The sequence below is a fragment of the Theropithecus gelada genome, chromosome 1, assembly GCF_003255815.1.
Source record: "Theropithecus gelada isolate Dixy chromosome 1, Tgel_1.0, whole genome shotgun sequence".
In the NCBI taxonomy this organism is placed as follows: Eukaryota; Metazoa; Chordata; class Mammalia; order Primates; family Cercopithecidae; genus Theropithecus; species Theropithecus gelada.
In genome coordinates, this window is record NC_037668.1 from 144,678,820 (window position 1) to 144,814,239 (window position 135,420).

General features: G+C 42.5%; 2 protein-coding genes and 1 pseudogene across 6 annotated transcripts; all 3 read right to left on the bottom strand.

Annotated features, from left to right (window-relative positions):
• Window positions 1-42,922: 42,922 nt before the first annotated feature.
• LOC112616314 lies at window positions 42,923-43,037 on the bottom strand (annotated as a pseudogene).
• Window positions 43,038-54,504: 11,467 nt separating this feature from the next.
• Window positions 54,505-82,499, bottom strand: MARC1 (mitochondrial amidoxime reducing component 1). 2 transcript variants are annotated; one of them, XM_025392986.1, is made up of 7 exons: window positions 81,977-82,499; window positions 77,226-77,399; window positions 72,086-72,248; window positions 70,881-71,021; window positions 63,592-63,653; window positions 63,438-63,509; window positions 54,505-55,612 (listed from the first exon to the last, which is right to left on the bottom strand). In XM_025392986.1, exons 1-7 carry the CDS (start codon window positions 82,249-82,251, stop codon window positions 55,486-55,488), a joined length of 1,014 nt encoding a protein of 337 aa, XP_025248771.1. In that variant the 5' UTR covers window positions 82,252-82,499; the 3' UTR covers window positions 54,505-55,485. The 2 variants fall into 2 exon arrangements, with proteins under 2 accessions (XP_025248771.1, XP_025248763.1); XM_025392978.1 differs by having other exon boundaries at window positions 54,510-55,612; window positions 70,830-71,021.
• Window positions 82,500-84,349: 1,850 nt separating this feature from the next.
• On the bottom strand, window positions 84,350-121,473 carry MARC2 (mitochondrial amidoxime reducing component 2). 4 transcript variants are annotated; one of them, XM_025367337.1, is made up of 8 exons: window positions 120,905-121,473; window positions 114,640-114,813; window positions 107,905-108,067; window positions 106,759-106,899; window positions 89,329-89,390; window positions 89,169-89,240; window positions 87,181-87,320; window positions 84,350-85,199 (listed from the first exon to the last, which is right to left on the bottom strand). In XM_025367337.1, exons 1-7 carry the CDS (start codon window positions 121,174-121,176, stop codon window positions 87,197-87,199), a joined length of 1,008 nt encoding a protein of 335 aa, XP_025223122.1. In that variant the 5' UTR covers window positions 121,177-121,473; the 3' UTR covers window positions 84,350-85,199; window positions 87,181-87,196. The 4 variants fall into 4 exon arrangements, with proteins under 4 accessions (XP_025223122.1, XP_025223113.1, XP_025223132.1 ...); XM_025367328.1 differs by having other exon boundaries at window positions 87,173-87,320; XM_025367347.1 differs by having other exon boundaries at window positions 87,166-87,320.
• Between the last annotated feature and the right edge of the window lie 13,947 nt (window positions 121,474-135,420).

Below are 135,420 nucleotides of genomic sequence, written 5' to 3' on the forward strand. Positions count from 1 at the left end.
ATAATAATAATAATAAAAGATGTAATTTGTATGATGATAATACCACAAAGGAGAGCTATATAGGAGCAAAGTTTTGGTACACTATTGAAAATTAAGTTAATTTGTAAAATTAAGTAATTAAGAAAATTACTTAATTGAATTAAGTAATTAAGAAAATTACTTAATTGAATTAAGTAAATTCAAATGAGATTGTTACAAATTAAGATGCTAATTGTAAACAAATATACATATGAAAGACATGATAATATAACTAAGATGTTATACTAGAAAACATCTAAAACAAAATAAGACACTAATGGAGGAATAGAGGAACAAAAACAACATGAGACATGTAGAAAACAACAAAATGCAGGTATAAATCTTACCTTATCTTAGTTACATTAAATGTAAATGGATTACATACTCCAATAAAGAAGTAAAAATTGGCACAATGGATTTTTAAAAATTGATCCAACTATGCTATCTACAAAAGACACACTTGAGTTTTAAAGACACGAAAAGATTGAAAGTAAAAACGAGAAAAGATATAGCATGAAAACAATATCGAAATTAACATCACACAAAATAGAAGTTAAAACAAAAATTATTACTAGAACCAAAGTGAAACAGTTTATTATGAGTAAAAGGTCAATTCATCAAGAATATATAATTATAATTATATATGCACAACAACAGAGCTCCAAACTACACGTAGCAAAAATTGGCAGAATTGCAAGAAAAAATAGATAATTAAACAATAACAGCTGGAGACTTCAATATCCCACTTTTAATAATGAATAGAACAGCTGGACCAAAGATCCATGAGAAAATTAAAGACTGGAATATTCCACACCATAATTCAATCAGACTCAAAACATTTCTATGAAACACTTCACTCAACAACAGCAGAATATATGTGTGCTTCTCAAGTGCACATGAAACGCCCTCCACACTAGATCACATGTTAAGCCATAAAATACGTCTAGAAAATTTTGAAAGGATTTAAGTCATAAAAAGCATGCTCTCCAACCACATGAAATTAGAAATTAACAACAGAAAGAAGTTGGAAAATTCACTACTATGTGAAAATTAAACAATATACTCCTAAGTAATCAATGGGTCAAAAAAGTAATCACAAAGGAAACTAGATAATATTTTAAGGTGAATAAAAAATGTATACACAACAAACCAAAATTTCCAAAATTTAACCAAAGCACTGCTTAGATGGAAATGTATAGGTAAACACCTATTTTTTTTTTTAAAGAAATATCTTAAAAGCAAATCTTTCACCTGAAGATCCTGAAGAATAAAAGAGCAAAGCAAGCTAAATCCAAAGTAAGTAGAATGAAGAAAATAATAAACATTAAAGTACAAATAAGTAAATTAGGGGATCGAAAAACAATAGAGAAAATTAATCAAACCGAGTCTGACTCTACAAAAAAATAAAGTTGATTAACCTTTAGCTACACTGACCAGGAAAAAAAGAGAAAAGACTCAAATTACCAATATCAGGAATGAGATATTACTGCTAACCTTACAGAAATAAAAAGAATTATGAATACAACGAACAACTGTATGCCAACAAATTAAACAAAATAGATGAAATGGGCAGATTTCTGGAAAAACACAACTACGAAAACTGACTCAAGAAGAAACAGAATATTTGAGTAGACACATAATGAATAAAGAGCTTGAATTAGTAATTAAAACACTTCCCACAAAATATCTTGCCACAAAGTTAAGCATCAGAGAGCTTCACAGGTGAATTCTGCCAAATGCTTAAAGAAGCATTAACACTAGTCCTTCACAAACTCTTAAAAAAATAAAAGAAGAGGTTATACTTCCCAGTTCATTCTATGAGGCCAGTATTTTTATATCAAAATCAGACAAAGATGTCACAATAAAAGAAAATTATACAATATTTCCTATGAATATAGATGTAAAAATCCTCAACAAAATACCAGCAAATTTAATCCAGCAACACATAAATGAGATTACACACTATTCCCAAGTGAGATGCCTCCCAGGAATGCAAGGTTGTTACCACATACTAAAATTAAACAAATAATACACCTCCTTAATAGAATAATGGAAAAAACCCACACAATTATTTCAATAGCTAGAACAGCCTTGAAAAACACAAAGTTAGAGTGCTCACACTTCCTGAATGATTTTAAATCTTACTGCAAAGCTACAGAAATCAAGACAGTGTGGAACTGGCATGAAGACAGACATATTAATGAATACAATAGAATTGAGAGTACAGAAATAGAACCTTACACTGATCAATAGATTTCTTACAATATTTGCAGGTCAATTTAATGAGGAAAGAATGATCCTTTTAATAAATGGTGTGTGATAACTGGATATTTACATGCAAAAGCATGAAGCTGTTGCCCTACCTCACACCATATATACAAATTAATGAAAAATGGTTCATTGACCTAAATATAAGCAAAAAAAACCTATAAAACTATTAAAAGAAAACATAGCAGTAAATCTTTGTGATTTTGTATTAGGCATTGATTTTTTATACATTCATCAAAATGCAATAAAAAATAGACAAATTGGACTTTATCAAAATTAAAACTTCTGTGTTTCAAGAGATATCATTAATAAAATGAAAGACAACCTATCATTGCTGTGGAGATAGCTGAATAGGAACAGCTCCAGTCTGCAGCTCCCAGCAAGACTGATGCAGAAGGCAGGTGATTTTTGCATTTCCAACTGAGGTACCTGGTTCATCTCATTGGGACTGGTTGGACAGTGGGTGCAGCCCCACGGAGGGCAAGTCGAAGCAGGGTGGGGTGTCGCCTCACCTGGGAAGCACAAGGGATCGGGGCAAAGGGTCAGGGGATTTCCCGTTCCTAGCCAAGGGAAGCCATGAGAGACTATATTGGGAGGAACAGTGCACTCTGGCCCAGATACTGCACTTTTCCCACAGTCTTCACATGCAGCAGACCAGGAGATTCCCTCTGGTGCCTGGCTCAGGGGGTCCCATCCCCACAGAGCCCAGCAAGCTAATATCCACTGGCTTGAAATTTTTGCTGCTAACACAGCATTCTGAGGTTGACCTGGGACGCTAAAGCTTGGTGTGGGGAGGGGTGTCTGCCACTGCTGAGGCTTGAGTAGGCAGTTTTACACTCACAGTGTAAACAAAGCTGCAAGGAAGTTCAAACTGAGCAGAGCCCATTGCAACTCAGCAAGTCCACTGCAGCCAGACTGCCTCTCTAGGCAGGGCATCTCTGAAAAAAAGGCAGCAGCCCCAATCAGGGACTTATAGATAAAACACCCATCTCCCTGGGACAGAGAAACTGGGGGAAGGGGCAGCTGTGGGCACAGCTTCAGCAGACTTAAACGTCCCTGCCTGACAGTTCTTAAGAGAGCAGCAGATACCCTGGCACAGCATTCAAGCTCTAATAAGGGATAGGGTGCCTTCTCAAGTGGGTCCCTGACCCATGTGTGTCCTAACTGGGAGACACCTCCCAGTAGGTGTGGACACACACCTCATACAAGAGAGCTCTTACTGGCATCTGGTGAGTGCCCTCTGGGACGAAGCTTCCAGAGGAAGGAACAGGCAGCAATCTTTGCTGTTCTGCAGCCTCCACTGGTGATACCCAGGCAATTGGTCTGGAGTGGACCTCCAGCAAATTCCAGCAGACCTACAGAAGAGGGGCCTGACTGTTAGAATGAAAACTAACAAACAGAAAGGAATAGTAGCAAAATCAGCAAAAAGGATGTCCACTCATAGACCTCATCCGAAGGTCACCAACATCAAAAACCAAAGGTAGATAAATCCACAAAGAGGGGGAGAAATAAGCACAAAGGGCTCAAAACGCCAAAAACTTGAATGCCTCTTCTACTCCAGAGGAACACAACTCCTCACCAGCAAGGGAACAAAACTGGATGGAGAATGAGTTTGACAAATTGACAGAAGTAGACTTCAGAAGGTGGGTAATAACAAACTCCTCTGAGCTAAAGGAGCATGTTCTAACCCAATGCAAGAAAGCTAAGAACCTTAAAAAATGGTTAGATGAATTGCTAACTAGAATAACCAGTTTAGAGAAGACCATAAATGACCTTATGGAACTGAAAAACACAGCATGAGAACTTCGTGAAGCATACAAAAGTATCAATAGCCAAATCGATCAAGCAGAAGAAAGGATATCAGAGATTGAAGATCAACTCAATGAAATAAAGTGAGAAGACAAGATTAGAGAAAAAAGAGTGAAAAGAAATGAACAAAGCCTCCAAGAAATATGGGACTATCTGAAAAGACCAAATCTACATTTGATTGTTGTACCTGAAAGTAACAGGGAGAATAGAATCAAGTTGGAAAACACTCTTCAGAATATTATCCAAGAGAACTTCCCCAACCTAACAAGGCAGACCAAGATTCAAATTCAGGAAATACAGAGAACACCACAAAGATATTCCTCAAGAAGAGCAACCCCAAGACACGTAATTGTCAGATGCACCAAGGTTCAAGTGAAGGAAAAAATGTTAAGGGCAGCTAGAGAGAAAGGTCAGGTTACCCACAGAGGGAAGTTCATCAGACTAACAGCGGATCTCTCTGCAGAACCCCTACAAGTCAGAAGAGAGTGGGGGCCAATATTCAACATTCTTTAAAAAAAGAATTTTCAACCCAGAATTTCATATCCAGCCAAGCTGAGCTTCATAAGTGAAGGAGAAATAAAATGCTTTACAGACAAGTAAATGCTGAGAGATTTTGTCACCACCAGGCCTGCCTTACAAGAGACCCTGAAGGAAGCACTAAACATGGAAAGGAACAACCAGTATCAGCCACTGCAAAAACATACCAAATTGTAAAGACCATCGATGCTATGAAGAAACTGCATCAAGTAACTGGCGAAATAACCAGCTAGCATCATAATGACCGGATCAAATTCACACATAACAATATTAACCATGTAAATGGGCTAAATGCCCCAATTAAAAGACACAGACTGGAAAATTGGATAGAGTCAAGACTCATCAGTATGATGTATTCAGGAGACCCATCCCATGTGCAGAGACACACAGAGGCTCAAAATAAAGGGATGGAGGAATATTTGCCAAGCAAATGGAAAGCAAAAAAAGCAGAGGTTGCAATCCTAGTCTCTGATAAAACAGACTTTAATCCAACAAAGATCAAAAGAGACAAAGAAGGGCATTACATAATGGTAAAGGGATCAATGCAACAAGAAGAGCTAACTATCCTAAATAAACTATCCTAAATATATATTCACCCAATACAGGAGCACCCAGATTCATGAAGCAAGTTCTTAGAGACATACAGAGACTTAGACTCCCATACAATATTAGTGAGAGAATTTAACACCTCACTGTCAACACTAGACAGATCAACGCGACAGAAAATTAACCATGGTATCCAGGACTTGAACTCAGCTCCAGACCAAGTGGACCTAATAGACATCTACAGACTCTCCACCCCAAATCAACAGAAAATACATTTTTCTCAGCACCATATCGCACTTATTCTAAAATTGATCACACAATTGGAAGTAAAACACTCCTCAGCAAATGCAAAAGAACGGAAATCATAACAAAGTCTCAGACCACAGTGCAATCAAATTAGAACTCAGGATTAAGAAACTCACTCAAAACCGCACAACTACATGGAAACTGAACAACTTGCTCCTGAATGACTATTGGGTAAATAACGAAATGAAGGCAGAAATAAAGATGTTCTTTGAAACCAATGAGAACAAAGACACAACATACCAGAATCTCTGGGACACATTTAAAGCAGTGTGTAGAGGGAAATTTACAGCACTAAATGCCCACAAGAGAAAGCAGGAAATACCTAAAATCAACACCCTAACATCACAATTAAAAGAGCTAGAGAAAGAAGAGCAAACAAATTCAAAAGCTAGCAGAAGACAAGAAAAAACTAAGATCAGAGCAGAAATGAAGGAGATAGAGACACAAAAAATCCTTCAAAAAATCAATGAATCCAGGTTGGTTTTTTGAAAAGATCAACAAAATAGATGGCCAGCTAGCCAGACTAATGAAGAAAAGAGAGAAGAATCAAATAGATGCAACAAAAAATGAAAAAGGGTGTGTCACCACCAATTCCACAGATGTACAAACTACCACCCAGGAATACTATAAACACCTCTAAGCAAATAAACTAGAAAATCTAGAAGAAATGGATAAATTCCTGGACATATACACTCTCCCAAGACTAAACCAGGAATAAGTTGAATCACTGAATAGACCAAGAACACATTCTGAAATTGAGGCAGTAATTAATAGCCTACCAACCAAAAAAAGTCTAGGACCAGATTCACAGCTGACTTCTACCAGATGTACAAAGAGATGCTGGTACCTTTCCTTCTGAAATTATTCCAATCAATAGAAAAAGAGGAAATCCTTCTTAACTCATTTTATGAGGCCAGCATCATCCTGATACCAAAACCTGGCAGAGATACAATTAAAAAATAAATAAATTTCAGACCAATATCCCTGATGAACATCGATGCGAAAATCCTAAATAAAATACTAGCAAACTGAATCCAGCAGCACATCAAAAAGCTTATCCACCACGATCAAGTTGGCTTCATCCCTGAGATTCAAGGCTGGTTCAACATATGCAAATCAATAAACGTAATTCATCACACAAACAGAACCAATGACAAAAACCAGATGATTATCTCAACAGATGCAGAAAAGGCCTTCAACAAAATTCCCATCAAGCTACCACTGACTTTCTTCATAGAATTGGAAAAAACTACTGTAAATTTCATATGCAACCAAAAAAGAGCTCGCATTGTCAAGGCAATCGTAAGCAAAAAGAACAAAGCTGGAGGCATTATGTTACCTTACTTCAAACTATACTACAAGGCTACAGTAACCAAAACAGCATGGTACTGGTACCAAAACAGATATATAAACCAATGGAACAGAACAGAGGCCTCAGAAATACTGCCACACATCTGCAACCATCTCATCTTTGACAAACCTGACAAAAACAAGCAATGAGGAAAGGATACCCTATTTAACAAATGGTGTTGGGGAAACTGGCTAGCCATATGCAGAAAACTGAAACTGGACCCCTTCCTTATACCTTATACAAAAATTAACTCAAGATGGATTAAAGATTTAAATGTAAGACCTAAAACCATAAAAACCCTAGAAGAAAACCTAGGCAATACCATTCAGGATATAGGCTTGGGCAAAGACTTCATGACTAAAGCAACAAAAGCAATGGAAACAAAAGCCAGAATTCACAAATGGGGTCTAATTAAACTAAAGAGCTTCTGCACAGCAAAAGAAACTATCATCAGAGTGAACAGGAAACCTACAGAATGGAAGAAAATTTTTGCAATCTATCCATCTGACAAAGGACTAATATCCAGAATCTATGAAGAACTTAAATAAATTTACAAGAAAAAAACAAACAACTCCATCGAAAACTGGGTGAAGGATATGAATAGACAATTCTCAAAAGAAGACATTTATGCAGCCAAGAGACTTATGAAAAAAATGCTCATCATCACTGGTCATTAGAGAAATGCACATCAAAACCACAATGAGATACATCTCATGCCAGTTAGAACAGTGATCATTAAAAAGTCAGGAAATAACAAATACTGGAGAGGTTGTGGAAAAATAGGAACTCTTTTACACTGTTGGTGGGAGTGTAAACTAGTTCAACCATTGTGGAAGACAGTGTGGCGATTCCTCAAGGATCTAGAACTAGAAATACCATTTGACCTAGTGATCCCATTACTGGGTATATACCCAAAGGATTATAAATCATTCTACTATAAAGACACATGCACACGTATGTTTATTGTGGCACTGTTCATAATAGCAAAGACTTGGAACCAATCCAAATGCCCATCAATGATAGACTGGATAAAGAAATGTGGCATATATATACCATGGAATACTATGCAGCCATAAAAAGGATGAGTTCTTGTCCTTTGCAGGGACATGGATGAAACTGGAAACCATCATTCTCAGCAAACTAACACCAGAACAGAAAACCAAACTAACACAAGAACAGAAAACCAAACACTCACTCATAAGTGGGAGCTGAACAATGAGAACACATGGACACAGGGAGGGGAACATCACATACCGGGTCCTGTCGTGGGGTGGGGGGTTTAGGGGAGGGATAGCATTAGGAGAAATACCTAATGTAGTTGACGGGTTGATGGGTGCAGCAGATCACCATGGCACCATCGCACATATATGTAGCAAACCTCCACATTTGCACATGTAACCCAGAACTTAAAGTATAATTAAAAAAAAAAAGAAAAGAAAGACAACCTATGAAAGGAGAAAAAATATTTGCAAATTATATGTGAGACAAAGGACTTGTATAAAAAATAAATAAAGACAGACTAATAAAAAAAGAAAAGAACCACATAAAATCAGAGATGTAAAAGGAGACATTACAACTCATACCGCAGAAACTCAAAAAGATCATTAGTGACTAGTATTAGTAAATACATGCCAATAACTGGAAAATCTAGGAGAAATGAATAAATTCCTAGACACATACAACTTACCAAGACTGAACCATGAAGAAATCCAAAACTTGAAAAAACGAATAACAAGACCAAAGTCATAATAAAAAGTCTCCCGGGAAAGAAATTCATGGGATCCAATGGCTTCACTCCTGAATTCTACCAAATATTTAAGGAAGACTTCCCACCAGTCTTACTCAAACTATTCTGAAAAATAAGTAAGAAGGGAATACTTCCAAACTCATTCTCTGAGGCTGGTATTACCCTTATATCAAAACCAGACGAAGACATATCAATAAAAGAAAACTACAGGTCAATATATCAGATGAGTATTGATGCAAAAATTCTCAACAAAATATTTGCAAACTGATTTCAACAATACATTTAAAAGATCATTTATGATGACCAAGTGGTATTTATCCCTGGGATTCAAGAATGGTTCAACATATGTAAATCAGCCAATTTGATACATCATATCAATGGAACAAAGGAAAAAAACACATAATTACACTGGATGCTGAAAAAGCTTTTAATAAAATTCAACATCACTTTATGATAAAAATTCTCAAAAAAAAAAAAAAAAGATATAGAAGGGACATACCTCAACATAATAAAAGCCATATAAGACCCATAGCTAGTGTCATACTGAATGAGGAAAAACTAAAAGTCTTTCCTCTAGGATCTGGAACATGACAAGGATAGACACTTTGACTAGTGTTATTCAACACAGTACTGGAAGTCCTAGCTAGAGCAATTAGACAAGAGAATAATACAGGGCATCAAAATTAGAAATAAAGAAGTTAAATTACTCTTGTTTGCAGATGATATGATCTTATATTTGGAAAAACCTAAAGACTCCACCAAAAAACTATGAGAACTGATAAATTCAGTAAATTTTCAGAATCAACAAAATCAACATACAAAAATCAGTAGCTTTTCTATATGCCAACAGTGAACAATCTGAAAAAAAAATTTAAAGTAATCCCATTTACAATAGGCACATATAAAATTAAATACCTAGGAATTAACTTAAAGAAGTGAAAGATCTCTATAATAAAAACTTTTAAAATACTGATGAAAGAAATTGAAGAAGACACCAAAAACTGGAAAGATTTTCCATATTCATGGATTGGAAGAAACAATACTAATAAAATGTCCATACTACCCAGAGCAATCTACAGATTCAATGCAGTCCCTATCAAAATACCAATGAAATTCTTCACAGAAATAGAAAAAACAAAGAACAAAACTGATAGAATCAGAGAACCTAATTTCAAATTATACTACAGAGCTATAATAACCAATGCGGCCTGGTATTGGCATAGAGACAGACACATAGATCAATGGAACAGAATAAATAATTCAGAAACAAATCCACACACCTACAGTGAACTCATTTTCAAAAAAGGTGCCAAGAGCATACACCGGGAAAAAGACATTCTCTTCAATAAATGGTGCTGCAAAAACTGGATATCCATATGCAGAAGAATAAAACTAGACCCCTTGCTCTCACCATAGACACAAATCAAATCAAAATGGATTAAAGACTTCAATCTAAGACCTTACACTATGAAACTACACTACAAGAAAACATTGAGGAAGCTCTCCAGGACATTGGTCTGGGCAAAAATTTCTTTGAGTAATACCCCACAATCACAGGCAACCAAAGCCAAAATGGACAAATGGTATCACATCAAGTTAAAAAGATTCTCCACAGCAAAGGAAATGATCAACAAAGTGAAGAGACAACCCATAGAATGGGAGAAAATATTTGCAAACTACCCATCTGACAAGGCATCAATAACCAGAATACATAAGGAGCTCAGACAACTCTACAGGAAAAAAAAAAATCTAATATCTGATTTAAAATGGACAAAAGATCTGAATATGTATTTCCCAAAAGAAGAGATATAAATGCCAAACAGGCATATAAAAGGGTGCTTAACATCACTGATCATCAGAGAAATGCAAATCAAAACTACAGTGAGATATCATCTCACCCTAGTTAAAATGGCTTTTTTCAAAAGACAGGCAATAACCAGTAAGAAATGGGGGTGCCCCTGTGTAAAGAAAGCTACCGAAGCCTTACATTTGCACCTTAGCCTCAATAGCTAGTAACCCTAGAGAAGCAGCTTGTTGGAGCTCAGCTGCAACTCCTGACTCTCAGGAGAAAGGTGGGTTTTAACCCAAAATTATGAGTGAGCTGTTGACTCCAAAATGTACTTGGGAGAAAGGCCAAGCAAGAGGTCATGGGTCAACTAAGCATTACCAAGCAGAAAACACAGTGCACTGCTTTTCTTTTAGTTTTTGTCTTTTCTTTGCTACACCTTTTACGATTTCCTTTTGGCTTAGAATGTAAAATCGATTGTTAAAATTTTGTTCTGAATAAATATTTATTTTTTGTATTGCTAAAAAAATGACAGGCAGTAACAATGCTGGCAAGGATGTGGAGAAAAGGGAACCCTCCTACACCATTGGTGGGAATGTAAGTTAGTACAACCACTATGGAGAACAGTTTGGAGGTCCCTCAAATAACTAAAAATAGAACTATCATTTGATCCAGCAATCCCACTGCTGGTTATATACTCACAAAAAGACATCAGTATACCAAAAAGATATCTGCACTCCCTTGTTTGTTGCAGCACTGTTCACAATAGCTAAAATTTGGAAGCAACCTAAGTGTCCATCAACAGATGAACGAATAAAAAAAATGTGGCACTTATACACAATGGAGTACTATTCAGTCATCACAAAGAATGAGATTCTATCATTTGTAGCAACATGGATGGAACTGGAGGTGATTGTGCTAAGTGAAATAAGCCAGGCACAGAAAGCAAATGTCAAAAGTTCTCACTTATATGTGGGATCTAAAAACCAAAACAATTGAACTCATTGACATAGAGGGTAGAAAGATGGTTACCAGAGGCTGGAAAGGGTAGCAGGAGGGTGAGTGGGAGATGAGGATGGTTAATGGGTATTTAAAAAATAGAGGCCGGGCATGGTGGCTCATGCCTGTAATTTCAGCACTTTGGGAGGCCGAGGCAGGTGAGGATCACCTGAGGTCGAGAGTTCGAGACCAGCCTGACCAACATGGAGAAATCCCGTCTCTACTAAAAATACAAAATTAGCCGGGTGTGGAGGCACACGCCTGTAATCCCAGCAACTCCGGAGGCTGAGGCAGGAGAATCGCTTGAACCCAGGAGGTGGAGGTTGCGGTAAGCTGAGATTGCGCCATTGCACTGCAGCCTGGGCAACAGGAGTGAAACTCCGTCTCAAAAAAAAAAAAAATTGAAAGAAAGAATTAGACACAGTATTTGATAGCACAACAGGGTAACTATAGACAATAATAATTTAACTGTACATTTAAAAAAACTAAAAGGTTATAATTGGATTGTTTGTAACACAAAGGATACGTGCTTGGTAAATGGATACCTCATTTTACTTGATGTGATTGTTATGCATTGCACGTCTGTACATGTCAGGTACTCCATAAATACATACACCTATTATGTACCCACAGAAATTAAAAATTAGAAAAAGATTACAAAAAGAACTCTTACAACTCAACAATAAAAAGGTAAACAATCAAATTTAAAAATGAACAAAGGATTATTTTCTCCAAAGACCATTTCTCCAAAGATATACATATAACCAATAATTACACAAAAATGTGTTCAACATCATTGGTCACTAGGGAAATATAAATCAAAACCACAGTGAGTCAACTGCCTGACATCCCTGAAAGCATAATGTTTCTTTCTCCTCATTTTGTTGCATTTGTACATATTGTATTCACTGTTTAGAGCATCCTTCACCTCACCCCATACTCTGTGTTCCTTGCTATATCCTGCTTGTCTTCAGACTTCATCCCACATGACATCTCCTTATGGAAGCCTTCCCTGACTCACTCCTTATTTAATTTATACTGGGATAGTTCCTCTGAAGTCCCAGAGAAATCTGTATTTACCTTGGTCACATCCCCTAGCATACTATGTTGCTGTTGCCCTAACTTACACACTCCTAGTTAAGAGTCCTTTCCAGCAGAGGCTCTTATTCATTCTGCATCCTTCATACCCAGTACCTGGACTGACAAAGAGTGATGCTTAGTAAATTGTTGTTCAATGACTTATTGAGCCATTAGTCCCATCAAAGTGATAAAAAAAATGGAGTTGGCACCCCCCAAAAAAACAAAAACAAAACTGACTGCATTAAAAACATTGAGTGAAAAAGTGATTTCCTGGATTATACACCGACCAACCCATCAGATAAATTTCTACAAAAATGGGAGAACAACAAAAAATATGAAGGGCCCAGGAAATAACACAGAATATGGACAGAAACACTTGCAGTTCAAAAATGGTGATTAAGAAGCAAGCTGGCTTCATTCCTCCCCCTGTTCACCCCCCAGAAAACAAAAGACAAATATATAGCACCAAGATTGTCACCAGTAATATCTCAGAACCCAAACATGAGGATGCAACAGTTCCCAGGGCCACAGAGAAATGAAAAAATCTCTGAGCAAATGGTAAGAAAATGAGACTTCCCTATCCATGACACTCGTCCTCCCAATCTGCCCAGCACCAAATGCACGGAAAATTTCCCACGACTCACGGTTTCTACACTGGAAAAAAGCGAGATCAAGATGGACAACAGATTCCATACCATCTTGAGTTCCCTGGCAGAACACCTGCCCTGCCTCATCCCACAGGAAGAACCAGGAAAGCCTGAAGTGGGAAATATCCCTGAAGACAGTCAGAGACTAAAAGAGGAGGCAAGACTACCATCTCCAGTCTGGGAAACTCGGCTCTGTAACTCATCCAAAGGAGATGCTAAATCAGAGTGGCTGTTCACCAGTAACATGCTGTAGGAGATTTGTTCCATAAGTGTCCTGGGCACAAACCCCTAACCAGCCTTCCCACACTACTGGGATATACCATTTGATACTGCAATTCAGCACTGGCAGTACTCTGTTTATTTACTAAAACTCAGGCAAACTGGGTTTAAGGCACCATGACTGGTGCCAGAAAAGAGGCAGTGACCTAGAATTAAATAAAGGAAGGGGAAAAAGAGGAAGGAAGGAAGGAAGGAAGGAAGGGAGGGAGGGAGGGAGGGCGGGCGGGCCGGAGGGAATTAACAGAAAAATTGCAAAGAATCTCTATGCAAATATATCTCATAAAAACCAGAACAAGGTGAGAGGTGACAATGTGCTAGCAGCCCTCACTCTCAGCGCCCCCTTGGCCTCAGCGTCCACTCTGGCGGCGCCTGAGGAGCCCTTCAGCCCGCCACCGCCATGGCACCATAGCAGCCCCTCTCTGGGCTGGCTGAGGCCGAAGTCTCCTCCCTCTGCTTGCCGGGAGGTGTGGAGGGAGAGGCGCGGGCGGGAACGGGGACTGGGGGCTGCGTGCTGCGCTCGCGGGCCGGTGTTAGTTCCGGTGGGCGCGGGCGTGGGCTCGGCGGGCCCCGCACACAGAGCGGCTGGCGGTGCCGCTTAGCACCCGGGCCAGCAGCTGCGGAGGTTGTGCCGGGTACCCCAGCAGTGCCGGCCTGCCGGCGCCGCACTCAAAGTCTCGCTGGGCCCTAGCTGCCTCCCTGCCTGTGGGGCAGGGCTCGGGACCTGCAGCCCGCCGTGTCTGAGCTCCTCCAGCTCCCGCGCAGCCTGAGCCTCCCCGACAGGCGCCGCCCCCTGCTCCGTGGCACCTGGTCCCATCCACAGCCCATGGGCTGAGGAGAGCCGGCGTTGCTGGGGACTGGCAGGCGCTCCGCCTGCAACGCCCGTGTAGGATCCACTGGGTGAAGCCAGCTGGGCTCCTGAACCGGATGGGGACTTGGAGAATTTTTGTATCTAGCTGGAGGATTGTATGTGCATCAACCAGTACTCTGTGACTCTGTGTCTAGTTCAAGGATTGTAAATGCACCAATCAGCACTCTGTGTCTACTTCAGGGTTTGTAAACACACCAATCAGCACTCTGTGTCTAGCCCAAGGTTTGTGAATGTACCAATTGGTACTCTATATCTAGCTAACCTAGTGGAGACTTGGAGAACTAGCACTCTGTGACTCTGTCTAGCTCCAGGATTGTAAATGCACCAATCAGCACTCTGTGTCTAGCTCAAAGATTGTAAATGCACCAGTCAGCACTCTGTCAAAACGGACCAATCAGCTCTCTGTAAAGTGGACCAATCAACTCTCTGTAAAATGGACCAATCAGCAGGATGTGGGTAGGGCCAGATAAGGGAATAAAAGCAGGCTGCCCCAGCCAGCCAGTGGCAACCCACTGGGGTGGCATTCCACACTGTGGAAGCTTTGTTCTTTTGCTCTGCAATAAATCTTGCTGCTGCTCACTCTCTGGGTCCACGCTGCCTTTATGAGCTTAACACTCACCGCGAAGGTCTGCAGCTTCACTTCTGAAGCCAGGAAGACCATGAACCCACCGGGAAGAACAAACAACTCCAGACATGTTGCTTTTAAGAGCTATAACTCTCACCAGCAGCTTCACTCCTGACAGGGAGATCAGGAACCCACCAGAAGGAAGAAGCTCCAGACACATCTGAATGTCTGAAGGAAAAAACTCTGGACATACCATCTTTAATGAACAGACAGTTCTCAAAAGAAGACATTTATGCAGACAAGAGACACATGAAAAATGCTCATCATCACTCGCCACCAGAGAAATACAAATATCAAAACCACATTGAGATATCATCTCACACCAGTTAGAATGGCAATCATTAAAAAGGCAGGAAACAACAGGTGCTGGAGAGGATGTGGAGAAATAGGAACACTTTTACACTGTTGGTGGGACTGCAAACTAGTTCAACCATTGTAGAAAACAGTATGGCGATTCCTCAAGGATCTAGAACTAGAAATACCATTTGACCCAGCCATCCCATTACTGGGTATATACCCAAAGGATTATAAATCATGCTGCTATAAAGACACATGCACATGTATGTTTATTGCGGCACTATTCACAATAGCAAAGACTTGGAACCAACCCAAATGTCCATCAATGACAGACTGGACTAAGAAAATGTGGCATATATATACCATGGAATACTATGCAGCCATAAAAAAGAATGAGTTCATGTCCTTTGTAGGGACATGGAAGCAGCTAGAAACCATCATTCTCAGCAAACTATCACAAGAACGGAAAACCAAACACTGCTTGTTCTCACTCATAGGTGGGCATTGAACAATGAGAACACTTGGACACAGGAAGGGGAACATCACACACCCGGGGCCGGTTGTGGGGTGGGGGGAGGGGGGAAGGATAGCATTAGGAGATATACCTAATGTACATGACGAGTTACTGGGTGCAGCACACCAACATGGCACATGTATACATATGTAACAAACCTGCACGTTGTGTACACATACCCTAGAACATAAAGTATAATAAAAAAAAGAAAGCTTATTCAAAGAAATAATAATAGAAAATTTTTCAAAACTTAAGAAAGAGATAAATATCCAGGTACTAGAGGATCAGAGAACACCAAAGAGATTCTACTTGAGAAAGACTACTCAAAGGCACATAATAATCAAACTGTCAAGGTCAAGGAGAAAATCCTAAAAATAGCAAGAGAAAATAAACAAATAACATATAAAGAGTCTTCAATTTCTCAGATGACAGATTTCTCAGTGGAAACCATATAGGCCAGGAGGACATGAGATATGTTCAGAGTGCTCAAAGAAAAATACTGGTATCCAAGAATATTGTATCCAACAAACATAACTTTCACATATGAAGGAGAAATAAAAGTCTTTCCCACACAAACAAAATGGAAAGAATTCACAATCAACAAATCCATCTTACAACAAATGTTAAACGGAGGCTAGAAACAGTGGCTTATGCCTGTAATCCCAGCACTTTGGGAGGCCAATGTGGGCTGATCACGAGGTCAGGAGATCAAGACCATCCTGGCCAACATGGTGAAACCCCATCTCCACTAAAAATATAAAAATTAGCCAGGTGTGGTGGTGCACACTTGTAGTCCCAGCTACTCAGGAGGCTGAGGCAGGAGAATCCCTTGAACCCAGGAGGCGGAGGTTGCAGTGAGCCAAGATTGCACCACTGCACTTCAGCCTAGGCAATAAGAGCAGAAAAGAAAGAAAAAAAAAGAAGTAAAGGAACCTCTTCAAACAAGCTGAAAGCACAAAAAGCACTTAAGTCCAAAAAGGAAACACGTGAAAATATAAAATCCGCTGGTAAAATTAAGGACACAGACAAATCCAGAATACTCCAATACAGTAATTTGGTATACAATCCACTCATAGCTCTTGTATGAAGCCCACAAGACAAATATATCAAAAATAATAACATCTACAGTAACCTGTTAAGAGATAGGCAACATAAGAATATGTAAATAAAGACAACATAAAGTCAAAATATAGAGGTCCCCACATTTGCAGTTAACATGTTGCAGAGGTTTTTCATTTTTTCTTGATTTGTTTGTTTCTATTCTTTTCTTTGTAATCTAAGTTGTCATCTCTTTAAAATAACTTGTTATGTCTATAAGATCCTTTTAGTAAGCCTCATGATAACCACAATGTGAAAACCTATAATAGATTCACTTTTTAAAAGAAAAGAAACAAATTAAAACATACTACCAGAGAAAATAACCAAAAAGGAAGACAATAAGAAGAGAAAAGCCACAAAACAACCAGAAAACAAGCAACAAAATGACAGTAGTAAATCCTTACTGCCCAATAAAAATACGACTTAGACTCCAATTTTCCAATTAAAAGCCATAAAATGGCTAAATGGATAAAGAAACATGACCCAAATATGTGCTACCTACAAGAAACCCACTTCACCTATAATGACATGCATAGACTGACTGAAAGTGAAAGAGTGAAAAAAGATATTGTGTGCTACTTGACACCAAAACAGAACAGGAACAGGTATACTTACATCGTGCAAAACAGACTACAAGTCCAAGAGACAAAGAAGGTCACCATATATGGTAAAAGAGACAATTCAGCAAGAGAATATAAATGGAAAATCTATGTATGATAAAGGAGACAATTCACCAAGAGAATATATCCATGCACCCAACATAGGAGCTCCCAAGTACATAAAGCAAACATTAATAGATCTAAAGGGAGAGAGAGATTTCAACACAATAATAGTATACAACTTCAACAACTCACTCTTAGTAATGGACATATCATCCAACGGAAAATCAACAAAGAAAATCAGAGTTAAACTACACACTAGAGCAAATAAGCCTGACAATAACAGATACTTTAACCCAATGACTGCAGGATACACATTCTTTTCATCAGCACAGGGGACATTCTGAAGAACAGACCATATCTTAGGCTACAAAACAAGTCTCAACAAATTCAAAAAAGTAGAAATCATATCAAGTATTTTTTCTTATCTTAATAAAATAAAACTAGAAATCAATAATAAAAGGAACCTCAGCAAATGTACAAACATATGAAAATTAAACAACATGCCCTTGAAGAACGAAAGGTTCAATTACAAAATTTTTTAATTTATTGAAACAATGAAAATGGAAACATAACATATCAAAATATAGAATGCAGCAAAAGCAATAGCAAGAAGGAATTTTATAGCAATAAAAGCCTATGTCAAAAAAGCAGAAAGACTTCAAATAAATAACCTAACAATGCACTAAAAGAACTAGAAAAGCAAGAGCAAACCAAACTCAAGATTAATAGAAGGGAAAAAATACTAAAGATGAGAGTAAAAAATAAATGAAATTGAGACTAAAAAAACAGAGGACAAACAAAATTAAAAGTCTATGTTTTGAAAAGATAAAAATGACAAACCTTTAGCCAGACTAAGGAAAAAGAAAAGACCCAAATAAATAAAATCACAAATGAAAAAGGAGACATGATAGCTGAGAATACAGAAATACAAAGACCATTAGAGATTATTATGAACTACCATAGAGTAATAAATTGGAAAACCTAGAAGAACTGGATACACTCCTGGACACATAAAACCTACTAAGATTGAACCATGAAGAAAGAGAAAACCTCAGCAAACTAATAACAAGTAATGAGATAGAAGCCTTAATTTAAAAAAAGGTTTCCCATCAAAGAAAAGCCCAGGCTAGGCATGGTGGCTCATACATGTTATCCCAGCAGTTTGGGAGGCCAAGGCAGGAGGATCATTTAAGGCCAAGAGCTCAAGACCAGCATGCACAGCACAGCAAGAACCCGTCTCTATAAAAAATAAAAATTAAAAAAAAATTAGCTGTGTGTGGTGGTGCATGCCTGTAGTCCTAGCTACTTGGGAAGCTGAGACAGGAGGATCACTTCAACCAAGGAATTCCAGGCTGCAGTGAGCTATAATCACACCACTGCACTCCAGTCTGGGCAAAAGAGCAATGACTTGTCTCTATTTAAAAAAAAATTTTTTTTAAGCCATGACCTGATGCTTTTATTACCAAATTCAACCAAACATTTAAAGAAAATCTAATACCAATTCTATTCAAATTCTTCACAAAATGTCGAAGAGGAGGGAATCCTTCTAAACTCATTCTGTGAGGCCAGCATTACCCTGATACTAAAATGATACTAAAATCAGACAAAGACACAAAAAGAAAGAAAACTGTAGACTAATATTACTGATAAAAATAGATGCAAAAATTCTCAACAAAAACTACCAAACTGAATTCAGCAACTTATCAAAAAGAACATTCACTGTGATCAAGTGGGAGTCATCCCAGCGATACAAGAATGGCTCCACACATGCAAATCAATAAATAAAATATATCACATTAACAGAACCAAGAACTAAAACCATGTAGTCATTTCAATAGATGCTGAAAAAGTATTTAATAAAATTCAGCATCCTTTTATGAGAAAAAACCCATAAACTGGGTATAGAAGGAACATATCTCAAAGTAATTAAGGTCACAGTGACAAATCCACAGTTGACTGATCATACTGAACAGGCAAAAATTGAAAGCCCATCCTTTAAGATCTGCAGCAAGTCAAGGATGCCAACTTTCACCACTTTTATTCAACATAGTACTGGAAATCCTGGCCAAAGCAAATAGGCAAAAGATAAAAATAAAGCATATTTAAATTGAGAGAAAGAAGTCACATTAGCCTTGTTGACAGCTGACATAATCTTATACTTAGAAAATCCTAAAGACTCCACCAAAAAAGGATTAGCACTGATTAACAAATTCAGTAAAGTTGCAGGATACAAAACCAACATACAAAAATCAGTAGCACTTATATACCCCAGAAATCAAGAAAGTAATTCCATTTACAATAGCTACAAAGAATATAAAATACTTAGGACTCAATCTAATCAAAGAAGTAAAGATCTCTACAAGAAAAACTATAAAATACTGAAGAAAGAAATGGAAAAGGAAATGCAAAAATGGAAAGACATTCCAGTTTATGGGTTGGAAGAATTAGAATTGTTAAAAATGACAATTCTACTCAAAGCAATTTACCAATTCAATGCAATCCCTATCAAAAAACCAATGACATTTTTCACAAAAAATAGAAAAAAGAATCCTAAAATTTATATGGACCCACAGAAGACCCCCAATACCCAAAGCAATCCTGAGTGAAAAAACGAAAGCTGGAAGCATCACACTACCTGATTTCAAAATATACTACAAAGCTATAGTAAGTAAATCATCATGGTATTGGCATAAAAACAGGTATGTAGACCAATGGAACAGAATAAAGAACCTAGATATATATTCACTCATTTATGGCCAACTCATTTTCAACAAAAGTGCCCACAATATACAATGAGGCAAGGACAGTTTCTTCAATATATGGTGCTGGGAAAACTGAATAACCATATGTAGAAGAAAAAAACTAGACCCCTATCTCTCCCCATATACAAAACTCAAACAAAATGGATTAAAGACTTAAATCTAAGACTTGAAACTATAAAAATACTCAAAGAAAATATTGGGGAAATGCTCCATGGCATTGATCTGGGCAAAGATTATTTGTGTAAGACCTCAAAAGCACAGGCAACTAAAGCAAAAATCAACAAATAGGATTATCAAGCTAAAAAGCTTCTGCACAGCAAAGGAAATAATCAACAAAGTGAAGACATAACCCACATAATGGGAGAAAATATTTGAAAACTATCCATCTGACAAGGGATTGAATAGCCAGAATATATAAAGACCTCAAACAATACAGTAGCAAAAAAAAAAAAAAAAATTCAATTTTTAAATGGGTAAAAGACCTAAACACAAATATCTCAAAAGAAAACATACAAATGGCCAACAGGTATATGAAAAAATGCTTAACATCCCTAATTATCAGATAAATGCAAACTAAAACCACAATATGATATCATCTTACCCCAGTTAAAATGGCTTTTTTCAAAAATACAAGGAATAATGAATGCTAGCAAGAATGTGGAGAAATGGGAACTCTCATACACTGTGTTTGGGAATGTAAATTAGTACAGCTAGTATAACAATTGTATGGAGTTTCCTCACAAAACTAAAAATAGAACTACTATATGATACAGCAATTCCACTACTGGGTATATATCTAAAAGAAATGAAATCAGTATATTGAAGAGATGTTTGAACTGTTATGTCTATTGCAGCATTATTCACAATAACCAAAATATGGAATCAACCTAAGTGCCCATCAGTGAATGAATGGATAAAAAAAGTGGTATATATGAACAGTGGAATGCTATTCAGCCATAAAAAGAATGAAATTCTGTCATTTGCAGCAACATAGATGGAACTGAAGGTCATTATGTGAAGTGAAGTGAAGTAAGTCAAGCACAGAAAGACAAATATCACATGTTCTCATTCATATGTGGGAGCCAAAACAGTGAATTTCATGAAGATAGACAGTAAATTGGTGGTTACCAGAGGCTGGGAAAGGTGGTGAGTAGGAGGGGATGAAGAAAGGTTGATTAATGAGTATAAATAAGCAGTTTGATAGAGGAAATAAGACCTAGTGTTTGATAGGTGAGTAGCGTGACTACAGTTTACAGTAACCCATTGTATATTTCAAAGAGCTATAAGAGAATAATCCGAATGTTAGCATAAAGAAAAGACAAATATTTGAGGTGATGGATACCCTAATTACACTGATTTGGTCTTTACAAATTGTATAAAGGTATTACATTACCACATGTACATCCATATGTATATCCATTATGTATCCACAAAAAAATAAAATATTTTAAAAAGAAGGTGGAAGACCTAGATTCCTTTCCACTTAAGTAAGGAAAGATAAACAGTTGGCAATGTTTTGCCTGATAAGAGGAGTGAAAACTATGCACATGTTTAATAGCCCATTCTACTTGACCATATATTTGAAAAAGTGTCCTGTATGAAAGAGAGTACACTGATTCGGGTTTTGAGATTAGGGGAGTAGAGACAAGGAGTAAGGTAACCATCAATGGAACAAATGAGAGAAAGATAATATGAAAGTAGTTTTTATTCCAGTAAACTTAAAAAAAAATTTTTTTAACACTAAAGTGAACTTCTGTGATTTTCCTGTCACAAAAAGATATTTAATGGTAAGAATAGCAGCTGAATAGTAATTATTCCAGTACAAGCACTGCATCAAATCCTTTACTTGTGTTGTAATTTAATCCTAGCAATATTTTATGCAAAACACACCAGAAATCATCTTTACTGATACTTTTTTTATTTTTGTTTTTTGAGATGGAGTCTCACTCTGTCACCCAGGCTGGAGTGCGGTGGTATGATCTCAGCTCACTGCAGCCTCCAACTCCCGGGTTCCAGCGATTCTCCTGCCTCAGCCTCCAGAATAGCTGGGATTACAGGCATGCACCACCACATCCAGCTAATTTTTGTATTTTTAGCAGAAATGGAGTTTCACCATGTTGGCCAGGCTGGTCTTGAACTCCTGACCTCAGGAGATCCGCCCGCCTTGGCCTCCCAAAGTGCTGGGATTACAGGCGTGAGCCACCACAACTGGCCAATACTTTATTTAAATAAATATTTGACAACATCTATCCAGTTTAATGTATTCTACAAAAGAAATCCCAAGGACACAAAATATTTTCCTTTTAAAATGGTTTAATATATGCACACATAATGTTTTATGTTTTATTTTCTTTTCTATCTTTAATTTTGTTATTGCTATTATTCCTAAGTTGAATGCTTTCATTATTTTTCAATCTTTTATTTTCTAAGAAAAATGCATTTTAAAACTGCAAAATTTCTTCTGAGTATTGCTTTGACTATGTCCCATTTGTTTTGATAAGAGTCCTCATAATTTATTTCTAAATAGTTTTGCTTTGCATTTATACCAAGAACGTAGAGGAATATTTTACACTTCCAAGTGGACAGATTTACATGTGTGTGTTTATGTGGCTAGCACTTTCGATAATTTCCATTTTTATTGCATTGCACTCGGAGAATGCAACTTGTATGACCCCATTTACTTTGGAATTTGTTGATATTTTCTCTGTGGCTCAACATATGAACTGATTGTGTAAATTTCGGTATTTTTTTTAAATGTGTTGTCTCTGTTGAATACCAAGTTTTACATATATCTATGAGATATGTGTATGTTATTCAAATGCTATTATTATATAATACCTTCTTTTTGTGATTTAGTCTTAATTTTTATGCATCATTAAGTTCTCCTTATATTTCTATCAGTTTTGTATATTTTGAAGTTGTTAGATTCACGAAGTTAAGTGACTTCTTAGTGAACTCTACTTTTTTTTTTTTTTTTTGAGATGGAGTTTCACTCTTGTTGCCCAGGCTGGAGTTCAGTGGCACCATCTCAGCTCACTGCAACCTCTGCCTCCTATGTTCAAGCGATTCTCCTGCCTTGGCCTCCCGAGTAGCTGGGATTACAGGCACCCACCATGCCCGGCTAATTTTTGTATTTTTAGTAGAGATGGGGGTTTCACCATTTTGGCCAGGCTAGTCTTGAACTCCTGACCTCGTGATCCGCCTGCCTTGGCCTCCCAAAGTGCTAGAATTACAGGCGTAAGCCACCACATCCGGCCATGAACTATACTTTTAATCAATATAAATATGTCTCATTTTTCCTTTTATGCATTTGGCCTTAAATTCCATTTTATTTTATGTTGATACTCTAATACCAGCTTATTTAAACTTAACTTTAAATTTTTGAATAGTGTTATATTCACAGAGTTCAACCTTGAAAATGTACAAAAGCTATCTAAAGAAGTAGACTTTTCATTCTGGTATCCCCCAGACACAGAATTTCTCTCCCAAGACACAGTGTTATCTGTATGTTGAATATATATCTGGATTGGGGTTTGGGCAGGGAAAGCAGACATGTGCTTGAGCCACCATCTTGATTCAGACTGTGAATATTATTCCAGTGGTGTGAATGCAGCTAGAATACATTCTCTTGCATCAGCCTAGAGTTGCAAATTCACATGTTGGGCCCAAGGAGAATGTCTTGTGGTCTATCTTAGGCCCTGTGGTCTAGGGAAGCCATTCTGTATTCCGCAACCTACGCCATTTTCTAGCTTGGTGATGGGGAAGGGAAGTAGGAAGGCGGGAGTCGCAGTAGAATCCGGGAGGTGTTGACATGGATTTGGGCCCTGAAATTATCCATTTTGAAGAAATTTATTTCTTGAAATACCCACTCATGAGAGACTTTCTGATGTTTCAAGACTATTAGGCTCAACAAAAATCAACCAATCAACAGTTTTGACTGATACTATTGTCTCGATGTGGATAAGCCTTATAGACACAAGCTGGTTTCTCCTCCTGAGGAGCTTAAAATTTAGAGGAGGCTAGAAGTATTCAGAAAACAAGTAATAACATGAGGAAACATAAAACCAAATGTATGCCTCAGGATCATCCTTTTGGTCTTAGAAAAGCGGTAAATTCACAGAACTCCTATATACATATGTGAGTAATATATATGCCTATATATCTCTCTCGTTAAATGGAGCATTATTTCCTGCTGGCTGTTCTTTGCACATAGCATTTGAAAAACAGCCCCATGATGTTAAAGGGAATCACACCCAAAGTTTGATTTGTATTAGCTGGCCATGGACAGTTGTACCACAGATGAAGAATTAACTCCTCTCTTTCATTTATCATTTTCTTATTTTTTCCCCATTCTGGATCTGATCCAGTCTTCCTTTTATCTCTCTCCCCATCCCTTTTCTTTCTTTCTTCACTATCCTTCTTCCACTACTTCTGATGAAGTATTCTCAACAAGCATTCTGAACAAACCCTCCTCTGTGGGCCTCCCCCCTGAGAAATTAGGTGGCTGTGTCAATGCCTCTGATGCCTATTTTTACACTCGTGTTTGTCCGGAGTCTGACGTGGTTTATCACAGTCTCTCCAAAGGCCTATTGTTCAGCACTTCAAGAAGAATGTTGTTATATTGACTGTTAGTGCGTCAGCCCGGCTCTCTCTGGAGGAGCTCTTGGATGAAATTAGATAATTTCCATTAGGAGACCGTGCATTATTAGTCCCCGGTGCCAAACTGGAGAATGAGCCACGATGACTATTTCTGGCCAGGCTCACCCCAGGAAGGAACCTTCTTGGCTTTAATGGGATTTTGCTATTGTTGGTTGCCTTCTGTTTGACACCAGGCCAGCCCAGGGTTGAAAATTGTTTAGAAAGCTGCATGAAATATAATAGAGCCCCAGCCATTTGCTGAGGCACATTCCTGCACAATGTTTATTTTGAAGAAGAGAAAAAAATATATTGTCCTTGGCAGACAACAATTAAAAAAAAAGAAAGAAAGAAAGCAGTAACTTGAATCTCTGACCATATGCTTCTTGTTGCCAGTTGTGTTTAAAAACTCCCTGCTGGTATCAGAGAATTTCACACTAAAGTGATAAATCTTTTGTAATATTTATAAGCATCTTCACTACAGACCCAGGAAGATATTTGAAGTCATTAGGACTTTCAAGTTTGAGGCTGTTTTAAATGAGTGGATGATGAGGAGGGGAGGACTGAAAGAATATTCCAGGCTCACAGTGGTCCCAGTCTGGGCCCCAGATGTCGAGTTTACAAAAATCCCTCTGCCCTTCTCTCTGGTAAAAAAACCCTTTCTCACCCAATTCTAGGATCTGAGCCTTTGTGAGCTGGTTGTGTTCTGAGCAGAGTTAATCAATAAAGTGGTGGAGGATGGTAGAAATAAAACTGTTATTCAGTATTAATGACATTCTAAGGATCGGATTTCGATCAGAGTTGTGGTGGGAATTTTAGGGCTTTTTGATTCAATAAAAGCTGGCTCATCATGAGAGTTGACTATAGGGCAAAAGTTGTCTCTATTTTGGCACTGCTATGGCAAGAAATGCCTAGGAATATTGAAATGTTGGACACCTTTGAATGAGATTGAAAACTGCTTTCCCTAAATTGCTTTCTTACAATCGTGCTTAGTGTTGCAGGCTTAGCCTTCTTTTATTGTCCAGTCCCATTGGCGCTAAGTGTGCATGCAAGAAAATGGTAAACAGAACAAGACAAAACAAAACCTAAGGTGGGGTCTCAATAGACAATCCTTGAAAAAGCAATTAAAATGTATTTATAAGAATTCCTTCGCTGAATGAAAATGCTGTTTCCCAAGACTGTTTAAAGATATAATCTTCAAGTCAAGAAGCCAATTCCATCAATTGACATTTAGATGTCTTCTGACTTGTTTCCTCTCAATTATTAGGCTTTAGCCTTGGCCGTTTCCTCTTTAGTTCTTTCAATAAATAATATGCACAACTAAGTCTTGACTGTCAACAACAATGGGGGAGAGGGGAAGCAGAGATAATTAAAAGATAATCACCAAAGCTAACCACCAAATCAACTTTAGACATAAATGTCATCCTTTTCCCATGAAATCTTTCATCAGAAATGCTGACCCATGGGCCAAAACTCACTGATGGGTGGTGTGTGACCCCTGCACAAGAGGAAAAGGAGACAGGCAATTCCAAAATGCATGTGGCTCATATATAGACCCTCCTCTGGCTCTGCCTAGATAACTAGGTCCTGTTTTAGCCTAAAGGAGACCAAAGCATCCACGGTGCTAGGAATGAGTTTCACATGGCAGACAGAATTCTAAGATGATTCTCAAATTCTTGCCCCATGGCAGGTGGAATTCTAAGACGATCCTCAAATTCTTGCTCTATGGTGTACTTGCTATACATAATTCCCTCCCTATGAGTGTGGACGAGTCCTATGAATAGGGTGGGATATCATTCCTGTGATTAGTCTACATTATATTTCAAAAAATGAAGAGATTTTGCAGATGTAATTGAGGTCCCAAATCATCTGATTCTGAGTGAACCAAAAACAAGGTTATCTTGCAAGGGTTTGACTTAATCAAATCAAAGTCAAATCAAATTAAAGGAGGCATGTGTCCTTCCTCAGGAAAGAGGCACTGCCTTAGTCCCTTGGAGCTGTTATGGCAAAGTACCACAGACAGAGTGACTTGTAAACAATAGAAACGTATTTCTCACAGTTCTGGAGTCTGGAAGTCCAAAATCAGAGTGCCAGCATGGTTAGGTTCTGGTGAGGGCTCTCTTCCTGTTTTGTAGACAGCTGCTTTCTCAAATGACAGAAAGAGAGCTAAAGAGCTCTCTGGAGTTCCTTTTATAGAGGCACTAATCCCATTAATGAGGGCTCCATCCTCATGGCCTAATAACCTCTCAAAGGCCCCATCTCCTAATACGATCACATTGCGGGTTAGGATTTCAACATACAGATCTGGGGGAGACCACAAACATTCAGTCCATAACAGATGCTCTCCTGCAGCTCTTAAAAAGCAAACAGCCATGCTGTCAACTGCCTCTGGAGGGAGGCAGCATCTAGGAGTTGAGGACCTTGGTCCTACCCTAGGGAGGAACTGAATTCTGCCAATACCCTACATGAGCTTGGAAGTGGATCCCAAGCTCCAGATGAAAATGCAGCTGACCAACACGTTGTGCCTTGTGAGACTCTGAGCAGAGGACATAGTTAAGCCATGCCCAGATGCTTGAATGATGAAACCATGAGATGGTAATGTATGTTGTTTTACACCACTAAACTTGCTGTAATTTGTTACACTGCTATGATAGATAACTAATAACCACCCTGGGGACAACGTGACCAGTTCCGAAGGTCTGAAAGCTCTGAGTCTGTTGATGCTGCAGGGCTCCAGATGGCAGTTTATCTGTGGGCTTAAACCTACAGGGGGCTGGAGGCTTTTCAGAGACTGTGCCTGAGATCTCTCAATTGCCTTCAGCTGGACATGGCTGGTTGCCTGGGGTTCCTGAGGTCTTGAGGAAGCATTGGCTATTTTCTACCTGAAGCAGCCTTGCAGAGAGTGGAAATGACACACCATGAGGCCACACCAGTCTGGGAAGGAAAGTGCCTTTTGATATTTATTAACCATGTAACTTGGTCAAGTCATTTAAGCTCTTGGAATCTCAGATGTGTCAAAGGGAGATAATATAATTTTTAGAGTTATTTATAGAAGTAAATAAATAATCTATATGAAACACCTAACCCAGAGACTGGAATATAACATGAATTTTCTTTAAACTTAGCTGAAGTGCTGTCAGACAGCCTTAGTTCAATTCTGCCTCTGCTGCTTGCCAGTATGTTACTTAACTGCTCTCTGCTTCCATATGATCGTGAATAAAATGAAAATCACATTCGTACTTATTGTATACAGTTGTAAGTATTAAATAAAATAATTCAAGTAAAGCACTTATCATCTGCGTGGCAGATGTATGTTAATCTGTGTAGTTATTACCCCTTCGCTCCCAACGCCCAAACTGGAATTCTTCACTTCCTCTTCCATAGTCTCATGAACTAATTGAATTTCTAAGATAGCACTTCTCATATTCTCAGATACCTGTATTATAAGAAGTTGCATGCATTTCTTTCTCTCCCACTCTACCTTTCACTTTATGAGGCAGGAGCTATAACTGATTTATTTCTGCAATCTACCCAGAGCCTTGTCTATTACCTTCCATGTAGCAGATGATCAAAAGCATTAACTTGACTGAAATTTGAATTAAATTGAACAGAGCTAATGGCAGACAGGTGCTGCTTATGCACCCCAAGAAACACCAGTGACCTTGCAGAATCATTTGGTCTTTTCTTCTTGGTAGATCAAGTTGGACCAGATCAATCTGTCCCTAGCTTTGGTTGAAATATCCCTACATAAAGAGTTGTTTATATCATTCATCAATGGACCAAATGAGCATTTATTTTCTGGGAGATGTACATCTATAGCATCTAGTACATGCTTTGATGGTACAACCCAAGAGGCAGAAGCCACATTCCTCTTCTCAGAAACCTCCATGATAATGCAGGGAACAGTCTCCTAGTCCAGAACTCCTTTTGCTCTAATGTTGACCCTGCCCCAGCTCTGTTCGTACCTTCTCCTCTGAACTCAGGAGAGACTCCCCAAAACAGCTGCTCGCCATCCTCAGCCACACGACCCTCACATAATTAAGACCCATTACTGAATCACCCTCAGCCCTTGCCTCACTTAGGTTCTGCCTGGAAAACAAGGATATTGATGATGACCTGCCTGGTAGGGTGACTGTGAGAAATAACTCATTAAAATGGCTGCACAGTGCAATGAAAAGGCCAGAGAGTAAGATCAAGCAGCTCTCCCTGGCACTCCATTCATTTTCAAGGGAAAACAATTCCGGATCAGAGCTATAAAAAGAATGCCAAAGATAAAGCGAGCCTCTCTCCCCACCTCGGGTTATTTGTTTTCAATGAGGACCCAGGCACTTGCCTGCCTCCTTTTCAGCCTTTATCACAGCACATTTCTCATCTGTTCTTTTATTCATGCTGGGTCATTTTCTTTGTCTCCTGCTCAGAAATGTTTGATAAGAATCTAGCTGAGTGGCATTAGGAAAATCCGCTGCTCAACAAAGGAACCTGCCATTGTGACCCACGCACTTCAAAGCTCTCACAATATCTTATTTTTATTGTTTCTTTATGTTTTTCAAAAGTACGAACAATGTGGTTTGCGTCCTAGACCATCTGTGAGAAAATATATTTCTCATTAGTTGGATCCTGAACTGCCAATGACTAAAGAAAATGTATAGTAATTCATGTTAAGGTTTGTAAAAGTGCTTAATAAACTTTTTTCTTCAAAGTACAATAGCACTGATTAGGTACTTGGGTAGAAACCCAAGAGTCAAGATGTCACAACTAGATTGCTCCTGAGTTAATTTAGCATATCTTTATTAATTCAATATAACTGAGAGTGTAACAAATGCAAAGTACTATGATAGGCCTGAGGAGAGCAGGAAGAGCCTATGCTTTTCATAGGAAGGGCCTGACATGTCTATGAAGTATTACAGAAAAGGGACCAATGAATGGTATGGACAGGCTTCACAATTATGAGGATTACTCTAAACAGTGCACAGGGCTAGTTTAACAGATCAAGTTAGTCAAAACAAAATTGATAATACATTACAGAGAATAGGAATTAAAGGAAATTCTCCAAATAGCAAGGAGGCATAAACTGAAAGGAAATGGTAAAGTGGCTCCTGTGATTTGTTCATAGAAGTAGAATTAATTGGGCAAACTCAGCAAAAGGTAGTTATTCTGAACTTTCCTCAGCTCAAATACCATCCTTGGCCTTCTCCAGTGATATACTAACACTTACTCACTGGGGTTAGTTTCCTGGACTATAAGGTGAGATCAGAGGATGTTCCTAGTTCCTATCTCATTCAAACTATTTTCCCAGCATCTAGCAAGGTGCCTGGTGCACAGGCAAGTATGTGTTTTATGAATGAATCAAATGAAACCCTGAGACTAAATGGCATCTTGAAAGGGACTCCACGTTATGTTTCCTTTCTTCCACCAACTCCTGTTTTTGGGACACCAGTGGCAAATATTTAACTTAATCATATTTTTCTGTCCATGTCATATCGTCATCATCATCCCTTGCAAGGCTCCTTTCTTATGTTATTTTCCTTTATTATTTTCTCCTTTTATTCTTCCAGACTGACTTTCATTCATTTCTCTCCCATAAGCCCCCACTCCTGGGTATCTAATTTATGTTCTTAGTTAGGTCCATACCTGTAAATATCATGATATTATTGCATATATGTGATTAATGTACACAAATAGTATTTACCTGTGGATCTCGTTATATTCATTACTTTTTCATGCAAAAATATATTTTTGAGATTTAGTCATGTTGTCCTTTGCAGATAGATAGATTGATTGATAAGATAGATGACAGATAGATAGATAGATAGATACATACATACATACATACATAAATACATAAATTTAAAAATTCTGACTCCTGCATTGTATTCCATTATTTGTGCCTGACATCTTATAACTATTCCTTCCTTGGGAAGAGACTTATGGTTGCCTTTAATTACTCACTATTTCAATTGCCTCTACTAAACAATCTTTTCCCTGTGGATTTTGCTGGTAACTTATAATTTTGATACAATTTCAAATTTAAAGAAAAGTTGAAAGAATAGTGCAAGAAATGCCCATATACTCTTTACCTAGATTTATTAATCATTTAATATTTTGCCCCATTTACTTCATTACTTCCTATTTTTATCTATTTATATGTATGCACTTTTAATCATTTGAGAGTAAACTGGATATAGCAGCCCCTTTATCCCTAAATATTTCAATGTTTATTTCCTTAAAAACACAAACATTCTTTTATAGGTCACAGTTCCATTATCAAAATCTGGATATTTAACACTGACATAATACAATACTATTATGTAATCTACATTGTATATTCAAATGGTAACATTTGTCCAAGTACTGGGCACAGAGCTATTCTGCTCTCCCAAACCAGTATCCAGTCCAGGATTATGCACTGTGCTGTGTTGGCTTATCTCTTTAACCTCCTTTAATTTGGAACAGTTTCTCAGCCTTTTTTCTTCACCTTGACTCTTCTGAAGAGGACAGATCAGTTATTTTGTAGAATATTCTTCAGTTTGGGTTTATCTAAAGTTTCTTGATGTAAGGTGACAACTGCCATATTTCTCCACTGTAAGGGTAGTATTTTCGCCTTTGTGACTAATAAGTAATATTTTGCAAGATCCTTTGAGACAATGTAAATGTTCTTTTCTTCCCTAAATTTTCACTCTTCCGTTTTAGCACCCATTGATAATTTTCTAACTCCAACATTCCTTCTATTGTAAGGAAGAGCTTGTTCTTTACCCATTTTTATTTATTTATTCATTGACTGATAATATCAATATAGACTGATGGATTTTCATTTTGTTGAATGAGTTTAATTTATTACTATTCAATTATAAAATTATAATAGATTTGGTCAGTGACAGCCACTTCAGGTTAGCTCCAATATGGTTTTAACATATCCTCATTACTGGACAAGCACTTCCTGACTTTTTGGGACAAACAAGATGTTCTAGGCTCATTGTTGACCTCTGCCCCAGTCCTGGAATCAGCCTTTTCTCCAAAGAACTCTGATTTCTTTTAATGGAAGGTGGTATTTAGAAACCAAGATCTGGGCATTAGATAGAATCATTGCCACTGATGTGGCATGGCTTTTAGGTCTTTTCAAGTGATGGTGGCTAGGAAATACATATAATATGTAATGTATTTTATTACACTGATGTTCAGACTGATACCACTAATCTCAATTCAACAACACAGGGTACATTCTACTCATCCTTCTTGCTGTGTTTGTAAACTCCAACAATGGGAAATCTGGCTCCCATTATCCTCAATCTTTTTGCTCTTTTGCTAACCATTACTACTTCAATAAGCAAACTTCATAAGTTTAATGTTTGCTTACAGTTCTTTTTCATATACAATCTTTAGAAGTGAAATGCACAGATCTTAAGTGTGCAATTTGATGAGTAATGGCAAATGAAATCACCCATCCAACCACACAGCTATCAAGATATAAGGCATTTCCATGATCCCAGAAAGTTCTTTTGTCAACCACCTTCCCACTAGCAGCCATTTCTTATATTTTATTTTTTTCACCGTAGATTTTTGTCTGTTTTCCTGTTCTTGGCCTCATATAAATGGGATCATAAAGTATCTATTCCTTTTTGTTTTGCCTCTTGCTCAGCATGTCTGAGACATTGATCCACGTTGTTGTGTGTGCTAACAGTTCTTTCCTTTGTATTGTTCAGTAGTATACCATTGTATGACCATACCACATTGATCTATCTATTCTTCTATTCATAGACATTGGTTTCCAGTTATTGTCTATTATGAATAAAGTTGCTATAAACATTCTTGTAAAGTCTTTTTGTGGACTTACGTTTCACTTCATTAATCTTCCAAAATAACCAATTCTTTATTTTGTTAGTTGTCTCTATTATTTTTCTATTTTCTATGTGATTGATTTCTTCTCTTATCCCTAGCATTTCTTTCTTTATATTTACTCTGGGTTTAATTGTTCTTCTTTTTCTAGTTGCATAAGTAGAAACTTGGGTTTTATATGACCTCCCAAAGGGCTGGGATTACAGGCATGAACCACCGCACCCGAATGACTGATTATTTTTAGCATTCCATTTTATCTCCTCTACTGGCTACTTAGCTTTGCCTCTTTGCAAAAAAATTTGCTAAACAAATTTTTTGTTTAGCAGTTGTTCTAGGGATTGTATATGCATCCTTAACTTATTACTTAGGGCTAATATTGCATGAAATATAAGAGCATTGCAACAGTATAATTCCATATGTCCACTTCCAGCCTTTGTGCTATTGTTACATACATATTATATCTCAATACATTATAAACCCCCAAAAAGAGTACTATAAGTTTTGCTTTAAACAGTCATATATTTTAAAGAAATGAAAGGAAGAAAAAATATTTTCATCCTGCTGAACTCTTTATTTCAACTATTATATTTTTTCTACCCTGTATTTCCATTTGGCTCCTATTCGTAATTTATATCTGCTTCATGTTTCCAACATCCTTTATTAGAACTTTGAAAATATTTATTACATTTATTTATATTCCTGTTCTTCCCAGACCCTTAATTCTGCTTCCTCTGGTGTATGTCATTCAGTTTTTGGCCTTTCTTTCCTGATGCCTGTGTTCCTCAGAATTCTCTTTTTTTTCCTTCTGAAATCCTATCAGCTACCTTTACTGTTAGTATATACCTTGGAGGAGAGTCAAATGCCTAGATTGCATAGCCTCCAAGTGAGTTGGGAAAGGGGCACGCCTCTAAGCACTTCAGGGTGATGTTGCATTCCGCTGTAATTCCTGGGTATGTAGTCATGCCCAGAACCTCCACTCAGGCACTGCTCTCTTCAGAGGCTGTCTTTCTCGGTGGTAATCTCTAAGCCCAAAGCATCAGCAGGACATTGCTCTCATATGTCATACTGCTCTTATATTTCATGCAATATTAGCTCTAAGTGATAAGTTAAAGATGCATATGCAATCCCTAGAACAACTGCTAAAAAAATAATAATAATAATACAAAGAGGTAAGTAAAGGAGGTAGAGGAGGTAAAATGGAATGTTAAAAAGGTTTTGGTAAGGGAATCCTCAGAGTGGCCTGTCCAGCAAACCTCTATTTACTATCCTACTCAGGATCTAGGATCTTATTCTGTTGCCTTTGAGAAGCACAACTATTTTCCTGTCCTGTAGGGTCAATGTGGTGGGCAGTGATCCACCCAAATAAACATGAAGGAAAGATAGAAACCAACTGGCAAGCACTTTTCAGGCACAACTCTAGTGTGTTAGTCAAGGTTCTCCAGAGAAACAAAACCAACAGGAGACTAACTGGCTCACAGGATTATAGGGGCTGGCCAAGAAGTCTCAAGGTCAGTAGTCAGCAATTGAAGACCCAGGAGAGCTGAAGTGTCATGAACAGTCTGAGTTCAAAGACCTGAGGACCAGGAGAGTTGATGGTATAAATTCCAGCCTGAAAACTGGCAGGCTCAAAGCCCAGGAAGAGCCGATGTTTTAGGTCAAATCCAAAGGTAGAAAAAGACTGATGTTCCTGCTCAAATAGTCTGGCAGAAGAATTTTCCCCTTTCTCGGTCTTTTTGTTTTAGCCAAGCCTTCAACTGATTAGATGAGGCCCACCGTATTAGGAAAGGCAATCTGCATTACTCAGTCTACTAATTCAAATGCCAACCTTATCCAGAAACATCCTCACAGACAAACCCAGGATAATGTTTGATCAAATGTCAAGGCATCCTTGGTCCAGCCAAGCGGACAGAAAATTACTCATCACACCCAAAGTGTCTGTGACATTTTGCCCTCCCCCACTCTCACCCTTACCATGTCTCCCACCCTCACCATGAAAATCTCTACAGTTTTTCTCTTTGTTTTCAGGATCTGGCAACTTCCTCTCACTTTAAGATTGGGCTTTGGGAGGAAGCCAATATCCTGTGCTAGTTCACCACCTTTTTTAAAACTAGAAGGTTTCAAAGCATTTAATTTCTACCTGATATAGGAAACTCCTAATTGTAGGATTACTCTAAGACATTTCTTTAAAAGGTACAGAAGACTCATTAGCAGTTTTCCAACCTCTCTGACCTGAAAGAAATATAAGACGAAAGCACCGACTTGTAATTAATCAAGTTGTGTCTGCCTGGTTTTCTGTGGGTGTGTTTTGTTTTTAATAAATGGCTGCTAATAGTTGAAATTCAATATACTAGCCATAAAAGAAATGTGACAGGTCATGGGCCAAAAGAAGTTAACTATAGGAAGTGGAAATTTTGAATAAGACAATGAGATTCAGTGAGTGATAAATATAGTATATCATGTGAGCTTTTAGTCCCTGAAGAAAATCATTTTATAGACTTAAAAGTTATTGATGGTGCCAGATTTCCCTTCCCCTGAGGGAGCACTTCCCAGCCTTTCATCCAAACCTTCCCTTGTTCCACACCCTCCACTCCTTTTCCTAGTGGGTTTCTGAAGTCCCAGTTAGAGAATGCTGCAGGGTGAACAGAGAGGCGCAGTGTGTCAGCCTAAAAAACAAATCCAAAGAAATCTGCCAAGCATCAAAGTGCTGTTAAAACCTGGAGCTGCACTCTGGTGTGGTCAGTTTGTGTTTTATGTTGCATTTCAAGATGTTTGGAGTAGCCCCTTGGTTCTTGAAGAAGAGGGAAGTAGATGAGATTTCCACTGCACTATTACTCATTCCTTTGTCCTGTGGAGAGCAGAGTTATGGCTACTGTTGCAGAAGGAGGCATGATTATGTTTACTCATATATTTCCTTGTGTTTTTCTTCCTACCAGACCAGGTGGTCTCAGAAGAGGCGACTGGTTGCCAGGATGCACAGTCTGTGAAACCCAGAAGTAACTCTGGAGATCCTCCAATTACCTCTCACTTTACAGTGGAGGAAACCGAGGCCCAGATGGAGTCAGTAGTTTACTTGAGATCTCACAGTTGCAGAAGTGAACTAGAAGCCAGGTGATCTGATTCCTAAACCAATGGATTTTTCATTACGCTGAGACTTCACTTTAAGATTTTCCTTTAAGTCCTTTAAGACTTTCACCTGTTACATGAGAGTATGTTATTCATCTTGATTTGTTTTAGGTTTTTTGTTTGTTTGTTTGTTTGTTTGTTTTTTTGAGATGGAGTTTTGCTCTTGTTGCCCAGGCTGGAATGTAAATGGCGTGATCTCAACATACTGCAACCTCTGCCTCCCAGGTTCAAGCGATTCTCCTGCCTCAGCCTCCCCAGTAGCTGGGATTACAGGCACCCGCCACCACGCCTGACTAATTTTTTTGTATTTTTAGTAGAGACGGAGTTTCAACACGTTGGTCAGGCTGGTCTCAAACTCCTGACCTCAGGTGATCCGCCCACCTCAGCCTCCCAAAGTGCTGGGATTACAGGCATGAGCCACCATGCCCAGGCTTTGATTTTTTTTTTTTAAATGAATTAATGGCCTTGGCTTACAGAGGTAATGCTTTTATTCCTATTTATTTCTACAGTTTGCTCCTTTAAATTATTCCTTTATTGGTGGTGGGGAAGTTACTGGGTAGAAATAAAGTAGCCTAATTTGAAATGACTAGCCTTAGCTTGTATTTTTTGATGCAAGGGTTTATAAAGCCAGAGTTGAGGAAAAGCTAGAGATGGGGCACAGAGACCTGCCTGTGCTTTCCCAACCCTGAACGACACACAGTCAGTGGGCTGTTCACTCAGTTGTCAGCCTATGTGCTTTCCTAGAGCTACTGTGATGTGTCAAGTTGTGTACAATGCTGGGCATATAAAACTAGACTACATGATTTCATTCTTTAGGCAGCTGAGAAGACACAGTCCAAGGCATCAATTTCTTGCCAGCATGTTACATGCCATAATGGAAGTATACACAGGTGCTGTGGAAGCAAAAGAGAGACACCTAGCCCAGGAGACATTGATTATATCACACTATCGTTCTCATTTACACATGTGTTGGGTCTTAGTTATTTATTCTCCCCAGCATCCTACATAATACCAGCTCATGGTAGTTGACAAATAATTGTTAAATGGAAAGAATGTATAGCTAAGCATTACAGATTTTGTAAATTCAGTCTAGAATCAGAAAGGACCCAGTACTTTGCTTACACCCACAGGTAGCCAACCGGCAGCCACAGGCCTGAATCTGATCCGCTGTCTTCTGCTCATGCCATGGTTGCTGTTTTTGTTTTATAATTGAGCCATCTTTACTTAAAAATGCTAATTTCCAGCTTCTCATGTAAGACCAGAATATCTGAAAACACTTTACACTTATTCCAAAATGACTTCAACTGTTGGAGCTAAGTAGAACTTAGAGCCTATGATGATTAATTTTATATGTTGATTCGACTGGGCTAAGGGGTGCCCAGATGGCTGGGAAAACATTATTTCTGGGTGTGTCAGTGAGGGCATTTCTGGAACAGGTGTGAATCAGTAGACTGAGTAAAGATGATCCACCTTCACCAACGTGAATAGGCATCATCCAGCCCATTGAGGGATCAAATAAAGCAAAAAGGCAGAGGAAGGGTGAATTCTGTCTGCCAGAGCTGGGACATCTTCCCTTAGATACCAGAGCTCCTGATTCTCAAGCCTTTGGACTTTGGGACTTATACCATCGGTTCTCCTTGATCGTATGCCTTTGGATTCAGACTTAATTACGTCACTGGCTTTCCTGTTTCTCCAGCTTGTAGACAGCAGATAGTGGGTCTTCTAGGCCTCCATAATTGCATGAGCCAACTCCCATAATAAATCTTTTTACATATCTATCCAATGGGTTCCATCTCTCTGGAGAATGCTGACTAACACAGATCCCCTTCGATTAAGCACGAGCCCTGAGTTGGCCATTGTCCTACCTGTCATAATGGGAGAACTCTTCTCATTTGTGTTATGGGTCCTGGAGGCATTTGATTATTGGTCTGGACATTCACAGGAAAGCCATGTAGGAAATGCAAGCATACCCAGGAAAACTAGGAGAGAATTCCTGGAGTTCTAAGGTCTTGTAGAAGTGCAGTGTCAATGAATGCAGAATTGAGCCAAGCTGGAGAGAGGAAGGCTGGCCTGCAGGAGAAGAGATCCTTTACTGGTACCTGAATTGGCTCCTGCCAAGGTTATCTCTCCCAGTGAGGAAGCTATGCCTCTAGTTTCTCTCCTGAAAAGGGAGATTTTCAATCAACCCTGGCTTTTCATAAACAACTTGGGGCTGCTGGCTGAATAGCCTGTTGTTGGGGTTCACCCATGGGGATCTGCAAGGAAGCCTGAATCTTCTGATCCATCCAACCCCTCTTTTTACACTTGAAGAAACTGAGGCTGAGAGAGGGGAAGTGACTTGGCCAAGGCCACACAGCAAGGTCAAGATCCAAGACTAAAACCAATTGTTTCTCTGTTTTGCTTATTACTACAGCACAGAAATAAAGAAAAAGGGAATGGGAGAGAAGAGGTAGGTGTGGGGAGGCGATATGAAAACATGGAACAAGTGCTCTGCTTTTAGAATAACTAGAACCTTGAGCCCAGAAGATTTCTTTTCTTTTAATAAATAAATGTTTTACAGTCTTACTTCTGTGGTTGGTGGGGGGAAAAAGTCCTTCAGGTCCCCAAGGAATGTTAGGAAAACCTCCATTAGATTCTAGTCTTCAAATCTGAGTCATAATAACTATAATAAACTCTGAAAGTGTTTCCTTAGGGTTTCTCTTTTAGGGTGGTGAGGAGGCAGCAAAAAGAATAGGCAAGTTTTCACAAGAAAAACTTGTAAATAGGCAAGTATAACAAGAAAATGTATAAACTAGGATGGCTTCACCATTAGGCACAGCCTAATTGTGCTTATGTGTCTAGTCAAGAAACTCTATCTCGAGTTCCAGGGGAAGAAGGTGTTGGGGATGAGGGGGTAGGATTGGGTTGGGGGTAGTAGACTATATAAGGCCTCATGCTCCTTCCCATGGAGGGGATGTGTGATGGTTAATATTAGGTGTCAACTTGATTAGATTGAAGGATGCAAACTGTTGTTCCTGGGTGTGTCTGTGAGGGTGTTGCCAAAGGATATTAATTTTGAGTCAGTGGACTAGGAGAGGCAGATCCACCCTCAATCTGGGCGGGCACCATCTAATCAGCTGCCAGCACAGCCAGAATAAAAGCAGGCAGAGGAACATGGAAGGAATAGATTTGCTGAGTTTTCCGGCTTTCATCGTTCTCTCATGCTGGATGCTTCCTGCTCTCGAACAACAGACTCCAAGTTCTTCAGGTTTTGGACTCTTGGATTTACACTAGCAGTTTGGTGGGGGCTCTGGGGCCTTCAGAAGGCTTCTCTGTCAGTTTCCCTACTTTTGAGGTTTGGGGACTCGGACTGGCTTCCCTGCTCTTCAGCTTGCGGATAGCCTATTGTGGGACTTCACCTTGTGATCATGTAAGTCAATACCACTTAATCAGCTACCCCTCATTTATAATCTGTCCTATTAGTTCTGTCCCTCTAGAGAAACCTGACTAATATAGCATGTATGTGTGCTGTTCCCTTTGCTTGGAATGCTTGTCCCCACTCTGACCCTAAGCACCACCACACGCTTCCTTCCCAGAGCTCAGGCGGTTATCCTCCAGGGCTCTGCTGAAATGTTCCTGGGCACCCCGCACTCTACTTCACAGCACTCATCACATTTGTCACTTGTGTAATTTGTTGCTTATCCCAGGCTTCTGTATTACATGATAAGCTCCATTAATGACCGTGGTGTCTGCCTTGGTTTTGTTCATGATGAGCACAGTGCCTGGCCCACAGTACCAGTTCACTAAGTATTTAGCGAAGCGCTTTATGAGGTCATCCCTGGCTCCAGCACCTCACAATCTTTATGGTGACTGTTTAGAGGGCAGCTAAGCAGAAAAAAAAGTTTTCAACAAGGCCTGTTTCTGGCCTGTTTTCCCTCTCAGTACTACATGGCAAGTCACATCTCCAAACTGAGGAGTGTGCCTGAAGAGTCAGGTCTGACAGAGAGAGGACTTATTGCCCTAGGTTTAAACAAGCAATCTCGACACAACTTCCAAAGGCACTGGCTGCTTGGAAGAAGTGAGTCCCTTGGGTCATTCCCTTCACTATTGTGGACTCATGGCTGAGCAGGACAGAAATGTTACACAGGTGGACTGAGAACAAAATGATTTCAGATATGGGAGCCCCAAAGTGGCATCCCAAGGACAGGTGCTCAGAATTACAGGACTTGGTTTTCTGTTGAGCTATTTCTGTCTTGGATAATTACAGCATGAGCTCTTGGCCAGTGGTGGGAATTAATCGATTTTAATTCTCCCATAAAGATTCTGTTAAGTAAAAGAAAACCATTCGCAAACTGGAGTTCTTTGAGTTATCGGTAACAACTTACTTTGCACACACCTCATAGCACACTGGTTAATAGCCCCCACCAAATAACTAATATTTAGGCACCGTGCAAATGTATGCAAAGTGCTTTCACGTATTATGCTATTAAATCTTCACAACATCACAGTTAGGTATTAGCACCATCTTACCTATTTTATGAATATCCAAACAGAGGTCTTCAAAAGTTAGAAAATCTGCACAGTCACAGAGCCAGTGGAGCCCCAGCTGAGGCATGGACAGGCTCCTCTCCTACCACCTGCCAGGCCCCTCTTGCCCAGCTCATGAGGTCCAAAGTTTTCTCAACAAACTGCTTGATGTCGATGTTGGAACCTGGAGCATTGCCCTGCAGCAGAAAGGCAGGCCTGGACATTCGCATGTCAGCATGGGGCCATTCTGATAATTTCCAGTTGGGATCCAAGAAAAAGAAAAGCTCTCCACATGCCAACAACATTGTTATTAAGCTCTCTTGACCCAGCTACCCAACAGTGACCCTAAACATTTGGTCTCTCCAGTGTGTGTATGGGGGTAGGGGGCAGCTGGGCATGAAGCCTGGTACACTTTGCACTTGGAGAGGTAGGGACAGGGGTCTAAATTAACGGAAACCTTGCCCAGGGGCTGGCTTTGGGAAGCATGCCCTGCAGCCATGTGGAAGTTCACTGCATTAAGGTGAATTACACCAGGAGGGGTGAGTACAGGACAAGGAAGTACAAGTCGGGCCTGCTTTTCAAAATCACCCTGCAGGCTGTTGTCCCCAGAAGAAGAGATCAACCTCAGGGGAGACCAGAGTCCTAGACACAAAACAAAAGAGTAATAAGGGAGGAAGCAAATGAAGTTGCTTATCTCATTTATTTATTTTTCTCTCCCATTTCCGCCTATGCTCCTCCAACTGAACTCCCCCTAGTCTCTGGTTTCCTGGCCGCTATCTGGCCAATAACCTCCACATTAGCATCCCCAGCCCCTCTGTGCCCCCTGTAATCTCTTCTCCAGGCCCTGCTGAGGACTGTATTTACCACCACACAGGATTTCCGTAGGTGATAACAGCAGGGCCTGGTTGGCTTTTCCCTCTGTTCAGAGCCAACCCTCGGCTTCTTGTGGTGTCGCCTTACAGCAAGGGAAGAATCTTAATTTCTCCCAAGAATGTGACTCTCTTTAAATGTCTTACCTACACCCAACAACTAAGCAAGCCTCTTGATGAGCAGCCCCTCACTCTCCCACTCTCAACACTGTGGATTGAGAATTTACATTTTTTTAAAAACGCAGGGCACAGTGGCTCATGCCTATAATCCCAGCACTTTGTGAAGCTGAGATTGGAGAATTGTTTGAGACCACAAGTTTGAGACCAGCCTGGCCAACACAGGGAGACTCTATCTCCATAAAAAAATTTAAAAAATTAGCCAGGCATGGTGACACACCCCACGTGCTACTTGGGAGGCTGAGATGGGAGGATTGCTTAAGCCCAGGAGGTTGAGGCTGCAGTGAGCTTTGGTGACACCACTGCACTGCAGTATCCTGGGCAACAGAGCAGGACCCTGTCTCTAAAAAAATAATAATAATGAAAGATAAATGTAAAACTCTGGTCTGTTCTGCTCTGTGTGTGTATGGTGCCCCACATGGAGGGCCAAGAGACATTAAGAGGTGCTGAAGTGAATTTCCAAGGCGGGTCACTCACTTGCAAACCTCTAGTCTGAGGATCGGATTGTGGGACAGACCTCCAGAATCGACCCCTCCAGGACTCTAACAGGCATCGTCAATCCAGGTCCCCACAGGTAGGGGACCCCTGATGGCCATTCTCACAGAACGTGTCCGTACCCTACCACATTTGCTCACCCCAGGCTGCTAGCTTTCCACTCAAAAACATATGTGCCTTACAGGGTAATGTGTTCTGTTTTTCAACTTCCTACTAATGTGTAATGCACATTCAGACAAGTACACAAGTCGCAAGCTCAATACATTTCCACAAAGTGAACAAACTTGGGTCATCAGCACCAGATCAATAACAGAGTATTTCCCATGGCCAGAAGCCCTTGTCTGAACCCTGGCCCCATCACTGCCCACCTCCTTCCCACCCAGTGTAACCACTGTCCCGACTTCGAGCACCACACATCAGGCTTGCCTTCTGGGGGTCACTTTTCAGAAACTGATTCCAGAGATGCACAGAAAAGACTTCACTTTTTCTTCATCAACAATGCCTGAGGTTGGGAAGGCTTATGGAGCCTGATCTGGGTATTCCATGTTACTTTTAACTGTCAAGATCCCTAACTCCTTACCACATAAACCAGAGGAATTCATAGGGACAGGATTATCTCAGAGAGAAACACAGCGGTGGGCAGCTGGCCAAGTGTGGAGGAAAGTGAGATGAGATCAACAAGGTGAAGGCATTGTCTAGAGGCAGGAGTTGCAAGAGGTCGGGGCCCCCAGGGACAGACTGCAAAGAAGGCAGGAAACTTAAATATATGCTCATATTTTTACCAAAGGGAGAGAGAAAAGAATTCCAACCCCTTCCCGCAGTCTTCATCCCATCATTGTCTCTTTCCATTTCTTCCCCATTCTAGAGACACTAGTGTAAGCAAAGCCACACCCATTGCAAAATAGAAATATAATGTGAGACATATGTAATTTTTTATTGCAGTAAAAGATACATAACATAAAATTTACTATTAGTGGCATATAGTGCATTCACAATATTGTGTAACTGACACCACTATCTAGTTCCAGAACGTTTTAATCATCACAAAGGAAACCCTGTACCAATTACACAATCATTTTCCATTCTCAAAACCATGGTTAGATGCCACAAAGAAGGTGGCAATGCCGAAGTTATATGAGTATACAGGCCTCCTCCATGCTTGTCAAGGGGAATGCTAACCTTCTCTTCTTTATACAACACTCATATATGTAATTTAAAATTTTTTAGTAACCACATTAACAGGTGAAAAGAGACAGACGAAGTTAATTCTAATGCTTTCTTTAACCCAATATTATACAAGCTATTATCATTTCACATGTAATCATTATAAAAAAATTACTAAAATAGGTAACGCTTTCACTTGTACTGAGTCTTTGAAATTGGGTGTGTATTTTCCACACACAGTGCATCTTAATTTGTACTGGCCATGTGCCAAACACTCAATGACCACACATGGTTAATGGCTACCATGTCAGACAGTGCAGCTCTAAACAATTCATAAGATGCTATCAACATCCTAAATCATCTAAAGATTCTAGGCTATGGTTTCAATACAAATTTAATCAATTTTAATTAATGACATTTTAAATGGAAAATTAATATTAATTTTAACATAGGCTGGGCACAGTGGTTCAAACCTGTAATCCCACAGCATTTTGGGAGGCTGAGGCAGGTGGATCACTGGAACACAGGAGTTCAAGAACAGCCTGGGCAACAAAAAAAATCCTCCTCTCCACAAAAAATATAAAATTTAGCCAGGCAGGGCTGGGTCCCAGCTACTCATGAGGCTGAGGTGGGAGGATGGCTTGAGTCCTGGAGGCAGAGGTTGCAGTGAGCTGATATTGCACCATGGCACTCCAGCCTGGGTGACAGAGTGAGATCCTGTCTCAGAAAAGAAATTTAATATAAATTTACTTTATAATTATCAAAAATAAAATATTTGGAAGCTACAGAAAGAAAAAGTAGCTGTAAGTCCTAAAACAAGGGCTAATCACTTTTTAGCACCAGGTGTGTTAGGACTTCTTTGTGGTTCTTTGCTCATCATATAGCAAATAAAAACTAAATCCCAACACAGCCACTCACCCAGAGACAAACATGCAGACGTCCAAAGGGTCATGACTGTCAGCACACAAGGCCAGGCAGGGTGACATCTGAGGACAGTGGCAGGTTTGTCCCATGGCCTGAAAACCCTCCTATTTCATCAGCAATTTTCTAGCAAACCAGGAGCTTGCACCGGCCAAATCTAGAAACCTGGACTCAGCCCAGCATCATGGGAAGCTGCCCTGGAAGTTTTAGGGGATGTAGTTGGTCCATTCCACCAGGGCCTTGTGGAAGATACATCTAGAATGGTCACACCTTTGCGCCTCTGCAACCATGTGCCTAAGTGTCCCAAATCCGCCACCACCAGAGCTCCCTCCCTTGTGCTGCCTGGTGCTTATCGGGGTGTCCATGAAGGCTCCCTTTCTCAGGAAGTATTTAAAAGAAGGGGAAATGTCCCTTTTATTGAGGACTCAGGTGGGAAGAGGAGTGAAGGCAGTGGATGAATTCACTGCCCTTTCAAAACTCCTTCCTACCTCCAGATCTTTCCAGCATCCTCTCTCACACACATTTGGACCTAAGCTTAAAAATATGACCTGGGTAATGAGGAGGTGAGTTACCTAGTTTGTATCTAACAGCCTTTCCAACCCAAACATTCCAGGGTGCTAGGATGCCATTCATTCTTCCACCTAACAGACATACACACATACACGCAGAAATCCATACACTTTGCCTGAGTCTCCAGTTCTACCCCATAGAGAAGCACACAAAGGAATGAGAATACGTCTCCTCAGCCCTGCTAACTCACAGGAAACACACAGATGGCTAAAAAGAAGCACTGTTATTTAGCATCCATGCTCAGAAAGAAGGAAATCTAGCAGAAACCAGAGCTGATATCCAAGAATGCAAAAACATTTTTTGGGGGATGCTTCATGCCACAATGCCCCAAGTTGGAAAAAAAAAACGCACCATTTCATATGTTTATAACAACATCTGATTTAATATTATACAGTTTTGCTTCATCACAAACCAGAACAAATACTGTCAGATTTATTACATCCTTCTATTCTGAGACTTAAGTAATCATAGTTAGTAATGGAGCCATTCCACAGCTTAAGGAAAAGCTTTACAATTCTTTGGGACCTAGGATTCCTGAGAGGCAGGTTATTTTCTAGAAGAATTTAAGGTTTTAAAGCTCTCAACGGAGCTTGAAATTCATCCTTTCCATTTCACATGAAAAGAGTTTCCTCTGAAGCTTGGCTGGGAGGGAGGAAAAGAGGAAAACGAGTTGGCACAGACTCCCACTGAGCTCTTAGAGAATGGGGCCATCATTTGTCAACATTCTCAGTCTTTACCTTGCCTTTCTTTAAAAAGAAAGAAAGAAGAGGAAAAGAGGAAGAGAGAAAGAAAGAAGAAAGAAAAGAAGAAGGAAAGAAGGAAGGAGAGAGAGAGAAAGAAAGAAAGAAAAAGAAAGAAAAAGAAAGAAAGAAAGAAAGAAAGAAAGAAAGAAAGAAAGAAAGAAAGAAAGAAAGAAAGAAAGAAAGAAAGAAAGAAAGAAAGAAAGAAAGAAAGAAAGATGGAAGGAAGGAAGGAAGGAGAAAAAGAAAATACCATTGGTACTCATGGTTTTAAAATTGTTAATGCTGTATTTGGGACCCCCTTATTTGTTGATTCACTAAAAGAAACTAATGGATTTTTATAAGGAGATTAAATTTTCTTACAAAAGATGCTTTCTCATTTACTCCCCCACACATGCATGCACACAAGGTCATTTGTTACATGATTTGTGCACAATTGTTAGGCCCCAAGCATTGCCTCTGCTTGATTGACAGATTCAGGATTTGTTAATGATGTGGTCATTGATTCTGTTGCATGGAGGCTCAGATTGTAGGTTTGGTGCCTTCAGAGATTTGTTCCCTTTCAGGGCATACACCGTCCTCTGCTGTATCCAAAAGTGGGGCTGTGGTCCCCTGAGGGCTGGGAGAGGTGTGTTTGGATCAGTGTGACCCTATCACCCAAAATGAGCACATCTATGCTTAGCCATGAAGTATTCTAATGGGTTTCATTTTTCTCAGAAAGCCAGAATTTGTTACTCCAGTATTCCTTTACATACCACTAAGAAGAATGTTAACATTAATGTGGGGTGAGTAGGGGTGATGGAAACTTGGTCTACAGAAAATCAAGTAAAAGTTTAGAACAGCTTAGAGCCTTTATAAAAATGAAAATTTCTAGGTTCCATTGCAGAACTACTAAATCAGGATATCTGAGAATCTACCCATGGTAGATTCTACCCATGGTTCACAGGTGATTCAAATACACACACCAGTCTTAAAGGTCCTTTCAGTATTTGGGATCCCCTTATTTGTTTCAAATGACCCCCCTTGTTTCAAAACAAGATTGTAGGATCAAACTAGTTTCCGGATGAAGGTACTACCACTCTTTGAATTCATTCTTGCCAACTTATTTTGTAGCATTGCCAGAAGGCAAGAGCCTTGAGTTCTAATTCAAGCCCATCACCTGTAACGTGGACAAGTTACTTAACCTCCCCAAAGCTCAGTGACATGCGTTATGCATTCAGAAGGAGAGTGATGATACGTAAGGAGCTTACAAAAGACTTTCACATCCATCCTATCTCACTGGGTCATCAGTAAGATCTAATTGTGTAGAGTAGATGAAGGTGCACTGCAGGTCATGGCACTTTACAAATGCAAGGTACACTTAGAATATGGTCCTATTGGGTTTTGTTTGTGGGTTTTAGTTTTATTTTGTTTTGTTTTGAGATCGAAATATCTGCTTTATTTCTGATAAAAATTCCATTGCTTTTGTATTCCTAAACTGCATCCTCCAGCCTACGTTTTATCAATAATACTGAATCCCAATACTGAATTTATCTCCCCAGCCTTAGGCAAAACTGGAGAACTACAGGCATCTCCCAACTAGGGAAGGGTCTTTTCTATCAAAATCATCACTTGGACTAAAGGGTCCAGGGTCCTAGAACCTTGAAGGCAGCAAGAGCCCAAGTAGAAAAGAGAAGGAGAAAGAGCAGAGCTCAAACTCACTACTTCCAAATTTACCAATCAGATCTCCCCGAAACAAGAGAGTGTGAGGGGGCAGAGAGGGGCCAAGACTAAGGAATGTCTCTTCATTTGGATATATTAGGGATAAGTGTGATTATAACACATTTGTTATAGCTAAGTTATCTGTATCCCCAGATTCCTCAACTTTTTGTTCTTTGAGCCCATTGTGCTTACACATTATGCCCAGTCATATATACATATATAAAATAGGGATAGAATCTTCAGAGAGGGAATCAACTCCTACCCCCATCTCCAGTGTCACTTGCATGTAGATCTTTCTAGAAAGGTACTGTTTTTGCCCCATAAGGTTCTGAGATGGGCCAGTACAGTACATTATGTTCTTCAAGGCCTTTCTGTAGTCAAGATAAAAATTGTCGATCCTTTTCTATTTTCCATCGCAAACTATGTCTAGACATCATACTGACCAACAGAACCTATCAGACTGTGCAGCAAAGTCAAGCTATATCACAAAGGTACCTCAACAATAAAATGACAATAAGATGCTCTAGATCTGAACATAAACCCCCTCAACACCAAATTACCAAGGAGTCTGTAGTACAAAATTAAATTCCAAGTTAAGAGCCAAAGAAGGCAAAATGAGAAATTAAAAATCTGAAGTTAAATTATCTCTCAAGTTCAAAAACATTACATTGCAATTTCTTATTATTTTTGGTGTCAGCAAGAAGCGTTCTGAATGGGCTACGTGGGGTTGGTGTTCTTTCAGCAGCAGTAGCCTAGTATGACTTTCCAGGAAGGGACTTTAGAGTTGGGATTAATGCAACTGCAAGTCTCTGAAGTGTTGCACTCTTTTAAATTATTTTTTAATTGTGGTAAAATATACATAACATAAAATGTACCACCATAACTTCTTTTCTTATTCTTTTCAAGAAAGGGCCTCACTCTACCACCCAGGCTGGAGTGCAGTGGTGTGATCATAGCTCACTGTAACCCGTGAACTCCTTGGCTCAAGCTATTCACCCACCTCAGCCTTCCAAGTAGCTAGGGCTAAAGGCATGAACCACCATGCCTGGCTAATACTTTCATTTTTTGTAGACATAGGGTCTCCCTATGTTGCCCAGGCTGGTCTTGAACTCCTGACCTCAAATGATCCTCTTGCCTTGGCCACCATAACCATTTTTTTTAAGTGTACAGCTCAGGAGTATTAAGCACATTCACTTTGTTTTGCAACCAATCTCTGGAACTCTTTTCATCTTGCAAAACTGAATCTCTATATCCATGAAACAACTACTCCTTATTCTCCATTCCCCCATCCACTGGCAACTAGCATTCTACTTTTTGTTTCTATTTTATATATAGAACAGTGTGACTGCTCTAGGTACCTTATATTAGTGGAATCATATAGTATTTGTCTTTATATGACTAGCTTATTTCACTTAGCGTAATGTCCTCAGGGTTCATCCATGTTATAGCATGTGTCAGAACTTTGCTCCTTTTCAAGGCTGAATAATATTCCATTGTATGTATAGGCTACACTTTGTTTATCCATTCATCTCTCAGTGGACCTGGGCTGTTTCTATTTTTTTTTTTTTTTTTTTTTTTTTTTGCTATTGTAAATAATGCTGCTATGAACATGGGTGCATGTACCTCACTTTTTAAACTGCTCAAGAAGTTCAAACAACACAGGAGATGATCACAGCACAAATTTAGAAAATAATCCAGTCCCCAGTCCCAGATAATTTATCCAGGCAAAACTCATTCCTAAAGCCCAATATTTGGTGGTGTCAAAAACGACAGCAGATTCAGAAGGAAAAATTGCTTTACAAGATTCTTCAAAGGGAAAAAGGGTAAATGGTTTTAATTGAAGTGCTTTTCATTCATTGCCAGGTGACCATAATCCTTGGAGAGGCTAATTATGGCACTATTTTTTTTTGTTTTGTTTGTTTGTTTTTTTAACTATATCTGGGGGAAATGAACTCATTCCTGTAAACAGTCTGCTCTGACAGTAGCATTTGAGACATTGCTGCTTTAAATGCATTTTCATGGTTCAAAAAAAAAGCACTATTAAAAAGTAGTTCTTCAATAAGGATTTATTTTCTCCCTAAGAAGCTTAAAATGTGGACACCACGAATAATGACCAAAGCTGCTGAGTATGGCATAACAAAGAGAAAACAAAGCACTCATCCTGTCCTCCAGATCATGCCCAGAACACTGTCTGCCGACATGTGGCTTGCCAACTGGAATGATGCAAATGTCAGACCCACATCTGTGGAAAGGGGGCTTGTCCCACAGGAAGCAAGCTATTGGGGAATGGGGAGAATGATATAATTAGAAATTTAAGACACAGTATAACTCAGAAAAATGTTGGCTGGGCAGCACATTGCTAAGACTTGAAATCTTTATTTTGTTCTCTTTTCAAAAGCCCTGTGAGCATAATGAGAAGAATATGGCTTTAAGAACTGAGATTCACCCCATCAGGCATTAATGGTGTCCAGAAACTATGTGAACAATCTTACTTGACATCCCCAAGACGTTTATATCTGTCCAGTGCAAAATCAGAGGGGGGAACATGTTAATTTTCTCAGCCTTTTGATAGCACATGTACAAGATCTCTTAGCCCCACAAAAAGCTCCAAATATATTCTCTAGGACTTCAACTGCCTTAAAATATAGACTTGCATTTATCTTGGCCACATTAACGAGATCTGTTTGACCAATACATTTATATTTATGATGACTAAGGGCAGATTATGGTTGTTAAAATTTGTCCTTGGGACATGAAAACACTCCTCTGTCATTAATACATTTTGTAATATAAACTATGATGTCAGGTCAACATAAAGGGTAAAAACGTTCCTAAAGTATGCACACATCATTTTTTAAAGCAATTGAGCCTAATGGAATAACAAAGGTCATCATAACAAACCATTACAGCCTTGGTCTTGGCAACTCTGGCCACAGAAGAACCTCCAAGAAACGATCATCATTTCTCCAATGTTATGGCATCCAGACGACAGGAATGGCTCGCAAATGAGTCATACGGGCTCAGATTCGCGGTAGCTATGTGAGCGCTGGACGATCAATTATTCATGTGTTTACAAAGAGCTTTCCTGGTTGATGTTAACCAGAGCTGCCTGCAACGAAGAGCTCTCCAGCTGTCCTCGGCCGTCCTGGGCCTCGGACTAACAAGCGGCTTTAATTGCTGGGCAGGTCATGTGGAAGGTACTCCTCCCCTAGACCCAGTAAATTCAATCTCTCTGAGACTTTATTAGGTGTAAAAATGTTAATCAGAAACAATTATGACAATAATACTTTATTTACAGTACTCCCAGTAAATTCTAAAGAGGGAGACAGAAGTTAGACTTAACTTAGTTCCCACAGGGATCCACCAGGATTGGAGACTGACCAATACCAGGTCAGGGATTGGTAGAAGGCATAACAAATGCCAGGGAAGGGGAGGGACTAGGAGTTGTGGGTTTCACAAGGAAGGTAAGAGGAAGAGCAGTCTAGAATGCTCTCTGAAGGTAAAGGGGATGACTGAGGACCAGCAAGGGTGAATGCACTAGATTGGCCAACAAATAGTCAAATGTGAGTGAACTTGACCTGCCCATCAAAACTGGCCTTGGAAGAGGCTGAATGGGAAGTCACTTCTCAGTCCTTTTTGTTACTTTACACAACCTACAGCCTGTCCAGGAAGAATAACAATATAATTAAGGCCATTCTTCTCTCTGAGCCAGGCTATAGCGCATGGGAGCAGGTGCCCCACCACCCAATTCCTCAGCTGTGTTTGGAGGGACAGCAGGGTTATCGTCAGAGCTGTGGCCCAAGCCTCTTCCTTTGAAGAGAGTGTGGTCAGAGCAGACTAAGGGATGCCTAAGGGACTTTTTTATTATCCCAATTCCAAGAACATTTGTGGTACTGAGCCAGATTCTTCCTCTTGTTTGAAATTGGGTAACTTTAGATATCATCATAATTCATTTATCCATTCAGAGAAAGTGGTTGAAGCAAACAATCTCTGTTCTTGCAGATAGCAAAGCACAGTAGTGCTTTGTGCAGACATAGGTAGAGTCAGGGCCATAGGACCCCTGAGGTAATTCTGCTTTATATGGTGGAAGGCAACACTAGTTGAGAGGAGTTGCAATAGAAAGGAAAAGCTAGGGCCAGGTGTGGTGGCTCACACCTGTAATCCCAGCACTTTGGGAGGCCGAGGCAGGCAGATGACGAGATCAAGAGATTGAGACCATCCTGAACAACATGGTGAAACTCTGTCTCTACTAAAAATACAAAAATTAGCTAGGTGTGGTGGTGTGCACCTATAGTCCCAGTGAGAGGTGAAGCCAGATGGACTTCCTGGGTCGAGTGGGGACTTGGAAAACTTTTCCGTCTAGCTAGAGGATTGTAAATGCACCAATCAGCACTCTGTAAAATGGAACAATCAGTACTCTGTAAAATGGACCAATCAGCGCTCTGTAAAATGCAGCAATCAGCAGGACAAATAAGGGAATAAAAGGTGGCCACCCCAGCCAGCAGTGGCAACCCATTTGGGTCCCCTTCCACGCTGTGGAAACTTTGTTCTTTCGCTCTTCACAATAAATCTTGCTGCTGCTCATTTTGGGTCCATGGCACCTTTAAGAGTTGTAACACTCACTGCGAAGGTCCACAGCTTCATTCCTGAAATCAGCGAGACCAAGAACCCACCAGAAGGAACCAACTGTGGACACACCAGCTACTTGGGAGGCTGAGGCAGGAGAACTGCTTGAACCTGGGAGGCGGAGGCTGCAGTGAGCTGAGATCGCACCACTGCACTCCAGCCTGGCAACAGAGTGAGACACTGTTGGAAGGGAAGGGAAGGGAAGGGGAGGGGAGGGGAGGGGAGGGGAGGGGAGGGGAGGGGGAGAAGCTAGCAGAAGAGAAACAGGGCACCCCTCCCTGTGAATGAAGCATCCTGGAGCACTTTCATCACGGGTATTGTTGTAATTTACATCACAGGTATTGCTGTAAGAGCAAGATTAGAGAGAGTCTGGGTTCCCTTCCTTCACCCTGATCCACCCTATCCATCCAAAAATGCACGTTTAGAAAATGAACCCAAAGAAAGAGAGTACTTCCCCCAAGGCCTACAACAGGAGAGCTGGTCTAAGACACTTCTCCACACCTCCTTTAACCTATCAAGTCCCAGTTCCATCCTTTTACCCCAGCAAGAGGGACAAGGGAGAGGACAAGGGGCAGTGTCCCAAGAGAGAACTCCTTCACATGGCAGGAACTTTTAACTCCTTCAGTCTTCCCATGAGTGCACCCCTCCTGCTAATTGGGATTCCTTGGCTTGCTGGCATCCTGCCTAGAGATCAGAGGATCATTTCTCAAAAGACAGTCAAAACCAGACTTTTGGGAAGGGCAGCATTAAACACAGATGCCTTCACGAAGGTCTCTCCAGAGCCTTCTGCCTCTGAAGAGAAGGGAGGCACAAAGGACTTTCCAAACTTATTGACCCATGAAATTGTTTTTAGGAGCATCCCTAAAGGCAAACTTTCAGAATTCCATGGACCAATAAAACACTGGGAAATGAAGTGTTAGGGTGTGGTAGCAACACTCCGATTATACCCACAAACAAGGTCTGGTCTGAGAGCCACTCTGTCACTTTCAAGGAACTTTAATGTATCTGTTCTCCACCATCATGGGTTGGTTTAATTTGATACACTCTCAGAATGCTGGGAGCACTTGCCTGGAGTTTCAGCCTGCCATCACTGTTGGTGACAGCCTCACAAATGGTTTCCCAAAGTCTCATTTGGCTAATCTAATTTACCTAACCTCCCCCATGCACTCTTACCAAATTGGCAGACCTCCACAAGCTCATCTCTTCACCCTGCCCTGTTATCAGTAACAGGAGAAGGAGAGGATGAGTATTTCTCCCTGTAGGACAACTGCCTAAATTCCATAAGCCCCCCACCAATTTCTTTCTGCCTTCGTGTGTATCAGTTGCTGCTCTGGTCTTTTGGTTGCAAGTTTCTAACATTTTCTGCAGAAGAGTCACAAAAGCAAGCCTTTAGGTAGCCCCTCTCGAGCCTGGCCCACATTGTCCTTTTCAAGACCTCCAGCTCCGAGTCTGTGATTCTCTATTGTGGCTGCAGCATAAGTTGCCACACAGAGAAGACGCCTACCGAGGGTGAATATTTTGGCCTGACCACAAACGTCTGTCATTCACTATTGTAAGATGTGAAAGTCTGGGATGGCCTACATTCCTGATCCTACATTTCAAGTGGAATAGTGTGCAAATGCTCAGTATCCAAAATAAATGGGACATCAGCTTTGTCTCTGGCATTAACCAACTCATTAAATATAAAATAAACACAAGTAAATGGCCTTTAAATCTCACTGACAGAAAGCTTGGCAACTACTCTGAGATTCTAGAGGTCACTGGAACTTCTCTCTTCAAACACGAATCTTCCTCACACTGTGAGGCACAGAAGGACAGGTCTGCCTCCTGTGGGTTTCGGGGTGCTCCCTTCCATGTGGGAGCTGCCCTGCAGAGCTAGCTACCCCAAGAGCCTGTCCATGGAGAATGATGGTTACTGCCTGAAGTATGGCCTTTGGCACTGATCAGCTGCGGAGAAATGGCTGTTAGTTCTTACAAGTGATTAGAAATTCAGGACTAAGGCTTTCACTTGCCACTAATTATAAATACCTAGGAAGAGCCACCAAACCTGACCTTGGGTTTCTGATTGCTCCCTACATATTGGCTATTCCCAGAGAGCCAATATTCACATGGTTTCCTAAATCCTGTGTACACTCACTCTCCCACGGGTTCCCCGGTCCCATTAGTAATGCTACTTGCTGAACACTTTGCTTTGTCTCAATCTGTCTCAACATCAACTGGACTTGTTGGGGAAGGTGATGGCTCAGGTTCTCTGGATAAATGATGTAATTATTCACCTCATGCCAAGCATACACAAAACAAATTGTAATAACTCTCCAACTAGAAAACAAGCACATGCACCTCTTTGCTCAGAACTTTACTTCAGAGCTCAGCTAGATTTCAGCAATTACTGACCTCTTTTATAAAATCAAAGTGAAAAATGCACTGCTTTTGGTAAAAAGCATGTTGACTTGATAGTCCTTCAAAGGTGGGTGCTTGCCTGGGAGGCTATGGGTGAGCAGCTCCATTATGCAGAAGACGTAGCTGTGGTCAGGCATCAGAATTATTGGCTTTGCCCATTCACCTCAGTCAGCTTTCTTTTTTTTCCCCCTTTTTCTTTCTTAGAGATAGGGTCTCACTCTGTCACTCAGGCTGGAGTGTAGTGGTGCAATCATAGCTCACTGCAGCCTCAACCTCCCGCTCCTGGGCTCAACCAATCCTTCTGCCTCATCCTCCCAAGTAGCCATAGCCAGGACCGTAGGAATGCGCCACCACACCCAGTGCATTTTAAAAATTTTTTTGTAGAGACAAGATCCCATTATATTGTCTGGGCTGGTCTCATACTCCTGGGCTCAAGCCATTCTCTCACCTTGGACTTCCAAAGTGCTGGGATTATAGGCATGAGTCCCTGTGCCCAGCCTCAGTAAGCTTTCACAGTCTAACTTTGTGCCAAGAAGTTAGTAAGATCTGAAACTAGTCAAAGTAGCTTCCATTTACTCACAGTTTTAAAAACATTTTTCAAGTTTAGTCAACTTCCCAATACAATCAAAGGACAAAATGGCAATAAAAAATATACTTCATCAGATCTTAGAGTTATGCAATCAGTTAAAAAAGTAGATATTGGGTTTTAAACAACTGACATACGCTTTCCTTTTCCCCCTTTAAAGGTTTTCAGTATCCATTTGAAATCACTGAATCACTTTTCTTCTCCTCCACAGACTTCAGAACTTTTTCACCCAGAACTGGAGAAGGAGCACTCAGTCATTAGCTGAGGGGAATGGCAAGGATCCAGGGGTCCTCCGTGACTACACAACCACCCTCCTGAGCAGCTTTAGGAAATCCAATGCTGTCTGAGAAGCAGCGGGGCCAGATCCAGATCTATGGAAAATTAATATCTGAAGTGCTTCCTGAAGGTCACCTCAGTCTTTATGCCATTTCAAAAGCTAGCCCGGGGCTTAAGAAGAAAAGGGAAGTGACATTCCAGCCATATTTGGGGAGCTATTTAATTTTCATTGCATACCTCATGCACAGGGGTAATAACACATTCTAGGACATTCTTCTGGCCTACCCACTCTTCCTCTTTCTCTTCTTCTCTTTCCCTAATGAGTGGTAGTGACAGGATGGAAGTCTGCACTGTTGGTAGATAAATGGCAACGCAGGAGAAAGAACTATTCCATAATCAGTTAAACAGGGAGTTTTCAGAATCCTGTCTTGTCACCTAAGTGTCTTACTGAAAGCCTACTAAGTTATCAAGACTATATTTCTTTGCTTTGTGCACTGGGACATTGAAGCATTGAGACACGAGAAGTCCAAAAGAAGAAAAATGTGAAAATCACAAATTTAAAGAAAATGTTGAGGTCTCAGTTCTGAAACACCATGCTTCAAGTGTTGTCATTTTTGAGAACATTTTTTAAAGGCATCTAATATTCCAGGACATACAGTTCCCATTACTGGCCCAGCAGGTACACAGGGTCTCCCACTTTGATGGTCCCTGGGTTTTCCAGCACAAAATACTGCCCAAAGAGTGGTGATTTTCCATATAACTTTCGTTCTGAAGGGTCACACTGGCGATAACTGCAATAGGAAAAGATCATGATGAGTCACAGCCAAGCGGAGGCAAGAGCTCAACCAGAACGTGGCTTCCATCCCACACAGGGCCTCCACATGCACAGCTTGAGAGGGCACCATCCCGTCAAAGCTCAACAGAACAACGCCTCCTGGAATAGGGCAGTGAACAGCCTGCCCAGCAAACAACTACAGAAGCATAAGCAATGGCCACATCCCCACATCTTTTCTCTACATTCATGTTCCCCCTTTCAGCATCAAGACATTAGATACTAGGCCGGGCGCAGTGGCTCACGCCCAGCACTTTGGGAGGCTGAGGCGGGCAGATCACAAGGTCAGGAGATCCTGGCTAACACAGTGAAACCCCGTCTCTACTAAAACTACAAAAAATTAGCCCGGTGTGGTGGCAGGCGCCTGTGATCCCAGCTACTCGGGAGGCTGAGGCAGGAGAATGCCATGCACCCAGGAGGTGGAGCTTGCAGTGAGCTGAGATTGTGCCACTGTGCTCCAACCTGGGCGACAGAGTGAAACTCCATCTCAAAAAACAAAAAAAAAATTAGATACTCAATGTGTCTAAACATACTTTATCATCTTTCTTTGCCCTAGGCGTCTTTCCTCCTGTCTCCTCCATGTCTGTCACCTGAACCACTATCCTAGTCGTCACTTGGGCTGGGAGCCCATCCTTTACACCACTGTCCTCCCTTCCCACAGCCTGTCCACAGCTGACCAGTTCCAAGGTTCTTCCTGTACAACATTATTTGACTTGGCTTGCTTTTCCTCATTCCTACCATCACGATCTTACTTCCAGCATGCTCAGATTATCGTAATAACTTCTTAACCAATCTTTCTTCCTCGTTCTCTACCTGTTTTCAATTCATTGTTGACACTGCACTATATCACTGTTGTAATTGTATTCTGGTCTTATCATTCCTAGGCTCGCAAACCTTCCATGGCTCCCCAGTGCCTAAAGAATAACATTCCAACTATTCAGCCTGGTGTGTAGGGCTCTACCTGGCCCCAGCCTGCTTTTTCAAACCTGTTGCCATCTGCTCCTTACTTGCACCTCTGCAGCTCTCTGCTGGATTTCACCTTGCTCTGCATTTTACTGACTCGGTGAGCCCTCTGTGATTCCTGTGGGATGCCCCTCTTCCAGGTCCCCATGCTTTACAATTATACCTGCCTCAAGGCCCAACTCAAACACCACATCTCCCGGGAAGGAAGCCCAGGTTCCCCCAGCCACGAGTAATTCCCCTCCTCAATTCTCTTTGCCCCTCCAACACTCACATGTCTTGTCCTGTAATGTCAGGGCACAAGTTTGACTCTACAAGGCAGAGTCCCTGGAGAACAGGAACTGTGATTAATGCCCTTGTACTGCTCATGCCCAATGCTGGGCCTCCTACGTCGCCTGTGACCCAGCATTGTTTGCTGGCTGGATTAGTATGCTCACGAGTAAAACCCTCTGTCAGAGACAGTATAAATATGAATATTTTTGTCCAGCAGCAAATGAAAAAAGCCGCAGGGAGAGGGCACATGAGCAGACGTGTGGGACTCACATGGCAAGATTCCCTTACCTTCCCCGCTGGGAAGAAGTTAACCTTCAGTTTTTTATTTAATCTAACCCTAATTTTACATCATTTTTATATTTAAAACATTTTAGATAAATCATTCATTTTATTCTGCCTTGCTTAAAAAAAAGTGACTGCAACAACTTGGTTCTAATGTTGTTCTTCAAATCAGAAACGGCAAAGGAGAAAACAGAGAGTCAAATCTAGAACCTCCTTCTGGAGACCCACAGCTCCTTCCCCAGACTGTAAACATCCTGTGGGCAGCATTGCGTCCACTCTGTTCTCTGTTGCATTCTCATGGCCTGGAACAGTGCCTCATACATATGCTGTAACCACTCAAAAAAAAATGTTGGTTGAACAATGAATGAACAAATGAATGAATGAATGAAAATGACGAGCTGCTGATGCAGGCTTCCCTGCCTTGCCAAGAGAATTTCCTCTCTCTGTAATCAGGTTTCTGCAATGCCTTTGGACCTGACAAACCAGACATCTCTCCTAGCCTGGCTCTCCTCTGTCAGCATGCGACACCACGACATTCTGGGATCTATGTGTCAGAGGGTGACCTCTTCAGGAACAGGCGACACATCAGCTGCTTGTATGGCTTGGGATTTCCGTGGCTGCCAAGCTCTGTAGTCTAGAGTCCAGGCTCTCATTATCTTGGGGAGAATTTGAGAGTTGGAGTTCTGTGCACCACACATGGATAGTCTATAAGGAACTTTACACATGTTATCTCTTTTAATCCTTACAAACTGCCTATGTGCGAATTTGTCTTTTCTCCATTTTACAGTTAAGTCTCAGGGGAGTAACAGACTTGCCTGAGATCACAGATCTAAGGGATCCAGCTGGGGCCAGAGCCCAGGCCTGGCTGACTTCAGAGTCTGGTGGACTCTTCCCACCCAGGATGTAACCCTGCCTGGTCATCAACATCCTCCTGAGTACAACCGCCGGCCTGAGAAGAACTGAGGGGCCTCACAATATAGTCATCTACACCAATTTCTAGCCACTTACAGTTTTCACCTATCCCTTCCTGCCAACCACACACATACACACTCACTCTCACCAGGTAATGAGGAGCAGAGGACCATAAAGAGCGGCTGCCCCTCCCGGCACAGCCTCCCTAAACTGCACAGGTCGGGGTGAGGGAGTTGCTTTGTCAAAGTGCAGGTGTGGTCACCGGCTCACAGGTGGCGGTCCACTCCACTGTCTAGGAGTAGAAGCGGGAAGAGCTATGGGAGTGGAGAAGGGGTTCTCGGCGGGCCGGCCTGCCAGGGCTTTCCTACAGCTGCCTGGTTTTGCTGCAGACTCTCACCGCCCCCTGCACCACCTGCTCCTGCTGCTGCGGCTGCTGCTGCTGCGGCTGCTGCTGCTGCTGCTGAAGCCCGCCTCCAGGCTGTGTGAAGACTCAACGAGGTCACTAGCGGCCCCTACTGGCACTAAGATGTATTGCAAGCAGTCTATGGATTCATGTGCACACCAAGTTCAACCGACTGAAAGAAAATAGTGTTTCATACATGGGTCTTCTACGATTTTTTTAATATATGACTTTTCATATATGTATTCCTGTTGGTATTAATAAATTAAAACTCATTTAAAATCTTCCTTAGTGCACTTTCTCCTTAAATGAATACGAAACATGACTATTCTAATGAGCAGGAAGCCCAAGACACTTTATTTAGCTTAAACCGAGGTCTCCATTATTTACAAGGTGCAATGTAAATGGAAACAGTTTGTTACCTTTAAAGTGCTGTGCACCACAGAGGGCTGCTCCTTGTTTACACTGCTGGTTTACTCATACACTGGTCAACGTCCAGGCCATGACTCCAGGCAGAGTCTCTGGTCACTGCCCAGTCCCACCACTGGTGTTCATGGGACCATAAGTCACCAGGGGCAGAAGCCATTCCTGAGGCCTCATGACTGCCTATCTCTACGACCAGGTTAAGAATTAAACAGCATTGTTAATCCCAACACTTTGGGAAGCCAAGGCAGACACGTCAGCTGAGGTCAGGACTTTCAGACCAGCCTGGTCAACATGGTGAAACCCTGTCTCTACTAAAAATACAAAAATTAGCCAGGCATAGTGGTGCATGCCTGTAATCCCAGCTACTTGGGAGGCCAAGGCATGAGAATTGCTTGAACCCTGGAGGCGGAGGTTGCAGGGAGCCGAGATTACTCCACTGCACTCCAGCCTGGGTGACAGAGTGAGACTCTGTCTCAAAAAATAAGTAAATAAATAAAATAAAATAAAATAAAATAAAAGAATTAGCATCGTGAACGTTCCCAGGAGAGGTGCCACACTGAACTTACAGAGGCTGGCTGTTGGGCAAGTTCGTGTTCGGTTTCATTTAAAGCAGCCTCTGAGTATAGGAAGAAGTGTGGTCAAGCTTCTCCTCCTCTCAGAAAGTGTCAAGTTTATAAATGGAGACTCTCAATGAACGCAGCTTACATGGTCATTGTGCACAGTATTCTATCACCTATAAAAATCCTATATCTTGCATTATTCCAGTCTACCAGAAGAAGTATTACAAGTCAAGTTTATACCAATAAAGAAACTGTGACTTGAAGAGCCTAAGCAACTTGCCAGTGTCACACCATTAGGAGGTGACAGAGCCAGGCAGGTGGAGGGTCTGTCTCCTCCCTTGGAGTTACCACTGCTATATCTTCTGTGTTTTGCTCAGCAGAGCACAGCCTGACACAAGTGGCTGCTGGCAAATATCATTGCAGTCACAATATTCGTGCATCCAGCAAAACATTTTTTTTTTTTGAGTCCCCATGCAGTAATTGTGCTATATTCTTTCCATTAGGGGCAAGATGTCATGGAAGCAACAATGGCAGACTCCAGCCATTCCTTCAACCATGGGGATTAGTGTGTACGTCACTTTCCCTTAAGAAAGAAAAGAAAAATTCCATTTTCCTATTTTCCTGTTAGCAGACAGGCCTCCACTGTGCCGCCCACTGTGAGCATTTTACAGACAAAGGCTCCCCTATGCCTCTGTATTTCTTTTTCTCGCACTGCTGTGCCATCCCGGGCTCTGCCTGTGGGTGACTAACATCAGGAGGCAGGGCTGGGCAGGCAGAGAGGTCTCCCAGCTGAGCGCTTGCATTCCAGAAGCAACCCCAGCCATGGGACCATGAGTACCCAGAGGCAGAAAGTGGTGTGGCTCTGAGCAACCTGCCCAACAGCGGAGAGGCTGCGGACACCACTGTTTGCTTCCCTTCCCATGATTTATGCGATGCGGCCAGGCCTTTCTCTTCCCGATTTATGACCACCTGTCTTGGGAAGAACATAAATTAAACATCCATGGCAATTTAAATCTCAGTAAGAGATAGGAGAAGACACCTAGGCTGGCCGCACTGTCTCCTGGGGTATTAGAAGCAATTAGGGCTGGATTGTTGGGCTGCACAAAGCCTGCAGAAGATCAGGGGGGTGTGCTGGCTCCTTACGCCCCCCGCCTTCCCACCCTCACTCTGTGTTTAGGGTCAATTATCCTCCTTCTATAAACACAGGCTCCCAATGGAGGAAGGGGGGCCCTGAAGATGCAGAGAACGAGCCCAAACACGTGAAGTGCTTTGCGGAGGCCGTTTCTGCAAGAGCATAAACCTTCTAAATCCAGAGGGAAGGATGCCCCACACTGAGCAACTGGGGGGAGAGAGAGAACAAGATGGACAAAAAAGGATGACAGCCAATTCCCCAAACCACTTGGCTGATTTACACAGAACCATCTATTTCTGTCTTGCCTCCCTTATTTTATAGGGAAGAACACTCAGGGCCTGAGTGGGGGTGGGGGCAGGAGCACAGCAGTTGGTGTGCTGCAGATCCTGGTCTCCTGACTCCCAGCCCAGGATCTTCCCTCTGGCCCTCCCTGCTTTCTGCCCCTAGTAGCTCCTCTGTGGCCACGGAAAACAGGAAGACTGAGTTCTGGTTTGTTCTGATGGTGAGTGTGCACATTTCACAGAATAGCTATAACCCTGCTCTTCTCATCAATGTTCTGTCACACATAGTGACATTTCCCCCAAAATTTTACTATGAAAATTCTCAAACAGGCAATTGGTAAAATAATTTTACAGCAAATACCCATTTACTCACTGCTTGAATTCTGAGCTTAACACTTGACTATATATATATATATATATATATATTCCTGACTATATTTATTCTTGACTATATATATATATATGTGTGTGTGTGTATATATATATATATTAAAAAAACACTTGACTATATATATCTGTCATCCAAACTGGAGTGCAGTGGCACAGTCTCAGCTCACTACCACCTCCACCTCTCGGGTTCAAATGATTCTCCTGCCTCAGCCTCCCGAGTAGCTGCAACTACAAGTGACCGCCACCATGCCCAGCTAAGTTTTGTATTTTTAGTAGAGGCAGGGTTTCACTATGTTGCCCAGCCAGGTCTCGAACTCCTGACCTCAAGTGATCCACCAGCCTCAGCCTCCCAAAGTGCTGGGATTACAGGCATGAGCCATCGTGCCTGGCCTTGACTATACTTTCTTTATCACATATGTATCTATTCATCAATCCACTGTATTCTCTCAGGCTGGTCTGTAGCCCTCCTCTTTGAAAGTTGCTGTAAATCACACCCAACGCTGTTGGAGTCAGGTAGAGACCAGCCACTTGCTATCCACCTCAAAGATTCCTTGAGTCCCACAAACCCCCTTCTCCGTAACTCCCTCCACCCACCCTGTTTGACTTCCCTGCTGACCACTGTATCCCTGCCAGGTGGCTTAGGCCCTCAAGGCCACCTGCTAACCTTGCTGCAGCCTGGCCCACACCCTGGGACTCATCTCCTATAGGATGACAGGTGCTGGCCAGAGAAGTCAGGCCATAGCCTCATGCTCAGGAGTGAGGTGACAGCAGGGATGACACCCCTCCAGCCCAGGGCTTCAGCTTGCCCAGAGAGGGGGTCAGATCTGGGACAGTAGAATTGTCAGGGAGGGATTGGGGCTGATCAAAGAAGACTGAATCGTTGGCCCCCAAAAAGGCCATGAGGTTGGTGAAAAGTGGAAGGAAAGGGAGGCAGGGAGCCTCACGTTATAGAGAATGAGTCCTGCTCCACAAAGGCCAGTGCAACCTCTCTGTCATGCGCTCGTTCACGATGGTTTTGATACAAGATAGTCGCGTCTCAACTGCATTCCTTCTTCAAGGTTCCCAGGGCCCTCCCTTCTACAAGTTATACCTGGGGATGCCAAGTCAGGACCAAAGCCAAAGAAGGGTCTCAGGGACTGTAGAGATGAGGCCTGACACCTGGCCTGTAACTCAGTATTCAATGTCAAAGGAACCAATAAAGAGAAGCACCCTTAGTTCATTTTCAGTTTCAGCAATTTCCTGGGTCCCAAATTTGGCAGATAACAGCACTGAAGTGCTTGGATAGTAAACTGTTATTGGTGTTGTTTTCACAAAAGTAATGCAGAGTAATTATAGAAAGTTTAGAGACTACATATAAGAATAACCCTTTTCCATAATTCTATCACTGAACCAAAACAGCATCTCCATTTTGCTTCATCTCCTTTCAGCCTTTTATCTACTCATGTGCATTTATGTTTTTTAAAAAGTAAAATCAAATAAAAATAAAAAGTAAATAGTGCTATTTTATAATCAACTTTGTAAAATCAACATGGCATCCTGACTATATATACAATTTAAAATGATTCTCGGTACTGTGCCTTTCACTTAAAATTTACCCTTAAGAAATTTTAAAGTAAACATAAAAGTAGAATAGTGCAATAAACCTCCCCATAATTATCACTCAGATTCTATTTATGAAGATTGTGACACATTTTTAAAATGTACTCATCTATCCTTTTTTCTTTTTGCTAAAATAATATATAGCATATAGCAAGTTCCAGATGTCACATCACTTCACTCCTACACACATACTTCAAGCAGCGTCTCTAAAATATATTGACATTTCTAATATAACCACAATGCCACTAGGACACCTAGTACATTTTTTGGTATCATCTAATATTCAGCCCATAATAAAATTTGTCAAAGTACATAAGCAATTTTTAAACATTGATTTATTTGAATTATGATTTCTAAATGAAAGATAAAAGTATTTATTTAAGCACACATGTTGGTGCTCAAAACACCGGCGAATGTTTCCCAAATCATCTCTTTGATGGGACTCCCTTGAGCTTCAAGACTATGTATATGGTGTTTTCACTGCTTCCTCTTATAAACATTAAGCAACAAATATTGCTTCTGTTCCAGGCACCTAAACCCGAGGATGAGCCCCGTCTGCCCAGTCCTACCTCTTCAGTGTTTCCAGCGGCTCCTTCCTGCTCATGACGCCGGTGTCTGGGTCCACTGTGGTTAAAATGCATCTGGAGACACACACAGAACATCAAAAGGGGGACAGAGCAGAGCACCCCACCCCCACCCCACAGGGACAGGAAAGCGCCTTACCTGGAACAAGCCATCAACCTTTTCAGTTCCACGTCACCAATAAGAAGCTCGTCCCAAGAATCCTAGGAAACAAAGCGCAAACTCCCATGAGCACCTCCAGGCCCCGCCCCTGACACGTGTGTAGAGACTTCCCAGGAGCGCCCGCACCTAATGATGTCACCCACATCAGCGATGGCAGCCTTCTGTTCTCCCCCAGCCCTGCTCTGCCAAGCCATACCCACACACCTTCGCGTTCCCTCTCTCTGGCTTTCACATGCCAGTTCATTCCCCTGAGATGAGATTTCTCTCTCCTCTCACTTGTAACTGTCGTGGAAACTCACCTCGCTCAGGGAGGCTCCCTGATGATCCCACTTGACTCCTGGTGGGGGTTGGGGTGCACAAAGTGGATGGGGTGGGTGAAAGTGGGGAGGGGGACAGAAGGGGACATTACTCATTACTTCAGCTCGTATCAGATCCCTTCGTGCCTGCCTGAAGTTATATGGCTCAAGAGCCTGAAGTCATTGAATACGTGCATGTCTCGCCGGCCAGATACGGACACATCAGGAGCAGGACCAGCAGCCTCATTCCTCTTTGATTTTTGCTGGAGCATTTATGAAGCACTGAAGCCAGGGGAGCTCTGCAGGCATTGCCTGTGGGCTGGGTCAGCGAAGCCTACTTTCCACGACAAACCGCATTAGTGGACCAAGGCCCTCCAATCTAGCAGCCGAGATAGGTCATCCATACATGGAATTCTAAAGATCAATATTCTGTTTTTAAATGCCAGAAATGTTCACAAAAAGCACTCCAAGGCAGCATGTTGTGTGTTGGTTTCACCGTGCAGGCAATACTTACTGTGGGGATTTAGAGGCACAGCTCTGCGGGCTGGTCTGGTTAGAGGAAGTTTTATGGAATAGGTAAGATAAGTGCTGAGTCTAAATGGGCAGAGAATTTGAGAGGCACAAAAGAAGGGTAAGGGGACTCCAGGCAGAGGGGACAGCAATAAGAAGGAAGGGCGCTGAGGAGGCGAAGTTCATTTCATTATAGTCCTGACCTTCTTACCCCCGGAGAGAATTGCCCGCCACACAAGGGCGAAAGGCAAAGACCTGGAGTTAGAAAGCAAACTGCCTTGTCCTTGGTTGATGATGAGCTGAGGGACAGAGTTTCAAGCTCAGAATTTTAACTCCAATAGTGTGTGTTATTCTTGATATATATGACACCGGGGTTTTGTTCTGTCATAAATCATAAAATGCGTCTCAGGTGCATATTTTCAACAGTCCAGAAAACTGGGCACGGCGGATTAGCACAGCCACAGCCTGTCCTGTGAACATTTCTCCACAAGGAGGCACTGTGGTCACAAAAAACACATAAAAAGAGTATAAAAGGAGAAAAACAAGGGTTCCACTTAGGAAATTGTTCTTATTAATTAAAGAAATATTTCCAGAGCCCCTTCTATGTCCAGTAAAAACTACTGGGGATTGAGTCATAAGCACTGATGAGCCCAGGAAAGTCTTCCTACAGCACCTGGAGGTGACCAGTTCAAACAGGACAAGCATGGCATGGGAGAGGCTCAGAGCACACCATAGCTTCAGAGACAGGAGGGAGCTCTTTGAGGTCCTGCCATCACAGCAGGCTTCCCAGGGGAGAGGGCTTTTAATCCAGGCTTTCAGAGAATGTCAAGAGTTTTAAGTAGGGAAGGGAGTAAGAGTCTCAGTGACCAGGAGACATCAGTTTGCAGTTTGGACCTTTCATTGGTGATATGGTTTGGTTGTGTCCCCATCCAAATCTCATCTTGAATTGTAGCTCCCATAATCTCCATATGTCATGGGAGGGATCCAGTGGGAGATAATTGAATCATGGGGGCGGGTCTTTCCAGTGCTTTTCTTGTGATAGTGAATAAATCTCACAAGATCTGATGGTTTTATAAAGGGCAGTTCCCCTGCACGCATTCTCTCGCCTGCCACCATGTGAGACATGCCTTTGCTTCTCCTCTGACTTTTGCCATGATTGTGAGGCTTCCCCAGCCATGTGGAACTGAGTCCATTAAGCCTCTCTATCTTTATAAATTACCCAGTCTCGGGTATTTCTTCATAGCAGTATGAAAATGAACTAATACAGTTGGTAATATAGGCTGGAAAAGCGGACTGTGGCAAGGTTACAGAGGAATGTAATGATTGAGTGGGAAGTGTGGACCTTTGTGACATGGAGAGCCACTAAAGGCTTCTGAGCAAGGCAGCAACACTGATGTTTTGTCACAAACTTTTAGAGAGGGAGAGATCACGCTGATCAGCTCTGGGAGGCTTGGCTGTGGCAATATTCAGGAGGGAGCACTTAGTGGTCCAAACTTAAGGTAACAAACGTTGGATCTGGCTGGTGGTTGAGAATAGAAAGCGGAGCCGATGTGGCTGGGGCTGGGAGGAACACAGCAGAGGGAGGAGCCAGGGCTGACTGTCACCCTCCCAGACTGGGTGAAAGAAAAAAATGAGCTGCCTGGATAGAAACAGTGAAGTCAACAGAAGGAGTTTGGGGACCAGGCACGGTGGCTCATGCCTGTAATCCTAGCACTTTGTGAGGCCAAGGCAGGTGGATCACCTGAGGTCAGGAGTTCGAGACCAGCCTGGCCAACATGGCAAAACTCCTTCTATATTAAAAATACAAAAATTAGCTGGGCGTGGTGGCACATGCCTGTAATCTCAGCTACTCAGGAGGCTGAGGCAGGAGAATCACTTGAACCCAGGAGGCAGAGGTTGCAGTGAGCTGAGATCACACCACTGCACTCCGGCCTGGGTGACGGAGCAAGACTCTGTTTCAAAAAAGAAAGAAAGAATGAGTTTGGGGAGGTGGGGTGAGGGTGTAGGGGCTGGTGTGTGAGCACCTAAGTCTGACTTTCTCTGTCAACCAACAGAGAGTTGGAACTGTGACACAGCACTCCAGAGGGGGTCCGGGTGGACGTTTGAGGGACCTACATCAGGTGACAGAGGGTGATGCTGCAGGAGAGTGTGATCACCAAGGAGGGGAGAGAAAAGGGTCCAGGCCAGAACTTTTGGAAGTAAGGAACGAGGACAAACAGCAGAGAAGTAAGGACAGTGCAGCCAAAGGAGAAACGTTTCAGTAAGTAGTGCCCATGGGTCCTCAGGGCAGGGTGGCGGCGACTGAAAAAGTCACTGACTGTGGCAGGTGGGGTGGATGTCTCCACTGTGGCTCTGGGGAGAAATGAGGTGTAAGAAATGAGTGTGGGGAGTGCCGATGATGAAGGGAGGCAGAGAAAAGCCACAGTTGCTGAGAAGGTAGGTTCTGAGATGCGGAGTGGGTCTGCTTTCCAGAAACTTCCGTGAAGGTTCTCAGCCTTCCTCCATGCTATCCTGCTCTCTCAGCTGCACCCTGGCCCCACCTGCTCTAATCCTTCTCCAGGCTCCTGGCAGAGGTAAATATGTACCATGCAAATCAGATTCAGTCACTCTCTGGCTAAAAATTCTTCCCAGACTCCCCAAAACCTGACACCAAATACCTGTGCTCTCAGCTCCCCTCCTCTCCCGAGCCCCAGCGCTGCGAGATGACCATTCTCTCACACCTTCATAGCCCTGTGTATGCACCCCTCCCTCAGTGCTCCCCCTTCTCCTGGACAATACTTATCCGGTCATTCATTTAACAGATAAGTAGTGCACACCTACTATGTGCCAGGGGCTCTCTTAGGGGCTGGAGATAAGGAGCTTGCATAGGGGAAACAGACAATACACTAATACCTGAGTACACACAGCTTGTTAGGTGGGGTGTGTGCTGTGGGGGGCTGGATGAGTGGGGTCAGTGAAGCCCACAGCAGGGGACTGAAAGAGGCACTGGAGTGAGCCATGAGGCCTGTGAGGGAAGGTATGCGAGGCAGAGGACCCGGCCAGGACACAGAGAAAAGGCCAGTATGGCTGGGGCAGAATGAGACAGCAGAGGGGAGTGAGAGGAGAAGCGGCTGGGAGCTGGCGGGGTGTCATGTTGGGCCTTCAAGGCCATCCATAAGGATCCCATCTTTTACTTGAAGAAAGGTGGAGAACTGTGAGAGGGCTTTAAGCAGAAGAATCACATGATGTTACTTACATCAACAGGGTTACTTTGACAGATGTGCTGAGAACAGCCCATGGATGGTGGCAGGGCTGGGTCAAGAGTGGGGCAGGAAGGCCAGTGAACCCAGGCTGTTGCAGCACCAGTGGTAACTACATCCAGGCAGGGAGGGGAGTGGGGAGGAGGGCCCAGCCATAAAGATTTGTCAACTGTAGGAACTTGGGATATGAGACAAAGAGAAGAACAAAGGGTGGTTCGCAGTTTGGGGCCTGAGCCAGCAGAATTCAGGGCTGCTGTGTGCTGAGATGGGCGAGACTGGGCACAGCAGGCTTTAGGGTGGAAACCTGACCCTCAATTTCAGACATCCTGACATTGGATTAGACATCCACATGGAGCTATGGAGAAGCAGGGGAAAGCTCTGGCAGAAGGATATAGTTAGGAGTCCTCAGGGCAGATGAGGTTTTGAAAATGAAAGAAAGAAAGAAAAGAAAGGAAAGAAAGGAAGAAAGGAAGAAAGAGAAAGAAAGAAAGAAAGAAAGAAAGAAAGAAAGAAAGAAAGAAAGAAAGAAAGAAAGAAAGAAAGAAAGAAAGAAAGAAAGAAAGAGAGAAAGAGAGAGAGAGAGAGGGAGGGAGGGAGGGAGGGAGGGAAGGAAGGAAAGGAAGGAAAAAGGAAGGAAGGAAAGAAGGAAGGAAAGGAAGGAACAGATCAGAAAAGTGAGTGCAGACAAATGAGAAAGGTTCTGAGACCAGAGCCCTGGGTGCCCCACGCTTCAGCTCACCCCATAATGCAGGTGTTAGTCACGTCCCCAGGTCTGGCTGCTTGCCACCCTCCTGGCCATGTCTTACTGGACTGTGATTGCTTGTTCACTATCTGACCACCCTGAGCTCCTCAGGAGAAGCAAATGCATTTCTTCAACCCTTGTTCTCACGTGTCTATTCACAGCGCACACCACACAGGGGCAGCAACCCACTAGATGATGGGTAAATTACTAGAAACAAGGCCGGCTCAGCCACCATTGTGTTACCGCCCCAACTTCACATACAGAATGTTCTCAATTAGGAAACACTCAGAGATAGAGAGAGAGATACGGGTTTTTAAAGTAAGATTCAATTGAAAGAAATCTCTGAGATCTGAAGTTCTACTCTGGGCCATCTCCTCCTCTCTTCTCATCTGAATCTTACTGTCACAGAATTTTGGAGTGGAAATGGCTTCAGTATGACCCTTGGTGCACAGATCACACCAGGGGAAAGAAAGCTTAAAGCCGATCATAGGGAGAAAGCTGGGGGTCTGAGTCAAACTCCCAGGAATGAAACTCTTCCTTACCTTTCTGTGGTACTTAATGTCCTAGAACTTTTCCACAAATTGTCATCGACCTTGATTCTCACAGCTCCCATCAGGCGAGGGAGTCATTGGAATTGCCCATGTTTTACAACTGCAAGAAGCAGAGGCCTCGGCAGGTTCGGTGACCTGTTCAGGCTTGTGTGGTCACTTGCTGAAGCAGGCGGAGTGGAATCCAGCTGTCCCAGCCCCACGGATATGCCCTAGAATTCTCAGGGTTCCTCTGGCCTTGTACAATTGGGGTTCAAAACCCAGCCCCTCCTTGCTGTGGTATAGCCTAGGGCAGGCCACCTCACCTCCCCAAGCCTCTCTCTTCTCTCCTGTAAGATAGGAATGATAGCTTTACCCTGCTGGGCTCTGTGAGGCATAGAAGAGACAACATACTTAAGTGAAACACAAGTGTTTATTCAAAACCCTCCCCACTCATTTCTCTTTTCCTGAGAAGGAATGTTCTCAGGAAAAATGACTCTCCTAGCCATAGCTAGTGGAAGATGAATCTCAAGGACATGGTCAAAGGCAACCAAACAGAGATTATTTTCCTGTTGTCTGAGTCAGGCTGGCCCATTGTGCACAGGAGCAGGACAGGCAGAGCTCCCTTGTCACAAAGAAGCACTGAGAGACGCCCAACCCAGGACCGTGGGGGATATGCACACAGTCCACCTGCCTCACACTAGGAAGTTCTCTGCCATCTTTAGAAGAAACGCTACCCTTGGAAGGTAGGAGCCAAGAGTATTTTATATAAAGCATTAGCAGTGGATTTGGGAGTACTTTCATTATCCTCCGTCGATTGATACTGCATTTATACACCTCATAAATTACATTATCCAAATTGATCCTTCAACAAACCTTTAAGGTAACCCTAGGCAGAAATACGATTATCTCATCGTTCAGGCAAGGTAAGTGGGACATAGCAGTGCTGCTCAAAGTCACGCAGAAGCCAGCACAGAAGCTGAAACCAGCCCTCACATCCTCTTGTTTGAATGTGGGAACCAAATTCTTATATTATTTCTCTTTCAGCACAGCTTTGCCTCCGTACAGCCAAAGTGAAGAACAGAATTGGTTCCTCTGAGTATAAAAGGTTAAAACTCAATTGCTTTGACTCCATTTTTCCCTGTTATGGAGGAAATGGGCAAACGTAAGAACCACTATATTGTCCCTTTTACCTCTCCCTTCTCAACATAAACATGAGGCACAACCAGAGCTCCTGAATTCCTAGCTGGGGGTCAGGGCTTCTGTTGAGTATCCACAGCTGGTGGCCACTCCCCAAGCCTCTAGGCCACCAACCTCTGCCTTCATGGAAGCCCAGGGAGAGAATCAGGTTAAACAGCCAAAGGCTATTTATTACAAAGTAAATTTGCTGCCATAATCCTGCGGAATCCCGGAAACCAAGCCTCAGGGCTATTCAAGCTAAGTCACCACGCAGACCTCTGAGGGCAGATGGAAGGTGGCACTGCAGGCGTTTTAGGGCAGTGCCATCAAGCTCAGAGGCAACAACCTCTCCCAACCCTCACCCAGCAGCCTTGCAATAAATGCCTGTCTTCTCCGAGAGAGCCATCTACTAAACAGGAAGACCATCCTTTGACAAGACAGGAGCATACACTTTCTTTGTTCCATGGCCCACACAGATCATGTAGTCTGTGCAAGAAAATATGACTCAACAACGAACCTGTCAACTCAGAATTCTCCTTAGAAGCCACAGATACTGAACTGCTTCCTTGATGACAGTCTCTGACCCATCAATATTTGTATCCTCCACACAGAAGTCTGCACTTATTAGGTGAATAAATCTAAAAATCAAATTGTTATGTATTACAGAGTTGATAAATAATGCACCCTTCAGAATAATCTAATCCAATGTCAAAGACTTTCATACCTTAAAAAAGAAGTCAAATCCAAGGAAAGACGCAAAGGGGCATGGCGTTACCTCTGCATAGACATCGCATCCTGAAATTACAATATTGGGCCTGAAGTTGGTTGCTTTAACTTTCTTCTCTAGCCTGGAGTTGAGATCCGCTAGCGACGCCTCAGAAAGGATCATGAATGGGCTGGTGTCTGAGTAAGCAATCTGATAGGGAAATACACATTGTTATAACACGTGGCACACCAACTTTTCAGTGGCTAGGTGTGCCTAGCTCCTAGACATACCCTCCGTGCTCCACCCCACCCCACACACAATCTTTCAAAGTAGTTCTCTTATTCTTTTAATAGAAGTCACAGTGACTCAGAAGCTTTAAATAGCCTTGAGACAGCAGAAACTGCATGGTGGAATGAAGGGAACAAGGACTCAGAATCCATCCTAAGCTGCCACAAGGCATGTGCCCTTGGGGACATCACTGCACCTTTCTAAGTCTCCAATTTCTCGAATGTTTAATAAGTTGGTTGAGTTTGATGACCTCATTATGTTTGATTTAAATGCTCACTAATTCCATGAACACTTATTTTTATGCAACTTACAAATTAATATTTATGTTGACCATAATTTATGCATTTGCTTGTTTATTTATTTATATATTTTGAGACAGGGTCTCCTTGCAGCCCGGGCTGCAATGCAGTGGCGCCACCACAGGTCACTGCAGCCTCAACTCTCTGGGCTCAAGCAATCCTCCCACCTCAGCCTCCTTAGTAGCAAGGACTACAGCATAATTTCTTTTTTATGCGCATGGTAAAAGCAGTATATGGTGCTACCAACCCTGCTTTTATGATGAATCCTTAGAGCTTTATGCCATTAAGGCTGATCATTTGAGTCTGTGTATCTCCATACCCATGCCAACTTGCATAGCTGGAATCTGACATACAACTGCAAACTAAAAATTCTGGACTCCACGTGCAGTTACAGAATGGAATGAAAAAAAAAACACTGGTGCAGGACAGTTTTGAAACCCTACTGGCATCAGAATGCTTACACAAATAGGAAGGTAGATGCTCAAGGGCAAAAATTCAAGAGTCCCCCAAATGAAGAAACAAATGATGCTTCCAAGGGAAGGGCTTTATTTCTGCCTACTGCTTGTGGTCTAAGCTACCAGAGGGCTGCCCCGAAAACAAGAGAGCCGAGGTCATCAGAGATGCCACCTGAGCCCCCCGGGCTGGGGGTGACTGCTTTCTACCAATAGAGGCAGCAGAACCTCTCACCTGGTCCTTGGGTCGGAACAAGTCTGCTATTTGGTGAGGATGTCTCGGTTGCATGTGAGGCTCAAAGTGCACCAGGTGGTAGGACTGTGACTTCAGGAAGCTGGTTATCCACTGGGCGGCGGCCTCACCACAGTCTCTGCCCTCAATCTCCAGACCATGCACTCTGCAGGGGTGGCAGGAACAAAGGGCAAACATGGCTTTGAAAATCCATGCACCCTAATATGTGCCAGTTATATCAGAAAAGCTGCTTCTAGCTGTAACATTACTGTCATATCTTAATTACCAGAAGATGTAATTTTAGTCCTGGCTCTGACTCCAAACCTGCGTCAGCCCACATGAAAGTGAAAGCACCCCTTTAAGCTTTGCTTTCCCCATTTTAAAAAATCAAGTTTTGTACAACTGTGTCTCCCTACCTGGAAGGAATGCAGGGAGGATGAAATGAAATCATATATTTGAAAATGTACTGAGTTCTCCAGAAGAAAACTAATGTATCAGTGTAAACTTAGAATTACTGCAAAATCTAGTTCACCCAGCTGAATAGCGACCAGAAATCTTTATTCACAGGCCTGGCTATACTTTGCCAGTATAGTAACAGCAACAATATGAAAATGTTCTATAAAGTCTAAAACATTACAGATAATAACGTTATATATAACAAACATTAACAGTAATAGTCTATTTATTTTATAATAACAATAATAATCTACTAGATTTGATTGCAAGTTATAACTTTGCAGGATTTGAAGTTCCTACTCTCCAGCACATAGCCATGTGCAGGGCTGCTCGGCGTTATATGAATTTCACAGCTATAGAGAGGAAAATAAATGCTATGGTGTAGGCCAGCGTTTCACAAAGTGCAGGACCATTACCACTGCTGGCATTCAAGATAACTGCAGATGGCACCTGGGTATAGCATTAAATAACAGTGAATTGCACAGAGAGAAATTTCAGTTGAGTGGTAATAAATCTTTACCTTTTAGCAACCCTTGATAATCACCTCTTTTAACAAAGAAAGAACACACCTTAGGTCCAGAGACCTCTGTAGGCACAGTTTCTAGCTAGAATTTAGTAATGTTTTAGCATATTGAGTGTTTGTTAATTTCTGGCAAATTATATAGGTAGCAATATAAAATTTGTATACAGGTAGCCATATAAGGTTTATAGGTAGCCACATAAATTTACATATAAACCCATATATAAAAATTATATAGGTAGCCTTATAAAGCCATATACCTGGCAAATTATATAGGTAGCTATATAAAGTTTCTTTTTTAAATAAATGTGTTCAAGATTAGTTTTTAAGCTGAATCAATTTAAAGAAAAACATTAAATAAATAAGAGTACAGGTGGTTTATGGTTTGGCCTACTGTCATGGTGGTGTTATGCGAATGCTGGAAGTTTGAGAAAGCTTAGTGGATCAAGTAAATCTACTTGGCTGGGCATTCCATTTCCACAAATGACTAGCTCCATGACCTTGGTGATAGTTTCTTATTCTGAGACTCAGTTTCTTCATCAATAAAATGGGGGTAGGAGCACAACTTTGTTGTGAGGATTAGGAACAATCTGTAAGAAGCCCCCAAACAATTCTTAGGACTGGGATGTGCTCAGTAGGCGGTAATGACCTAGGGTCCTCCAACCAAGTTATTTCAAGCTATCTCTGTATAGTTAGTCCACAAATCAAACATTTAATCAAACAAAAGCATCCATTCTCTAATAATAATGTACAAATGGATTTTTATATTGTGAAATAATATTGAGTATAGTATCCTATATATTTTTATATAATTTTATTTTATTGCTTTATATCTAAAATGAGAAATCATTACTAACAGTGTCTGGGTTACATAAAGCAGTGAGGTTAGTGTATTCAAAGGTTTCATAAATTTTTTAAAAATTATTATTGAAGTGTAACACTCATGTAGAAAAGTGCACTGCTGTAGTATATGACTTGATACCTTTTCGCACACTGTCACCCCACCCATTCTAAATTAACTTCCTGAGAATCAGAGGGCTGAAATATGCACCCAAGGCCTATGAAGTAATGAGAACATTTACAAAGACCAGGAGTGTTTGTGTTACTCTTTTCTGGGTCAAGATGAAAAATAAATAAAATGAATAAAATAAATGTACCCAAATTTATACACCCAAATAGATATTACCTTTCAGAGCAGTCACCTTGGGAAGTAATCATTCTAACCTATTATTAATCATATCTACTTATTACTACTTTTAAGCCTAATCTCACTTTTTAACCAAAAAAAAAATGGTCCTATCATTTTCTTATTCACAGGGTTTAGCTCCAAACAATTTTTTACTTTTCCCCAAAAATCAAATTCACCAGTTCTAGAACTGAGTGTACGTGAAGGGCTTAGCGTCTGTGTGTGTGTGCAGTTTAATGTCTGAAATGCTGATTTCAGAAGCATCTTGTGAAATGCCAGCATTACCAAATATCTAGGTATGGAGACAGCCTTGAAGGTCACTGTCTTGTTAGATGCCTCTTTGCTGGTGCCTAAGAAAAAAAAAATCACCCTCCTTTCTCCAGAGTCAAACCCTTACAGCTCACCAAGGTACCCTTTCAGTCTCAACTTGCCATTCGGCAGCCCAGGGCTTCCCTTAGTTGCTTTTACAGGAGGGTGTGAGGGCGCACAGCAGAGGATGTAAACAGGAAGGCTGCTTTGACTCCTTAGGGCTTCAGTTCGCAATAATTATTTTTACAAAGTCAAAACATTTGCATCTATCTTGGGCCATTTAGGCATCTGCCCTGTTAATCCGACACTGATTTCCATTGCAACCTCTATTTCTAGATCCTGGGGTTCAGGTTCATAATCACCCAGAACTTGAGGTCTTTCAGCGAGTAGAATTTGTTCCGCCTTCTTCCTGCTCCTCCCATGTTTCTCCTGAGTTCTCACTGGCCTCTGCTGTATCGTGGCCCCAGCACTCCACCTGTACACTGTCCCAAAGAGTGCAAGCAAAGAATTAAAATAAAATTCCAAATGCTTCTATAACCTTTGACCCTTTGACAAAGATAATGTAGGCATGGCTTGAGATGGTTTGAGGTTTGAGACTGTTTGCCTGAATAATCCACAGCAAAAGTCCCTAATTCTCTGTATCTTATTAGTAGCAGGCAAGGTACGTGAGAAGATCAAGTAACATCTTCAACCATGAAAACAGGTGTACTGCCTGTGATCACGACCTTCTGAAAGTGACCCCAGAGCCCCAAGAACTCATCAGAAATCTTTAAGAAACTGTGGGCTGAGGTTACAACTTCCTCATAAGAGAATAGGTTGGGCTGTCAAAAGAAACCTGAGTCCAGAAGATCCTTGGAATCTTTGGATGAAGAGTCTGTATACTACCGTAGCATGTCTAAGCCTTTTCAGTTTGCAATTTCCAAGCATGCCCTTGTTTAGTCTTTTGGGCATGGACCAAATGCCCATATGGGACTGTGAAAAAAGTTTCGAAACAATTTCAAATGAATTGAAAATTAAACAAAAAATTAACTATAAGAAAATATGGGTAAATATCTAACCATAGCAAATAAACACAAATCATGACATGGATAAACATGAAATACAAATTGCAATATAAATATTTAAAATCTTACCTCATTCAGGGAAAAATGCAAATTAAAGTAACAAGAAATTATCGTTTTTGCTCATAAAAATGGCAAAATATTTTTTAATATAATGGTTAAAATGGAATTGGTGAAACCACTCTGCAAACAATTTAGCAAGATGTATCAAAAAGCCTGCAGGATCCATATTCTTATTTCAAACAAAACCACTGCTAGAATTTTTTCCTAAGAAAACAACAAATGATATAAACAAAGATTTATGCCAAGATACTCAAACTTCTTAATATCTGGAAAAAAATTAAGACAATCAAAATGTTTAATCATGGGGCATGTTAAAATGCATTAGATGACACCCACACAATGAAATATTATGCCAACATGAAAAATGGTATCCTTAAAGACTTTTTAACAATATGAAAAAATACTCAACATTATCAGTTTAAGTATATAAACAATATGAAAGGATTTTTTGTATTATTTCAATTTGTTTTCTAAGTAACAGGCATAGAGACAGAAAGAAAATATGCCACAATATTAATTACAGTTATCACAGATTTTGTTTCTTTTTTTTTTTTTTGGTATTTCCCAATTTTTCAACAATGAATATGTACCACTTTTTTAATCTGAAAAACCACCAATTTCAATAAAAGTATATTATCATATTTAAAACTAAAATGTAGAAATTGTATCAGTATTGCATTTTGTGAACTTTTCTGGGTCTTTAGACATTTTTCAGATAACTACATTTTTTGAGGTGATACTACTTTTTTATGATAGGCTATAAACTACATGTAACATTCACAGTGCATTTTTATTCCAAATGCAGAAACTAGAACAAGAATATAACTAGACCAACTTTAATTTTGCCGTAATGAGATAAGAAATCAACTCTAGACATGACTGCTTAGAGGCAAAGCTAGTTTTCCTAGAAGAATTGCTTCGCTGCAGCCCTTCTGATGTTGAGGGAAGGGCTTCTGTACAGAACACCCTCCTGGGCTGCATCCCCAGCCTCATTCTGACACTGACCGCTGAGCAGCCACTGGCTGGATCACTCTTCTAGCTAGAGCTGTTCTTTTCTATTTTGGTTCTTTCATTAGAACTAAATCTTATGGGTCACATAGCCATTTGCAACTCTTTTCCTAACTGAGATTTGGAAGGTACCCAGTTCTTCCAAGCCAAGTAGAAAAAGTTCTATGAGAATACGTAGATCAAATCTCACCTCTGCTAGGACACTCGCCCCCACCACTCCTACCCCATTTTTGTGCTTGATCTTTGGGTGCTGTTATTTTTCTCCTGTTGACATGACAATATGCTTTTGTTCTCATGGGTTTCTACATAGCACTTTCAATGTGTTGTTGTCATCTCAACAACACAAGTTTCTGAAGCTGCTTCCTTCTTTCTCCTTCTTTTAGATCTTCATAATCTTGAAGACTTGGTTCTACATATGGTACACACGCAATCAACAGTTCATTATTGATATGTTTCTCAGGATTCCCTCTAGAGTTTACGCTTTCTCAAAATTGCATGACTATTCATTCATGCAAGGGCTACGACCTGCCCTTTCCTTACCTGCACTTGCGCACTGCATTTGTGGTGGGCGTTCTGATGGGCAGTAGTAGATCCTTCGTGTAGGCTGCACTGAGAGTCAGGGTGTCACCATCACAGGTCAGGGAAATCAGGACCAGGCGAGGTTCCTGGCGAGCGGTAACCATGTTTCCCTCCTGGTTGATCACAAGCCAAAACCTGCCATTTTCAAAACACAGGATATATGTGAACTAGTATGACAGGAAGCCAGACTCTGGAGGAGCTCCAATTAGACACTGTTGTCGTCTTTGACTTCTTCCCCATAAGCCTGGTGTGTGTGAGTTTGAGAGTGTGTGTCTGTCTGTCTTAAACATCAGCACACAGGACTCAGTCTGTCACTTAATTTCAAAGGGTTTAATAACCACTCAAGCATCCAACATATCTAGAGAACAGTTTGAGCTCTTTGATGGCACAGAAATCAAAGATGTTAATTATATTTTCATCTCAATCTCTAGAAAGCCTGAATGCTTTCATTAAACATGCTCCAAGCAGATGACAAGAATCTATTTTACAGAAAGACTTTAAGGGCAGGAGGAAACACAGTGCCTGGCGTCCAGTAGGCAATGGGCTCTCATCGGCGGAAATAGCAGGGCTGTTGCTCATATTGTTCACAGAGCATGCAGTTTAGCTGAGCAACATGCAGTGCCACTTATACTCTGCCAGTTCCAGCCCCCCACCTGTAAAAACTTTTTATGTTCCAATATTTAGTGCTGTCCATTCTGCAATTTGCTAAACTAGACAGTATTTTTTTCTCTGGCCCAGTATTCCTGGTCTACAGGTACTTCCTAGAAAAAAAGATAAATGGAGAAATAAGGGCAATAGAAAGAGCCATTTCCAGAACAAGAACAATACGTTTCTGTAGGTTGTCTCTCAGCTACCAAAGAAACAAAACATTGTCATTTCAATCCTTTCAGTACATGCTAATCAAATGATTACAGTTATAGAAGTGAGCATGTGCTTTTGAGATTTCCAGACATAAGAAAAAAATGTGGCCGGTACTTTAGGTCGTTCAATATATTTCTTGCATCACTTCCAGCAGGTTATCATGGCTGAGCTGTTCAGCTACACTAGAAAAATATGCTCAGTATAAGCCCTTTCCCTAACTGCCCTTTTATCAGACTTCGTTTCTGCACAGACAGAGGCCTGCCCTGCCCCAAATCCTTGGGACGAGCAGGTGAATATTCTCCCTAATATTCTTCCTGGTAATGGCAGTTTAGATCTTTCTAAAATGCAAATCTAACTTCAAGACCCCCTCATTCAAAATCCCTCCACGGTTCCTGCTTTCAGGATAAAACCAACTCCTAAGCAAGGGCATGCACAGCCCTTCATGATCCAGCTGCTGCTCCAGCCATTCTTACCTCCCAAGGTCTTCACACAGGCCAGTCTTTTATACATTTTTTTTAATTGCAGTAAAATAGATATAAAACATAAAATACCTAGCATACTCCTATGTACAGACCCAAAAGAACTGAAAACAGGAACTCAAACAGATATTTGTGTATCAATGTTTATTGCAGCTTTATTCAAAATGCTAAAAAAGTAGTAACAGCCCAAGTGTCCATCAACAGAGAATGGAATTTTTTAAATGTGATTTTAACCGTTTTGAAGTATGTGATTCAGTGGCAGGAAGTACATTCACAGTGTTGTGCAACCATCAGCACTATTTGCAAAACCTTTTCATCACCCCAAACAGAAACTCTGTACCAGTTAAGCAATAACTCCTCATTTTCCCCTTCCCCCTGCCCCCAGTAACATCTAATCCACTTTGTCTCCATAAATTTATCTACTAGACATTTCATATAATCAGAATCATGCAATATTTGTCCTTTTGTGTCTAGCTTATTTCAATTAGCGTTATGTTTTCCAGGGCCATCCATGTTGTAGCACATATCAGAACTTCATTCCTTTTCATGGCTGAATAGTATTCCATTGCGTGTATATATCACATTTTGCTTATCCACTCATCCATCAATGGACACTTAGTTGTTTCCACCTTTTGACTACTGTAAATAACATCATAATGAAGGTTCCACACTCAATGCTGCAAAGAACATTCACCCTATTTATGTCCCAGTTCCTTTTGGTAAATACCTTAGAGTAAGTTTGTCCAACCCATGGCCCGTGGGCCACATGTGGCCTAAGATAGCTTTGAATGCAGCCCAACACAAATTGATAAACTTTCTTAAAACATTATGAGATTTTTTTGTGATTTTTTTTTTTTTTAATTCATCAGCTATTGTTAGTATTAGTGTATTTTGTGTGTGGCCCAAGACAATTCTTCTTCCGATGTGGCCCAGGGAAATTTAAAGATTGGACAACCCGGCACAGACTATGCCAGCCTTTCCCCAGCATACACCATCCTCTCAAGCCAAGTGTCTTTGCCCAGCTTATTCTCTCTCTGGAAAGTTCTTCTCCCAACTTACTTGCCCAGCAAGTTCTGAATTATTTTCCGGTTTTCAGTTCAAGCTGTTACTTCCTCTCTGAAGTTGTCCCTGATGGCTCCAGCCAGCTTCCAGCACTGCAACCTCTATGCTGGCACGCTGGCACGTGTCACAACCTCTGTTTAGTTGGTTATCACCTAGGACTGTAAGCCAGTGTTGGCTTCTCTTGATCACACTTTCTGGGAGTGTGTGATGAACGAAAATAAAGAATTTATCATAGTGTCTAGTACAAAGGCCAGCTCTTCTTATCATCTATTGTAATATGAGCTCAAAAACTGCTTTTTGAATCTACGTAGTAAAATTCCAAGGCCCTTTGCCTCTCGGGCCTACAAAAACTAATTCAGTAAATTCTACCACTTTTCAGAGTCTACTATACAAAACATGGATTTTTTTTTTTTTTTTTTTTTTTTTTTTAGAGGGAGTGTTTCTTTTTCTTTTTTTTTTTTTTTTTGAGGCGGAGTCTCGCTCTGTCACCCAGGCCGGAGTGCAGTGGCCGGATCTCAGCTCACTGCAAGCTCCGCCTCCCGGGTTCCCGCCATTCTCCTGCCTCAGCCTCCCGAGTAGCTGGGACTACAGGCGCCCGCCACCTCGCCCGGCTAGTTTTTTTTTTTTTTTTGTATTTTTTAGTAGAGACGGGGTTTCATTGTGTTAGCCAGGATGGTCTCGATCTCCTGACCTCGTGATCCGCCCGTCTCGGCCTCCCAAAGTGCTGGGATTACAGGCTTGAGCCACCGCGCCCGGCCTAGAGGGAGTGTTTCTGTTGCCCAGGCTGGAGTGCAGTGGTGCGATCTCGGCTCACTGCAAGCTCCTCCTCCCAGATTCACGCCATTCTCCTGTTTCAGCCTCCCGAGTAGCTGGGACTACAGGCGCCCGCCACCAAGCCCAGCTAATTTTTTGTATTTTTTAGTAGAGACGGGGTTTCACCGTGTTAGCCAGGATGGTCTCGATCTCCCGACCTCGTGATCCGCTCACCTCGGCCTCCCAAAGTGCTAGGATTACAGGCCTGAGCCACCGCGCCTGGCCCAAAACATGGAATATTTAGGATCCTTGGTTTTCTTCCTGAAGCAAAGATGCATGTATCACTAACGTTTCAACTATGTCATGAATTGCCCTCTGTCTTGGGAGCTGGTAGGAGAAAGGTTACAGCTCCCATGAGTCCTGTGTTACTTGCTGAGCTGCGAGGGCTTCTCTGGAAAGGAGTTTCAAGTGCAGCCTCACAACGAGACCCGGGGCTGGCCTGAAGCCAGACCCTAAAGAGGACAAAGCCGCCGGCTCCTGGGTTTTGCAGCCTTTGCTGAACCCCAGGAATCCACGCAGCTCTCAGAACCCAGACAGAACATTAACAAGATCACTCTTTACAAAGCCCCAGTGTGCTAAAGAAAATAAGAGTCCTGGTTCCGCTGCTGTGTAGCTCTGAACTCAGCTTCTTTATCCACAAGAGTGCTTGAGAGAATTGGGGAAAATAGCATCTGCAATGCCACCCCCGCCTTTTTTTTTTTTTTTTTTTTTTTTAACTTAGTCTCCCTCTGTCGCCCAGGCTGGAGTGCAGTGGCATAATCTTGGCTCACTGCAACCTCCACCTCCCGGGTTCAAGCGATTCTCCTGCCTCAGCCTCCTGAGTAACTGGGATTACAGGTGCGAGCCACCATGCCCGGCTAATTTTTTTTTTTTTTTCCCTTAGTAGAGATGGGGTTTCACCATGTTGGTCAGCCTGGTCTCGAACTCCTGACCTCAGGTGATCCACCCGCCTCGGCCTCCCGAAGTGCTGGGATTACAGGCATGAGCCACCGCGCCTGAAGGTATTCCTTGAACTGCAGTCATTACTATTATGAGCCCCGCCTTGGTGCGCTCTTGGAGGGCTGGACTCTACAGTTTCAGCTTTCCCCAAGATCTCAAGAAAGTCACTGAAAATAAAGCTACTGGGAACCAATCTATTTAAGCTAGCCACCTCCACTAAATGGAGATTAAGAAGTTTGCTCATTGGCAGACACCTGGGAGCGATACCACACCTCAGCAGGAGCACATGACGCCAAAGAGCCAGTGGGAGGTGGAAATCCGCCCAACCCGGGAAAACGGGTCCATGTGCTCAGAGTCCCAGAGCCCCGGGATCTGATGCTGGGGGCTGAGGGTTCCTTTTTCTTTTTGGCCTTTTCTCATCCAACTCCCAGTTTCTTTGTAATAGGAGGAAGGACCTGTTAGTAGACTCTGCAGACCTCCCCTGCACTCCTCCCTTCTCAGACCCTTGCCCGAGGCGGATCAGCGCTGCCCCGCGCCCGCGCCCGCGCTCGGCCGTACCTGTCCCGCAGGTTGCCGCTGCGCAGCCCCATGGCCGTGCACTCGGCCTCGCTCACTGGCACCCCCTTGCAGGATTTCACAGGGTAGATCCAGAGCTGCGCCACTGTGCCCACCTGCTGCAGCAGCCGCCGGCGCTGCGTGGGCCATGCGCGGCGCCAGGCGACAGCCCCCAGCGCCACCGCGGTCAGTCCCAGCACGGCGACCCCGAGCCACCCGGGCCAGGGCTGCGCGAGGAGGACAAAGCGGGCCAGCGCGGAGGAACCGGCGGCGCCCATGGCTGGCTTCTCCGCGAGGTACCGGCGGCAAGGCCGGAGCGCGCTGGTAGTCCCGGGCAGCTGGGGGAAGGTGCGGCCTTTGGCCCTGAGCCCAAAGGGTGGGCAGTTCCCGAACCCTTCCGGGCCAATCAGAGCAGTGCGTCCTTCTGGGGGGCGGTGCGGGGAGTGGGAGGTGGCGGCTCAGCTTCCACTTGGTCTGCGCCCCATGGCTTCTGCAACCTTCCGTCGCCTGCAGCTCAGGGCGCCGTGCCCTCCCCCACGATCTCTGCAAGTGACCAGTTTATTTACTTACGTATTTATGGGGTTATTTGACCTAAAATAAACAATAGACAACATTTGCAGGACAAAGCGTGATTTTGAAATTAAAAATCAGACAGCGGGCAGCAGCTTCTCCTAGGAATAGTAGAGAGCGGGTCGGCCCTGCCTGGCCTGCGCAGTGTCCAGTTCTCTGCTGCGGCCGCCGTCCCCGCAGGCTGCCCAGGGTTTAGGGAGGTTCCAAAGAGTGGGGGTCTGGTGGAGGAGGATGCTACCAGGCCCTCTGCGCCAGCGAGACAAGGCCAGAGTTCTCCCAGCGGCAGTTCGGAGCGGCAGTGGGCGTTTGAGAGCACCTTCTACGCTCCCAGCGGGGAGCCTCAGCTGCAGCTGCATTGGCAAGGCCTTGGCTCAGAAGTTTAGCACTGCACAAGGTCCCCAGGCTGCTTCTGGCGGGAGGGAATGTCACCTGGTCCTGCAGGCACTCACCTCAGTCACTTGTCACTTCCAAATCAGGTTATATTCCAGTCAACAATATCAGCACACTCGAACAGCATGGTTTAGGAGTCAGGCTCCTGTTTGATGTACCAAGCAATCAAAGGAAAAAATTACTCAAACGCTTATTAAAATGGTAAGGAAGACTATTCACGGCTATTGTAACAGGGGCATCACAATAGGGGAAAGAGATTAGGCTCAGCTCTGTATTACAGCGAAGACTGCTGGGGGTTTATAGCCAAAGAGCAAAGTTCCTGGGGGTCAGTGAATGAAAAATCACTAAGAGGAGACATCAAGTGTAGAGGATTCTTGATAAACCCACTTAACAGGATTCTACTGAACTAGGCAAGGACTTACACACTGAGGGTGACAGATGAGGAATCTGAGCAGATATCAAGGATGATCAGATATCAAGGATGGGAGAATACTCTGGAAACTGACTAAGCAGGATTCTTGCTAAACTGGGCTCTGCAGGGAGTAGGGTGGCAAGGTCAAGGCCTCATGAAGAAAAAAGGGCTCAGAGGAGACTGAAGTTTGGTCGAGAGCCTGTGTCATCCGCAGCTCAGCCATGGTCCCCTGAGCCACGAGTGTACATTTCAAGACTCAGCCAGAATTGTCCATGCAGGGCAAGGGTGCCTTGGAAGAGAGAAGCGGGAGTTCGCCAAGAGAAAAGAACAACCCTGTCCTCCAGATGGCAACTCACTGCAGAGCAGTTCTGTGCTCAGGGAGGCTCTGTCTTTACTGGCCTGAACACTTCTCTGTCCTGTGTTTCTGCTCTCTTCTCTTCCAACCCCCGGTCACACCCTGTCTGTAAAGGACACAGCTCCGCAGGACGCACCCCTTGATCCTCCTCGGAAAGGCAGCTCCAGGGCACCAAATATGTGTTTCTGTTTATCTCCCTCCTGAATTCCTCTTTGAAAATTTAAGAGGAAAAAATGGCTCCCCTATTTTAATGGTTGACTTTAAAGTTCTGATTTTTCCATTTCATCACTTCCAGAATTTACCCAAGGCTACAGCTCACTTACCACTTTTACCTCACAGGGTGCGGGGGATGGTGGTGAATTTCAGTCCCAGAACCCAGCAAAGGAAAATGGAGGAGGAGGGAACAACCACTCCTCACTGACCACTAGGAAGGCCCCTTGCGGACACTGGCCATCCTGCCACAGACAGGACACCAGTGTGCCTGCAGCTCACAATGCCCTCGCCCCCTGCCAATGACAGAAGCCAGTGTTTGTGGAGTCAGATTGTGTCTCTGGAGGCAATCAGAAAGGGTAAGGAAAAATAAATTGCAGTGACTCAAATTCTAATATAAAGAGAGAAGCCCAGGAAGAAGACTCATGAATACCAAAGATAAAGCAGGATTGAGATTCACGTTTATTAGTTACAAAGAAACCATAAAATTGTAAGTAGGTGAATTCATCCATATACTATTTCAGTGAGTATTTTTGCTTAAGATCATACCAAAGTAGTTCGTTTTTTTGTTACCAAAAAATTATTTGCATTGAAAAAAATACGTTCATGCTGTCTTCCTTGCGATCCTACCCTCAAAATTCCATCCTCTTTTAAATGTCATCCTCTTCTTTATCTTACTTGGAATTCCAGGTGGTGTATCTGGCAGTTACACACAAACAGATTACTTTTATATGGCTTAACAAAGGTGTAATAGAATATTAAAACTAAGTCTATAAGAGAATTTCCATACTCAAGTACAGCCCAGATTCCATAATGCTAGAGCACATGAGTGAAAAGTCAACAGGACTCAATGGCCACGTAAAGACCAATATTAGGCATTTGTGAGTTTGGTATCATGTGTCCTGCACATCAGGTAATCCTGATAGGTAATAAAAGGAACACATTTTAAAAACATTTTTGCAGCTTTTTAGTTGATTCATTAAACTTGCTTTATTCATCAAAAAGTCAAGAAGTAAAAGCATAACAGCCATGATAACATTCAAAATAGCATTTTTGATGATGTTAATTATTTTTAAAGCCTTCAGTACCTAAAATTTATACATATACCTTCATATTCCCACCTCTAATACTTTCCTTGCATTAACCTGGAGCATACACAACTTTGAAAAGTCAAAAATCGAGATTGTTTTCCAGGGTAAAGATCATTGAAGGCTGGATAATAAGGATTTGCTGAGGTATTGCTGCCGCTGTTGTTAAGATCTCAGTCAATCCCTCCTGGTTGCTGAAGCCTGAATAAATAATAAGAATCTCTGGTTATTTGGTTATTTATCCTACTGTTCATCAATAATTCAAACTCCCACAAAACAGTCACTTATTGAGGTTATACATATAAATGTATGGTGCAGTGCTGTGCAGAAAGCATGGCCTATTAGCTCTAATTCACATCAGCTCCCAGACCGTACATCAGCTGACTTAGCTGAGCCTTTGTTTCTCATTCATAAAATGCCTATTATCATATCTATCTCACAGAGATCCTCTCACAGATAAAGATTACACAAGGCCTTCTGGGAAGCAGAGACAATTGGAAATTGAGGCTGAGTAAACCACAGATGTTCGTTGCCTCCATCCACTGCAAAACAGGATCTGGTTAAATGAGTTTGTGACCAAGTGACATGGAAAACCCTCAGTTATTAAGATATCTCACAGCCACTGGGCTCCCTCAGATGCAGAGAACACGTGAAAGCCCTTGGCTCACACATTGATCCAGGTCCAGTCAATCATGACTGGAAGAGCAGGACACAGGATCAGTTTCACTCAAACTAGATGGCTCAGGCTTGGGTCCACTCTCCCCACATGGGGCTTTTAGAAATGCCAGGCACTTAGGAGCTTCACAGTTTCCTCTCTAGTATTAATACTTATTATATTTCATCAAATCCAAGATATACCAATTGTAAAATGCACCATTATTTTATGCATCACTGATAATTTTATGCATCACTGATATTTTTCAAAAGGCACCCTGAATGTTATAAGAAGCTGACTGGTATCAGAGATGTTAGAATAGGATCTCAGAACTGATGAAATATGGTAATGGTTATGCAAATAAATAGTCATAATAGTAGTCAATAGAGGTGTAGTTCCTTTTTGCCCACTTCAAGGGAAAAGCCTGTGTCATGTTTATATCCACTATGGAACCTAAGACTAGATCATGATGGAATGATGGCAATAAAAAACATAACTAATATTTACTGAGCACTTTATTTGTGTTGCAATGCTGAAACTTTATATGAATTAATACTCAAGATAACTTGTGTTGGTTGTTTTGGTAAGTGCTATTATTCCCACTTTGCAGATAAGGGTACTGAGACTTAAAGAGAAGTTAAACATCTCATTCAACTTAGGAAGATGCTTGGATTACCAACCCAAGTCTATCTAATGCTAGATCTAGACCTTCTAAGCCACTATGTTACCCTGTCCTTAAGGACGGTCAGGTTGTGGATGTCAGGACTGCAAGGGCAAGTAACACACGCGAGAAGCTCAGGCCAGAAACAGAGAGAAGGATGGTCAAGAGTTTTGGAGATGAGGTGACCTTAAGAACTGGGTCATGGATTTTATGAGAGAACTTGCTTAAAATCTCCAACTTGAGGTCTTCTGACCAACTTTCTCATTCCTTTAATTTGGGAGTTAGGCTTTTGCCTCCAGGAGTCAGGGCTGTATTGGACACGATGAAATCAATGTGAGAACATTATTGTCTAACTCATGATTCAGGACCCAGTCACCTTGATGCACTGATTTTTTTTTTGAAACTTCAATTATACTTTAAAAATACATTTGATAAAAAGCATCCAATTTAAACATTTTCCCAAGTTGATGTTGAATAATGTAAACATTTCCCCTTCTATCTGAGACAGAAAAAATAAATACAAAACTCTTGAGAATCAGTCACCTTCATTTCCCTATTCCTTAATGATGTTCTGTAATAAGCTGTGAACATATACCTGTCTTTCTGCTGAGCCTCTTCCATCAGCATTTTACCATTAAATGGGAAATAAGGGTGGAGAAGGCTGAGGTAGGAGTACACAGATTACTGCAGGGAACAGAAATCAAGGGCATTGTCCAACTCCAAAGATCAGAATACAAAACTGCTTATTCTCTCAAGAATTAAAGCAGCATAACATTAAAAAAAAAAAAAAAAAAAAAACATAAGAAATGCAGCAATGGCTCCAAGACAGTGTATTCAGAAGCAAAGCTGACTTTTTACCATATTACCCTAGTGGATCCGTCACTACACCATTCGATACACGGGGTCACCAACTCTCAGGCTTCCAATTTTTTCCACTGAATAATAGATTCCAAAAAGCGGAGACAACTTGTATAATTCCCTCTCAGAAGGATCACACAGGCGGTAGCTGAAACAAGCAAAAATTCAATCATCAGACACAAGAAGGAAATAATAATCGAAATATTCTCAACAGAACTCAAGTTTGCCTTCCAACTTATTTATAAATACACAGCGAACCTTTTCTAAAATGTTGACAGAGAAGTCTGTGGACAATTAGTCAAACTGCAAATAATTCTAGCTTTTCTAGAAGTATCCTGAAAGTCTATGCAATTTCTCCATGGCTTCAGTTTCAGGCCAAAAAGAAAAAAGGTATGTGTACGTATAAAATAAATACTTCGTCTATATGCGTACCTTCGACTTCACAACTCATTGAAACAAATGCCCCTGAAAACACAAAATGGAATGGCCCTGAACTCTACAAATCTTCTGTTTAGTGCATTTAAGTACCATGCTTTCAACCCCCTCCCGGTTTATAAGCCCAAAGCTGGGGTTCACTGGTGAGCAAAAATTCAGACAGGCATGCAGTTGTCAGGTGGGTCTGGACTACTGCAGAAGTTAGTCTTTTCCCATTGTCCTGTCTAAAACAAATAATAAATTTCACAGCATCTTAAATAATTATCACTACATCTAATAGAATTGTAAATCTGAAAGCATCATGAAATAACCTCTTCTCTAAGCTAAACCCATTGGAAACAATCCACAAAACAGAGGAAAGAGAAACAAAATAGAATATAGCTCCAAAGAATGTTAAGCCTAAATTACTATCTTCATTGGGAACTAAAGTCAGCCAAACTTCTTTAAATAACAAAACAAGAAAAATCCTGGCCGGGTGCGATGGCTCAAGCCTGTAATCCCAGCACTTTGGGAGGCCGAGATGGGTGGATCACGAGGTCAGGAGATCGAGACCATCCTGGCTAACACGGTGAAACCCCGTCTCTACTAAGAAATACAAAAAAACTAGCCGGGCGAGGTGGCAAGCGCCTATAGTCCCAGCTACTCGGGAGGCTGAGGCAGGAGAATGGCGTGAACCCGGGAGGCGGAGCTTGCGGTGAGCTGAGATCTGGCCACTGCACTCCAGCCTGGGCGACAGAGCGAGACTCCGTCTCAAAAAAAAAAAAAAAAAAGAAAAGAAAAATCCTTAGCATAAAAAAAGCTCCTCAATAAAAAATTTCTGACAATTCATTACATTCATTTTTTTCTAATATTTCATTATGCAGTTTCAATTATTCTCATATTCCTTGATATTGATTCTAATGAAGGAATCTGAGTTGCAATAAACATGATTAAATAAAGTGTTTGAGGCCTAAATTTGGAAAGGCACATATAAATATTATTAAAAATTGATATGAGAGATATTAAAATTTCAAAATGTAGTATTATACAATTAAAAGTTTATCAAAGCTGGGCACGGTGGCTCATGCCTGTAATCCCAGCATGTTGGGAGGCAGGCGAATCACTGAGGCAAGGAGTTTGAGACTAGCCTGGCCAATATGGTGAAACCCTGTCTCTACTAAAAATACAATAATCACCCAGGCATGGTGGCACACACCTGTCGTCCCAGCTACTCAGGAGGCTGAGGTTGGAGAATCACTTGAACCCAGAAAGCAGAGGTTGCAGTGAGTTAAAACCAAGCCACCGCACTCCAGCCTGGGGGAAAGAATGAGAGTCCTCTCAAAAAAAAAAAAAAAAAAGAGTTTATCCAAGGCACTAGAGTATCCATCCGCGAAAAGAGAGAAAGCAACAGTGCTCTCATTAACCAACAGACACAATTCAGTCAGAAGGTAGAGTGGAAGGTGCTCCAGAGAGAAAGGTCATATCTTCCCTAAAGCAGACATAGGTAGTTCTTCCCTAAACCCATAGGTAGTTCTGGGGTGGAGATAACATTTAAAATACACTGGCCGTGGTGGTATTCTACCTCTTCAGGGTGTCCAGTGGCTCTTTCCTGTCTATGACTCCAGTGTCTGGGTCCACGGTGGTCAAAATACACCTGTCATGCAATAACCAAGGGTTAGGTGATGGTTAGGAACCAATGGGTGGGCCACACCACAGTCCTGGGGTCTAGCAAGGTTCATTACCTGGGGCATGCCATTATCTTTTTCACTTCTACACTGCCAATTAGGAGTTCATCCCAGGTATCCTAAAAGAGAAAGTTATCTTTTAAATGGAGGCTTCATTAGTCTCTGAGTCTGTTTATTCTTTGGCTCATATTAAGTATGAAACTATTATAGCAGAAGAAAGCAGCACAAGGTGACACCAAGAAATATCTCCCAGAAGACTCAAAGGGAGGCAGCATACTGGCAAGCTCAGGTCCACCTCTTGACTCCCAGTCTCAAAATCCTGATTCCATCATCACAGGGATGACAGATCTTCTATACGGTGCAGTTTGCCACGAGAGTCATAAATTAACAGAAAAGTCAATGTGTGGATATACAATGAGAAATGTGTAACTTGCAAGACAAGCCCACACTTTCCTTATAGCTAAGCTGCAGTGGAACCCAAGTTACAATCTGAAGGTTCTTTGAAGAGTGGGGACATCACCCAAGAGAAGGCAGTCATGATTCACACATTCAATGCTGCCACCTCCACAGACAGGCAGCCTGCTAATGGGGTCTTGATCCCACTGCCACTGACTGCCTTGCCTTCCCACCCTTGAACGTGGGCACCACCAACACTTGCCTCAGGGATGAACTCAATCCTCACAACTTTGAGGGAGGTGCTATCATGAGCCCCATTTTACCCAAAGAAATGGAGAACTAGAGAGATACAAAATTATCTCAAGGTCACACCAGAGGATGTAAAGCAGCTGGGTTTGAAATCTTTCTGATTCTGAAGGTAGGACTTTGAACCACCCAGCTTTTAACCATATATATGTTTATATGTGCACACACACATATACAGAAACATATATGAGGGATATAGAGATTGTATTATATATATAATATGATTTCTTTTTATAGACACACACATACACACACATACATATACATATATAAGGTGGTTATGTGGATTATATTGTAGGGAGGCAAAATATCACCTCTACCCTCTTAGGGTTTTTGGCTGGGCCTGATAATTAAATTGACATAAGATAGATCAACAGAAGAAATGCACACATATTTGTTGAATATAACTTTTATGTGGCACAGGAACCTTCATGACAAAATGAAGATGCAATTAGAGTTGAACACTTACATACAGAACTGGGCAAAGATGTGGCAGGACTAGGGTACTTAACGGAGTAGAGAGGGACAGGGAAGATGAGGATTGGTTTGACGGAGTTTGTACAGATTTCCCTCGGCCTCAACTTTCTGTCCTTGATAATAAGCATGACATTTTCCTTCTGGTACTGGGAGACATCTTTTACACAGGAATTTCATCTCCTGCTTATAAGAAACAGAAGGAAGGGCAGAGGGATCCTCTTGCACCTCTGTTTTTCAAGTGTCCTTAACTCAAAAAAGTCAATATGCTGGAGCGGCATGTTTGGGGGTCATGTGATCTTAACTCCTTCAATATTACATATACATATATAATATGATACATGATATGGTTTGGGTCTGTGTCCCCACCAAATCTCATGTCAGATTGTAATCCCTGTTGTTGGAGGTGGGACCTGGCGGGATGGAATTCAGTCATGGGAGTGGATCTTTCATGAATGGTTTAGCTCCATCGCCTTGGTGCTATTCGTTCTCGCAATAGTGAGCGAGCTCTTGCGAGATCCGGTTGCTTAAAAGTGTCTGGCATGTCCCCTTAGCTCTCTTGCTCCTGCTTCTGCCATGTAGGAAGCTGGACCCCCTTTGTTTTCCACCATGACTGGAAGCTTCCTGAGGCCTCCCCAGAAGCAGAAGCCGCTATGTATCCTGTACAGACTGCAGAACCATGAACCGCTTTTCTTTCTTTCTTTTTTTTTTTTGAGGCAGAGTCTCACTCTGTTGACCAGGCTGGAGTTCAGTGATTCAATCTCAGCTTACTGCAATCGCAACCTCCGCCTCCCAGATTCAAGCGATTCTAGTGCCTCAGCCTCCTGAATAGCTGGGATTACAGGCACGTGCCACCACGCCTGGCTAATTTTTGTATTTTTAGTACAGATGGGGTTTTGCCATGTTGGCCAGGCTGGTCTCGAACTCCTAACCTCAGGTGATCTGCTCCCCTCCGCCTCCCAAACTGCTGGGATTACAGGTTGTAAACTACCGCACCCAGCCTAAACCTCTTTTCTTCATAAATTATCCAGTCTCAGGTTTTTTTTTTTTTTTTTTTTTTTTTTGAGACAGAGTCTTGCTCTGTCGCCCAGGCTGGAGTGCAGTGGCGCAATCTCGGCTCACTGCAAGCTCCGCCTCCCGGGTTCACGCCATTCTCCTGCCTCAGCCTCCCGAGTAGCTGGGACGACAGGCGCCCGCCACTGCGCCAGGCTAATTTTTTCTATTTTTAGTAGAGACGGGGTTTCACCATGGTCTCGATCTCCTGACCTTGTGATCCGCCCGCCTCGGCCTCCCAAAGTGCTGGGATTACAGGCGTGAGCCACCGCGTCCGGCCTCAGGTATTTTTTTATAGCAATGTGAGAACAGACTAATACATATATCCAGGCAGATTACAACTTTTTGATTTTACGATGCGTTTATTGGGAGGTAACCCCATGGTAAGTCAAGAAGCATCTGCACACACGGAAGGGGTGTATGTAGAGCTATATAAAGGTTGCAGGCCCCTCCGTGAATAGGGAGGCCATCTGTATTCTTTATCTGTAAGGCACCATGCCTGTCTCTGCTGATACCTACTGATTTAAGGTTTGAATTTCACAGGGCAATCCTCTGTCCAGGTCTCAAGGTAGGAGGCATCGGGATACGGGGCCTCACTACTGCCTCCATAAATCAACAGCATAGACTGTGAGTCTAAGGAATTTAGAGAAAAACTCGTCTCAAGTTAGGAACCAAAGAAACCTATTCCTACTTACCTGGCTGCTTCGCTTGTGCAGGAGGCATAAGAAGTCTGAAGTCTCTGCAGGAGGCAGAGCAGGGCAGCGGGTAGGGACTAACCCCATAACTTTTCCCCCTATGCCGCTGATGACTAGGCCATGTCTGGTCCTCCTTCAGCGGCAAGCCAGCCCTTCCAACCCCTTCCCGCGCCTACAGTGGTGCTTCAGCAATGCAAATGGTTCTCCAGTACCTACTGGGTCTTCAAAACTCAGAAATCTCCTACAGGGCATGACCACAGCTACAGACTGAAGTAAGGAGGTCTCCATGAATGCACTGGGTTCTAAATCGTCCTTTAGAAAACTGCTGCTTTGTGGAAATAAACGCCACGTTCCAACTAACCAGTTGAGGATAACTGTGTGTACACATCGTGGGTAAGGAATGGAATCGCCATGTCCTACTCAGGACTTATTACAAGCACTCCTAGCCAGTAACTTATTGCGCAAAACTACAAGACAACCACAGCGGGTGGCTAACCCACTGGCAGATAGTGACCTCCGATGGAGTGTGACCCAGGAAGGCAGCTACTGTACTGGGAAGTGAGGACCGATGGGTAACCTGGCCTAAAAGGCGGCCAGGAAGCCTGGACACCTTTCACCACACGAGGGCGCTGCGGACACAGGAATGGGAGCCGACCCAGCCGCCTTGTGCTGAAAGCACCCAGGCTCTCCAAGTATCTTCGGTTCACTTTTTGTTTTTTTCTTTCATGAGTGCTGATGAATTTAAGATTTCCAAGCCACATAACGGTGGCAATTCTGCGTCGTTATTATGATAGAAAGCAGGCACAAATTCAGTTAGTCATCTATTCTCACTGTTAGACAACCGCAAGGCCCCGTTTAGAAGAGCAAATTGTCTGGGTTTGTTAAGAATCGTCTGCAGCACCCACAGATGCCAGCTCTAGTTACTTCCTAAAATAGTAATCACCACATATAATCATATATATTCTAACCCCAATCTGATCATTGTCAGCATTTTGGCGTAAAGCATTATTTGCAGTTTAAAAAAAAACCCTATGCTAATTAAGTTTAAATGCAATTATTAATTCAGTTATTAAAAATGATACATTTTATACTATTAAAATAAATTTAATAACGCATGGAGTTAAAATTTCCATTATATTCTACTAGACATACATAACAGTGAAATAAGCTGTTTGGTAAGTTCCAGTGTCTCCTCAAAGGAAGACACACACGTGACCAACAAGCATATGAAAAAATGCTCAATATCACTGATCACTAGGGAAATGCAAATCAAAACCACAATGAGCTACCATCTCACACCAGTCAGAATGGCTATTACTAAAAAATCAAAAAATAACAGGTGCTGGCGAGGCTGTGGAGAAAAGGGAAGGTTTACATACTGTTGGTGGGAATGTAAATTGGTTCAACCACCGTGGAAAGCAATCTGGGGATTTCTTAAAGAACTTAAAACAGAAACGTCATTCAACCCAGCAATCCCATTATTGGGTATACACCCAAAGCAATATAAAGCATTCTACCACAAAGACACACGCACACGTATATTCATCATAGCACTGTTCACAACAGCAAACACACGGAATCAACCTATGAACAGTGGACTGGATAAAGAAAATGTGGTATACATACACTATGGAATACTATGCAGCCATTTAAAAAAAAAAAAACATGAGATTATGTCCTTTGCAGCAACATAGATAGAGCTGGAGGCCATTATTCTGAAAGAATTACTGCAGGAACAGAAAACCAAATACCACATGTTCTCACCTATAAATGGAGGCTAAATATTGAATACACATGGATACAAAGAAAGGAACAACAGACACGGGGGCCTACTGGAGGGTGGAGGGTAGGAAGGGGTGAGAATTGAAACACTATCGGGTACTATGCTTATTACCTGGCTGACAAAACAGCCTGTACACCAAACCCCCAGCAACACACAATTTACCTATATAAAAAACCTGCACCCGTACCCCTGCACCTAAAACAAATGTTGGAAAGAAAAAAATAAATAAGTAAATAGGTAAAGAAAAAGATTCCAGGGTCTTCCCTAAACACAAAATCAGCTCGAGACGCTTAGTGCGCCCCCTGCTGGTAACCAAGCTTTCCGCAGTCTGCCGAAATCCAGGTCCCAATGACATTTACTTAGAGCGATGGGATAAAACCATGGAGTTTCCCAGATGAAAGAAGCAAGGAAAGGAAGAGGAAAATGCAAGGAGGAGGGGGAGTACTATACATAAGGGGCTCAGCCCTGAGGAAATAATCCTGAGAATTTGCTATGAATGAATGTGTGCACATCTTGTAAATACTAAATTAAGACTAGAGGGTTTTCCATCACAAGCAGCACCCAGAGAGAGAAGTGAAATAAGGGTGGGGCGGGTGGGTGTTGTGGAACACACAAATGAGGGTGTTTGTCTGTTTGAAACCTTCATTAGAATCCATATAGGCATTTGCCAAGCAAAAAATTAGATGTACGAAACTTAAAAGGTGACTACTAACGGAGAGTCTCCCTTCCTCTTTTCCTGTCTCTCTCTCCATAAATGCATACGTATGTGTATACACACACACACACACACACACACACACGTCTATACAGACACACAGATGCATGGCTATATCCATAGAGAGGAAGTAGATACAGATGTAGAGAATATATATCTCTACCTATATAGTCCATCTCTCTATGTATAGCCAGAGAGAGAGAGTGCAGAGTCAGGTGAAAATAGAGGCCAAGGCAAGTTCTCAAATACCAGCTGGCACAGAAGGCCAAGACCTCTGAGAGTGAGGTGGAAAGAGCTTGCATGGTCTGCTGTGGCAATGGGCGATGAAAGAAATCACTTGGAAGAGCACAGATCACAGTAGCAGTTCAAATTAGATCCACGGCCACCAAGCCTCCGGGAGCCTGTTCCTGGAGCCTCCTGCCACCGCCGTCCAGGCCCCTTCATCTGCTTCATCTCAGTTGCAGGATTGGCGCCTCCCTTTCGCTGCTCCTGGTTTTCTATGCATGTGTTTATGATATTGTGTTGTACACACAATTGTTAGAAGCAACTTTAAACTATTTTGTGATAAATCGAGGGAATAATAAACAAGACTGTTCTGTTTCTAAATCCATAACAATTTTTCTGACTTGGTATCAGTGACTCTACATGATTATAGAAAGCTCAAAGTCACCTACTGGAGAGTCGCTAAATATGCATGGGACACATGTGCAATAATCATTATTCAGGTATTTCAAAAGGGTGTGCCCAGTCTAGACAACACGATATAACCTCGTCTCTACCGAAATTACACAAATTAGCCAGGTGTGGTGGTGTGTGCCTGTGGTCCTAGCTACTCAGGAGACTTGAGGCAGGAGGATGGCTTCAGCCTGGGAGGCAGAGGTTGCAGTGAGCCGAGATCACGTCACTGCACTCCAGCCTGGGCGACAGGGTGAGACCCTGTCTGGCAAAGAAACGAGGATGTGAGTCTACATGTAGTAACACTGAATACTTTTCAAGGTGTCACTGAGTGAAAAAAGCACAAGGCACATTTTAGGTGTGTGTGTTTATGTATAACAGAGAACAATTCCATTCACATAAAAAATCTGTATACATAGTTATGTGTACACATTTATAGCAATAAATCTGGAAGGCTCCTCACCAACACCTAAACATTGTTTTTCATAATAAATCTTGATTTTTTCTTTTGCCTTTTTTGCTTTATTTTTTATAAGAGGTATAAACCCAGCAGCACATCTTAAAAATAACTTTTGTCGCCGGGCGCGGTGGCTCAAGCCTGTAATCCCAGCACTTTGGGAGGCCGAGACGGGCGGATCACGAGGTCAGGAGATCGAGACCATCCTGGCTAACACGGTGAAACCCCGTCTCTACTAAAAAATACAAAAACTTAGCCGGGCGAGGTGGCGGGCGCCTGTAGTCCCAGCTACTCGGGAGGCTGAGGCAGGAGAATGGCGTAAACCCGGGAGGTGGAGCTTGCAGTGAGCTGAGATCCGGCCACTGCACTCCAGCCTGGGCGGCAGAGCGAGACTCCGTCTCAAAAAGAAAAAAAAAAAAAAATAACTTTTGTCTAGATAGTTTATCAGATTCTCTCTGACATCAAATACATGATGTCTTTTCCAACACCAATTCTGCAATTCTCTGATACCAACTGGGTGTCCAACAATTCAACCCAATTCTGACACTCACTACTAGAAACAAGTAGAGATCCCTTAGGTAAGTCCTACAAGACTGCCCCCCATCCCAGATGCCAGCCAAGTGCAGGCCAACCATGCTTCTCACCAACCGGCTATAAATTGAGGGTTCCCACAACCCCCTCCTAAGGTTTGACAAGTTTCTAGAATGACTCCCAGAACTCAAAAAAGGCTTTACTGTTGTTCCCGATTTATTATAAAGGATGCAACTCAGGAACAGCCCAGTGGAAACGCTGTCTAGGGCAAGGGATGGGGACGGGGGCTCTCTGAGTTTTCATGCCCTCTCTGGGTGCACCACCCTCCTAGAACTTCAATGTGTTCTCCAACTTGGAAGCTCTCCAAACCCCATCTTTTAGGGGTTTTTGGAAGTTTTATTTCATGTAAATGATTGGCAAAATCATTGGCCATTGGTAACCGAACTCAACCTCCAGCCCCTCTCCCTTCCCCTGAGGTTAGGGCTGGGTAGGGCTGAAAGTCCCAACCCTCTAATCATGGCTTAGTCTTTCTGAGAACCAGCTCCCATACCAAAGCTGTCTAGGGACACCCCTCTTTCCCCAAGAGTCATCTTTCTAGCATAAAGTCAGGTGTGATTGAAAGGGGTTTGCTGTGAATGACAAAAGAAACTCCTCTCACCCCTGTCACTCAGGAAATTCCAAGGGCTTAGGAGCTCGTGCCAGGAACCAGAGACAAAGACCAAATATATACTTCCTATTACACCAGAGTTAAATGATCTCAAACCAAAAGTTATTTTTTCTATTCTTAAGACATACAAGCTAATGAATATTCCTTAATGTCATATTTCAAAATTTAATCACTCTTCTTACAAAGAAAGACCATGCCATGGTTCCTGCATTTGGATCCAGTTCATATCAAGCAAGTCTTCAGCATCCACTGCCCCCAAACACACACACACACACGCGTGCACACACACACACACACGCACGCACACACACACACGCACACCCACACACACCCTATCCAGAGTGCCTCTTTCTCACTGGGATCCTGCAAGTCTGATGTCCTGACCTCAGCTGCAGCCCTCTACCTACTGAAGTCTTGATCCCACTTGGCCCTGAGACCCTTGCAGGCAGACACAGTGAGGTCGTCTCTGTTGTCTTAGCATCTATCTCAGAGATTAGCACTAAGGAAACAAACATTTGCTGCAAATATGAATATTTCAGAATTTGGGGACTAAGACAGGATGCCATACACTAAGAATTACCAACTTAAATAAGACATTACTTTTCACTTAACAAATTAGTAAAAATTATAGCGATGTCGGCAAGAGGACAATGAAAAGGGCACGTTTATGCTCACCTTGAGGGAATACAAATTGGTACAAGGTTTCTGGAAAGCAATTTGGCAATATATACAGAGAGCCTTTAAAATGCTGCATTAGCATTTCCTAAGAATACTTTTGGAAATGTAGATACCGACCATTTTACAAAGCTGCTCATTATTTATGTAAGAGAAAATGGAAAACAACCTAAATGCTCAATCCTAAGGGAATGGTTAAACAAGTTATTGCAGAGTCAGTCAGCCCTGGTTCCAGACTCCCTGGGCTTTCTCATGACTCCATGTTTGAACGGCACTGTGTGGAGACCTAGTGTGCTTTATCCTTCAAGGATAAGTATCCTCACATTACACAATAGCTGGTGTACGCTCCTATGGAATCGCATGAGACACATTTCTGTAAACCAATAATGTGCCTGGACTGCTTTTCAGCACGCTTAGGCATATTCAATGTGCCTGGAGGCATCTGCTGTTTGGGACATTTGGACCTGGAAAATCCTAGCAGAAGAGAAAGACAGAAGCCTAAGGCTTTTTTTTTTTTTCTTTGAGACAGAGTCTCACTCTGTCGCCCAGGCTAAAGTGTAATGGCACGATCTTGGCTCACTGCAACCTCTGCCTCCCAGGTTCAAGCAATTCGCCTGCCTCAGCCTCCCAAGTAGCTGGGATTACAGGCATCCACCACCCCATGCCCAGCTAATTTTTGTATTTTTAATATAGATTGGGGTTTCACCATAGTTGTCAGGCTAGTCTCAAACTCCTGACCTCAAGTGATCTGACTGCCTCGGCCTCCCAAAGTGCTGGTATTATATGCATGAGCCACGGTGACTGGACTGCCTAAGTCTGTTTTAGAAGCTGGCTTCTGTTCTCTGGAGACCACCTACTCTTAAAAACACCAGCAACAGGCTACAAAAAGGGAATCAGAGCTCGAGACGTAGCTGTGTTGCTCTGAAGTGTATTCACTGGTTGGGACATTCTGCAGGGCTGACGTGGGTCTGTGTGTTCCACTCACATAGCAGTTTCCTCTCAGGGGAGGTTATGGCCACGAGAATTTTAGTGGCTAATGGACATCACACATCCTAGTCTCCCACTCCGGGCTTGACTGGGTGTCTCACATGACCAACAGCGGAGGTTGGGAGGGGCAGCTACCAATTGAATTGCCAAAGGCAGTAGCCTGGGCTGTGCTGGATTGCTTTTCAGCACACTAAGTCCATGCAGTGACTCACAGTCCTCCAGAGGACAGCGAGAGAAAGGTATGGGGGGTCATGGTCTCCGAGATCACTCCTGCCTACCTCCACTCTGCCATGTCTACTCCAACATCTGTATTTGAAGGGCTTGTCTCTGGGGTAGCATTGTAAAGTGAATGACCACTCCTTACAAGTGATTGATAAGTGTGAGTTCATGTATCACACACACACGAGGGGAATACCATGAACTACCGTCACTGAAGACACACTTCCTCTTTGTTCTGAAATATAATGTATTTAGAGTAGATGAGACCTGATAAACACAATTCAATGGCCAAATTCTTGCCTCGAATTCAGTTCAACAAGGTCTCACACAAAGCCTTGTTCACTCAGGACCAGGAATAAACTAGAAAAAGCATGGTGAAGGAAATCTCAAGAAATAGACTTTAAGAGACTGTTAATATTAAACAAGCTCACTTACAAAAAAGCTAGAACACAGCATGTGCAATATGAGTTTTTTTTGTTTGTTTGTTTTGTTTTTGTTTTTGTTTTTGTTTTTGTGAGACGGAGTCTTGATCCGTCACCCAGGCTGGAGTGTAGTGGCGCGATCTCGGCTCACTGCAAGCTCTGCCTCCCAGATTCACGCCATTCTCCTGCCTCAGCCTCCCGAGTAGCTGAGACTACAGGCGCCCGCCACCATGCCTAGCTAATTTTTTTTTTTATTATTTTTTTATTTTTAGTAAAGGTGGAGTTTCACGGTGTTAGTCAAGATGGTCTCGATCTCCTGACCTAATGATCCGCCCGCCCCCCAAAAAAAAAAAAAAGCCAATGCAGTGGTTCTATCAGAGAGGGGTTCTGAGAGACATTTGTGATAAAGTGCCTTTACCGACCACACACACACACACACACACACACACACACACACAGAGAGAGAGAAAGAGAGAGAGAGAGAAGAAAGTGCCCAGGGAATTAAACAACTTGAGGGCTGCAAAGAGCCTTTAAAGTCCCTTGGTAGAACCTGTTAACTTTAAGATCAGAAAATCATGCTCAGGGAGGTTAAGGCCAAGCTCATGATGATTTAAGGGCCACGCTGGTCTCCAGGCACATCTGTAACTCCTGCCAGTTATGACTTTGTTCCCCAGGAAAACCCTAGCCCAGAGGTTCCCACCACTGGCTGCACACTAGAAACCCCAGGGGAGCTTCAAAAGCTCCCTCTGCCCAAGCTGCACCTGAGATGGAGCCACTAGTGTTGTTTAAGGTTGTCTGGTGGCCCGATGTGCAGCCAGAGGGAGACCCACGGGCCCAGGCAGATCTCACTGCAGATCTGCTCTTAATCTGTCTTCCGCTGACTGCCTTAGCTGCAGACTTTCCAGTGGTGTCTCGCTTACTCACTGGGTGTAGTGATGAAGAAAGCTCTGTGAGGCTGTGTGGAAGGTACCCCCAGAAGCATCTCCTCCTTCTCCTTGATGAGAAAGAGGCGAAAACCCTGTAGTACTTGGCTGTGCCGTCTTCCACTCCCTCTTGCCCAACCCCTAAAAGCCCCTCTGGAAAATATTTCAAATGACTCAGGTGTAATCAAAACAGCAAATGTAGAAGGAGATCTCCTTAAGTAAAGGAGTTCTGTTGGCAAATTCTTCAGAAATGTGAATGTATTCCTACTCCATCCACTCCTGATCTCTATCCTCCTGTTTTAATCATTGGTGCTTTTCCTAATCAAGGCAAACCTATCCAAGACTCCTGCTGAAGTCCGCTAACAATATATGCATGTCAGAAGCTCCCCAGATGAGGACATGGAACTTTCACCTTGAAAGGCATGCCACAAACGTCCGCAGGGAGGGGACACCTGCACTCCCCAGGCCCCTGCTTGGTTCTTTTCATTAAGAAAGAAAAATGACTTTCAGACGCTTTCAGCTTGCTTCTAACAGAGATAATGAACATGAAATTCAGGCTAATCTTCATTATGCCAAAGCTGATACCTGTTCTTCTTCTCCGTTTTTTCTACTGAGCACAATTGTCCTGCTTCTTTCAGAGGGCAGCCCATGACATCCATGACCCCAGCCCACCCACGGTGCCTGGGGCCCAATACAGGTTTGCCAAATGACCTGAAAATGACTTTAACAAGGTTGCAGAGCTGATATTCATGGACTTTTGATAGCCAGCCAGAGTGCAAGTCCTCACTTGGCCACACACTGGCTATGCGACCTCGAGAGCAAGTGACTCAACTCCTCTGAGGCTCAGTTTCCTCATCTGAAAAAGAAGGATCAAAACATGACCCGCCTCAATGGCTATCAAACATTTTCCACCATGGCCCACAGTAAAAATTACATTTTACATTGTTTCCTAATACTCTCTCCTGTGTACACAGGAGAGAGTTTTGCAAGACAATTCTTAACCCTTCTATATATAGTTTACTCTGATATCTTTTATTCCATCCTATTCTTCTTTTAAAAGTGTTAGTCAGGACCCACTACACTGATATTAGAACCCAATAATGGGTTGTGACCCACAGTCTGGAAAGGGAACTAGAATTAAATGTGATAATGCATGTAAAGGGTTTGGCACGGTGCCTGCGACCTAGTAAGTGTTCAATAGCAATGAGTCATGATTCTTGCTGTTATTTTTGTATATTGTTATCATTACTGCTACTTCAAGAAATCCCTGAAGCCTGGTAGAGACTGCTGTTCTTATGCCAGAAAAGAGACTCGTTATCTCATACCCTAACCCATCCAAACTCAGGTTCTGCGGACTGAAAAGTCTAGTGATCATGATTTACAAAAACTGTGTTTACAAAAACTGTGTTTACAAAAACAGCTGGAAAGGGTAAGACTGGGAGGACCCAATCCACACAGCCAGTACGCAGTGAGGCTCAGAGTCCAACCACAGCTGTCCAGCTTCAAAATCTCCCTCTCTGGAAGTTTCCTGGAGAAGCACTTCCTGAGTGAAAGATAACACACCAAGAGTTTTCTGCAAGCTTCTCCACAATTCTTTCCTAATGTGGAGTGAGGACTGATACAAACAAGACATTCCATTAAAAACATCAAGTTTAGCTCATCAGGACAGTGAGCAAAGTTCAGTAAACACTGACCCCACAATGGCCAACTACAGAGATAGGGAAGCATTGGTCGATTTTATTATTTCTAAACTTCATCATGCTGCATTCCCAGAACTCAAGCACACCACACTGACCCAAGGAAGCAGCCTTCCAAAAATTGCGTAAGATTCTCAGCTACATGGACAAAGTACAGAGTACTTTAGGCCACAAACAGTAAATGTTACACAATACATTCTCCTATTACTCTGTGTTTTGGCAGTAAATGATGGCCTGAATTTCATGATGAGGTTTGCTAATTTTTAATGATGAATTGGCCTATTAAATATGTACAGGTTCTATCATTTTACTTGAATATTTAACAGAGTTCTACTCATTGAAAGAGTTACAGTTTTGTGAGGTACCAGGTAGACAGGTTAATGCCTTAGGCCTTTAACTAATGGCCTTCCTAATTTAAGGAAGAATACATCAGCAACATTAGCATCATTTAATAAGAATGATTTTTTTTTATGTGCATGGCCAGAGGACTGTTTCAGAAAAATCAGAGTATTCTACCTTATTTGCTATTTCTGTAAGCCCATCATAGTGCAGGAACAAAATGACAAATGGACTTGGAGGCACAAATTCATTTAAGAGTTTATTTCTCTCACTTTTAATTAATTATTTTTTTGTAAAGGTGGGGTTTCACCATGTTGCCCAGGCTGGTCTCGAACTCCTGGACTCTCACACAACCTGCCCGCCTTGACCTCCCAAAGTTCTAGGCCACGCCTGGCCTGTTTTTGTTTGTACTTTTATTTTCAGTTTATTATTAAAAAAAAAGAAGAAGAAGAAGAAGAAGACTCCACTCTGCCTAAGAAAGTAGGATTAGGTTTTCATTAGCCTTAGGTTAAGTTTGACAAGTTATAGGAGAACAAAAATTAGAGGTTGGCAAGGTACAGGAAAGCAAAAACGCTTCAGCCAAGGACAAGAGTGTCTTTTTTTCTTATTTCCTTGGCTCAAGATCTTAAACTAAAATTAATACCAAAATAATCTGTTCTTTAGTGGAAACAAATCAAGAAACATTTTATTCCCTAAAAGAAAGTTTCTCAGAAAATAATGGAAGAATTACAGGATTCCTGTGGAAGAACTGTTGCTTCATGGACTAATTTCTATTCCCCGAACTATTTCCATTCCAATCTTCAGTAACATACGTTCTTAAAACAGAGCATGAATTTCATTTGTTGTTTACCAAGCATTTAATGAATCCGATTGTATGTACATCCTACTAGACAATGTGGGAAACTAGAACTGGGAGGGGCAGGTGAGTGTACTAGGAAACCAGTGAGGCTTGAGCCTCAGGCCCCTTATTTGCACAGAACCTTTCAAGGCCTTGAACCTAATTTTATTTTTGTTAATTTTATATATTTTTGTTAATAATTTTATTTTTTTCTTAAAGGGACCCCCAAATTGTATAAACTTCAGGTCCCACCAAGTCTAGATTCATTAGTTCCTTCCATCAGGAAACCAGTCTCCTGAGTATATCAGGGGCCTCTTCCTCTCTGGCATTCTCCATTGCCCTCCCAGCCCCGATCCCATATCATCTCTGACCCCCATGGTCCCTGCACTCTCCTAACTCCGTGCTTCTCCAGACACTGTGGGCATGAGATTCACCTGGGATGATGCTGCCAGTGCAGAGGTGCAGGCCTTGTCACAACGCTCATGTAGATTTCAGGTAAGGCCTACTAATCTGCACTTTAGAAAAAAGACTCTTAGCCAGGTGAGGTGGCTTATGACTATAATCCCAGCCCTTTGGGAAGCTAAGGTAGGCAGATTGCTTGAGTCCAGGAGTTCAAGACCAGCCTGGGCAACATAGGGAGACCTTGTCTCTACAAAAAAATACAAAAATTAGCCAGGCATGATGGCATATGCCTGTAGTCCCAGCTAGCTGGGAAGCTGGAAGGCTAAGGTGGGAGGATCACCTGAGCTGGGGAGTTTGAGGCTGCAGTGAGCCGTGTTCGCACCACTGTCCTCCAGTCTGGGTGACAGAGACCTTGTCTCAAAAAAGAAAAAAAAAAAAGACTCTCTAGTGATTGGACCTGGCCTTGGTATTTCTGTCTCAGGCTTCCCTGCCTTTCAATGAGCATTCAAGAGAGTTGCCAGAATAATATGCGCCTGGCACGCTGTACAGGCATTCAGCAGATATTTGTTGGAAGAATGCAAATCATAATTACTCCCTTGCTCAGAATCATTGCCAGCTCCTCAATATCCACAGTATAAAATCCAAACTCCTTGGTGTGGTGGCCTCCAGCCAGCTCCAGTCCAGCCGCCCTGACATTTCTCCTTTACCCCCATGCTCCTGTGATGCTAAAACGCTCCCAAGCACCCCTTTATTCATGGCCTCTCATGCTTCTAGGCCTCCCAACCACCTGTCGCCTTTACCCATAAAGACCCTCCTCTGACCCTGGCCTGCACACAGTCCACGCAAGTACCGGGTGAACGGCATTGCTTCCGGGGAGCTGGACCTGACCCCTCCCCATGCCCAGGCCTCCCTTCTCCAGGCAGAGTTAGGCAGTTCTACTTCTATACATCTCTGGTAGCTTCTAAGTATGTACACAAAAGCACTTCTGACACTGGGCTGTCATTGTGTCCTGGCCATGCCCCTCATATTGGAACATTCTGAAGAGCAAGATCCATATCTTTTCATCTGTATCTGGGATCCTACAAACCATGCCTGACCCATAATAGATTACTGAATTTTTTTTTTTTTTTTTTTTGAGACGGAGTCTCGCTCTGTTGCCCAGGCTGGAGTGCAGTGGCCGGATCTCAGCTCACTGCAAGCTCCGCCTCCCGGGTTTACGCCATTCTCCTGCCTCAGCCTCCCGAGTAGCTGGGACTACAGCTCGCCCGGCTAGTTTTTTGTATTTTTAGTAGAGACGGGGTTTCACCATGTTAGCCAGGATGGTCTCCATCTCCTGACCTTGTGATCCGCCCGTCTCGGCCTCCCAAAGTGCTGGGATTACAGGCTTGAGCCACCATGCCCGGCTACTGAATTTTTAAAATTAACAAAGGCACAGAGGAATTCAACTAGATAACAAATGACAAGACAACATCATCAAGTAGACAACTTCTGTATACATTGCTATTGCTCTTTCCCTTTTTCTTTTTTCTTTTTTAATAGACAGGTTCTCATTCTATCACCCAGACCGGAGTGTAGTGGCACAATCTCCGACCCCGGGCTCAAGCCATACTCCCACCTCAGCCTCCCAAGTAGCTGGGACTACAGGCACGCACCACCATACCTGGCTAATTTTTGTATTCTTTTAGTAGAGATGGGGTTTTGCCATGTTATCCAAGCTGGTCTCAAACTCCTAGGCTCAAGCAATCCTCCTGCCTTGGCCCAAAGTGCTGGGACTATAGGCATGAGCGCCTACAGCGCCTGGCAGCTATTTTTCAAATTATCAGATAATACAGAGTGCCTACATGTATGATGATTTATACTAGGCTCAGCGCAAAGGTTTATCCTAAGAACAATGTTTATCAACAAATTAAGGGCTGGGCACAGTGACTTATGCCTGTAATCCAAGCACTTTGGGAGGCTGAGGCGGGTGGATCACCTGAGGTCAGGAGTTCAAGACTGGCCTGGCCAACATGGAGAAATCCCATCTCTACTAAAAGTACAAAAATTAGCCAAGTGTGGTGACACGTGCCTGTAGTCTCAGCTACCCTGGAGGCTGAGGCAGGAGAATCACACAAACCTGGGAGGTGGAGGTTGCAGTAAGCTGAGATTGTGCCACTGAACTCCAACCTGGGTGACACAGTGAGACTCTGTCTCAAAAAAAAAAAAAAGGCACATTTTACTCACACAAAAGGAAGTACGGTCATTCAGGGGAGCAAAGAATTGAGAGGGTGTTTAAGAGCCTCTCCTCTCAGAATTAACTACTTGGGATCTCTAAATTAGAATTGTCACCCCAGCTCTACAGATGCTGGAGTTACAAGTTTTGTGTTCTAATGCCAGCCACCATTTATCTGCTAGGCAAAGTGTATAACACCTCTGAGCTTCATTTTCCTTATAAAAAGGAGACAGTAACACAAATTTCACAGGATTATTGTAAAGATCAAATAAAGTAATTTATCTGAAATGATTATTTAGCTCAATGCCTAGCACCCAGTAAACACCCAATAAATGGTATTTGTCACTGTTACTTCCACTACTTGGAAAGTTTAGCTTACCCCTCAGGCTTAATATGATGGCTAATGCTTCTTATTATAAAGCAACACCCAGCTATATGTATATTACGTACAGAGTTCAAGGTTTCTACTGGGTTCTGATGCAGTTTTCCCTTAAGACCACAAAGGTGTGTCCTTGAAAAGGGTGGAAATTTCTGGCTCCAACCCCATAAAAGAGCATGTACATGCCGTGGGAGAGAACTCAGGCCACAGCATGGTATGTCTCCAGGGGCAGATTGCCTGTGTCCTCTTGGTCTGCACTTTGGGGCATGGGGCTTCTAAAAGTCTCAAATCTTTGAGAGCACTGCTGAGTGATAGAGAAGTGGAAAATGGCTTTATCTTTCTCCTTTATCTTTGCTTCCCTCAGTTATCTCTGTGCTATGATTACATATTCCAACCTCAGACTTGCTATGATTTCAAGTTTTGACTGTTTGCTTTGGGGCCCAAGCATTAACGGGTGAGAGCAACGTGCCCCCGCAAGGCCGAGGCCGGCGCGTTGATGGCACAAGCAATGAGTGATGGCAGCAGCAATGAATGAACGACTCGACCTTGGCGGATCTGAGTTGGCTCTGGCTACAGCAGAGTTACCTTAGCACCGCGAGCAGCACATCTGAGCACGATGCACAGAAGCAGTGCGTCACTTACCTCCTCAAAAGCATCACAGCCGGTCACCACGATATTTGGCCTGAAATTCTCCATTTTCATTTTCTTCTCGATCCTGGTATTCAGATCTACCAGGGAGGCATCTGTCATGATCAGGAGCGGGCAGCAGTCTGGGTAGGCCACCTTGCCAAGAACACAGGATAGTCAGGCCCCCCCCACTCCACAAAATGGCCTAGACCAACTGCAAAGCTAAGTAATGTCCAGAAGCAAAATCACTTCAGTGCAGAAGAGGGGAGCGGTGTTCAGGAAGGAGAGAGACGTGACTTTGGGCTTGCAAGTGGCCAGGAACTGGAGCAGTCCGTGTCCATACACAGGAACAGGGCTGCAGCCAGGGCCAGCTCTGGGCCAATGTCACCCACCACGCTTCCTCTTCCTGGGTTCCCACTCCCACTCCAGCAGCGACCCCCTTCCCACATCATCCTCAAACAGCGAGGACCTACTGCCAATCAGCTATACTCCAGTAATAATTTCCTCAACAACACCATTCACTCACTAGGCATTTACTGAGCGCCTACCAGGCACTGTTCTAGTGGGGAAACAGCAGTAAAGAAAGCAGATAAAAACCCCTGCCCTCAAGGAGCTTGTAGTTTAGGGGCTACTGAGAGAAACTCCCTGAGGTCCTTGTATTTTAAACCTTAGCTCATGGCAGAATCAGAGGCTTTGGTCTTTGGCTCAGGGGACAGTTTTGCTTACGGGGAGGCGCCTTGCCAGCACCTGAAATAAGCACACCTCACAGATTGTGAGGGGCAGGTCAGAACAAAGCCTGCTTCTGTAATTCCAGGAAACTTGGATTTAGTCCCGAACAAACTTCTCACTTTTGTTTCTCCAGCCAGTTTTCTCTTGCATCTCCACCTACCTGGGAGTCACCCCGGCTCCCCGCTCCACAATATCTCTCATATTCAATCCTCCATATACCCTAGAGATCCCACTTTTGAGACATCTCTCATATCCACCTTCTTTTCCATCCCCCGGTACCTCTGCCCAGGCTGTGCCCTCATTATCACTCACCAAGGCCATTATCATATTTTCTTAACTGAGGTCCTAAGAGAGGCTCTTTGCCGACCGTGAAGGAAGTCAGAAAGAGAAGGGTGACTAGTAGGAGTGAAGGTAAACTCTCTGTAAGCTCACCTGGTAATTCTGATCAAGAGTAGGGAGAAGTTTTCTTGAGGTTCTTCCCTTCATGTTTGTCTCAAATTGAACCAATCTGTACACTTCTGTTTTCAAGAAGTTGGTGAACCACTGAGCTGCCTCATTGCCACAGTCTCTGCCTTTAATGTCAAGGCCAAATATCCTGGAAAGGTCACAAAAGAACACCAGGTGACTTACTTATTTTCAATACACTGAGGGATGGTGTCAAAAATGAACAGCTGGACTGTTGGGACCTGACCAGCCCAGAGGGCTGTTAAGTGTTCCTTGGGTCAAAGCTGAGCAAAAGCACAGGAGAAAGGAGTAGAATGTGCTCTGGGGAAGAGCTACCCAAACCTTAATGTATGTGCAAATCCTCCAGGATCTTGTTTGGATGCAGATTCTGGTTCAGTAAGTCTGGGTTGGAGTCTGAGATTCTACATTCCCAACAAGCTTCTGGATGCCTAAGCTGCAGTGTCCATGAACACAAGGATTTAGGACACTTTCACAAGAGGAGAGGGGTTGTCCTGTGGCAGATGCACCCTGAGCTTAGAATCCAACAGACCTGGGTCAAATTGGAACTCGGCCATTCTCTAGTTCTGTGGCCATAAGCAAATCATTTAACTTCTCTGACCTGTCTCCAGTTGTAAATTGGAGATAATTATATGGTATCTACCTATGTCACTTGGTGGCAACAGATAACTTTACATAACACAGTCCCTCAAGGTTTTCTTGCTTAAATTCCCCAAAGGAGTTTTAAAAAGCTATGGACCCTTCACAGAACTATAAGTTGACAGGTAAACTTCTTCATCATAAGTTTAATTTGTTCTGAACGATATCATTTCCACTGAATTTTAAACATTGACATTTAAAATAAAATGATTACAGTATGCTTTTAAAAGTATGTAATGAGATCTAAAGGCCATGTTGGTTTGATATCCACCATTATCCATTTAAACATTTTTGTGTTATTCCTCTTTTTATTCATGAACACATATGCATATTATTTTACTTATGTAACTTTATCCTAATATATTTTTATGGCTATCGATCACTTTCTGTATTTCTTTTGAAGCAATTAAATTTGCTTTGTTTCTTAAGCTTTCAAGTGTGAAGAAATGTTTTCAGGATTGAGTTATCATTACAATTATGATTTATATATCATAACAAAATAGATATGCTATATATTTTGATAATTACTGAACATTAAAAATCAGATTTTATTGGAAATTAAATGCTTAATGAACCCTATAGAGCATCCATAAAACTCTGAATGAATCTCACATATTGCTAGAATAAGACAAGGTTCAGTATTAATTTTAAATCTTTCCTTTAAATAAGCCCTGAGGAATTTTTCACACAAATAAAGAGACAGAAATGGGAGTTATAGTAATTTCACTTATTCCTTGAACCTCTAGGCAATATATGTCACATAGCGATTTGTCATCAACAAGTATTTTTCATAATTTATCAGCAACAATTTGATTGGAGGCCTCTTCATTTTAATGTAAGACAAAGAGTTGGAACCACTGATTTGTACAACAAGTTTACCCTGTCATTAACATCACCCTCTTTATCAACACCAGCATTTTTCATTGTTTGGGACCCTGTATGATTTTCCCTCCACGGGCAATGCCCCTAGTAAGATGTGGGGTGGACAGACAAAAGCCTTTCCTCTGTACAAAGAGGAAAGGTTTATGGTGAGGCAGAAGAACTTGCCGACTGTAGATATGATTCACAGGATCTGGAAATTGATTCCCCTACCCTCATCTACCATGGGAAGGGCTTGCCCCTCGCCGTGGGAAGGCTCACACCAGTGTGAGGACTCCTGAGGCAATGCACGTGAAGGAATTCAATGTGGACACCTGAGGTGCTCCCAGTTAGATGAACCCCTGTATACCCTGCCACCCACAATCCCGGTCTGAGGGTAGAGACTCCCTACCCTCTTACCTCCTCTCCCATCTACTGTCAAATCTCAATGCTGCTCCTTTCACATTGCTTGGGCCTATTCCTTCTCTCTAAACTCCCTTCTTGAAGCCACTGTTTCACCTCTGATTAATTCTTGGCTCTACGGACATCTCATGATCCTCTCCTGGCCTTCTGTCTTTCCCCTAAAACTGATTCCATCCCACTGTTCAGCAGTTCCCTAAGTATATGCTCCTCGATGGAGCTCTTCCCTTATCCCCTTAGCACAGCACTTGTACGTAAGTGCACACGTATTACCCACAGCATCCACCCACCTGGGGAAGCTAATGGGTGGCACTTTGAAAAGTAGAAAAGCCGCCAACAGGGCAAAGGAATATTGATCAACCAGGATCCCTTCCCCCTCCATGGAAGGCATCCCTCCACCGGCCCTGTCTCCCATCCCTGCACCGGCTGGTATCGTTCCCTCTGCCATGCCATCTTCTCCAATTCTTGCAGAATTTTCTGCAGAATACATTCTCTTCTACATTTTGACACAAAATGTCTCATCAGCAACATTCCATAGAAAAAAACTGACCCTTGCTCTGTGGGTTCAATAAAACTTCATGAGTAAGCAATCGCTTAACTCACAAATCAAAAGCAACTCACTAAAAATTATGTAAGAGGGCATAAAAACTTGAATAAACTCTTACAAAGAAAATCCAGATACTTTTACTGGCAGGTTCTACTAATAATTAAAGAATAAATAATACCAATCTTACACAGCAAACAAAAAATGTGTTTTTAAGACTTGCCATGTAAAAGTGGAAGAAAGGAGTAAATGTTTAGTACTAAATCTAACACGGGATTTTACTAAATGTAAAATCCCATTACAGATAAAATTATAAAACTTTATTAAAGAGATAAAATAAGACATAAAGAAGTGAAGAAAAAGAATATTTATAGATAAGGTAGATTAATACAATAAAGATAATAAAGATAATAGCTATTTAAGAGCTAATATCTAGTTAAGTGCTTACTGTGTACCAGGTCCTCTTGCAGGTGCTTTAATACACACACACACACACACCCAGATGCACATACATATTTTCACATCAATTTTCTCTAAATTGAGCCAAAAATTCAATATAGGGTTGAAGTCATGTCTTTCTTCCCCTTACTTAAAAGGAAACATTAGCGTCACCTTTTAAGACAATAATCAGGCTGGGGATGCTGGCTTACGGCTGTAATCCCAGCATTTTGGGAGGCCAAGGCAGGTGGATCCCTTGAGGTCAGGAGTTCAAGAACAGCCTGGCCAACATGGTAAAACCCCACTTCTACTAAAATACAAAAGTTATCCCGGTGTGGTGGTGCCTGCCTGTAGTCCCAGCTACTCAGGAGGCTAAGGCAGGAGAATCACTTGAGCCCAGGAGTTGGAGGTTGCAGTGAGCCGAGATCGTGCCATCACACTCCAGCCTGGGCAACAAGAGTGAAACTCCATTTCAAAAAAAAAAAAAAGACACTAATTATTCATAAATCCTTGTGATAATCAAGAAGCCATACTGGTCTATAATTAGTCTAAAAAAACTTCACACAAGGTGAACAGGGAAAGCTGATTCAAAACACTAACAGTGAAAGTTTAAAATAAAATAAGTGGTGAGGCGCAGTGGCTCACGCCTGTAATCCCAGCACTTTGGGAAGCTGAGTGGGGTGCATAACAAGGTAAGGAGATTGAGACCATCATAGCCAACATGGTGAAACTCCGTCTCTGCTAAAAATACAAAAATTAGTCTGTGTGGTGGTAGGCGCCTGTAGTCCCAGCTACCCAGGAGGCTGAGACAGGAGAATTGCTTGAACCCGGGAGGCAGATGTTGCAGTGAGTTGAGATGGCGCCACTTCACTCCAGCCTGGGCGACAGAACAAGACTCCGTCTCAAAAAAAAAAAATTAATACAATGAAATAAATGTAGAATAATATAAAATTCATGACACTTCATTCAGCCTTGTCCAAATAGCTGTGAAGGGACTTCCTTTTCTTTTTACTAACTTGAGGTTGTTAGTTTATGTTATTTGATTCTGAGCTCTGGTGGGCTGGCTGTGGTAATCACTCTGTCACTTACCACCTGTTAGGGGTCAAATGTTTGTGTCTCCCCAAAGTTCCTTCGTTGACACCCTCAGCCCCAATGTGGGGCCTATGGGAGGTAATTGGGTTTAGATGAGGTGGAGCCCTCATGCTGGGATTTGTACCCTTATAAGAAGAGGAAGAAACACAAGAATGCTCTCTCTCTTCATGCAGGCACCAGGAAAGGTCATGTGAGGACATAACGAGAAGTGGCCATCTACAACCCTGAAAAGCTACCTCACCAATCTACCAGCACCTCGACTTGGACTTCCCATCTTCCCAAACTATGAGAAATTAATGTCTGTTGTTTAAGCCACCCAGACTATGGTATTTTGTCATAGCAGCTGGCACTAACTAAGCACACTATCTATGTTATTTCTTCAGTTTTTAGCAGTTCCCTTGGCAATCAATCCATTACAAATAGCTTATAAATATAGGCTGAACTAGTTACAGCATGTCTAACCAGCTAGAGAGGGCAGTACACTGATTACACCTCTGTGTCAATCCAAATGCACAGCTCTCAATCATTTTCACCAAACTGCCAGGGTTCCAGGCTCTCTATTCCCACCTCATCCAGATCTACAATTGATGCATGGAACAGAATGACATAAGAAAAGGCTGCAGGCCGGGCGTGGTGGCTCATGCCTGTAATCCCAGCAGTTTGGGAGGCCAAGGTGGGTGGATCACCTGAGGTCAGGAGTTTGAAAGGCAGCCTGGCCAACATGGTGAAACCCCATCCCTACTAAAAAAAAAAAAATTGGCCGGGTGTGGTGGCATATGCCTCTAATCCCAGCTACTGAGGAGGCTGGGGCAGGAGAATCATTTGAACCTGGGAGATGGAGATTGCACTGAGCCAAGATCATGCCATTGCACTCCAGCCTTGGCAACAAGAGCAAAACTCCGTCTCAAAAAATAAATAAATAAAAAAGAACAGGCTGCAATTGGTGTCTTTTTCAGATCCAGGCAACTCACCTACAAGGTCTTGCTCTTTCCCTCTTTCCATCCAGGAAGGTGTGCATGTCCCTAGATTTCTGCCTATTTAGCTGGTAAAGAGCCTTGGGGGAAAAGCTTGCTCACTGTCGGCGACATAGTGAGTCTACAGAGCAACACCTATATTACTCATGTGACACATGTCAGCCACGTATTTACCCATTGCCTTCACATGTCTTCCAATTAAGTCGAGATGGCTACACTCTTCCTCTTCAAAAAATTAATGGGCTCAAAACCTGTCATTTATGGAAAAGCATTTCTTCTCATTACACATACACGTTAAAGGCAAAAGCCTTAGGAGGCAAGTGGGTTCAAACCCCAGCTCTGTGTTTTCATGGCAGTGATCTAAGGCTTGGTTTCCTCGTTTGTAAAGTGGAATTAAGGACCCCCCTCACGGGCTTGCTAGGATAATTACCTGAAGTGCTGAATTCAGTGAATTATTGCTTCAGACTTTTGAAAATTGGGAACCATGAGTGGTGGATTTCAGCTTAGACACTTTGCTTGAAAAAAACATAAGATGAGAGTTCAGGGAGTGATCCGAGGCTCTCCGCTGAGCCCTAGGACCTTGGACAAAACCAACTTCCATACACTTAAAAAGCTCAGTTGGTGACAAGGGATCCAGATCATCTCATGACAAGCATCTAAGTCTTCTTAATGAGGAAGGACAAGACCCCAGCAAACCATGGAACTTGACAACCCAACAGAAGTCCCACAGGCCAAAAGGAAGCCAAGGCCTGAGGTATGCCTTTGGCCAGAAGTGGAAATCCCTTACACCCAAGGAATGTGCCTTCATCTCAACCACACACTTCAGAGGCTGCAGAGTCCATCTGGAAAGCTCTGGAAACTCCAGGATCCTTCTCACCCAGCCCTGAGATACAGCTGTTAAGTCTCCACTAACTCCCTTGTCTGCCTGGTTGGAGAGTTGATAATTCTGAATGAAGATTTGAACGAAAGGAGAAAAGCCCTAAAGATGAGCACATTGTACCACCTTTATACTTGTGGGAATCTTGCTTTTAATTTTCTGCATGTTTTATGCTTTGACATCTTTGAGTCTTGTTGACACTGAAGAAACTACTTCTCCCAGGGCCGACCAATTCCTACAAATAATAGACTGATGACCTGCAAGTGTGCCTGTAATAGGAATACCAACCCATCCAGAGTCTGCACTCCCAGTCACCTCCTTTATTTGGTGCTTACATGCCGGGCCACTAGTCCCCTGCCCTAGTCAACCCCAGAGCCAAGTACCAGACAACCTGTGTCTCAGAGCCTGCTGAAGTTATTCAAACTAGCGAGCCCTAAGCCTGCCACCCCTGCCTTGCTTCTCCTTTCCTGTGGAAACCACAATAAAAGCCCTTGCCCCCATGCTCCCCCTGCTCCCTCTGCCTCCTGACCCACCCTGGTGCTTCTCCACTCGGCCTTGTGTGGCATGGCGTGCCTCCAATTTCTAAGGAATCTGTAGGTATAAACATCTTCTTTTTTCAAGACAGTCATTTCTATGTCTGCGTGTCTAACCATACCTGATTAAAACAAATCCTAGGTACCCTTAAAACAATACCCTGCATCATCCACTCGCGCCCAATCCCAACCCAAACTGCACTTCTATTAAATATTTCCTTTACTGATGTCATCCTCTACTGTAGAAACTATAGCAAGACAGAATGCAGCGAGAAGCCTGAAGGGAAATCAAGCCTGTTGCAGTTCCCCAGATGCCCCCAGGCAGAACACCTGCAGTTGTGGAGTTTGTTTGAGGAAGGCTGCTTGCTAGGCAAAACCAGCTGGTCCATATCTGGAGCCTTGAAGATCAGGCAGTTGTTCTCATAAGTGATGGAGACCAGCACCAGGCGAGGCTCCTGCCGGGCAGTGACCATGTGTCCATCTTCCTTAATCACCAGCCAAAACCTGCAGAGAAACAAACCAGGGCACACTCAGAAAATCCTCCTCCACCTCCCAACAGCTACCCTCCAGCTTTCTACTTCCTCAAAACTCTCCACCCGCCCTGACTTGGGACCTAACATCATTTTCCAGACAATTATCCAGGTCTGGCCAAATGATTTGAGTCTAAAAGTTGGTGACCCCAAAAAGAGCTTATTTGGCAGAAACAGTTCTGGGAGAGCTTCTGGCTGATGTATGGCAATCTCCAGTTTCAAAAACGAGAACAGGAGGCTGGCTCAGACACTTTCCCCTCACTGCTTAGGCAACCCTGCTGCCTGTGCGGGGGCTCTGCTTTGGTTAGAAGCTTCTGTAGGTCTGCCATATATGTCTCTGTGGCCCTGGAAGAAGTAAAATAGCTTTCAGGGCCTTTTGTTGTAGAACAAGATGAGGCTGGCCAAGTGAATTGGAGTCTGAGACAAAGGTCTTGCAATGTTGCTGCCTCCAAGAAGAACCAGGCCGGCCTCTGCTCTGTTTAACTTGCTGTGGCATGTGGGGGTCCTACATCAGGAAACCTCCCAAACAGCCTTTCCTTTTCATGCACACATTCTGACATAGAGAACAAAGACTCACAGAAGTACACATTAGATAAGAATCCCACTTATTTCCTAGAGAGCCCACTGTGCTGGCCTTGGTTTTCATACTTTGTATTTCTACGGGATGAGCTGAAGAGTGACGGAAAGCTGGCCAGGCCCAGTTTGTTAGACTTTTACCTACAGCCTAGCATATAGGTTGGGCCTACACCACACAAAACACTGTGTTGCCAAAAAGAAAAAATCTTCCACTCCTAGAAAAAATAAATGTCAATATCGCAGTTTGGTTCCTTTACTTTAGTTGTTTTGTTTCATTTTCTTTATTTTGAGACAGAGTCTCACTCTGTCAGCCGGGCTGGAGTGCAGTGGCACAATCTTAGCTCACTGCAACCTCCGCCTCCTTGGTTCATGTGATTCTCTTGCCTTAGCCTCTCGGGTAGCTGGGATTACAGGCGTGCACCACCACGCCCAGCTATTTTTGTATTTTTAGTAGAGACGGGGTTTCGCTATGTTGACTGGGCTGGTCTCAAACTCCTGGCCTCAAGTGATCTGCCCCCTTGGCCTCCCAAAGTACTGGGATTACAGGTGTGAGCCACCGTGCCCAGCCCAGTATCACTATTTTAGAAAGAAGATAGAATCTGCAAGCAAGCGGGTGAGGAAAATGTGGGCACTGGTGAGTAAAAAGTGCCTAAAAGCCAGAGCCTTTCAAATGTGAGGAGGATAAAAAGCACAGCCCCTTCCAGAAGCAGGGATGGCTCTTCCCAGGAAGACATTCCAAAATATGACCAGAGTCATCAGGGAAAGCCTGAGGAGACCTCAGGAGGACATCCGGTAGCAGAGCACAGGGAGATCCGTCTCTGCCCTGTCCTGACCCTGACAGTCTTGCATCCGCAACCTCCTCATCAGTAGAGTCCTTTCCAGGTGCTGGCTAAACTGTCCCTTCCCTGCAACCACACCGGAAGACAATGGCTGGCAGCCTGTGCCCTGCTAGCTGGCATGACGATGGCGTGGCAGTGTAAAGGCATTCCCGTAACTGTCTTGGCTACCCCCTTCCAAAAAGCTGGTGACTGGGTAGCAGCAAGTCCCCACCCCTCTGAGGAGACCACCTTTTCCTTTCTAAGTGTATAAATGCATATGTGTATTATTTATTCATATATATATTTATATTTCATTGATTTCGAGAGAGGAGACAGGGTCTCACTCTATCACCCAGGCTCTAGAGTGCAGAGGCATGATCTTAGCTCATGGCAGCCTTGAACTGCTGGGCTCAAGCGATCCTCCTGCCTCAGTCTCCTGAGTAGCTGGGACTACAGGCACACATCACCACGCCCAACTGATTTTTTTATTTTTTGTAGAGATGGAGTCCCACTGTGGTCTGGACCTCCTGGCTGGTCTGGAACTCCTGGCTCAATTAATCCTCCCTCCTTGGCCTCCCAAAGTGCTGAGATTACAGATGCGAGCTATCCTGCCTGGTCAAAGATGTCTTTAGATCCCACAGTTCTCTGGTTCACTCAGCCTGGGGCTGGGTTCTATAAATCAGAGGATGTCTGCCCAGAGAACGGGGCTACAATGAAATAGGCAAGCATCCTCTGATTTAGATGCCTAATAGGGCTGGGCCCTATTCCCTATCTCCAGCCTTGTCCCTTGGTGCACAGTTCTTTGGTTAACCTCACCAAAGCCTTCACCCTTAACTTCCAACATGCCCCATCCCCAGACAAGACTCCCTTTGAGATCTGCACACAACCAGAGCCATGTTCAAACAAGAGTGGCAAATCTGTTTGCACGTTATTTCTGACATTATTTCTCCATGGGCTGAATCTTCTCATCTCCCATTCATCCCTTACTAATGTTGCCCTTCACCGTGGCTCACAGCCTGGCCCGTGGCTCCAGCCTATTGTATAATAACACAGGCATTAACTGCTGGGGTTAACAGTGGGAAGTAGTCACTAGAGGTTTCCCACTCATCACTGTCACTGAAAAAGCAAGTGGCAACTTGCCGGGAGTCCAATTTTGGGTCAGGACAATGACAGTAATCATAGGTTAAAAGGTTGCCATTTGTAACATACCCCAACCATCTCATTTCCCTGTCAACCTGGGCAATATTATTTTTCACCTCTTTTTTTTTTTTTTTTTTTTTTTTTTGAGACGGAGTCTCGCGCTGTGTCACCCAGGCTGGAGTGCAGTGGCGCGATCTTGGCTCACTGCAAGCTCCGCCTCCCAGGTTCAGGCCATTCTCCTGCCTCAGCCTCCGAGTAGCTGGGACTACAGGCGCCCGCCACCACGCCCGGCTAGTTTTTTGTATTTTTAGTAGAGACGGGGTTTCACCATGTTAGCCAGGATGGTCTCGATCTCCTGACCTCGTGATCCGCCCGCCTCGGCCTCCCAAAGTGCTGGGATTACAGGCTTGAGCCACCGCGCCCAGCCTTTTTCACCTCTTGTGCACAAAATGATGCCCAGTGAAAGAATAACTAGTTCTATTCTGCCAGATCTGAAAGAAGAGTTAAGTCTGGAGTATGGATTTCATCATGACCAAGTTACTCCAACCTAGTCTGCAACATAAAAGCCGGTGCCTTGAATTTACAGGTAAAACATGGATCAGTGTAGAAGCCTAGAGCCCCAATTCCCCAAAAGAGCTACAGTGCCCTGATCAACAGCAACGAGTAAGTGGAGCCCAAAACAATGGAAAAAAAATCTCATTTCCCAATTACAAACTGGCCTGGGGAGCAGGAAGGACTGAAAAGTGAGGGAAAGCAGGAACCCTACCACTGAGTATGGGACGAGAAAGACAGCAGGAATTGGGCAGGGAACAACATCTTGGATAATAACCTCAAGGGATTCCTTTCTCCAACAGTTAATCATTTGCGCAGAAGAAATAAAAAGCTGGCTTCAGTAAGGGTTTGGACAGAAAAAACTGATCAACTCACATATGGCTGCTAAGGACAGCAGAGATTTCCAAGGTCAGGGAGAACAACCACGCCCTCCCAGCAACTGCACCAGGCAGCCAATGCCAGCATTCTGCTAGGTGGACTTTAACCACTCAATGCTTAGCGTGCTCAAGCCAAGTGTGCACAAGTATACTAAGAGCTTTGAATAAAATACCTTCAGAAATTTGAGACCCAGAGCACTTCCAGAGGAAAATCCCAGCTCCTTCAAACAGTTAGTTCCAAAGACACAGGTTCAGAATGGAATTCATTAAATGAGGCCTTTCCCTGAATTCTAGGAACATTTGTAGTAGTGTTATTAAATTATCAGGTGGAGAGAAGAGCAGTCATTGAACAGAGTTCTCTCCAGCAAGCCTGCTTTCAAATTGTTAATTAACCTTTGATAAATAAAACGTAGTTAAAATGGGGCTTTAGAGCCCATGAAGTTCAACCTCATTCTTTTGCAAATAAGAAAACTTTGTAAACGTTCGTCCCAAGTCTCCTGATCCTCAGTGCAATCCTTATACTTTTATATCATGCACTGGTTTCATACAAACAGCGTAAGTACTGTACTCACACAGATCTGAGTTCAAATCCCCACAGCATACACTGATTTTCTGGACTTGGATGAGATACTCATTCTTTCTGATACTGTTTCCTTATTTGCATAGTGATAATTATATCAAGCCCACAAGATTGTTATGAGGCTTAAATATGCTAATCTATGCGACAGGATTTAGCTCAGTGTCTGCTGCATTTTACCACTGAATTAACATTAATTTCATTGCCTTTCTCTCCACCCCAGGCTTCACATCACCCCACCCCATCCTAAGCGTTTATTTTTTAAAACAAGGGAACGGTAATATAGTTGTATTTATGTTAGGATGCCAATGGGAGCAAAAAGCACAGGCAAAGGACACATATTTTCTTTCCATGGTTGCAGTAGTCAGGGCAAAGCAGTGACAAAGAGAAGTGGGAAAGAAACAGTTCTTCAGGTGATCAGAGGAAACGCAGATTAGAACTGGAAACTGTCTGTGAAACCAATCCTTTGAGTGAGGAAGGAAGTAGTGCAACCTAGTCTGCAACACTGATTTTCTCTGGACATGCATCGTGAGAACTTGGTTCTCCCAGTTTTTTGGAAGGTGTCCAGTCCCACAGAGCCTGAAGTCTCTCCAGCAATAGGAAGACTTTTCTTATCCTTCATATTTAAATAAGCTCTAAACATCCTCTTCTTCATGGTCTCAGATAAAACCCTTTAATTATAGCATCAAAATCACCAGGGGGAGATTTAAACATTCTACATGAGTTGGCCCCACTCTTGGTGATTCTGCTTCAGTAGTCCTGGGATGGGAATCTCAAGAAATTATAGTTGAAAAAGCTCTCCAGGATAAGAAATTTGGGGTGGCGGTGGGAGAATGAAAATCCTCCCATGATTCATATGGTCTGTGTACACAACACTTCTCTAAGACTCACTGAAGTTTTCCAATACCATGGAAGCCCACATTTCTTTAAGAAGGCAGCAGTCTTCAGAAAACAGTGCATCTGTGTGTGCTGGAGTGAACACAGGGATGCAGATGGCTCTCTGCTAGAGGAATCCTTGAATGATCAACTTGCAAACCTCCCTCCCCTTGGACACAGGCCACAGCTAAACCATCTCAGCCAGATAAGAAGGCATCTTGGCTGGGCACAGTGGCTCACACCTGTAATCCCAGCATTTTAGGAGGCCAAGGCAGGTGGATCACCTGAGGTCAGGAGTTTGAGACCAGCCTGGTCAACATGGTGAAACCCCGTTTCTACTAAAAATACAAAAATTAGCCAGGTGTGGTGGTGTACACCTGTAATCCCAGCTACTCGGGAGGCAGAGGCAGGAGAATTGCCTGAACCTGGGAGGTGGAGGTTGCAGTGAGCTGAGATAGCGCGACTGAACTCCAGCCTGAGCCACAAAGTGAGATTCTGTCTCAAAAAAAAAAAAAAGAAGAGGAAGAAGAAGAAGAAGGCATCTTAATCCTAAGTATGAAATGTCTATGTGTCAGACCCAAAAGTCCCAAAGTTCCAGGCTGTGAACAATTCTGCCTATGGGAGAAGGGGGGGCACTATTCCTTTAATGGCAAGTAAGGGACCCCTGCCCCAGAGTCCCCATGCCACTTGCTCATCCTTAGTCAAAGTGTATCAGGCCCCCCTGGCACCCCCAGGATTGGAGAAATGTGAGGAACAAGGCCCACTAAGCCAATGCCCTTGAACAACATTTGGTTTCTTTCTTGCTGCTTTCTAGTGCCAATAGCTTTATTTTTCTACTTTGGTACAATAAGATAGAATCACAAACTTTAGAGCTAGGGAGGCTTGGAGATACAGGTCAGACTCCCTTCTGTTACAGAGGAGGACTCTCTCGTCTAGGGAAGGGCAAGGGATTGCCCCTACATACTTCACCAAAAACAAATCTGACATGAACTTGGCTTTCCCAGCTAAACGACCAACGACTCAACAGTCAGCCCAGAAACTCAGGCGGCAAACCTCTATAATCCTTCCCAGATAGGTCGGGCCCCACCTGCCTCCCCCTCCTCATCCCAGGCAGGCTCCGCGCTGCTCCGCGCCCGCGCTCGGCCGTACCTGTCCCGCAGGTTGCCACTGCGCAGCCCCATGGCCGTGCACTCCGCCTCGCTCACCGGCACCCCCTTGCAGGATTTCACCGGATAGATCCAGAGCTTCGCCACGGTGCCCACCTGCTGCAGTCGCCGGCGCCGCCTGGGCCATGCTCGGCGCCAGGCGACAGCCCCCAGCGCCACCGCGGCCAGTCCCAGCACCGCGACCCCAAGCCACCTGGGCCGGGCCTGGGCTGGGAGGCCGAGGCGGGCCAGCGCGGAGGAACTGGAGGCGCCCATGGCAGAATGAGGGCGGTCGCGGACCTGCGCACAGACCCCGCAGCGACTGGAGCCCTGGAGGACGAGGAGGCCCTTAACGATCCGGGCGGGTGGGAGGAGTCAAAGTTGACCCAAACACTGGCCCTCTCACCCTTTCACCGCCGAGATGGCAGAGCGGTTCCGCGGAGAGCGGGAATGCCTTAATGCGGTGACAAAGCCTGCGTGGTAATGGGGGAAGACAGGAAGAGAGCCACTGGGGTACCCTGGGCGCCGCGGGAACGACGACGTCCAAAGCCAGCGAGCTCCGGGGTGGTCAGTGTCTCCTCCCTCTTCCCCGCCCCTACACCGCGAGAGTTACCCGTGCAGCGTGACCTTTAGCGCCAGCACTCTGCCACCCCCTTCTCTGCTAATACGGCGCGTTTTCTCGCACGACAAGATCACCACAGAACGTGAAGGCGGGTTGCAGAACGGAGGATTTACAAACATTTGGGGACGACTTTTTCTGGCAGGATGCCGCGAGAACTGCAGGACTTTCTGCACACAAAGACAGTCTAAACCTCTGCACTCAAAGACGAGAAACTCTAGCGTGGCTTATAGGAGTATGACTCAAAGTCCTCCACTCTCCACTGCCCTCTAACCTCGACCCCAGGAAAATGTCTTCCTGAGAAAGCTCAAGGCAGCCAGGAGAATTTTCCGTTTATTCTAGCCAACACCCGATGGTAAGGCCTCTGACCCCCCTTTTTTAGGGTATTTTCTTAAAAGAGCTTACAACTGTGAATCCTTTCTCTGTTGTTTTGAGATGTGTATGTATCGCCTACACCTCAGAAGTGTCTTTCTCAAGGAGCTGAAAGCCATTGCTTTGAAATGCAATCATGGGGAGGATAGGCCTCTGTCCCCCAGTCTCTGTGGGATGGTACAATCCCAGCTTCATAACTGCCAGCTCCAGGCACAGCTGCCCAGTCATTGATACTGACCACCCCTTCGTGATTTTTCACTTGAGCCCCTGCTAGCTTCCCCCGCCCTACTCTCTCCTTCACCCTTTAAAACGCGCAGTCTCCTCTGCCAAATGAGAATGAGCAGCTTTTTCTCCTACTGTAAGTAGTTACTGAGTCAAATCTGTTTTCATGCATTCACTAATGTCCAGCTTTTGTTGATCTTTAACAACTCCATTCAAGCAAGCTGTTGGGTTAACAGTGGATTTTCTTAGACAAATAAAGGTTTGAAGTCTTTCAAGTTTTTTGTGGTTGTTTTTGTTTTTCAAAAGTTTGTCCCTTAAACTGTGGCACAGTTCTAGGAAAGTTTAAGGAGGCCAACCAGTGGGCCACCTACCAAATCTGGGCTGGCCACCCCCTGGGAAAGGGGTGCCCTCTGGAGCGTGGGAAGAGACTCTGGGAGGGATGGAGAACCGGAGGAGCCAGGCTCCCTTTGGCTGTTCCTTGTGAAAAATGAAAGACAAAAAGGGCCTGAATCTCTCCCTACCCAGGGAAAAGCCTCAGGCCAGCAGAATTAGTCCCTCAATCCCCATATATTTACATCACGCTTGGCAGCTGAGACTTACAGATTTGTTTTTTAAGCAAGGTGTGGTGAATGTGATGTGTGTACACTTGGAGCTGACCCCCTTTGCCTCTCCCAACTCCTGAGGAGGGTCAGAGCCCTCGCTGCCCACAAGCCTGCTGTCAGAGTGGGGGGCTTACAAAGCCATCGCCTCGCTGTATGTGAACTCCCAGACAGGGCAAATGTCTTATTGATTAATCGTCTGTTTCTTTCACCACATAGGTATTGATCATTCACCAGGCTTTGTCCTAGATTGGCACTGGAGATTTAAAGTTTAGAAGAAGCTGCCCCTCCATCCAGTTCACTGACTCCCTGGAAGACTGACACCTCCCCCTGCAAGTCTAGAGGATAATGGCAGAAGAGAAGCAAGGTCAAGATACAGAGGAAGCGGAGGCAAAAACGCAGCTGAATCTCAGGACAGTGCTGTTTTCAGAGCAGAGAGCTCTGGAGCTGAGACTTGAACATGAGGAGGGGCTTGGAGATGGGTAGAGGAGAGGATTCTGGGTAAAAGGAGCAGCATGTGCAATAGCCTAAAAAAAATGGAGGGAACAAGACAGTGTGGCATGTTTGGGCAACCACCAGCAATCCAGCTGTATTAGGATGTACCTGTACATGCAGCAGGTGGCGGAAACTGAGGCAGGACAGGTGGGCAGAAGTCAGATCAACATGCATCTTATCTCTACTTAATGTGGAGACACCCCAGAATTCTGAACAGCAGTCTGGCATGATAAGACTTGGGTGCTAGGAAGGCCACTCTGGCTGCTCTGAGAAAGAATAACACCACAGATGGTAAGATGAGTTGCAAATGCCCTAGTTCAGGCTGATGTAATTCCAAATCAAGGAAAAATAACAGTGGGGCTGGAGATAGACATGTGGTTAGGAGAGATGGTCAGAGGACAGAATTAACAAGAGATAGTGATGACAGAACACAGAGCCAGAGAGAGAGGAAGAGCCCACAGGGTATCCCAGCTCTGTGGCATAAAAGTCTGGGGTGGGGTGGGGGTACCGTTCTCAGAGATTAATAATTCAAGAGAAAAAGATAGTCTGGGAAAAAAGATGACGAGCCTGTTGTAGACAGTGAGTGTGAGGTATCTATGGGACATCGAAGAGGAAATAGTTACCTAGATAGATGGGTAACTTGACCTTTCCATGCTTCCACCTCCTCATGCGCAAAATGATGGGGATAGATAGCAAGTGAGGAACTTTGCCATGGTGAGTGCTGCCGAGTCTTTGCTGTCTTCACTAGCCATTACCTATCATAGCCTGCCCTGTTTGAAGATTCACCAATGCTGGGATTGGGGGTGCCTTCAAGGGAGCAGGGAAATTCCTTATCAATAATGTGTGCATTTGCAGCCCAGCATCTTCATTTGTAGAATTAGTGAGGGGTGATGAGAGGCTGTATTAGTCCATTCTCATACTGCTATAATGAAATACTCGAAACTGGGTCATTTATAAAGAAAAAAGGTGTAATTGGCTCATGGTTCTGCAGGCTGTATAGGAAGAATGGCGGCGTCTGCTTCTGGGAAACCTCAGGGAGCTTTTACTCATGGTGGAAGGCAAAGCAGCAGTGGATGTCTTACATGGTAGGAGCAGGACCCAGAGAGAGGGAGAGGTTCCACATGCTTTTAAACAGCCAGATCTCACGAGAACTCACTCTCAGGATGACAGCACCAAGGGGAATGGTATTAAACCATGAGAAACCACCCCCATGATCCAATCACCTCCCACCAGGCCTCAACTCCAACACTGAGGGTTACAATTGAACATGAGATTTGGGTGGGGACACAGATCCAAACCATATCAAAGATTGAGGATTCATTAGTCTAATTGGCTATTTGCATATCTTTTTTTCCCTTCTGATTTGAATCACCTTATCTATTTTTTTGGTTAATTTATAAGATCCTTTTGTAAATTAAGAAAATTACCCTTTAACCATGCCTTCCCGAGTCATAACTTTTTTCCCTAGTTTGTCATATTTTGGCAACTTCTGCGTAGGTAGAATCTCCCTTTCTAGTGAATAAGACATCATTGTCTGCCTAGAGGCACTGATATAGATAAAATTCTGTCAATTAAAATATAAACCAAGAAACCAGAGAAAAAAAGAAGCCTAAAACCCAAATATTGCCTTGCCCAACCAGGCCTTCTTCAGGAAGGTGAGTACCCAGCAGCCAATGGAGGTGTTCATTAGGGTCATGCAGCAGTTTGTCTTTCCTGGGGAGATGAGCACATCAGATTATCAGGCTGTGAGGACAGTCAACCTTCAACTCATATAAAAAATCTCATGACTCAGGCTAAGCTAAAGTATTGTAACAACCTCAACATCTCAATGCTCTAACAAAATAAAAGTTTATTTCTCACTTACATCCTAGTTTGATGCAGGTCAAACATTAATCAAAGGTCCCCTTAGGCCAGGCTCAGTGGCACACACCTATAATCCTAGTGCTTTAGGCAACTGAGGCAGGAGGATCACTTGAGCCCAGTAGTTCAAGACCAGCCTGGACAACATAATGAGACCCTGTTTCTACAAAAAATTAAGACAAAACAAAAGAGAGAACGAGTCAGGCATGGTAGTGCATGCTTATAATACTAGCTACTCTGGACACTGAGGCAGAAGAGCCACTTAAACTCAGCAGTTTGAATGGATATTAAGCATATACATAGTGGAAGAAGAACCATGGCTAGGAAGTCAAAGTGCCTGAGTGACTATGAAAATCCAGTCACATGACCAAGGTTCAATGCACCAGATTACAAACTGAAGCTTGATAGTCAGTACGTTCAGCTTTGAAAGGAAGATGGCATTGGATCTCTCACCTACTTTCCCTTCAACGCATAAACCAAGTGGTAGGGACAGAGCAAGATGACTGATTAGAGGCCTCCACTGATCATCCTCCATGCAGGGACACCAATTTAACGACTATCGATATTACAAAGTATCTTCATAAGAACAAAAATCAGGTGAGCAATCAAAGTACCTGATTTTAACTTCATATCACTGAAAGAGGCACTGAAGGGGGTCGGAAAGATAGCCTTGAATTGCCAATACCACCCTCCCCAATCTCCCAGCAGTGGCCAAGACAGAATCTGTGCTCTTGGGGGAGGGAGAGCACAGCAATTGTGGAACTTTGCATTGGAACTCAGTGCTTTCCTATCATAGCAGAAAGCAATACAGGCAGAACTCGGCTGACACCCATGGAAGGAGCACTTAGAACAGCCCTAACCAGAGGGGAATCACCCATCCCAGCAGTCACAACTTAAGTTTCAGCAAGCCTTGCTTCCCCAGGCTAACGGGCTCTGGGGTACTAAATAAACTCAAAAGGCAGTGAAAGTCACAAAGACTGCAACTTCTAAGCAAGTCCTGGTGCTGTGCTGGGCTCAGATCCAGTGGACTCGGGGGCCATGCAACCTAGTGAGACACCAGCCAGCGCATCTAAGGGAGTTCTTGACCCACCTTTCTCCCAACCCCAGGCAGCACAGATCACAGCTCCGAAAGAGACTTCTTACTTGAGTGGAAAAGGAGAGTAAAGAGGACTTTGTCTTGCTACTTGGATACCAGCTCAGTTACAGGAGAATAGGACACCAGGCAGAGGTATGAAGCTCCATTCCAGGCCCTACGTCCTAGATGACATTTCCAAATGTACTCTAGGGCAGAAGGGAACCTGCTGCCTTGAAGGGAAGGATTCAGTCCTGGCAGAATTCATCACCTGCTGACTAAAGAGCCCTAGAACCCTGAATAATCAGCAGCGGTACCCAGGTAGTACATGCTGTGGATATACTACACAGCATATACCAGGTTGTAAACGTAGATTACAACACCCAAGTCCCTTTGAATACCTTGAAAGCTTTCCCAAGAAGGAAGAGTACAAACAAGCCCAGACTGTGAAGACTACAATAAATACCTAACTCTTCAATGCCCAGATGCTGACAAGCACCCAAAAGCATCAAGACCATCCAGGAAAATATGACCTCACCAAATGAACTAAATAAGGCACTAAAGACCAAGTCTCAGCTTGGGTGAGACTCTGAAACATGCTAGCTTCAGATGTGACCCAGCACATTCCCAGCAGTGGTGGCTACAAGGGGAGACTCTTTCAAGCAAAGGGAAGAGTAAATAGGATTTTGTCTTACAGCTTAGGTACCAGCGTGGCCACAGTAGAGTAGCACACCAAGTGGGCTCTTGGGGTCCTTGGTTCCAAGCTGGGCTGTTGGATGGCACTTCTGGACCTGTCCTGGGCCAGAAGGGAGCCAAATGCCCTGAAGGGTGAGTCCCAGGCCTGGCAGTATTCACCACAAGCTGACTGAACAGCCCTTGAGCCTTAAGTGAACATCAGCAGTAGCTTTGCAATACTCCTGTGGGCCTATGGTGATGGTGGCATGGAAAGAAGCTCCTCTGCCTGTGGAAAGGGGAGGTGATTTGAGTGCCAGTTCAGCTGCAGCAGAATAGAATACCAGTTAGATTTCTAATGTTTCTGACTCCAGGCCCTGGCGCCCTGACGGCATCTCTGAACCCACCTGGGGCCTGAGGGAACTCGCAACCTTGAAGGGAAGGACGTAAGACTGGCTGGCTTTGCCACCTGCTGATTGTAGAGGCCTTGAGCAAACATAGGCAGGAGCCAGGTAGTGGTCACAGCAGGCCTAGGGCAAGACCCAGTGCTGTGCTGGCTTCAAGTGTGGCCCAGCAAAGTCCTATGGAGGGATGGTATCACCCCTCCCCCAACTCCAAGCAGCTCAGCACAGAGAGAGAAACTCCATTTGTTTGGGAGAATATAAGAGAAGAGAACAAGAATCTCTGCCTGCTAACCAGAGGGTTCTTTAAAATCTTATCCGAGACCACCAAGGAAGTACCTCTACAAGTCTGCAAGAGGCACAGAATTACCAGAATTAGTGTGCCCCCTAGTGCAGATACAGCTGCAGGGACCGAAACCTAGATTACAACACCGAAGTCCCTTTGAATACCTGGAAAGCTTGCCCAAGAAGGATGGGTGCAAACAAGCTCAGACTGTGAAGACTACAATGAAAACCTAAATCTTCAATTCCCAGATACTGACGAACATCCTTGAGCATCAGGACTATCCAAGAAAACATGACCTCACCAGATGAACTAAATAAGGCACAAGGGATCAATCCTGGAGAGAGAGAGATATGTGACTTTTCAGACAATAATTCAAAATAGCTGTTTTGAGGAAACTCAATGAAATTCAAGGTTACAAAGAGAACGAATTCAATATCCAATCAGATAAATTTAACAAAGAGATTGAAATAATTAAAAATTCAAGCGGAAATTCCAGAGTTGAAAAATGCAACTGACGTACCAAAGAATGCATCAGAGTCTCTTAACAGCAGAATTGAGCAAGCAGAAGAAAGAATTAGTGACTTCAAGACAGGCTATTTGAAAATACACAGAGGAAACAAAAGAAAAGAGATTAAAAAGGAATGAAGCACACCTACAAGATTTAGAAAACAGCCTCGAAAGGGCAAATATAAGTTATTGGCCTTAAAGAGGAGGTAGAGAGAAAGATAGGAATAGAAAGTTTGTTCAAAGGAATAATAACAGAATTTCCCAATCCTAGAGAAATATATCAATATTCATGTACAAGAAGGTTATAAAGAACACCAAAGAGATTTAACTGAAAGAAGATTACCTTGAGGCATTTAATAATCCAACTCCCATGAAGAAAGGATCCTAAAAGCAGCAAGAAAAAAGAAACAAATAAGGCACAGTGGCACTCCAATACATCCAGCAGCAGCCTTTCAGTGGAAACCTCACAGACCAGGACAGAGGGGCATAACATATTTAAAGTGCTGAAGGACCTTAGAATAGTACATCCAGTGAAAATATCCTTTCAACATGAAAGAGAAATAAAGACTTTCAAACAAAAGCTGAGGGATTTCATCAACACCAGACCTGTCCTACAGGAAATGCTGAAGTAAGTTCTTCAGTCTGAAAGAAAAAGACATTAATGAGTAATAAGAAATTATCTCAAAGTGCAAATTCAGAGTTAATAGTAAGTACACAGAAAAACACAGACTATCATACCACTATTATTGTGGTGTATAAACTACTTATATTTTAAATTTCTACTTAAACATGACAAGACTGAAAAGTGAACTGATCAAAAATAATAACTACAACAACTTTTAGATATAATAGAAACAACAAAAAGTTAAAAAAACAAGGGTACTAAGTTAAAGTGTAGAGTTTTTTTTTTTCTTTTGCTTGTTACTTTGTTTAATCAGTGTTGTCATCAGTTTAAAATAATGGGTTATGAAATAATACTTGCAACCCTCATGGTATCCTCAAATCAAAAAACATATAATGGATACACAAAAAATAAAAAATGAGAAATTAAAACATACAACCAGAGAAAATCTTCACTAAAAGAAAAACAGGAAGAGGAGATCACAAAACAGTCAGAAAACAAACAACAAAGTGACAGGAGTAATTCCTTGCTTATCAGTAATAACACTGAAATTAAATGGACTAAACTCTCCAATCAAAAGACACAACATGACTGGATGGATTTAAAAAAAAAAAAAAAAAAAAAAAAAAAAAAAAAAAAAGACCCAACAATCTCTTGCCTACAAGAAGCACACTTTACCTATAAAAACACAAATGGACTGAAAATAAAGGGATGGAAAAAGATATTCCATGCAAATGGAAACCAACAAAGAGCAGGATTAACTATACTTACATCAGACAAAATAGATTTCAAGACAAAAACTATAAAAAGAGACAAGGAAGATCATAATGATAAAGAAGGGGTCAATTCAGCAAGGGGATATGAAAATATAAATGTGTATCCACCCAACACTGGAGTGTCAAGGTGTATGAAACAAATATTTGAACTAAAGGGAGGGATAGACCCCAATACAGTAATAGCTGGACTTCAACACCCTGCTTTCAGCATCGGACAGATCTCCCAGACAGAAATATCAACAAAGAAATGTCAAACTTCATATGCACTACAGACCAAATGGATCTAATAGATACTTACAGAACATTTTATCCATTTGCTGCAGAATACACATTCTTATCGGCAGCACATGGAATTTTCTCAAGGATAGACCTTATATTAGACCACAAAACAAGTCTTAAAACATTCAAAGAATTGAAATAATGTAAAATATCTTTTCTGACCACGATAGAATAAAACTAGAAATCAATAACAAGAGGAATTTTGGAAACTATACAAATACATAGAAATTGAACAATATGCTCCTGAATGGCCAGCGGGTCAATGAAGAAATTAAGGAATTTGAGTAATTTCTTAAATGATAAGGGAAACACTGTATACCAAAACCTATGAGATACAACAAAAGTAGTACTAAGAGGGAATTTTATAGCTATAAGTATAAAAAAGTATAAAAGTAAGCCAGGCGCGGTGGCTCATGCCTGTAATCCCAGCACTTTGGGAGGCTGATGCGGACGGATCACGAGGTCAGGAGATCGAGACCATCCTGGCTAACACAGTGAAACCCTGTGTCTACTAAAAAATACAAAAAAATTAGCTGAGCATGGTGGTGGGCATCTGTAGTCCCAGCTACTTGGGAGGCTGAGGCAGGAGAATGGGGTGAACCTGGGAAGCGAAGCTTGCAGTGAACCAAGATCGCACCACTGCACTCCAGCCTGGGTGATATAGCGAGACTCCATCTCACCAAAAAAAAAAACAAAAACAAAACAAAAAAAAACAAGTGTGAAAGTATAGAAGTAAAAAAAATTATAAAACTGCAAATAAACTATATAACACTACATCTTAAAGAACTAAAAACGTGAGAGCAAAGCAAACCTCAAATTAGTAGAAGAAAAGAAACAATAAAGATCAGAGCAGAATAAATGAGTTTGAAATGAAGAAAACAATACAAAAGATCAATGAAATGAAAAATTGGTTTTTTGAAAAGATAACACAATTGACAAGCATTTAGTTACACTAATTAAGAAAAAAAGACAGAAGACTTGCCATGATGTGATTACTACACATTGCATGCCTGTATCACAACATTTCATGGATCCCATAAATATATACACCTACTATGTACCCACAAAAATTAAAAATAAGAATTATAAAAGAGAAGATCCAAATGAATAAAATCAGAGATGAAAAGGAGATCTTACAACTGATACCACAGAAATTCAAAGGATAAGTAAAGCTACTATGAGTAAGTATATGCCAATAAATTGGAAAACCTAGAAGAAATAGACAAATTTCTAGACACATATAACCTACCAAGATTAAACTATGAAGAAATTCAAAATTTGAACAGACCAATAACAAGTAATGCAATCAAACCTGTAATAAAAAGTCTCTCAGCAAAGAAAAGCCTGGGATCTGATGGCTTCACTGCTAAATTTTACCAAACTTTTAATAAAGAAGTAATACTAATCCTAGTCAAACTATTTTAGAAAATAGATGAGGAGGGAATACTTCCAAATTCATTCTACAAAACCAGTATTACCCTGATACCTAAACCAGAAAGACACATCAGAAAAAGAAAACTATAGACCAATATCCCCAATGAACATTGACACAAAAATCCTCAACAAAATACTAGCAAACCAAATTCAACAACATGTTAAAAAGACCATTCATCATGACCAAGTGCAATTTATTCCAGGGATACAAGTATGGTTCAACATATGCAAATCAATCGATGTGATGCGTCATATCAACAGAATGAAGGACAAAAACCATATGATCATTTCAATTGATGCAGAAAAGACATTTGATAAAATTCAATATCCCTTCATGATAAAAACTCTCAAAAACTGAAAATAGAAGGCACATACCTCAAGAAAATAAAAGCCATATATGACGGACCCACAGCTAATATACTGAATGGGGGAAAACTGAAAGCCTTTCCTCCAAGATCTGGGACACAAGGATGCCCAATACTGTGTTATTTAACACAGTATTGGAAGGCTGAACTAAAGCAATCAGACAAGAGAAAGAAATAAAGGGAATCCAAATTGGAAAGAAGTCAAATTATCCTTGTTTGCAGATAATATAATCTTATATTTCAAAACACCTAAGGACACAACCAATAAAACTCCTTGAACTGATCAACAGATTCAGTAAAGTTGCAGGATAAAGTTCAGCAAAAATCAAAAATCAGTAGCATATCTACATGCCAACAGCAAACAATCTTAAAAGGAAATCAAAAAAAGTAATTCCCCTTACAATAGCTACAAATAAAATTAAATACCTAGGAATTAACCAAAGAAATGAAAGATCTCTGCAATGAAAATTATAGAACAGTAATGAAAGAAACTGAAGAAGACACAAAGAAGTGGCATGATATTCCATGTTCATGGATTGGAAGGATCAATATTGTTAAAATGTCCACACTACTCAAAGCAATCTGCAGATTCAATGCAATCTCTATCAAAATATCAATGACATTCTTCCCAGAAATAGAAGAAACAATCCTAAAATTTATATGGACCCACAAAATACCCAGAATACCCAAAGCTATCCTCAGCAAAAAAATAAAACTGAAGGAATCACTTTACCTCATCTCAAATTATACTACAGAGCTATAGTAACCAATTCAGCATGGTACTGGCATACAAATGGACACATAGACTAACAGAACAGAATAGAGAACCCACAAATAAATTTATACATCCATGGTGAGCTTATTTTCACAAAGGCACCAAGAATATACATTGGGGAAAGAACAATCTCTTCAATAAGTGGAACTGGGAAAACTGGATATCTATATGCAGAAGAAAAAAACTAGACCTCTACCTCTCACCATATACAAAAATCAAATCAAAATGGACTAAAGACTTCAATATAAGACCTCAAACTATGAAACGACTAAACAAAAACTTTGAGGAAACTATCCAGGACATTGGACTGGGAAAAGATTTCTTGAGTAACACCCCACAAGCACAGGCAACCAAAGCAAAAATGGACAAATGGGATCACATCCAGTTAAAAAGCTTCTGGACAGCAAAGGAAACAATCAACAACGTGAAGAGATAACCCACAAAATGGGAGAAAGCATTTGCAAACTACTTGTCTGACAAGGGATTAATAACAAGAATGTATAAGAAGCTTAAACAACTCTGTAGGAAAAAAATCTAATCTGATTTTTAAATGGGTAAAAAATCTGATCAGACATTTCTCAAAAGAAGACATACAAATGGCAAACAGGCATATGAAAAGGTACTTGACATCACTGATCATCAAAGACATGCAAATCAATACTATAATAAGATACTGCCTCAGCTCAGTTAAGATGGCTTTTATCCAAAAGATAGGCAGTAACAAATGCTGGTAAGGATGTGGAGAAAAGGCAACCCTGGCACACTGTTGGTGGGAATATAAATTGGTATAGCCACAATGGAGAACAGTTTGGAGGTTATTCAAAAAACTAAAAATAGAGCAACCATAAGATCCAGCAATCTCACTGGTGGGTACATACCCAAAAGAAAGGAAATCAGTATATAAAAGAGCTATCTACACTCCCATGTTTACTGCAGCACTATTCACAATAACCAAGATTTGAAAGAAACTTACTACATGTCCATCAACAGATTAATGGATAAAGAAAATGCGACACATATACACAATGCAGTACTATTCCGCCATAGAAAAGAATGAGATCCTGTCATTTGCAACAACATAGATGGTACCAGAGGTCACTGCATTAAGTGAAATAAGTCAGGCACAGAAATACAAACTTCACAGGTTCTTACTTATTTCTGAGATCTAAAAATCAAAACAATTGAACTCATAGAGATAGAGAGTAGAAATATTGTTATTGGAGGCTGGGAAGAGTTGGGAGTTGGGGTAGTGGGGATGGTTAATGGGTACAAAAATTAGAAAGAATGAATAAGGTCAGCTATTTGATAGCGCAACTGGGTGACTATAATCAATACTAATTTAATTGTACACTTTAACTAAAAGAGTATAACTGGACTTTTTTGTAACACAAAGGATAAATGCTTGATGTGATGGATACCCCATTTACCCTGATGTAATTTTTTTTTTTTTTTTTTTTGAGATGGAGTCTCCCTCTGCTGCCCAGGCTGGAGTGCAATGGCGCGATCTCGGCTCACTGTAACCTCCACCTACCGGGTTGAAGCAATTCTCCCAACTCAGCTTCCCGAGTAGCTGGGACTACAGGAGCCCGCCACCACGCCTGGCTAATTTTTGTATTTTTAGTAGAGGAGGGGTTTCACCGCTTTGGCCAGACTGCTCCGACCTCCTGACCCCAAGTGATCCACCCATCTCCGCCTCCCAAAGTGCTGGGATTACAGGCATGAGCCACTGCACTCGGCCTTTTTTTTGAGACAGAGCCTTGCTCTGTCACCAGGCTGGAGTGCAGTGGCACAATCTTGGCAGGCTGCAACCTCCACCTCCCGGGTTCAAGCGATTCTCCTGCCTCAGTCTCCTGAGTAGCTGGGACTACAGGCGCGTGCCACCATGCCCAGCTAATTTTTGTATTTTTAGTAGAGACGGGGTTTCACCATGTTGGCCAGGATGGTCTGGATCTCTTGACTTCGTGATCCACCCACCTCGGCCTCCCAAAGTGCTGGGATTACAGGTGTGAGCCACAGCACCCGGCCCCTGAAGATTATTAAGCATTGCATGCCTGTATCAAAATATCTCTTGTATCCCATAAAAATACACACCTACTGTGTACCCACAAAAATTAAAAATTAAAATAAAAATAGGAGTTTGAGGCTTTAGTGAAGGATGATCATGCCACTGCACTCCAGTCTGGGTGACAAAGCAAGACCGTGTCTCTAAAAAAAACCCAAAAGTCCCCTTAAAAAAGTGATTGAAAACAAGAAAGGAAGGAAGGAAGGGGGAGAATGAAATGATAAGCTATGTATAGTGATCTTCAAAGTTAAAGAATATTTTTTAACTTGAAACATTAGTAAGTAAAATGTTAATTTTTAAAAATCAATATAGCCTTTTGTAGGGCCTTTAGGGCCTTGTACCAAAAAAATATATATACACATACACACATATATATTTATGTACAATACTTATATTAATATATTATATATAATACATATGTATAATATCTATAAGATATATATTTATATTTATATAATATGCAAGATAAAATTTGTAGAATGTACAGCCATCTGATCTTTGACAAACCTGAGAGAAACAAGAAATGGGGAAAGGATTCCCTATTTAATAAATGGTGCTGGGAAAATTGGCTAGCCATAAGTAGAAAGCTGAAACTGGATCCTTTCCTTACTCCTTACACGAAAATTAATTCAAGATGGATTAGAGACTTAAATGTTAGACCTAATACCATAAAAACCCTAGAGGAAAACCTAGGTAGTACCATTCAGGACATAGGCATGGGCAAAGACTTCATGTCTAAAACACCAAAAGCAACGGCAGCAAAAGCCAAAATTGACAAACGGGATCTCATTAAACTAAAGAGCTTCTACACAGCAAAAGAAACTACCATCAGAGTGAACAGGCAACCTACAGAATGGGAGAAAATTTTTGCAATCTACTCATCTGACAAAGGGCTAATATCCAGAATCTACAAAGAACTCAAACAAATTTACAAGAAAAAAACAAACAACCCCATCAAAAAGTGGGCAAAGGATATGAACAGACATTTCTCAAAAGAAGACATTCATACAGCCAACAGACACATGAAAAAATGCTCATCATCACTGGCCATCAGAGAAATGCAAATCAAAACCACAATGAGATACCATCTCACACCAGTTAG

Coding starts and splice junctions, on each gene's coding strand:
- MARC1 (XM_025392978.1), bottom strand. CDS start 82,251: ATGGGCGCCGCCGGTTCCTCCGCGCTGGCCCGCTTTGTCCTCCTCGCG. Junction 71,022..72,085: donor TGTTCCGACCCAAGGACCAG/GTGAGAGGTTCT, acceptor TTTCCCTATCAG/ATTGCTTACTCAGACACCAG. Junction 63,654..70,829: donor GATTTGACTTCTTTTTTAAG/GTATGAAAGTCT, acceptor TTTGTTTCCTAG/GATTCTTGGGACGAGCTTCT.
- MARC2 (XM_025367337.1), bottom strand. CDS start 121,176: ATGGGCGCCTCCAGTTCCTCCGCGCTGGCCCGCCTCGGCCTCCCAGCC. Junction 108,068..114,639: donor AACAAACTCCACAACTGCAG/GTGTTCTGCCTG, acceptor TGACCTTTCCAG/GATATTTGGCCTTGACATTA. Junction 89,391..106,758: donor GCTGTGATGCTTTTGAGGAG/GTAAGTGACGCA, acceptor TTTCTCTTTTAG/GATACCTGGGATGAACTCCT.